Genomic DNA, 117,173 nt, shown 5'->3' with positions numbered 1-117,173 from the left:
AGGCAGCGCCTCCAGGAGGCAGCAAACGGCAGTGGTGTTCGGCGGGTGTCCTGGAGTCGTGTCTAGTGAGCCGTCCGCAAGACCCTTTTAATTATTAAATAGCTGTAGTCAGGGAGGAAAGGGAAGATAAATGGCCAAAAAGCACTCCCGGCTTTCTGACATTTTGTGCTTTAGGCATGCTCTATCTTACTGAGCAAAGTTAGTGTTTTCCTCTGAACTCCAGTAAGTGGCAGAGCATCACACTCCAAAAACTTGTATGCTGTAGGCAGTGACCTGTTCTTGCAGTTGCTGTGGGCAGGTACAAAACCGAGCTCTAGATTGTGTAAACCCAGGGCAGACCTCTTGTTGCCAGCTGCTTGTTTTAATTCCCAGCGTTACTGTGTATTTTTCCTCAGGGCTCTTTCTGCTGAACTTGATATCATCTTCCCAGCACTTTGGTTTTGCCTGTTGTGAACATATTGTCTGCACAATTGTCTTCACACTGGATTCTGCATTAGCAGTGATAGTGCTTGGCCACTTCATCCGCTAGTTCCCTCAGGACCCAAAACAGTAGAGGTGTTTTTTCAGTTTACCTGCACTCTGAAGGCCTTACAGGACTGCAGGGTACTCATGGTCCACTGTCGGAGGATGAAATCTTATTGTTGGCTTCTTCTCTGTGCCAAAAACTATAATCCGTTGCTAACAATGGTGTTGAATTTGTGGCTTGGTCATGAAGTACAAGCTCATGTGCTTGTGTGAAATCCTTTTAAGGCTCACCAACAACATAAATTAAAATTGTTAAACTTAAACCAGTGGTAATTGTCAGCAGTTCCACTTTGTATAACTTCCTTATTTGGTGCTGCAACAACACAGTATTCCAGTTATAAAAGTGTTTTTCAGCAGTTAATTCTCAACACACAGACTAAATACAATAGTTTTTCGTGCTGATTATGAATATTGGAAATGTTTCCATTCAAAAAGAATAAAGCCAAACACTGCTAAAATTCCTTGAGAAGTTTGTTTCTCAAGGGAAGTAGAAGACAGGCTACTGTTCAGTGGTAGCATTCATCAATAATGAATGAAAATAAAATCTTCTTCACTCAACAGAGAGACAAGCTGCTGGCTACAGACTTTGAACAAGTTTTAACTCAATTTCTTGCTCTCTGACAAATATTTGAAAGTTCAGTTGTGCTTTAGCAGCGACAATTTCCTTCTCCTTTAAGTGCATCAAGAATTACTGCCTCTTATGCTGCAGGAGACTACACTTTGCTTGATTTATTTATTTGGCAGGGTGTCTGTCCCTTCGGGCATTTTACAAGGAGCTACTAGTGTGTCCTAGCTCTCCATGCCTACAACAGCCAGCTTCTCTCTCCAGTTATACCTCACGCTGTTGGAGAAGCAGGAAGATCCTCCAGGGAGGGAAGATCCCTGAACAGGTGAGTGTAAACCATTTGGGCCCCTCAGAACCACCTAAAGATGATCAGGGGTCGTTTGAAACCTCTCGTGCTGGGAACAGAGAAGGGGGGGTGTATTTGTAGACAGACTTGGAGGAAATGAATTCCTCAAGCTTATGCATTCCTTCTGTGCTTACTGGATGACCTATGGTTTATTTACAGATCAGTCCTCACAATAATTTTTTTCTCAGTTCTTAGCAGCTTGATTTTCATAAGCAAATGTAACATAAAATATTTTTGTGGAATTTTGCATCAGATGCAGCTACCAATTTCAGTTTCTTCTGGTGTTTTCCAGATGAGATAAGATGTATAACCAGGCTGATGCTTGCAATTATTTGTATGTATTTCATTGCCTTCTAATAAGCTTTTTGTTTTGGCTGTGCAAATGGAGTTCATAATTTCCTGATGAGACAACTTCTGGTGATACTTCAGCAGTATCCAGAGTCTGCTTTAGAGAATATATTGGGGAAACCAGTGCCCACAGAGCTCTAGTGAAGAGGAAAGCAGTGCCCAGTTCTATACTATGGTTATTAAAGGAAGTTTTTGGCAGTGGCACATTTGCCCTTGTATATGCCTCAAATTAATCTATCTATCTTGTTTGTGACAAGCTTCAAAATAAAGTTGATAAAAGCATCACAAAGCAAATTTTCCCAAAAAGCCAAGTTATAACAAGGCTGTATTGTGCAAGATTTTAATTACTTTAGATAACATAGTACCTCATGAAAACCTCTTAGTTAATAATGGAGAGTTGGGGGGTTTTCTGTGAGCAGTGAATAGTTTTATGCCAAAAGCACTGCTAATTCATAAAAGAAAAAATAAATAAAAAAGAGCTACAAAATAGACATATATAAGGAGATCATGTGCCCTTTGATCTGCCATCTGCCCAACCTAAATGTACATATTACCATTAGAGCTGCCACTTCTTTCAGATATATAGTGCAGTAAATGATTTGGGCCCTTCACACAGAATACTTTTCTCAGATGAAATTATATAGACGTGTATAAAATTTTGTCTGATAGTGTTGATTTTCTATGTTGTTGGCGTATTTGGGGTTTTTTTTGTCCTAAGAAACTAGTTAAGAAACTGTTCTAATAAATGTTTCCTCATTTGCTCATACATGATGCGTGAAAATGTGACATGGTAAATAAATGCAAGTAGTTCAAACAGCATCAGCTTTCTTTCTTTGCAATCTTTAATGTAAATGTTGTCTACTTATAGAAGTAGGAGGACAGAAGCTTAATTAGAATTTGCAGTATGTGGGAGCTCTCATTGTCATGGAATGGACTCAGTTGGAGATCAGTGTGATCAGACAAAAGCCATTTAATACAAAGTATCAGCTCCTTATATATTGTAGCTCAAAACTGTTTACAGTAATGTGGTACATTGTGGTTGGATACATATCTTTAAGGCCCTTAACAACTAGCATATAATTGGTTAAGGACAGGTATGAGAACCTGACCTTCAAAGCTTGCCCACAGTCCACAATTTAGCAACTCAGTAAATTCCAGCTCCTTCTTATCTTGCTTTCTCACTCCCTTATTCGTGTCCTCCTTCGCTCTTGGATGACCCTGAATCCATGTCAAGCTCCACGGAGGCACTTGCTGACCTGGGTGCGTGGCCGTTCTTTGCCAGAAAATCATCCACATCTCATTAAGTTGGAGAAAGGTAATTTTTGCTGCGAATAGCCTCCCCAAGAGAGAGGCCACTTAATATCAGACATTTTTGGCTAACATAAGAACTGGTTTCCTTTCACATTATTTTTACTTTCAGACAAGCAATTTGTTATTTGTTCTCCCTCATCGTGTGAGTCCAGGTTGAATTTGGAGAGTCCAAGTATTCTAAAGTGTCAGTTTTGTCCAGTTATCTCACAAATAAAATTATTTGGCCTTAAGTCATTGTGGAAAATTTACATCATGAAGTAGGTTTTCCAGAAATACAAGTAGACTAAACCCAAAGTCTTTACCAGTGACACTGATACTAACCCTCTGGATGAGATAAGGACATGGTGTACTGAGATTGAAAGAATTTATGACCTGAGTATTTTGTTTTACAAGCATATGTTCTCTTTATGCTCGTTACTGTAGCATTAGCAGCGTGTATGTATTAGCAGTTTGGCTTGGAGCAGCAATGCAATTTTAAGCCAAATCTTTCAGTTGTCAAGAGCTGCCTTATGCTGATGTTGTGGTTTAAGTCCAAGCTGTAAATCAGAACCACGCAGTCTACTTCCTCCCCCCCCCCCCCTTTCTTCCCCCTCCTGGAGGGACGGGGAGGAGAATCGAAAGAATGCAACTCCCACGGGTTGAGATAGGAACAGTCCAGTAACTAAGGTATAACACAAATCACTACTGCTGCCACCAATAATAATAATGATAGAGGAAATAACAAGGGAAGAGAACACAACACCTCACCGGCCGATATCTCGCCTCCACCCCAGCAGCGTTCTAGCCCTTCCGGAAACTCTCAGTTCTACATCCTGGGCATGATGTGCTGTGGTATGGAATACCTCTTTGGCTAGTTTGGGTCAGGTGTCCTGTCTCTGCTTCCTCCCAGCTTCCCCTCCTCCCTGGCAGAGCATGAGACTCACAAAGTCCTTGGTCAGAGTAAAAATTCTGACCAGCAACTGAAAACATCGGCTTTATCAGTATTATTCCCAGGCCGAAAGTCAAAACCACAGCGCTGCACCTGCTACTAAGAAGGAGAAAAAATGACTGCTACTGCTAAACCACGACAGCTGATTAATTCCTCAGAGTGGTTTTGAGGTGTGCCCTCAGAATGCCTTTCAGAGAGAACTGCACTGGGCACTGTGCTTCAAAAAAGCTTCCTGGGGGCAGTGGTTTGGGCTTCTGTCTGTACTCACCCTGTCATAAGGCTCTCTAGCTCACACTTAACACTCATTTACCACTGAAGGGCTCTGAAACCCTAGAAAACCTGTAACATGCTGAGGAGCTCATAGGCTGTATAAAGAGCTTAGTGCTCTGTATAGTGTTCTCATTTACACTACAACTGTCATTCTCACCAGTTTTTAAGATAATTTTGCACTCACAAGAATCTAGGAAAACAAATATACATTGATGATACATTTCAATCGCTTTAACTAGAAACTGCTTTTATATTTTATTGTTATAAATTCTACTCCTGTCTAAATAAAACTTTCCCAGCCTCTCATATCTTAGCATGGTTTGTCACAAGTGACACACAGATGATTTTCATTTAGGTTGCTTTACAGACAATTCAGGTTGACAGTGCTGAGAAGGGAAGCAGTCCCCCTACTTCCATCTCTTCCCTACCTCTCCAGCACTTCCACTTCTACAGTATTCGCTGCTACACTATTCCTTTTTGTAAATCTTCGTTATATACCAGAGGGTGTGTTTAGGTTTAGGGTTGTCCTCAGACTGAAGCCAACACACAGCACTGCACCAGCTACTGGGGAGAAAATTATCCCAGCCAAAACCAGGACAAGTAATTAATTTTGTGCTTAATCACAAGTTACAGATTTATTTCAAAGATCTCAGTGGGAAAATATCAAGTGGTGCAAGTGTTGTAGAGTGATAATCTTGCCTCATGTAGAGAAATAAGAATTGTACAGATCATGGCTCTGTTCAATATTTAAACAGAAATATTCAATTTACATTTTTAATGCATCTAGCTCTGTAGTACTGAGATAAATTAACAGCAATATACTCCCTCCTCAAAAGAACCAGGGAGATACTTTCCCTGGATGAAACTGCCATGCTGTTTTTCTTTCACTGTCAGAGGGGAAACTCTGAATAAGGAAACGCATCACTGAATTGGGTTTTGGTTATGTTATTGTTAAAGCAAGCATCTGATTAGAGAGTGAGGAAGAGATGGTTGTAGAGTGAGAAATCTGTGATAGTGCAGCTTTTTATTTAAATACAGGTTTTTATTTTGAACATATGTTGAACAAGCAGGATGGATAAATCAAAGAGCCTGTTTCCATTATATGCACATTATATTAGTGCAATCAGTGAGCTGAATCTCTACTGGTACATTACATGCCTAGGAATGCTTGCAGGAACTGTGGCCAGCTAGCATGGGTTGGCCTACACCTGTACTAGTGAACCCTCTTGGCCCTCAGAACAGAGTGCTCATACCCAGTCTGCCTAATGGGAATGGTCATGGTGATGTTCTATCTCCCAGACTGTGCCTGGAAACTGGGAGGATGTGAGTTGGCAGAAGCCTGAAGTATGCAGAGGAACATGCTAATGCCTTAACAATGTAAGTATTCACATGCCAGTGAGAGGGAATTATCTAACTTAATAGTGAAGGCATAATATCTGTTACTTCTGCCACCTGAAAGTGATATTTGTTTTCTCCTTCCTTTATCTAGCAATATGGCAAGCTCATAAACAAGCCCATAAATACTGTCGTTCTGTGTGTATGAATTTAGTGCAGATTTGCTGGCTTTGGTGGTTGTTTTTTTCCTTATATTCAGATCTGTCTGTGGAAACTGATTTTACATTTTTCTATCTCAGAGTACACTTAGAGTCCAGCTTCATAATGCATGCAAAGCTTTGGCAGGCATTAGTATGGCTCAAGCTTTATGATTTTAACGGCATCAAGTTTAATGGTAGCTTCTGGAGTTGTAGAACAGTGAGAAAAAAGCTCAAGTAAATACTCTGACAATGTTCCTCAGAAGAAGAGGGAAACATCTGTTTTCACAACTCTTTGATGCACGAATTGCACTAATTTTCATGGCTTCTCTATTCTCTTGTAGCTTTGCTGCTCCAAATTTTTGTTTTCACAGGAGTGAAGTGTTTCCCACTAGAGCTTTCTGGACTATCAATCTAGTGTCATCTGCTAGAGATGGTCATTGTTGAACCACATGTTCTTTTAAAGGAAGTGATGGGGTCTGCAGACTATTTTGTCCATGTACCTAATAGTACCATGCACTGATAACGGTATCAAGCAGATCAATTTCTGTCTTCTCCAAGACTTCCTGTCTCAGTTTTCAAAACAGGTCATGGCCATCTGTCCTGTTTTGCTCTGTTCTTGAAAGAATTCATAATAGCAAACCTTCCCTTCAGTTCGATGGGACTGAAGAAATTATACTAAGCATGAATGAGCACTGTGCACTGCATTGTTTATGGGAATAGGAAAGTTTAATTATCTGTGTAAGAACATCACTGCCATGACTTGCATTTTTGTCTCTTCACTGAATTGTGGTTATTTTACTGCTGTTACTTCTAGAAGAAGCCAGTTATTCAAGTGTTTTACATCAGAAAGTGGCTCATGATGGCTTTAAGCTGAAAAAGGGTTGATTTAGATTAGACATTAGGAAAAAATTGTTCACTATGAGGGTGGTGAGGCCCTGGCACAGGTTGCCCAGAGAAGCTGTGGCTGCCCCATCCCTGGCAGTGTTCGAGGCCAGGTTGGATGGGGCTTTGAGCAACCTGGTCTAGTGGAAGGTGTCCCTGTCTATTGCAGGGGGTTGGAACTAGATGAGCTTTAAGATCCCTTCCAATGCAAACCATACTATGATTCTAAGTTAGTGATTTTGTGGAACTGATCTAGGCAGAAGCTATTGGCCACCTGGATAGTTTACTGCTTGAATCAGTAAACTACATAAGCTTAAATGAGGTTAAGCTAATTCTTATTACTCTGGGAGGATGAATACCTAAATGCTGTTAGAAGTAATTTTCTTCCTAGCAAACATGTATGTTTTGTTTTAGATTTGGGTTGGTAATTACACTTTTTATACTCATGCTCTTCAACAAACCCATGCTTCAGATGTTTTTATCTCAAATTTTACTTTAGAATCATGACACTAAAAACATGCTGTACACCCTGGGGTAGGTGACTGTCTTTTCTGTTTTACAGCAATTAACACAATTCTTACGGGAGGATCACTTCCATGAGATAAGTCAAGATAGCCATAGAAAGCAGTGCATAATAGCAGGTTACTGTCTAATGCCAGTATATTTCAACTGTATTTCAGTCAGCCATTCTCTTACAATGGAAAAATAGTTTTAATTATAGTCTCTGTCTGCATTATCAGACTCATGTAATTAACACGCAGCTACTCATAAAGGCCTTTGGAGATTACAGCTGTTATTAAGAGTAACTGCCTATTTATCCCTGTGTTATGTCTATGGTTCATTTCATTCCACTTTCCCACATACCTCAATTCTTTCACTTTGCTCCCTAGACATTTAAGAGGATAATGTTTACTCATGTAATTTAAGTTCATATAATTTAACAAAGAGCCAACAAAGTGACTGTTTAAGGTAAAAGTTTTTCCATCTCTGTTATCACTGAAGGCAGAATTACATAAAGACTATGTTGGTTTTGAACTGGAAGAGCTTTGCCAGTAGGTCGCCAATTCTGGAATGACTTTGCCCTAACCTTATAACATGAAACTCACTTTTGATGCTCTTCATTTGATGTATGGTAGAAGAATACTCCTTTCACTTTCTGATGTGGAAATCATACATATTTATGTAGGTTCTATTTATGTAGTATTATGTGTACTACTATGTGAGACAGTAGCAAGTACATTGCATAAATCAGCAAAGACATAAGGAAACGCTATTTGTGGTAAATGCTTTATATGAGGTGCAATTGTTTGAATATTAAGATTCTTAACATATTTCAGGTAGGTGAAATTCTATAAATATTTGATTAATAATGTTCAATCATTGGTAACTTTTGCAAAAGCTGAACCACAGAAGAAGAACCTAAAAGATTCTGTATCTCAATGCATTGATCTGTAAGAATATGATAAAACTGTTTTCACTAACTCCTCCCACTTATAATTAATTTTCAGATGAATAGTATTTGTATTGAAAGGAAAAAAACAGCCCCACACCTCTGTGTACTCTCTGTATTTCTGAAACATAACAATTAGGAAATGGATTGCTGTTCAGTTAGATTAACACTCCATTTTTTTCCCAAAGGCATTTGTGAGACAGAGGCCAGTCTTGAATCAATATTGAACTGCAGTAAGACGTTGCCATGCAGCCTCTAATGTCAACATTTTACTAGCGGTTGCCTGTGGTTCATGTAGAGTAAAAAGCATTTTGCTTTTTTCCTCCTGCCTCAAGAAGAGAAAAAAATACATAGTATTCTGGAAAAATTTCCAGTTGAGAAGGAATATAAAGACAGAAGCAAATCTATATCCTGTCTGTCTGGATGAACTGTCTAGAACTACTTTCAATTCTTCTGTAGGTTGCATTTTACAAACAGGACTTCTAGTCTGCTTTATACATTTTAGGGTGAACTAGTGCAGTTAGATATTTAGTTAGAAATCTATCCTCTACTTTCTGCTATTTCATCAATGCATTAAAGCTGACAATATGAATTGACAAGATGTTAAGGAACATTTTCTTTCAATCTGATTCATATTCCATTTTATTTTACTGCTTGAGGTACTTTGCAAGTAGCCCAGCATAAGGGCAGAGTAATATCCAACTTTTAAATACTATTTTCATGTCTTAGCTGCAAGAAAATATTTTGTGGATATTGCACTAACAAGAGCTAAAGTTTTATTTCAGTGTGCAACAAAATGATCCATTTTCTGTATTTATTGCTTTGTGCTCTTCCTGCAATTTTGCAATAGCTTTCAGTTTAATAATCTCTTGTTTTAAAGGTGGATAAAATAGAAGGTATTTTACTCCAGATAAAGAATGCACTGGATGAAGGAGCTGGTGAGGCGGCACTACAAGAGATGATGAAATTCTATCAAGTTACACGTCACAAAACTGAAATAGACAATAAAGTTTCCAAAAAGCTGTTACATAGAAAACAGGACCTGTGTCAGGTAACTTTTCCAGATTGCTAGTAAACCCTGACCTGTACTGTGCTACACCAGTTTTGAACATGCTCACTGGATATATTGACAGGATACTTTGCACAGCTAGCGACAGGCTGTCAGTCTGAAACAGTAATTTATTGGAATCTTACAGTCAGAGTAATACTCATGGAGAATTGTTTTCAACAGGTAGACCAGTTGCTGTCCAGATGGTGCCAGGAGTTTCCATTGCAATCATTGTTGTGATTGCATCTTCAGCTGGATCAAATGAGAATCATAGGACTGTTATCATCCAGCTAACCCTAGTAACTCTTCCAGCATGTGCATCAGCAATTTCTATCAATTATCTTAAACTGTGCACAAAATACATCTAAGCTATTTTAACTGTATGCAAAGACTGTTCTGTTTACCCTTTCCTTCCTGTATATGCATAGATAGTTTCTAGAGACTACTTAAATCTACTGATTTATGTACAGCTTGGTCTGTTCCTACACTTGCAGCACAAACTGCCTGGGGAAGTTGTCTGGACTGACTGGACTGTTAGTGCAAGAAGTTAGCCAGTACCTCTGGTCAGGTAACATCTTTCAGTTGGTCTAAGCACAGGTGTCCTGCCTAGGGGAATCTCCAAGGATCTACCCCATAACGCTCCCTTAGCTCCTGTGTTATTCCTTCATTTTTAAGCGGGCCAAGAGTTGAGTCAATTGGGAGTTCAGTTATTCTGCTGCAAGTCAGTCTATTATCTCATATTTAGAATCACAGAATGATAGAATATTAAGGGTTGGAAAGGACCTTAAGATCATCTAGTTCCAACCCACCTGCCATGGGCAGGGACACCTCACACTAAAGCATGTCACCCAAGGCCTCATCTAACCTGGCCTTGAACACCACCAAGGATGGAGCACTCACAACCTCCCTGGGCAACCTATTCCAGTGTCTCACCGCCCTCACAGTAAAGAATTTCTTCCTTATATCCAATCTAAACTTCCCCTGTTTAAGTTTGAGCCCATTACCCCTTGTCCTGTCACTACAGTCCCTAATGAATAGTCCATCCCCAGCATCCCTATAACCCCACTTCAGATACTGGAAGGCTGCTATGAGGTCTCCACGCAGCCTTCTCTTCTCCAGGCTGAACAGCCCCAACTTTCTCAGCCTATCTTCATACGGGAAGTGCTCCAGTCCCCTGATCCATCCTCGTGGCCATCCTCTGGACTTGTTCCAACAGTTCCATGTCCTTTTTATGTTGAGCACACCAGAACTGCACACAATACTCCAAGTGAGGTCTCACAAGAGCAGAGTAGAGGGGCAGGATCACCTCCTTTGACCTGCTGGTCACACTCCTCTTGATGCAGCCCAGGATACAGTTGGCTTTCTGGGCTGTGAGCGCACACTGAAGCTGGCTCATGTTCATTTTCTCATCGACCAACACCCCCAAGTCCTTCTCCACAGGGCTGCTTTGAATCTCTTCTCTGCCCAACCTGTAGCTGTGCCTGGGATTGCTCTGACCCAGGTGTAGGACCTTGCACTTGGCATTGTTAAACTTCATCAGGTTGGCATCAGCCCACCTCACAAGCGTGTCAAGGTCCCTCTGGATGGCATCCCTTCCCTCCGGCGTATCAACCGAACCACACAGCTTGGTGTCATCGGCAAACTTGCTGAGGGCGCACTCAATCCCACTGTCCATGTCACCGACAAAGATGTTGAACAAGACTGGTCCCAACACTGATCCCTGAGGGACACCACTCGTTACTGGTCTCCAGCCGGACATCGAGCCATTGACCACAACTCTTTGCGTGCGGCCATCCAGCCAGTTCTTTATCCACTGAGTGGTCCACCCATCAAATTGATGTCTCTTCAATTTAGAGACAAGGATGTCATGTGGGACAGTGTCGAACGCTTTGCACAATCCAGGTAGATGACATCAACTGCTCTGCCCCTGTCCATCCATTCTGTAGCCCCATCATAGAAGGCCACCAAATTGGTCAGGCAGGATTTCCCCTTAGTGAAGCCATGTTGGCTGTCACCAACCCTCTCCTTGTTTTTCATGTGCCTTAGCATGTCTTCCAGGAGAATTTGCTCCAGGATTTTGCCAGGCACAGAGGTGAGACTGACTGGTCTGTAATGCCCCGGGTCATCCATTTTCCCCTTCTTGAAAATGGGGGTTATATTTCCCTTTTTCCAGTCATTGGGAACTTCACCTGACTGCCATGATTTTTGAAATATGATGGCCAGTGGCTTAGCAACTTCATTTGCCAGCTGCTTCAGGACCCGCGGATGGATTTCGTCAGGTCCCATGGAGTTGTGTACATTTAGGTTTTTAAGATGGTCTCAAACCAGATCCTCTCCTACAGTGGGCCTAGGGTCTTCATTCTCACAGTCCCTGCGTCTGCCTTCCAAGAGTTGGGTGGTGTGGTCAGAGCCTTTGCCAGTGAAAACTGAGGCAAAGAAGTCATTAAGAACCTCAGCCTTCTCCAAATCCAGGGTAGCCAGTTCTCCCGATACCTTCCAGAGGGGGCCTACGTTGTCCCTAGTCTGTCTTTTATTTGCTATGTACTTGCAGAATCCCTTCCTGTTATCCTTAACCTCCCCAGCATCCCTTTCCCTTGCAGAAAGTAGCTGGGAAATTCTCAGCCTGATGTGGGGTTTGCTGATGAAGTGTGCTGAGTGCACACATGGATGCAGCCCTTGCACCCAGCAGCAAGGGCCGGATGCTTCATAAAGGGAAGGTGGATGGGGCTGGAAGTGAAAGTGAGCAAGGCCAGGGCAGTTACACCACTGCAGCAGATCTATTTCCATGGTACCCATATAGGAAAAGCAGAGCAGGTGACAGTGACTGATAGTGATGGTAGCCAGGGTCAGTCCAGACTGGCTCCTCATTATGGCTTCTCTGGCAGGTCCAAGGTCAAACTGGGAACTTGAGTTTACAGGATCTGGGTCAGAACCAAGAGGTGGGAAGCTGGATGCAGGTCATATTGGCAGCATAGCTCAGCCAAGAGAGCAAGGGCAAGACCTAAGCTCAAAGGCATCTCTTGGGCAAAGGAGAATCTGGCAGGAGTCTGCTCAGTCTTCCCACAGTTCTCTTTCAAGGCTCCACAGCTGCACGGTCAAAACTGGTCCTGAGCCCAAGCAGCCAGGCCCTCTGGAAAGGCAAGAGGCAGTCAGAGCTCTGACAGCTACATCATTCTTGTAACTGTACAGCAAACTCAGATTTCCTCCTCCTGTTGCCATTATAATATAAATTCCATAGATTCCACCAGACATACCTCTTTCTTATGGCAAAGGATATCCAGAAGTCAGTTTTCTGTAAATTACAAAATATAAAGGGGGAGAGGTAAAGGGAAGAAAGGAATGGAGGCTCCTTACTGTTGTAAAAGAACAAATGTTAATAGTGCCTTTAACCTTGGAAATCTTTTGATAATTAAACCTTTTGACACTTCTGGTATCAAAAAACTACTATGTTTCATAAAGCTTTCCCATGGCTTAGTGAATGGTAGCATTACAGTCGATGATAGCATTACAGTCTTTTTAAAGTTAGATGTCCTCCTTTCTCCTGAACTGAGAAAATTACATAGCTACCTTGGGCTACTGCCCTAGCTGGATAGTGGCCTCAGAGACAAAATGACAAAAATTTTGCTCATAAGCAAAATCAAAATGGTAATTGAGCACAAATATTGGTTTGTGGAACTGTTAAGAGCAGGCTCCATTCAAAGCTTGATTTAGAGTTGTGTAGAAGCAGTTTAACACTATTTTTCATATATCTTGTTCTACTGAATTGTTTTCACAGGGTTCTACAGCTGTTTGCTCTTGTTCCAAACTGTATATAACAAGTGGAAGTGTTCTTTTGAGTACTCCATTTCACTATCCTGTTACTTTATATAATTCAGTCTGGTTTGCATGTTTCCTTAACTGAAATGTATCAACTATTCATAAGTTTCTGTTTGCATTTTCTAGATAATCAGAAATATGCTTAGTATATGTGAAACAAATATGCCATGCCCAAACCTATCATCTTTGGCCGAATACTGCACTCTGAGGTGCAAGATTGAAGCTGTTGACTCAATGAGTTATGAATTTCTCAATTCTGAACAAGTGTTAAAATTACAAAATTACAAATGAGTGTTTAATCGTTTTGCAATGATCCTAGTAAAATTAAAGGTTTCATCCACAAAATACCTCTAAGGAGGAATGAATTTCCAGGTTGTGTTATTGTGCAGTGTTGATGGCACTAATTGGATTGCAGAGCTAGCATATTTACCATAACCTATATTAGAACAGAATGGAGGTAAATAAAGGCAATTGTAATATTGTCAATTTTGGTGGAGTTTTTATGCTAGTTACCTACTGATTACTAAGTGGTTATACTCATATATTGGTCAAGAATGGAAAGAGAACTGTGCTTGGAACATGTAAACTTCTTCTTGTCTTCAGTAGTAGACTTTCACACAACATTTTGTCTAAATTTTTAAGTAATTTAATAGAACAATAGTTTATGTGACTCAGCTCCACCTTATAGTTCTTTGTGACAGCAACAACTGAGTAGAGTTTTGGGGAATTTGCTGTTACCTGAACCCACAGGACTGCTCTTTGTAGACAGCAGTTATCTATGTTAGGGCCTTTATAGTAATTCATAAATAAATCAATTATAAGGACGGGATTTTCTCGCAAAACTTTGACTCTACTGTTAAATAATAGACAAGCATAATGGCATTGTATGAATTGGTGCCTATTTATTCAGTCTCTGCATTTGCAATCTTAGTTTTTAATCTAAAAACAATTAACAAAACAAAACAAAACAAAGCAAACATTCAACTGCAGTAGAAGCATGCTGAAGGATCAGGGTTCAAGTAACGTTCTCAAAAAAACAACCAAAACAAAACCCCTTCATATAAAAAGTTCATATAGCAGTTTGTGTAAAGTGTTCAAAGTTACAAAAGAGGCTTAGTCCTATTTTCCAATATTCTTTTTTAGCCTAATGCTAAAACTTGACTGAAGCTCATTGGATCCTGAAAGCCCGAAGGTTTGATTTGTAAACTGGGCTTTACGTTTTTATTTTCCAGGTAATACTTACTATCAGTATCTAAATCTGAAATTACGATCTTTAAGTGCTCTTCTCAGTTACTTTATAAATCCAGAAGCTCCTCACTGTGTGACAGTTTGGAATCCTGGAATCCTAAAATTATCTTCAAGGTATTTCATAAGGTATCACCACCTTTACACTGTTAAGCAACTTGGTCCTTAGTCCAGAGTCTGTCATCTGAGTAAGTATATTCCAAGCACGTGTACACAGCAGACTGCTTAAGCAGAGGGAAGGTGGTAAGTGCACTGTTCTCCACTCAGACCTTTACACAATAGCTAAGCAGAGCATTCAGCTGGCAAGGATAAAAGTAACAAGAGGTAAAGGGAGCATTTGAATCTTTTGTTTTGTGTAATTGATGCATGGCTCTTGGCAGTATATGATGTGGCATCTTGGATCCTGCTTAGATTTGTATAAATGAGATTATTCATTATATAATACACCTTCAGGTTACGACAGTGTGAATGGAGTCTGTAAAACAGCAGACATCTCTCTTCAGGCTTTGAGGTACTGATCCTGCAGTACTGGGCACTTGAAAAGGCACCAAGTTTTGGATTTATTATACCACTGGTAGATAACAGAACAAATGTAATCTGCATGTCAATTCAGACACTAAATCACTAGCCAGTAATGCGTAAAATCACTTTTGTCTGTCTTGCAGCCTGCAAAATGCATATGAAACGTCCAAGACTCTAAGTTACTATTTGTAAAGAATTCTTGCAAGTAATTAATACTTAAAAGAAAGATGTAGATATTATATTTTATTATAACTGACTCATATGAACAGCTGCTCTGTGATAAATTGGTATTTGGACGCAATATTCTATTCTGATGGAACAAGAAATCACTACCATGGAAGGTTCATTGTTTTGTAAATGAATCCAGATGATAAAAGTCCCTGTCTTTATAGGTTAGGCAGGCACACTAACAGATAAAGTTGCTGTCTAGATACCCACCAGGTTTTTACTTATTTTGCTCTTAGTTATTTTGAGGAATGATCATGCTTTATGAAGAAGAGGAAATACAAGGAAAGTGGAGAATACAAGGTAAGAGGGCAAAAAGATAGAGGTGGTAGTGATACAAAGAGATTAGGGGACTGAAAATTAAAGCTGTCAGATTCTATTATTTTTCAAAAATTATGTGTTATTTATGTTCACCTCTTCATCAATTTGTATTTTTTTTAGGTATTATCTACAGCTTTCTTTTTGTTGTAAAATACCTTTCTTTGTTTCTACCAGGATGATGAATTTGTTGAGTAAAAAATCCTTCAGATTAAAATTAGATATGCTGTTAAGTTTTGCCACACTGAAGTAAATAAATCCATTTCAGCTTGCTATTGGGATGGAACTGACGCAAGATAAAAATGAACCAAAGTCACAATGTCATTTACAGCATCCGGGTAAGAAATGTTTTCTATTTGTGTATCGACTTGCTTCCATAATTTCCAAAATACCTATCAGAACCCTTTTTAGAGTACTTGTATGAAGATAACATGATAAAAAATAATTTGTTGATGTTACCAAATTAATGATTGCCATGTGACATCTGTGTAGCATCTGTTTAACAGACTTCCTATAGGCATAATTACCAACAGCAGTTGCAACTGTCACAGTGTGTTTCAGGAGAAGGAAGCACTTTTGCATAAATCATCAGATGGTCTTTAAATAATTTAAATGTAAGGTTCTAAACAAAGACCTCGTAAGACCTTAAAGAACTATCATGATCCTTTAAGCAGACAGCCCACAGCTCCGCAATACAACACAAGTATTCATTACAGAAACAAGAGTGTTACTTTTGTGTTCTGAATTGAACAAACAAACATGGGCCATTGATACAGGATTATTTTTAATCCTCCTTCAATCATCAAAGTTTAAATAATATGAATGTATATTTCAAAAAATATCTTTTTAGTCTTTCATAAGTTCTTTGTTAGGCCTATGCATTAATAAATGCAAATCCTTAGAATCCTGTGAAAACTGGTTTTCAGGACAGATTGCAAAATCCTATCTCTCTGAAAGGCAAGAATAATAGACTTCATAGCACAGGTAGAGTATGCTATTTATTCTTCTTTTCCATAATTCAGCCCTGAAAAATCAACCTGTTTGTTAAAGTGTTTCAGGCAAAACATTGTTTATAGTTAATCAAACACGCACAAAAAAGGGCAATTCAATTTCTAAATGAAGGAAAGTCCTGAAACTGAGTGGAAACAGTTTTTATTCTTGAAAACATATAGTCAAACAAATGCCAAAAGCTCTTTGATCACTGAAAGGCTTGGCTGCATTTTTAAGTCTGTTTTCTGCCTATACGCAATCAAGTCACAATTGCAGAGAAACATTTTGCAGTAGCGTATGCATTCTGCTCCCTTTAAAAGACCTTCTTGGTGATTTGTTTGCCAGAATTATAGACCAGTGAGAAATATCTAGGATGAATAAAGGTTTATGGAAATGTAATTTGTGGTTTGGTTTTGGTTAGACAACCTAAATTAGTTCTCATAAGTAAAGTAACAGTCAATACAGAAGAACTTGCTATTCTAATCTGGAAATTAGTTAATAAAAGTTACCCAAGCATGCTAAAATAAGGCCCAGCTTGTTTTTTAGTACATATGCTAAATATACACAAGGAGGTAATTTCTGTGTTTAAATGCTGGCAAAGAGCCACAGATGGTCCTTGTGATCCTAATCCCTGAGAGATTGTATAGCGGTATTGTACATCTGACTGTTCAACAGTTATGCTTTCTGCTTCAGAGCTGTATTATACCAAGTTCTGAACTTCTCTCCTGTGTCCTCAGGAGAGAAACATGCACAGGTTCATCTGACTTTTAGCTGCTATGATGCTCAGATAATGAAGGTTTATGATTAAATGAAGTAAGGAGCATTCCATGCAATCCTGACTTAGTAATATAATAAGAGAAATGAGCTCCAGGGTGATAAGAGTGTCAGGAGTGACAAAGAAATATTTCATAACTGATATAGCTAAAAAAAGTTTTCTTCGTAGGATACAATAAAAAAGGTTTGTGTTAAATGAGTAAACCCACATAGCAGAGAAAGTGCTGCAGTAGGGCTAGTATCTGGCATATTATTTCCCAGGGGAATGGATGAAAGCATAGATTTCTGCTGCTGCTATTCTGGCTGTTGTTTGAGTGACATATACAGAACTACCGAGACCAGGCCGTGGAGATGTGCAGGACTGTTGCCGTATCTCAGGGTTCACATGCAGGACACAGTGCCAAGTGTAGCAGGCCATATTCCCTAGCCTTTTGGGCAGTCTACCAGGTAGGCTAATTACAACATTCCAGGTCCATTGTAGACATTTGATGGTATATCAAAGGTTTTTGAAGTTTCATATTTGAATCACCTAGATTGATTATGTGGATTTCACTTCTTGTGTTTGTGTAAGTTTTTTAAAAAATATTCAAAGATAATTCTCCTGTGTATATTTTGCTCTTGCCAAATACATTTTCAGTGTCCCAAATCTGTGGCCTATGTATCAAAATCGAAGTAGATTAGAACCCAAGCAAACACAAACTGCAGAAATCCCAACAAAGCATTACCAAGTTGAAGTTTGCAACTCAAGAACATCTTTGTCAAATCACTAATGTGAATACCCTTGACAGTAGTGACTGTATGGTGAAGTAATTAAATAGCACTAGGATAACTGTTGTTTTGAAGTGATATGGAGTTCTTTGCAGAAAGTACCTTTTCTGTTGTCAAGAAATCATTTAAATAGTAATACTGCTTACCCTTTCTTCTTCATTAAGGCCCAAATAGAAAAGCTATTGCAGCAGATTACTGTTCTTCTTGTACTACAATTCATATGCCGCACAAAGGAACTCAAAGGGATAGTTTTCAGAGCACTGATGAAACTGGATGATTCATCTAATTCAAGGTGTGCTTTTAAATAAAACCTTATAATTTTATGTAGTAATATAAACCTTCTCAACATACAGAAGATTAATTTCATTATCAATAGTCAATTGCAGAATATGGCTGTAGAAAAGAGAATGGAAGGTATTTATCATATTGGTGGCACAGGGTTTCTTTCAAGAGGATGGACAGAGGAAAGAATACTTTGGAAAATATGATACAAAAAATCAAGAAACACAGAAAGTAGTAAAAGGTATTTTGTACTTCTTAGCATTGAATAATTCAGGTTGGATATGATCTCTTCCTTAAAGCACAGACAACTTGAATGTTGGATAACTTGGTTAGGATCTTGCCCAGCTGAGTTTGAAGTATCTTTAAGAATGGAGATTCGTCCATGTCAGCTTTTTTAAGGGCAACCTTTTCCAGTGTTTAATGTAGCTTATTTTGGCATTTAGGAAAAAAAAAAGTGTTGGACTTTTCCTTCATGTAACTTGTGCCTGTTGACCTGCACCCCTTTTTAGGATTAAGTTTATGGTTTGGTGTTCTTCATAAGCATAAACTAAAACATTCTGGACAGAAAGAAAATATTCTGATTCTTCACAGCACAACTTCGACCCTTTCCTGTGGGGAATGCTGGTGCTGGCGCCTTCTGAATCCCACCCCCCTCACTTCCGTAAGTTCCACTGCTCTATTATCTTTTGAATATAGGGTCCCTGTGTCTAGAAATTCCCTTTCTTTGGGGGTGAACAATTATCAGCTGGCAAGGTTTTTTGTATAGAGGAAAAGAAAGGTCTTAAAAGAAGCATGAAGAAATAGGCCCCCAGTGAACCTGGATTGCCCCGGCCACCAAAAGATTCCTTGTGCCAAAATGGAAAGCTTTACACGCTTCATACTTTATGGGGCATGTATGAACAGGAAAAAGACAGAGTCAGGAGAGCCCTGGAAATCTTCCTCCCTCTTTTGAAACTCCGTGACAGAGGGGAAAATTTGGTTGTATAATTTTGGCAGCTCTAGTCAGAATACAAATAAAATTGTATTGACTGCTGGATGAAAGCAATTCTAACATATATGAATGTACAGAGAAGGAGTTAAGTTTGCCTTTAATTGAAATAGTACAAATAAATGCAAGTAATGATCATGAGTCTATATACTTCCCATGTGGAAGATTCTAAAAAGATAGGGCAGCTCACTTGATGATGTCTTCTGCATCAGATGGTATTTTACACTGGCTGGATCATTACACTACAGCAAATTTTCTCTTTAAAATAATTATTGCTAGAAGAAATTATTTTCTTATTGCTCCTTTGGTGGATTTACAAGATTTTATTATAATAAAACTTCATTTCTACACACAGTGATGTTTATTGGGCTTTTGAGTTATCAAGAAAGCAATACAGTGGATAAGAAGAGAAGTGGTTTCAATCTATTTGCTATTGACTTGAACTTTGGAAAGACTTGGATTCTGCTACCAAAAGATATTGGATAACAGGTTTATCTAACATCTGTTTTCTTTCTACTTAAACAATTTAATCACTTAATTCCTTAGGGTTATAGCAGAGTTAGCTTTTCTTGCAGTTTTACATAAATGTTTAAATTGAGGATGTTTGATTTTACACTATTACTGAATAATAATTCTCACAGTCACAGACTTAAAGGTATGGAAATAAAGGGTCTTATAGTTAGCAAGTCTTGATTTTACATTTATGTAGTATTTTACTTACTTGTAATTCTGTTTAAAAATACCTTCTTATTTCTTTTTTTGTACATTACTCTCTGATTCATGGCACATTATGAAGTACTTTAATAATACCTTTGGTTTAATTTCTCCTAAAATCATACATGCTTCTTTAATGACATGGTAAAGAAAACATAACCAGGTAAATATGGCAGGAGATATTCTGACAGATAAAAGGATGTGATTAAAAAATCTAATAAACATCGTATCGGTGATAAAGAACGTAACAGTGTTTTCAGTTGGATGGTTTTCTAACTTCTACAGTGTGCCTTGAAATGCAAACAGCAGAACAGTTATTTTTCTTCTGCACTGTTTTTTATTGGCTTTTTTTTTTTTTTTTTCTCCTTGGTATTACTCTGTATTCTGATTTTATTCTGACAAAAAACCTAACTGATTGGTTTTATTTTATACCAGACCAATCACTGAAACCTAATAACAAAAACAGACTAAAACTTATTTATTTTAATTTAATGGGCTTTTCACCAGTGTTTGAATGAACACATTACCTCTTCTAAATTAAGGAGCTGCACAGAATCACACTGTGGTACTTTGTGATCTGAGGAAATTTAGTTAGAGCCTTGGTACAGTTGCTTTCACTGAGGGAAGATCAGAACATACTGTACACGTGTTTGTCCAACCACTGAAAATATTCAGAAGCAGGAGATTCCACAGGCACCACAGATAATGTGTTACACTGCCTTAGCAAATGGAGAATGCTCCCCAGCAGTAATAAGGAAGAGTTGTAAGAGATTACTAAGGAAAATAGTGGAATCCCTTTCATAGATGTTATCATGAGAATTTAAGCAAACATCTACCAAGGATGGAGCAGATACATGTGATCTTATAAAGGAGGTTGCTAAGATGGATATCCAGAAGTCCTTCTGCTTTGAGGTGCTCTGAATCCTTGTTTTCATGTGTGTAAAGATAGTGGGTCTTTTTAGTAACAATACAAAGGAAAGATTTGTACTATATATTTGAGAAAAGCTAGAATATGTGTTTCCTAAGAGTTAGAAAGATTCCTTAACATAGACAACAATAAAACAGCTTCTAAATCTGCTGTTACATCTTTGTATGGTCAATTGCTGTCTTGTGGACTCCCTGGTGCTGGACACTTCTAAGATTCAGCTGGACAGGGTGCTGGGACATTCAGTTTAGGTCACACATTGCCAAGAAAGGTTGGACCAGGTGATCCTTGAGGTCCTTTCCAACCTGGTATTCTATGATTCTATGATTACTAGACTTACCTTAGAAAGTAATCACTGGCAAAAATATTAATTGAAACATATTTTTTTTTTCCTGCACTGCAGTTAATTATTCAGAGTTTGGCATTTTCACTGTTGCAACGATACATCCCATACAGGTATGCACAGACCGCATGTATTTATGCTATAGCCCAAGTTTCATTTGAGTGGCATGTGTTCTTGTCATGGTTTAAGCCAGTCGGCAAGTCAGCCACACAGTTTCTACTCCCCCCCCCCCCTCCCCCCCCCGAGGGATGGGGAGGAGAATCGAAAGAATGTAACTCCCACGGGTTGAGATAAGAACAGTTTAATAACTAAGGTATAACACAAACCACTACTGCTACCACCAATAATAATAATGATAAAGGAAATAACAAGGGAAGAGAATACAATACCACCCGCCGAAAACGAGTCCGACAGAGCAGCGCGTGCCCTTCTGGGTAACTCGCAGTTACATCCCTGGGCATGACATGCTGTGGTATGGAATACCTCTTTGGCTAGTTTGGGTCAGGTGTCCTGTCCCTGCTTCCTCCCGGCTTCCTCCTCTCCCTGGCAGAGCATGAGACTCACAAAGTCCTTGGTCAGAGTAAACATTCTGACCAGCAACTGAAAACATCGGTTTTATCAGTATTATCCCCAGGCCGAAAGTCAAAACCACAGCACTGCATCAGCTACTAAAAAGTAGAAAAAATGACTGCTACTGCTAAACCAGGACAGTTCTTTAAGAAACTGTTTCTAAGGTACGCTATGTTAACAATGGCTCTAGCAAAGGCAGTTGAAAAGCAGATGGGGTGTGGTTTATTTGTTTTCTCTTATAAGACTTTCCTTCTCCTGCTTGATACATTAACAAAAACAAACCACAACTGCACTTGCCCACAGGCAATTCTTTTAACATGCAAAACACTGGAATTGAAAAGGATTCTTTTCCCCAGTGAGAAGCCCCATTCGCCAGCATGACCTCATCCAAAAATGTCCATGTACGGATTTCTTGTGGGTTTCCCCAAGCCCTCAATCCAGCTGAAGGCAAGTACCTTTTTGCCTGGGAATCAAACATGCTGTCTCCATATTTGGACAGGCTGGGGCACCCCCATCTCCTGGCTGAAAGGTCACACCGCGGACGTTCCCCGAGCGCCTGCGGTCACGGTCACCACCTCCTGTCTCCGGAGAGGCTACTGTGCCAGGCACGGCACCCCGCGGGGTCGAGCGGGGCTTAGCTCATGCTTGCGAGACAGGGGCCCCCGGGCCAGCCTGCAGACACGTCACCAGCCTTCAGCGGTCACCCGTCGCTCGCCCCTCGCCGACCGGACCGGGGCTCCCTCCCTGACCCGCGACGGCCAGCAGCAGCGGGCGGGGACCGACGGCACCGAGCTCCTAGCTCTCGCCGTCTACCTCGGCGGCGCGCACCGGGCTACAGGACACGGAGCCCTGGGGGTGGAGGAACCGAACCTCCCCTCGCCACCACTTCAGGGCGGCCCCAGCGGGAGCCCACGGCTACTAGCCAGGGACCGCCCCCCCCTCACCCGGACCCCGCCGGGCCCTCCTGCCGCTACCACGCTCAGGCTTGGCTGACCCCATCCGCCGCGCGGAGTGCACGAAGGCCGCCGGACTTGGCCCCGCCCCTGTGCGTCAGGGGCTGCCGGGACGCCGATTGGATGCAGCAGCCGCTTCCCCACCTCGTCGCGCGGCGGAGGGTGTTGCACCCGCTTTTCACCGTTGTCGTTTGAAATTCGGCCCAAGATGGCGGCGGTGGCTGGTAGCGGGGCTGAGGCGGCGGCGGCGGCCAGGCTGAAGGGGGCGGAGGAAGAGGAGGAGACGGCGGCTGCGGCGGAGGATGAGGAGGACAGGGATCAGGACCGCAGCCGGGCTGGCAAGGCAGTGGCCGAGGTGGCAGCGGCCGGTGGGGAGAGCGAGGAAGAGGAGGAGGATGAGGATGGAGAGGACGTGTTCGAGGTGGAGAAGATCCTTGATATGAAGACCGAAGGGGTAAGTGCGGGGTGCCGCCGCCTGTCACCAGGGCCGGCGGCTACCCCGGGGCCGCGTTTTGCCGCGCTCCCCGAGGAGGCGCGCGGGAGGCGGGAGCGATTGCTAACCATGCGTCTGCAGCAGGGCGAGCCCGGGTGCGCCTGGCGTGCTCCGCGCTCTCCTCGCTGCCGGGCTCGCAGGCGGACCGGGCAGCGTCGGCACGGGCAACTCTGCGGGCAGGCTTCCACACACGAGTCTTGTATGCTGAGGTGAAAACCGTGCAAAAACAATGGCAGTTCCATTATAACTGTAACTTAAGCCACGTTGTGCATAATTTTGCAAGGAAGCTTTTTGTGTCTTACATCTTGACTAAAGCGACTAGATCTGGAGTAGCTTTAGTAAATTGTTTTGTTGGTTTGTTTTTGTTTTTTTTTTTTTGCCTATATTGTTAAACTACTCTTTGCTCTTATGGCTGAACTGCAGTAGTGTTTTAGTGTAAGGTGTGTGTGGGCAGAAATGGGCAGGATTTAATATACTGTAGAACTAGCACTGGTTTCAGTGTATATTTAGTGAAACTATGTTTACTTACAGAATGTGTAAAAACCTCTTAAAATAAGAGATACTTCCTCCAATGAAAATAACTGGCTGTGGTGATCTTTGCTTTTAGACCGAAAATATCATCTCTTATTTCTTCAAAACATCCTAGACAGGTTGAAGATTTTGTGAAATTTGTTAAACCTCAAATACAAAAATAAATATCACAGTTGTTGGGGTTTTTTTTTAATGATTTAATGCCTAAAATTTTTTTAATTTATGTTTTTTATTTTATGCTTCAGTCAGGTACATGGTAGTGTAGAATTCTGCCTGTTCAGTGTAAAACATAAGGGTTTCAAAACCATTAGATGGAAACCCTTCAGATCAAGAATTTCTTAGATTTTTGTGATGCTGGCATGGTTAGGTTGTATCTTGGCTAAAGTATATTGATGGCTTAAGAATGTTATGCTTTTGAGGTAATACTGGACTTACAGCTTTATTTCTATGAAGTGTTGGTCAAAATGGTAAGTCAGGTGTGAAAGCAAGAGAACTACTCTTCCCTACCTGTTTCCCCTGCAGTGGAACCTAAAATCTGGAGGGGGGTATTGTCATCAAACCATTCCACACTGCATTCCCATTCTGCAGCAGGTTCTGAGCTGTATGCACTTGAGGCTTCCAGGCTGGGTCAGTGCAATTAGCTTTACTGTATGTGTGTGCCTCGCACTGTATACATGTGCCTAACCCAGTCTGTGTTGGTTGTAGCTTTGTAGCATGGTTCGCCTTTCCGTTGCTCTTTGGGGGATGTGCCCTTGTGTTTCAGAAACACAGGACAGGACAGATACCTGCTCCCAGATCTTCCAAAATAGCTGGAAAAAGCTGTGTGTTACGTTCAGTGAAATGTATTTTATGTAGCTGGCTTTAGATTAGTGGTTCCCAGCTTGCAGGTTCCCAGGTCTCATCCAAAGTCCAAGCAGATACAGGGTTAGCCACTGTCCAGCACAGCATGTTCAGCTGAACAGCACAGGCTGGTCAGTGTGTTTATGTATCTCAGTTGCAGAAGCAAGCAGAAGAGCTGGAGAGCACTGTGCAGAGAAGGTCTCTTCATTTGCAGTTCTGGTGTTGCTGGAGCTGGTAATAGTGGCAGCATGAGAGAAAGCACTCCTGGGATGGATTGGCTTGGGGAGTTAGACCTACTGATAAATGAAATGTTAACATGGCCTACTAAAGAAAACATAATTTACCAGCCACCTAGTCTTACAGTTATTTCTATCCAGCTGTCCCAGTTAGTTAAAAAAGGGCTTCTAACTCATTTTGTACCTGACTTACAAGGGTGTAACAGTAACTCTGCAGCTGACTAAAGTCCTGCATCTGAACCTGTATAACCCGGTACCACCAGGCAGCTGAGAGGCCAGCTGGCTAGGAAGCAGATTTGTAGGAGAGGAACTGTGAGTCCCCACGGACAAGTAAAATGAGCATGAGTCAGCCTTTCTTCCAGCAGGAAGGCCAACAGCATCCAGGAGTGTGGCCAACAGATCAAGGGAGATACTTCTTCCTTTCTTCTCAGAACTGCTGAGATGCATCCTGAGTACTGTGAACATAAGCTGGAACACAGGGAAATTCAAATAGACTGGACAGATTTCTAAGCAGCCTGATTTAGTTGGTCCTGCTTTGAGCAAGGCATTTTACTTGTTAGTTCCGGAGATTCCTTAAAACCTGAATTATTCTGTGACTATATTAAGAAATTTACTAGTCATTTATTTCATGAGTAACCCCATTACAAGAAAGAGATGAACATGATTTTGAAAGGTAATTTGTGAATCATGAGTGTATGGTTAAGCTAAACTATAAAAGAGGTGGTATTATACCAATGTATCGGAATATAGGCTATTTATTTGTCTGTGAAGTAAATACAGAAGATTGTAAGTAGAGTTGACTGCTAAAGTTTGAGGGCATATATGACATTTGGTCAAAGGTTAATAATGCTCAGGCAAAAATGTAAATTTTTAGATATAAATGCATTTAATAATAAGTGTCAAATGGCAGTTCTTTCAAAGCTTTCCTTTTCCAGGCTTGGTTAGCACTATAGAATCTTTCAGAACATTTTCAACCTATTTTTGAAAGAAAGAGATACTGCTGTTTTCCTCTCTAGAGGTGCTTTCTGTAGTACATTTACTAATAATTTCATTTTTTTTTAATAAGTTCAGGAATGGCTCTATTGCCTTGTATTCATTGTTAGCTTTTTTTTATATGGATAGTGGATTTCCTTAGATTTGGTGCTAGCTTTTTTCATATATATGTTTAACAAGACAGCAGGTTTAATTACTAAAGGTGACAGCATTGATTTTGTCTGGTGTATCTCTGCTTTTCAGTTCAGCTTGATTCAGGAGGCCATTCAGTAAGAAAAGTAGTCCATCTGAGAAATGTAAGGATTCATACTACATTATTTAGGAAAAAGGCAAGAGATAATTTGGTGGGAAGCTTTTTTTTTTGTTGCCTTATTTTATTTTTTTTTTAATAGGTAAATAACTTTCTAATCTAGTAAAAAAAAGAAGCTAGAGACTAAAAGGTGCAATTTCATCCCATGGTGGAGTCAAATACTGCTGAAACAATTGGTCTAGGGCTTTTGTACGTAATCTTTTACCAAAATCTCTGTAATTAACTCCATTGAGATGCACATGCTTGAATTTTGTGTAAGTTTGGCTTGATCCTTGATCTCACTGCTGTTTGGTCTTCCCCTCCACCAGTTGTTGATATTTCAGTTTATCAAGAGTGGTATTGATTACAAATCTAACATAAGTTATAAATTTCAATATAAAACAGGTGAATGTTGTTAATGCGTTATAAATCTTTTATATCAACTTCTTCAGCAACGAAATTCAAGGTTGAAACTTTTACAGAAGAAATACTAAACCTTTTTAAAAAAAGTTTCTTAATGTCCAGAAAATCCAGTTCAGTAAAATGACTGGGAATTTATGATTGTAACTGTGGTTCTGAACAAGTTTTAGATATTGCAGATATTTTGGATAAAACTACTCCCACATACTGAAGCATTTTACAGCCTACTTAGTTCAGTATGTGATGCAGATGAAAGTAATTTTGGGAATTCTTATGTCAACATTGGGTTGAACTCCCATTCATTTCTATATACACAAAATGAATATGCAATGAATGTGCAACCCCAGGGATTGAGCAGATGGTGCAATCCTGTGCAGTGTTTTATTAAATGTTGCTTTGGGTCTTTTCTTACAGGGCAAAATTCTCTACAAAGTACGGTGGAAAGGATATACCTCTGATGATGATACCTGGGAACCAGAGGTTCATTTGGAAGACTGCAAAGAAGTGCTGCTTGAATTCAGGAAAAAGATTGTGGACAATAAGCCTAAACCTGTTAAAAAAGACATACAAGTATGTTTCACCTTACAGTATCTTACACTGAAGGCATATTCCCTATCTAGGCTCTGCTTATGGTGGAAGGGAAAAGGGAAGACATTTGGGATGTGGAATTAAGAAGACTTAAAAGAATCTCTTCTATCAAAGTGGTCTGTGTCATGCGAAACTGAATATTGTTGCTGCTCTCTAGTTAGGGTTGGGGTTTTTTGTTAATCAGCAAGTTTGCTTATAGACTCAAAATTCATCTAAAATTTATTTCAGTTTTTAATAGGACTATATACATGATGTGTGATCATTTTAGTTTGTTTTTGACAACATAAACAACCCCCTTTTCCTATCAACATGCATATTGTCTTGTCACTGAAGCTGGGTGCTGCTCATTTCACCCTCCTGCTTTGTGTAGCACAATGATGAATTTTTGCATGTTAACCATTTAATTCAATGAGATATGAATACAGAAAAAGTGATTGCAAGAAAGCAGTATTTGGATTTTTCCTTTTTAACTTCATCAATTTGAAAATGAAGCATAAGTTTGGATTTTGTTTTGTTTTTTAAACTGGTACTCTATTTCTGGGAAACTTACAGATAAATTTTACAAAATCAGATTAATAGTGTTTGGTGTAAAATAGCTCAGATTTAGTTCTGTTCTGGAATCTCGTTGTTGGATGTCCAGTTGGTTTACTTGAATTGTGTATGTATTGATTCTCATCCAAGCAGTTAGTAATGTAATTTACGTAAGTGAGCTAGAATTGTATTTACAAATTTTACAATTTGGCAATGAGGAGTGATGTTGGCAGTGATAAAGATTGAAGTGTTTCAAAGCTTACTTACCAAATATTGCCACTACCATTTTTGTATAGTTTACACCAAAGTTGTACAGTTTAATGGGGAAAGAAATATTTTCCTTTTTTTCCCTGCCTTTCAGAAACTATCTCTAAATGATGATGTATTTGAAGCAGACTCTGACAGTGACTGGCAAGGTGAAACAAAAGGTGATGTTTCACCAAAGAAGAAAAAGAAGAAGTCAAAAGATGGAGAGGATCGGAGTTCAGGTGATCTGAAGAAGAAAATGTCTAAGTCTGCAAAACTCAAAGAAAAACCTAGAACAGAATGTGAAAACTCCTCAGATACTTTGATTTTAGATTCAAAACCAAAAAAAAGGACTTCAGAAACCAAGGAGGATTCAAAGGACCCAAAGAAACAAAGGAAGGAAGATACTAAAGAAGTCAAGAAAAAGAAGGGAGAGGTTAAAGATTTAAAGATAAACTCTAAAGAAGATTTTAAAGAAAATAAAACATTACAGAAAGAGAAGGATGGACATGTTCAGTTTGACTCAGAGTCAGGTATTCTAGATGATGTATGTTCTCAAGGAACTGATAATGAAAATTCAGACTTAAATTCTGAAAATAAAGATGAGAAGCAAAAAGTTGTAAGTGGAGAAGAGAGAGAGGAACAAGAAGTTGCTGAAAAGGATTCAATTGCTGATATGCATCTTGATGGATCAGCAAGTAATGAAGATGATAGTATTGATGATAAGGTTAAAATTAAAAAGAAAGTAATTCTGAAAGCTGAAGATTATAAAGAGGAAGCTAAAAAAGTGGAAACTCAGGATACCTATTCAGAAAACAAAAACATGCACAAAAAGCAAAAAGGTCAAGAAAAAGTAAAAATAGTATCAGAAGAGCTGGAGAAAGTACCACCTACTCTTTCACCACTGCAGAAGGGTTTAAAATTGAGCTCTGATTCAGCTGTGGAGGTAAGCAATGTTAAGGCTTTGAGTGGAGGGGGGCAGGGCTGAGGGTTAAGTCAAACATTTTTGAGGTACAGATATCTCAAAAGGCTCCTGTTTGTGATGGCAAAGAAAAACATACAGATTAGAAAGTTAATGAGCTGGATGAAGCTAAAGAAAGGCCCACTGCACAACGTATAGGAGTGACTGAAAAAATTCTGGATTCTAGACACTATAAAGGAGGGAATACTTGCAGAGAGTAGGGTGTCTTTAAATCTGAAAGTATTAGTTTCTACCGTTTGTTATGTGTATTTACTTAGAATGCAATTTATTGTTCTTCGAAAAAATGCTGTCATTTTTAGCTTTTTTCCCCCCACCTTGAACAGTTGCCTCAGTCTGACTTTTTTCTACTTGTATAGTAAGATATTCAGTGTTGAGCAACTATCCATCCAATACTGCACAATAAAATGTGCTTTTGAACTAAACCAGACAATTGATCTCACTTAAAAGCCAGCAACTCCTTTATACCTTATGTGCATTAGCACCTCCCTGAGAATTGGAATGCTGAAATTGCTTCTAAACACAAGTCTCCGAGGTAATTGTGCAGCTGGCTTGTTTTGTTAAAAGTTCCTGAGGTGTTTACAGAAAATGCTTGGTTTTGTGTTAATTACAAATGTTGTACCTGTTCTAAGAAATGAGCTAAGCCAATACTGGAATCTTTATTTTTCCTTATTTAACACAGTAGTGTTTTAAGAAATGAGGATGGTAAAGGTAAAAGTAAAACAAACAGAAAAACCAACCAACCAAAAAAAACCAAAAAACCCAACACAAACCACCAGGTTTTTGGAATGTTTCTGAGAATATGATTTCTTTCAGCTTCTTCAGACTGTTCTTATACATTTTGCAGTTCATAAAACTTTGGCTACTCAAGAAGCCGCTTTCTGATTCATAACAGGATTGCAGCCAGAAAACCTTGAATCTTATCCCATTTCTTTTGAGGCCATAATTCCATGGCAGCAAGTTACTTCTGTAGGTTCAACTGTGGTCCTGTGCTTTAGATGATCTACTCCATTCATACAGCAATCTTAAACATAAGAAATTTGATTTTGAGATAGAGAATTATGTGGCATAATCTCACAGTGGAGCTGTACAAAATAGTGTTTTTGCAGGAGCTTAGTGGTAAAAGCTTTGGTAAACAAGGTTAAGTGATTACTATGAGGCACAGCCCAGTTTAAAAAAGTTAATTAAATAACTGAAATGGTGCGGCCCTTTATTACTCAAGTATTTTCTTGTAGTTTGAGCCTATGGCATTTATAAGAGAGGCATCAGATATGATAATCAGATAAATCTTTGGAATTTTATGTACCAGTGGTATAAAGTCCTGTCACCCCAAACATGAAGAAATAAACAGCAAATGCAAGTTGGTTTCCTTACGGCTCTTTGGCCAGCACTTACAGTATGTTGTCTGTGTGCCTTTCTCATGATTGTGCTCTGTCAAAGGTCATGCTACAAGGAAGCAAGGAAGGCATTCTGTCTCTTTGCTTTTTAAAGTGAGGTGGTTTTATTTTGGAAATAGCCTTTTCTCTTAATGGAAGAATCCTTCACAGACTTACCTCCTGACTCACCTGTTTAATTCTTTTTTTAGGAATGTCCTCATGTCTTACGTACAGGTTTCAGTAGTATTAATTTTAAATATATTTTATCACTGGAGAGGTGAAAGGAGTTTCTTTCCATTTTTTCTCTACCACTTTAATTTGATCTTTGTTCTTAATATCAGGAGAAAGAAGTAAAGAAAATTGAAACAAAAGAAAAACCTCAAAAAGAGCCCGAAAAAGAAGAAAAGAGCAGAAAAGAACAAAAGGGCCTAAAAAGTAAGTGCTAACGTTAAAAGAGATAAGGGAGAGACCCTTCAGGACATTCTCTTATTTCTGCAAGAGGGGTTATAGTATGGTTTTGAAACACGTACCAGAAACAAGAATTTCTGCTTTTATTTTAGGAAGCAGAAGTCTGCTTTTTAACGGCTTTTTCAATATATGCTTTATGAGAATGCTGTATATACTTTAATGTATGAAACATGGAAGTGTATAGAAATCTCTTAAGGTTTTGTAGACAAGTTAAGATTTTCCCTTTTTCATTTAATACAGTTAACTGCTTCTGTGGCATGTAACTGATCTTTTTTTAGAGGAATTCATCCAACTATTGCGTATTTCCAGAAGTGTTCTGATGATACTATGAATACACACTTTCTGTGTTTAGAAAAACTAATAGAGGTTCCTAAACTTCTTGCTTTAGACACAATGATGAGTTATGTTATACAACCCTTAAAATATCACCAGAACTGGATGATTTGATACACGAAGGAAAATGTCCAGGTTATATTTCTATTTGTCATAGCATAATGGAGTATTAATGTTACCACTGTCAATCTCAGTAAAATTCTGGGTGATTTTATTCAGGATTCCCTGACTACTCTGATGAGGATTAACCGAGGGAAAACTAGGAAACTCCACCTTTGGTGATCATAAATGGATATAGGAGGAGCTATGATGCTTCAAATAGCTGTTGCTAGATAAACATCTTTTGCTGGAAGTAGCTTAGATGTTTACAATGCATAAGAAAAGTAGTAGCAAACAGAATGATGAATTGTTCCTTGTACAGCACGTGTCCTTCATCTGTTCATCACAGAGACTGAACTATATTTTCAAAGTAGTGATTTATGCATAGTTCTAAACTACATTTCTTTAAATGAAGATGGTACCAGGTTGAAAGCAGTCAGAGCTCAGATTTGCCAGGGTAGCTGGAGGTGAACTCTTTGTCACTGATTTTTGGCTTGTTGTTCAGCTTGCTCCTACACTTCAGCAGTGATTAACTTTTGGAAGGAGAACAGCCGTTTTTTAAAGTGACTCTGGTCACTCACTTGAACTTTGTTATGTAGTAGTCTTTAGTGGCTCAAGTGGTCACTCTTGGTAACTGCCTTAATATTCTAGACTTTAAAGACATCAAAAGTGCATTTGACTTTTTTAATGTAGCTTCAGAAGAAAAAAGTGAATATTCTGAGAATAACTGCAAAAGAGAAGAATCTTCGCTAGACTATAAACTCATAGAAGAATTAAAATCAAAAGACAGCAAGGTGTACAAGGAAAGGAGGAACATAAGAGATGAAACAGACACATGGACTTACATTGCTGCAGGCGGTGATCAAGAAGTAGTGGATGTGTGTCAAATGGAGAACTCTGGTGAGCAGTAGAAACGAATGCAGGGGAAAGTTGAGCACTGGCAATTAATATTTTCCTCCATTCCTGCTTGCATCTTTTAGCGCTCCAATCCTCATCTCTGCAGGGGGCTGAAATGATGTTTTCTTTTGAAACTCACTGATAACTTCTTGGTGTGTTTCCAGTGTGTTTCTGCTATTGCAGTAGTGGAGTGTTCACCATCTCTTACCACTTCAACAGAATCTATTAGAACAACTAAACAGTTTGTTTCAAGTAAAGCATTTTATGTCTGCTTGTAATACAGCCTTCATTGTTTGGAACCATTCCACGCTGACTTCCAGAGTCTGTTTGAATGAAAAGCAGTAGTATGTTATGCTGCTGATCATTGAAGCAATGGCAAGGAAAGAATGGTTTCAGAGTTTATAAGTTGCTAATTACTTATTTCACATTTTTTCTTCCATAAAATCAAATGCATCATAGATGGCAAGCAACAAGTCTTGAGTTTGGGTATGGACATGCAGTTAGAATGGCTGACACTAGAAGACTTTCAAAAGCATCTTGATGGAGAAGATGAGAATCATGAGTCAACAAAACTGATATCAAATAGTGAGTAGTTGCTGGGAGGAAGGGACATATCTTAATTAGTGTTTCAGAGTGAACTGTCTTATAACTGCATTAAATTTACTTTCTAGCTCTGCTGAGGGATGCTGTTAAAAGTGGAGATTATATGACAGTAAAGATGGCACTTTCCTCAAATGAGGAATATAATCTGGATCAAGAGGTAATTTTTCTGCAGTAGAAGTGTTGGAGGGGTATGGGAGGGAAGAGTATGAATTTGGATTGTTTGAAAAGCTTTCTCCTCTTGCTAGTAGCAGATTTGTGTCTCACCTTGAGGTCAAGTGGCTAAACTAAAACATCTATACATGAAAAAAATGTGAATGTTCTGTTTGACAGACTGGGACCATTTCATTCCATTAGTTATTAGTTTTTTGCCAGTTCTGTATCAGCTGTGTTCTTACAGTTTGGTTGGGATTTTTTTTTTTTTTTTTTTTTTTTTTTTTTTGGTGGTTTGTTGTTGTTTTTTTTTTCTCTTCTCCCAAGGATCTATTTTTGCTGTTAAATAGCACCATAGTTCCATTTTTTAAGATAAAAATCTCTGATACCAGTATTTTCAACTGGTGACCTTTTGGAGTTGCATTACATAGCATTTTGAGAACTATTTATTATGCTAAGTTTTTTGTGGCCTAGGAGAAAAGATGTCACATGAACTACTGAAGCAAATGTGTTCTTTGAATTGTAGTGTCTGGTGGGAAAATGCAAGAATGAGTGAGGAGACTGGCCACTTGCAGAACTCTCTTCATACTTGCACTGATAAAATCCAAGAGTTCTAGTAGCAGCTGAGTTGAGCCATTGTGTCTTGTCTCCAGTGGTTGCTGATTTCCTTTTCCACTGTCTTGCTGTCTTCCTACCCTCAAATACCCTGCTGCGTTTCTTCCTGGCTCATTCTGGTTTTACTCTTTCTTAATCTGGTCCTCAGACTTACGGGTTTTTTCAAATTATGGAGCTCAGGGTGTGTGAGACCTGTGCACTCGAAAAGTGGGAGGTGATAGTCTGCCAGTATCTGGCAGCTGTGTATGTGTGAATTCTGCCAGGGAGGGAAATCTTTGTGAAATCTGTTGACACACTTGTATTTTTGTCTTGCAGCTTTGATTTATCTTAAAGTAATTGATTTTTAGATTTTTTCATGGCGATGATTCTTGTTGCAGGACCCAAGTGGAATGACCCTGGTAATGCTTGCTGCTGCTGGTGGGCATGATGACCTTCTCCGGGTCCTAATCAGAAAAGGAGCTAAAGTTAATGGGAGGCAGAAAAATGGAACAACTGCATTGATACATGCAGCTGAAAAGGTTGCCTTTGTTACTGTTGTATTTGTAGTTCTTGGCTCTTTTACTTCAGTTTAAAAGTGGTACACTTTCTTTTTTTCCTTTGGATGGTGCCTAAAAAGTATCACAGTATGTTAGAGATTGGAAGGGACCTCAAAAGATCATCTAGTCCAATCCCCCTGCCAGAGCAGGAACACCTAGATAAGGTTACATAGGAATGTGTCCAGGCGGGTTTTGAATGTCTCCAGAGAAGGAGACTCCATAACCCCCCTAGGCAGCCTGTTCCAGTGTTCCGTCACCCTCACTGAGAAGAAGTTTCTTCTCAAGTTTAAGTGGAACCTCTTGTGTTCCAGTTTATACCCATTACCCCTTGTCCTATCATAGTTTGCCATTGAGAAGAGCCTGGCTCCATCCTCATGACACTCCCCCTTTATATATTTATATACACTAATAAGGTCCCCCCGCAGTCTCCTCTTCTCCAAACTATAGAGACCCAGCTCCCTCAGCCTTTCCTCATAAGGGAGATGCTCCACTCCCTTAATCATCTTAGTTGCCCTGCGCTGGACTCTCTCCAGCAGGTCCCTGTCCTTCTTGAACTGAGGGGCCCAGAACTGGACACAATATTCCAGATGCGGTCTCACCAGGGCAGAGTAGAGGGGAAGGAGGACCTCTCTCGACCTACTGACCACCCCCCTTCTAATACACCCCAGGATGCCACTGGCCTTCTTGGCCACAAGGGCACAGTGTTGGCTCATGGTCATCCTGCCGTCCACTAGGACCCCCAGGTCCCTCTCCCCTACACTACTCTCTAACAGGTCGTTCCCCAACCTATATTGGAACCTGGGGTTGTTCCTGCCCAGATGCAGGACTCTGCACTTTCCCTTGTTATATTTCATCAAGTTTCTCCCTGCCCAACTCTCCAGCCTGTCCAGGTCCCGCTGGATGGCAGCACAGCCTTCTGGCGTGTCAGCCACTCCTCCCAGCTTAGTGTCATCAGCAAACTTGCTGACAGTACACTCAATTCCCTCATCTAAATCATTGATGAATATATTAAATAATACTGGTCCCAGTACTGACCCTTGAGGCACTCCACTAGATACAGGCCTCCAACTAGACTCTGCCCCATAGACTACAACTCTCTGGCTTCTGTCCTTCAGCCAGTTTGCACGCCACCTCACTACCTGATCATCCAGACCACACTTCCTCAATTTAGCTATGAGGATGCTGTGGGAGACTGTGTCAAATGCTTTGCTGAAGTCAAGGTAGACCACGTCCACTGCTCTGCCATCATCCATCCACCGTGTTATTTCCTCATAAAAGGCTATGAGGTTGGTCAAGCATGACTTCCCCTTGGTAAAGCCATGTTGACTGCCCCTCATAACCCTCTTATCCTTGACATGCCTTAAGATGGCATCAAGGATAAGGTGTTCCATCACTTTCCCAGGGATGGAGGTGAGGCTGACCGGTCTATAGTTACCCGGGTCCTCCTTGCCCTTTTTGAAGACTGGAGTGACATTTGCTTTCCTCCAGTCCTCAGGCACCTCTCCCGTAGTAGTTAGCAGGATATACCAGGGTGACCTAAACTGCATAATGTCAGCAGCTGTGGTTACTGTAGTGTAAACTAATTCTAATCACAAACCTTACCCTGGGTAGAGAATATCACAGGGTTACTGACAGGAAATGTAGAGGCAAAGGATATCTCTGAATTTGTCTGTCATGGGGCTGAAGTTCTCGAGTTAAATTGGTAGCTATGATCTCTGGCTGCCTGGGATCCAAACATGGGAGACTTTGAGAAGCAAATCTCTGAATAAACAGGTCTTACTATTTGTGAGTTGGGAGATGGAGATAGTGGCAAGCTCTTTTCAAACTAAGACTAACACTAGTAAGTTAGAAGATCTCTTATGGGTGTGCTCTTTTGTTGAAGCTGGGTCATGTGTTTTCCCATGTGCAGTAGATAAAAGGCCAAGAAGGAGCTTGATTCCAGTGTTTTCTTTCTTCGGTGTTCACTGTTGAAGGAGATAGGAAAAAGTATGAATTGTAAGTACTCATGGCTGTTTACTTGCCTGAGTCTGAATTCCTTATTAGCCATGCAAGAGAACATTGGTAATCGTGTCACAGAATCAGGCTTTGGATTTTCCTGATGGATTTTAAATAAATGTCATTTTATATTCTGAAACAAAACTAGAATATTTTGTATTTACCTGTCTTTTGGTATTGGGGTTTTGTTTGGGTTTTTTCCAGAATTTTCTAACAACAGTAGCTATTCTACTGGAAGCTGGGGCGTTTGTGAACATGAAGCAGAGCAGTGGTGAAACTGCTTTAATGAAGGTAAGTTCAGTGTTTGTCCTGACATGGTTTAATAGTAAATTTGGCAAACTAGTAAAACATCAAAGCGTATTTGTAGAGTTAGTTAAGGGAACATGTACTGTATTTGAAATACAAATACTACCCTTAGTTACTCTAGGCAGTGTTTTAATCCATTATTTTAATGTATTGTTATATCTAAACAATAAGTGCAGGTGCTGTGCTAAATGTAGCTCGTCATCCCATTCCATGCAGATGTGGTCTTAAACCTGAGATAATCTGGTTGTCAGCAGGAAAATTCCAGAAAGGGAGAGTCTTTCACTTAGGTGTTGCTGCGACTGACTTTTATCATTACATTGCAGGCCAGAAATAATGTGTTTGCAGTCTCCTTCCTACTGCCTGTTCTCCACATTTACTCCTCCCCATCACAAAGGAGATACTTTATTTATTTATGTTTTGTAATGGGAGAATTCTAAGACCCTTAGAACATGCTGTGCTCATCTTAGTATTTATACCAAATAATTTCACCAAGTTCCCCTTCCTGATAAACTTGCTGTATTTATACATAAGCTGTTTAAGGCAGTTTGTTTGCAGAAAAGGTTACAAAAGCTTTTCTGTCCAACAGTGTGGTATTGTTTCTCTTCTGTCCTCTGCAACGATGAACAAGTGTGGAGAATTCACATTTTCTGTGAAGAAAATAACACACCCTTGTGATTCCCTCAGCCACATCAGTCTAAAATCTCTTCATAATTTGGCTGCCTCCTTGAACCTCAGCTTTGATTTTCCTTGTTTTTAAAGGTTTTATTAGTAATTTGCTGCACAGCTGTACGTACTTTCTAATTGGCAGCCTACAGTGACTTAGTCTGGATATTTGTTTTGCTGTGCAGATACAAAGGTCTTCATTGCCAGTGACTTACTGGAACAAGTTTATCCATGTGGGGATAAACATATAAATGTGTTTATCAGGTCACTGTTATTTAACCTCAGGAACTGGATCATACTTCCAAAAAGAGGGTGGGGAGGAAGTCTTGGCACTCCATTCCTTTCTCTGACGTGGTGTGTAATTTTTGTGGGTTTTTTGTATGAGGGGCAGGTGGGTTGGTTTATTTATGGAAGATTATGGTTTGAAGGCACAGATCGAAGTTCAGAGCTGAGACAAATTTCAGAAGTTAACTTTGGATAGGCCACATGAAGATAGAAATTTAAACTTCTTGTGCCTTTCCCTAATTTGTCTGAGTAAAGCATTTGAAAATAAATGACCAAGAACATGTTTGCATTCTTCAAAGTAGAGCTGTTTTCAGACTTTCCTGTACTTCTGTTAAGTCTTTGCTTGACATGCCCTGACATTCTTGTTAATCACAGTGACTGTCTAGCATAACTAAATAACAATTTGGGTCAAGTTGTATTAATTTTCTGCACCCCTGAAGTACCATTTGAACTGAGCTTCCTAGAAACAGACACTTTAAAGTGTTTCTTCAGTTGTTCTGAATACTACTGCAGAAACCCATTTATTCAGGTAAAGGATTGTAAGGAAGTTTGCAGTTACTGAACTGTAGAAGACGGTGTTGTCACAAAATTGTTCTTTAATCTGTTTTTATTCCAGTTAAGTCCACTTGATAACTCTGAGTGTTGCTGCTTCTATGTTTTCTGAATTGTTCCTTATTGTGGATTTTAATTCATTCCTGCAGTTCTGTTTACTCCAGTGCTATGCTCTGTTCTAATGAGGGATTTGTCATTGTTGTCCATCCTTCCATCTTCTCACTTTCTGCACAGGCTTGTAAAAGAGGAAATTCTGACATAGTGCGGCTTATGATTGAAAGTGGAGCAGACTGTAACATTTTGTCAAAGCACCAGAACAGTGCGCTGCATTTTGCTAAACAGTGCAATAACCTACTGGTGTATGAGCAGCTCAAGAGTCATTTGGAAACGTGAGTAAACTGTACTTTGAAGTTTGTTCTGGTGAAGTTTGCAGTTCTTGGCATGTCATAATTTTAGTTTAAGTCCTGGGAAGAGTGGGAGATTTCAGGAAAGAAAACAGATCTGATTTGGGCAGAAAACTAATAAATAAATCATGTGAAATTAAAGCGATGTGTGCTAACAGAATTAGCAGATGCTTGCTTAGACACAGAGTAAAAAAAACGGAAAGGAGGAAAGAGAGAGAATTGGTAGAAGAGAAAGTTTTCCAGATTGCTGTATTTCTAGTTTAAGGAATCTAGAAAGTGTATAAGGACTGGGCTGTTGAATGTAAACTCTTATTAGGGAATGCCAAATAAAACACTTTCAAACAAAAGAACACCTTACAGAAACACCATGGAAAGTCAGTGCAGATAGTTAGGTTGTTGTTGTACCCTTAAAAGCCAGCGGTGAACTGGAGTGCCAGGGTAAAGCTTTTGTGGCAGTAAATGGTGAAAGTAAAAATCCTCACTGTGGAACAGAATACTGAAGAGCAGTGCAGTGTGTGTGGTATGTGATGTGCTCATGTCATCTAGTCATGAGAAGAAAGCTGATGAACAGGGATGCTAGATGAAGACAGATGTAAAGCAGGGCCACCTAGAGCTGGTTGACCAGGACCCTGTCCAGGTGGTGTTTGAATATCTCCAAGGATGGGGACCTCATAATCATTCCGGGCAGCATGTGTCAGTGCTTCATCACCCTCACAGTAAAAATGTGTCTTGTGATGTTCAGAGGAAACTTTCTGTGTTTCAGTTTGTGCCCACTGCCCCTTGGGCATCACTGAAAAGAGCCTGGCTCTGTCCTCTTTGTCCCATCACTTCAGGTGTTCATTGATACATACACATTGATAAGATCCCCCTGAGACTTCTTTTCTCCAGGCTCAGCAGTCACAGTTCTCGCAGCCTCTCTCGTATGTCAGATGCTCTGGTTCCTTCAACATCTTTGTGGCCCTTCGTTGGGCTCTCTTCAGTATATCCATGTATCTCTTGTAGTGAGGAGGAACTGGACACAGCATTCCAGGTGTGATCTCACCAATGATCACTTCCCTTGACCTTCTGGCAAAACTTTGCCTAATGCAGCATAGGATAGCATTGACTGCCTTTGCAGCAAGAGCGTGTTGCTGGCTCATGTTCAGCATGGTATCCACCAGGTCCTTTTCTGCCAAGCTGCTTTCCAGCTGGGTGACTCCCAGCATGGCCTGGTGCCTGGGGATGTTCCTCCCCATGTACAGGACTTTGTACTTCTTTGTTGAACTGCACGAGGTTCATGTCAGCCCATTTCTCCAGCCTATTGAGGTCCCTCTGGATGGCAGCATGACCCTCTGATGTACCAGCCATTCCTCCCAGTTTGGTGTCATCTGCAAAGTTGCTGAGGGTACACTGCCTCATCATCCAGGTCATACATGAAGATGTCACACAGGACTGGACCAGTATTGACTCTGGGGGTACACCAGGAGTGACTGGCTTCCAGATAGACATTGTGCTGCTGATTTTTGCTGAACTAATGTGTTCTGATCCAGTTTTATACTGGGAGGAAAGTATTGTGATTCCAGTATTTTCAATGCACTATAAAGCTTATCTGAGGTGTTGTAGGTCACTGCTTTGAATGTCTGTCCTGGGGAGATAGAAGGTATAAGGAACGTTTTCTTCTTATAGCAGGCTAAATGGGAAAAAAAAAAAGTGCTAGAAGCATAAAACCTAATAATTGGTCACTGTCATAGCTCTTGCCAATCGAGGAAGCTTCTAGCCTTACTGCCTGAAAATATGAGTTCAGTGCTGCTTGTCAGTCAAAAAGAAGGTAATACGGTAGTAGTGGAGCTGAAAACAAAATGTAAATCTATGGTGTCAAAATGCCTTATAGCACATGCCATTCCAGTTACCTTGTTTCAAAGCCAGCCTCAGCAAGTGGAAGTAAAAGATGATCAGAAATACAGAGTAGCTTCTGTGAGGATAGACTGAGGGAGGAGGTACACATCACCCTGGGACAGAATAAAAGGTCAAAATATAAAATCAAATCAGAAAGCAACAACAGAAAATAATCCAAAGCTGTGAGGCAGGTTCTGCTGGCCATCCTGTTAAATGATTTACTGATAGGTTTGATATGGAGGAATATTTTTGCACAGAAAAAATAAAATGTGGATCATGTTGCAGAATGCCATGGTTACAAATGCATAGGATTTTAGAAGGGATTAACTAAACCTAAGGAGAAATGCAATTTGGCTGCAGTCTTGAGTTTTGGACACCTCTAAGACAGATTGCTGGAAACTAGGACAGTGAACCAAAAAAAGCCAACTGCTTAATTTCTAGTATTTAATGCAGCTTTGTCTGGCATTTGGAAACTAGGCTGGGTGGGCTTCTGGGCTTGCTTTGGTATGGGGATTCTCGTAGTCTCTTTCCAATGAGACACAGTTTAGATTGTGCAGGTGGTAATCTCAGCTAGCATGGAGGGGCACGGGCTCTGAATGCAGCTGGAAAAGCTGAAAAGCTGAGAGTCAGGACCTTTGCCTTGCAAAAGTGTTTAAAACCCATTTGTATCAAAACAGCTTTTTGAAGAGGGTTACTCAGTAACCTGCTTGTAAAGGTGCCAAATACTGTTGGTTCACATGGCCTGTCTTTGCAAGCTAGGGCTAGGCTGCTCACTTAAGTCATACCTCTCCCAACCCAAAAAAGCCCAAACCTACCATATTTAATGGTAGTGTCACTACTTTTTCACTTGCATTATTAGGGAAGTTTTACTGGGAACTGCATTTTTCTCAATAGTATTGCCAGTGACTGACTTGTTTAGTTCTATGTTGTACTCACAATCAGGTTGATAAGTCAGACATGCAGGGAAGTGGCTGTTTGTGTTCAGGCAGCAGGTACATACTGGTGTTTGCAAACATCTGCATAAGCAGCCTTCAAAATATGTGGCTAGTTAGATTTTTTTTTTTTAATCTGCTGCAGTGCCTTTGTGTCAGTTTTGTTTGTGAGCCTGATTGATAGGTGAATTCCACAAACAGGTTACTGATAAAATGTTCTGTTAAACAAAGTGTTGGGACCTAGGGTTCATCTGTGCATAAATGGTAGTGAGGAAGGCATTCACTCCTGAAAATCAGGATTCCAAAATGTGATCTGGAACCCTTTTTTTTTTTAATTGACTCTCACTAACTCTCTAAAGTAATTTTACTGTGTGAAGCACAGGCCTCACTTGTTTGGTCTTTTAGGCTCTCAAGAGTAGCAGAAGATACCATCAGGGATTATTTTGAAGCTCGTCTTGTTTTGCTGGAGCCAGTCTTCCCAATTGCATGTCATCGACTGTGTGAAGGGCCAGACTTCTCTACAGATTTTAACTACAAACCCCCACAGAATGTGCCAGAAGGTAGGGGGGTGCCGGTGTGCTGGGTTGGTTCGTTGGGTTTTAAAAAATGGGTGGAAGGGTGTGTTAGGAAACTGCCTTTTGTCTTAAAGCAACTGTTCTGTGAAATTATTTGTGTGTGACTTACTGCAGTACATTGTGTTAAGGATGCTCTGATTATGGAGTGTGGGGAGAGCAGGGATGTTTTGGTGTATTGGGGGTGGAGTTTGTGTGTATCTTTTTGTTTAAGAGGGTTTTTTATCACACAAACAGAGCTGCTTTCTCCTGTTCCTGGGTTACCTTTGCTTTGTGAGGGTGACATTAGCTCAGTGCAGGTGTTGCAGGAAAGGAATGGTTTAACTTAATACTTTTGAACAATCTTAATCCAAGAGTGTACTTAGAAAACCTCATAGTGGATAATCTTGTTTAGTAGACAGTACCTAATGGACTGGAATCTTAGAGTATAGGCACAGCATATAGGATGCAAACATAGTCTAGAAATACTACCAAAAAGAAGCCAGCATCAGTCAACTTTGTCTTGCCCACAGACCCTTTGAAAAAGCTGGGAATGTAATTCCAGAGATACTTGGGAATGTTTCTTCATTCTTTCAGGAATCCAGCTACTAATCTCTGATGCTTGTCTTATCTGAGTCATTTTTATTCACCTTTTGAGTGTATTGGGGCAATATCTACTTTTTAATTTTTCTTGAAATACTACATTACTGGGACTGTGAAATACTGCTTAAAGCAAGTTTGAAAGTGGTTGTGTCATCCCAGTTTTCTGGCTGCTGAGAGCTGTAATACAAGTCTTCCAGCTCTTGATTAGAGGTATAGAATTAAGAAACCTTGTATCAGTTTATGTATTAACATGAAGCATCTGTGGGTATTGAAGATTGTTGTTGATTGAATTTCAGCACAGTTCATAAAGATCTAAAATGGGCTGGGCTCGGTTGTCCCTACCAACGGAAGAGAGAACCCAAACCACATGAAATTCCGTAACTCTCCTTAGGTAGACCTAAACCTACAGAGGTGAACCTTACCAGAAATTGCTGTACCCATTTTGCTTTCCTTTCAAACAGCCACATAGCATTATTTCTGCTGCCAAAGGACTTTAACTTAGGGACCAAGTTAGTTGTGTTCTGTGCTGGGATACACTGGCCTGGGAGATGGGACTTCTGGATGTTGCTTGGATACTCCATTGGGGTTTAATTTGTACAGTATAATGTTTATATTTGCATCTGTCTTCAAAGGTGCAGTATATGCAGTTGTTCTAAATAAAAGATCTTATTTCTAATTCATGTGACTGAATTTCCTTCCCTTTTAGGATCTGGAATTCTTCTCTTTGTTTTCCATTCAAATTTCTTCGGTAAAGAAGTCATTGCTCGGCTCTGTGGACCGTGCAGTGTACAAGCTGTGGTTTTAAATGACAAATTCCAGCTCCCTGTATTTTTGGTAAGTCTTTTCATATAATTGACTATAAAGCTGCTTTCTAAAAGTCTTTATGGAGCAGCTTGGAAAATCCTAGTGCCTTAATTTGGACTTCGAGTATTGTGATTTAAGCATTTATTATCTTGATAATATGTTTTTTCTTAATGAAACTTAATTCTTCTTTGTATATGGAGAGAACTACAAACCTTGCATGTACTAGACTCCATAGAAATTTATGACTTGAAAGGCAGGGACATAATGCTGGGCAGCCTGTTTATAGGCAGCCCTACTTGAGCAGGGGGGCTGGACAAGATGACCTTGAGAGATCCCCTCCAGCCTCAACCCTTGCATGGTTCTGTGGCTTCAGAATGGAGGGTTTGAGAAGGCAAGTGTGAGTTTAAAACTGTTCAACTTCTCAACTTTTTGACCCAAGTTCTTAAATATTTAACAACCTACCTCGTATTTCTAATGTGTTGTTTATTTAGGGCTTTTTTTTAATCTACTAAATGCATAATTGCACAGTTCTCAAGTCCTCTTGCTTTCTCTGTGACTGCACCAAAGGTTCTTTGTAGAATGCCCAACTTTACCGGAAAATGCATACTGAAAATGTCATGTATTGGTCTGCTCACATAGCGCTTTCAGGCATATCCTGCCATTAACCTTGTCCATATTCTTTTTCCTTTCAGGACAGTCACTTTATTTATTCCTTCAGCCCCACTGCAGGCCTTAACAGGCTTTTTATACGGTTGGCAGACGCTCCTACTGCCAAGGTACAAAGCAGTCTCAAATGTGCATGTTAACTTGTACAATAACTCTTCCATAGTCTAAATGCTTCTAGTTGTATGTTGCAAATGTAAAACTTAAGGACTTTCCTCATCCCAGTTCCCATCAGTTGCAGTTCCATCCTGTGACATTTCCAGAACTTAGGAAAGTTGCCAGTTGTCACAATGAGATGTTTTCATGCTGCAGACAAAATAATTCAAGCATCAAGATAAAGCAATGTTACAGCTAAACATTTTCCCCATCTATATTGTGAATTGACTGACACTCCATCTATCTGTTAGTCATTAAATTTTTTGTATACAGGTATTTTTGTTTGTGTGTTTAGCGGAACTTGGACGTACTTACTAGGATGTGCAGTCTGCTTTTAAGTAGGCTGTGTAGTCCATTGTATTGTCCAGATGGTTTGGGCAGCAGTCCCACTACATGTTGCATGATGAGTAGTAGACCCTGTTCTGGTAGCATTTTTTTTATCCTTGGAAGACACACCAGTCAAGTTTCTAGATCTTCAGATTTAAAACATCTACACTTGAATGTTTTATTGTGCATTTCTAAATTTTTATTTTTAAAAGGGGGAGAAATTGAACTTGTGTTCAGATGGAAGTGTGTGTGTGTGTGTGTGTGTGTGTAGATCAGATTCGGGGTTCACTTGTTCAAATACCATCTAATGCAGCCTTATTTCACTGTAGTAGTTTTAAAAGTCATTCATATTTCCGTAGGGCTGCTACAAACTGATCTTAGTAGGTTGTAAACTCCTTTTTCTTCCCTTCCTCAGTCACTAGCAGTTTTACACCTTTTCTCATGCTGTTCTCACAGTAGAAGCGTTTAACACTTTTCCATGTGTTTTTTTTTTTTTTTAACACCATTCCATGTGGATGACCTTTAAATGAAACCTTTGTTTGCTCTCCCAGGTAAAGCTGCTGATTGGAGCATACAGAGTGCAGCTGCAGTGACCTCACAGTTGTGAGCCTGTTGAGTGGATGGACGTTGTTTTGGATGTACTTCTGATGCCTCTGTTTAGAGACTGACAGAGCAGTTTGGAACTTTTTGGCACCATGCTCCTAAGACTGCATTCCCATCTCGCTGTCCCTTGCTGGCAGCCATGTAGGAAAGTGTCAGAGAGAAGCTGAATCTGAGGCACTGGTGGGACAGGGCTTTTTTTACTTTGTACAGATGTAGATGTAAGTATTTGTGCCAATACATGGAATTCTGGTTTTCTTTAACTTGCTGAGTCCAGACTGCGTATTTCAGCTTTTCCACAATGTGGAATGGTGCATATAAGAACTATTTAAGGTAACTATGTGAAATGTCTTTTTTAATAGATCTTTTCCATTTGTAAACTAAAGTTTTCTACTTACTCTGACGTTTCTATGTACAATGCAGAACTGCCATAGTCCTGGAGCCATCGGCAGAACTTACACTTTTAAGTCATTGCGTTACATTTAACTTTGAATTGCTGAGGGCTGGTTTGGAACTGTTCCTGCTACTGTCTACCAAGAAAACAGTTCTGCTTAGAGTGATTCCCTCTGAACACATAGTGAGGTCTGCAGGCACCAGCGATGGCGTTGGGGTAGGCCCAACTACAGGAGGAGCACAGTTGGATTCCTACTTATACCAGTGTTTTAAAACTACTTTTGTGTTAGAGAAGCAACTGGTAGTTTTACTTTTGACTTTGACATTCTTGGATGTATGGGAAAATAAATACAAGGTAAAAATAGCAAACCAGAGAACTTGTAACTCCCTTCAGTGTGCAGGCAGTGCTTGATGTAGGCTGAGAAGATACATTGACAATCTCAGATGTTCTCAGCTTGCCAGATGAGAAAATGTATTGTCCTTCAAAGCAGAAATCCAGTTCCTCAGTGCAAAGAGCTGCTATCTTTTTATTATTATTTTTATTATTTAAATGACAGCAGTTCTGTACCAGTCCTGTGATATAAAATACAAATGTAATACTTCTGCATGAAGTATAGAATATTTTTCTTTGTAAATTAACCAACATCTTGAGAAGTATAACAGAAAAATAAAACCAGATTGTGCCTTTGCTGTTCTGGTTGCCATGTGTAGTTTACATGCCACTATGTGCCTGTAATACTGGAGAAACCATTGTGGATAAATTCTTGATGTATTTGAGCAGTAGCCATCAAAATGGTGGTGATGTATTAAGTATTCTTTTAAAAACTGTGACTATTTAATACAAAGTTTAGTTAACCAGTTTTTCATTTTAGGTTCTTAAAAGCTTTTTAACCTTTTGTATGTAAGAGATGCCAAGTGAGTGGGTACCAAAGCACACTGCTTCAGTTCTGTGAAATACTGCACTGAGCTATAGAAAGCTAGAACAGCAGTACAGCCTACAACCACCTGCATTGTTCTGGTTTAGAACGGCTGCTTGTCTTTTGTGGTGATGGGATGGGACCAAGTCTGGGGTTTAACAGAGTTGGTACCTCCACCTCTGAAATACCTGATACCTCATTTTGTGCAGCATGAAAATCACGGGCTGAGGCTTGGGGCTGACCCTGCCACCTCTTGGGACTACTCATGGCTTTGGGTCTTTTTAGTTGCTGGGTGTATCCCTGGATGATGAACATGGAGAGGGGACATGCACAAGTGTTCCCTTACAGTGGGGTGATGGTGCCCATGTGTATGGCTCCCCCTTCCACAGTCACTCCTTGGTGTACATGTAAGGGGAGTTGGCACGTGCGTGACCACTGTGGTAAATGTTGGATCTGTTCAAGGCAGGGACAAAAGTTTTAGGAACTAATGTCCACATTACATAGATGCCGTTCAGACTGTACAACAGTGTCTAAAAATAGACAGTCATGGTCCAGGAGCTGACATAGCAATTAGTTTGTCAACGGCTGATGATTTAGAGAGTTTGTTTGTGGTTGGAGATTTTGATGTTTTTCTTGAGGCATTTGAGAGAGAGGGAGAAGTGCTACAGGACATGGAAATAAAATTTGGGTTCATGATGCTTTTATTAAGGGATAGATTTTGCAGCTATCTTCCTCTTGTAGTTTGCAATATAAGCTACAAATCCCTGCTGAAGATGCATAAAAGGCGTATGAAAATATGTTTGAAGCTGGTTTTTGTCTGATTCTATTCTATGGTTTTTATTCAGTTGCTAAGAACAAGGTTTTGGTGGACAAAAGATGAAGACTGTTCGTATCTCAACCCGTGGGAGTTATATTCTTTCTTTCCACTCTCCTCCCCATCCCTCCAGGAGTGGGGGGAGGAAGAAGGCAGGGAGAGAGAGCAGCTGCATGGTTCTGAGTTGCTGGCTGGGCTTAAACCACAACAAGCTTTAACAAGCTGTTTCAGACATCCAGTCTGAAAGAGTTTGCACAGGTGCTGGGCAAGCATTTGAGGTTTCCCCTGGTTTCCTGGATCTGTCAGATCTGGACACACAGTCCTACTGGAATTGTTTTTCTGTGAACAGCAGGAACAAGACCCCTAAACCCAACAACAAACATCACCTCCCAGCCCCCAGACTGGCTCCCTGTATCCTCCCTCCCTGAAACAAAAGGGGTTACCAGGAACTCCCAATGGTTCCACATTGTGGGGAAGCCAATTAACTGTGGCAAGACAGTACTGACTGCACAGCTTTTATTACTGGTGTGAGGTACAACACTGGGATACACCAGGTAATTATACACGATTTCCTCACTACTGTGCATGGCTAAGGTGAGCCTGCCTCCATTTTCTCTACCCCCTCCCATTATACAGCTGATGCAAAATGATCTCCTGGCCTGAGCTCCTGTTTTCCAGATAACAAACCCCATGGCTCCTGGGCTTTAACCTCCACCAGACTATTCCCACATATGTCTGGTGGTCAGGAGCCCAGAACTGGTCACAGCACTCCAGATGCAGTCCCAGAGCACTGAACAGACAGGAAAGCTTGTCTGCTCAGGCTGCACCACAGCACTGGTTAATGCAGTGCCCTCTGCAGGACCTTACATCTGCCTTTTCTGAACTTCGCGAGGTTCCCATCAGGCCCTGGGTCTGTGTTCACTGCCTGTTGATTGAAGGAAATAGAAAATAAACATCCTGTTAGTCACTGTTTAATCTGAATCAGTTTTATAAGAGATACAGAAACCCTGACAAAACCCTGTATATTACAGTGCAATGTTAAACTCTCATTGTATCAGAATTCATTTTTCATTATTCATTTAATTGATGGTTTTGGGTTTTCATCTTTTTATTGGACTACATTAAGGCAGCAGGCATTTTTATCATGACTTTCACTTCAGCGGCATGGACAGTGCAGCCCTCACCTCCCCATCAGCTAACAATGCCTTCAAGTCCTTTCCAGCTGTTGCTGGCTCAGGTAACGAATACTTCCTATGCTCTTTTAAACTGTGCTGCAACACAAACACAATCCACATTCTTAGCTAGAACCACCACTTTCGTATCTTATGTCACATTTTAGTGCTTTAAACAAGGAGAAATCTTTTAATGTATCATTTATTCTTGATTCTTCTTGTAGCACATACAAACTTTAACCCTTTTATCAACACCATTTCCCAGCACTAGTATTTCTGGAAAGACAGTCTGCTTCTGGTACAGTCTAGCTAGAAAGTGAGTCATGACTTCAGGAACACACCAAAGTTGGCCAACATCAGCTTTACTAGTAAAAGCTCGACTTTGCTTTGCACTGTGGAGACCTCCGCCTCTGTGGGGGACAGCAACATCCCATACCTGGAACTTGTTGCCTCATCCAGGAACAAGTATCTTAAACCCTGCAGCCAGATGCCCTTTGCAGGTTCTTCTGATGTGTCTGTCCTAGTTCCAGGTGTAGGTGGGACACATGCCACATGAGTCCTTCCATCCTTTCAAACTGTGCCACTGCTCAGGCCTTACAGGGCAGACCCATCTACAAGCAAAAAGAATACAACTTGATTGACAGCTTTCAATTTGTCCCACTCCACTGTTAAGCTAGGTGCTACATATTTCATGGTAACAGTGCTATTCTGGTGCCCAAGAGCAAAGAGAGCAACAGGGTGGGGGAGAACCACATGTAAAGCACAAAAATACTACAAAGAAACTGATAAAACAAGCACAAAGGAAACTGATTTCATCACAACCACTGTTAGGTGCTCTATTGAGCAACAACATGATAATATTCTCACCCCTGATGGTCCCTGTAATCCTAACCTGAAGGGCAGCATTTTGCGCGACTTTGGCACAGCAGAAAGACAGCCTCAGTTCAGAGCATGTATCACCACCAGCCATTTTCACTGAAGCAAAGAACAACTTTCAGGGAACAGCTGTGCTTCAGGCTATGGAATTACAGGAGACAATGAAGTGAGAACTTCCTTGAACACGCTTTAGAGGACAGCAAACCACACAACTGAAAAAGCGAACTACCAAGCAATGCAGTAGCAAATACTGCAGAGTAAAGAGCTGGGAAATGCTAACACCTTCCCAGACAGACCTTCCAAGAGGTTATCTGGTATTCTCCAGCACTGTGCAGCAGCCCAACAGCACAGTTTGGCTTCACCATGAAGGAGGTTGGAGCCCAGCGCATTTTCTGTAGAACAGAACTGGATGCTGATCGATTTCAGAACTGGAGAGGGAACACAGCAGCACACCAAGGCATGCTCTCATCTCCACAAATCCTGCCCAGCAACAAGCTAAGGAAAAGAAGACTTAGAGCAGGTGTGACTTGGTTTATGTGCCTGATTTGCCTCACTCTCCCGATGTTCTGCAGCTTGTTCACTGTTTGCCCCAAAAAATCAATGCAGTCCACTCACATTTTTAATCTAATCTTCCCTCAGTTTTTAATGCAATGTAATGAGGCCACCAGGCTCTGTCAGCCAGGTTCACACTGCAATCTGAAGCACACACACACACAAAGGAATAATGGGGAAGGAGAAAGAAAGGATTTTATCACTCCACAGAGACACGGAGTCGTTATTTAGCCGGTCAAAGGAACACTTGTATCTCCAGGGAGCCTTGGCCATCCACTCTTCCTTCACAGGAAGGAAACTAAGTTGAGGACAGAAAAATTCTGAGGCGCCTGGGAAACCTGCCAAGCACTGAGGCTCCCACACGGCTCCTGCGCTGGGGCAGTCTGAGACGTAACAACAAGCATAGCTCAATTCCCAACAGCTTCATGGTCGAGACAAAACATCAGCAGGACAGAATAACCTCTTCTGAGTCAGAAAATACCAATTGAGTGGTTTTTTCTGTTATTATTACTTTTCTGATGAGTTTTAACTGTGTTAAATGCGAAATGAGGGACCTTGTCATTTCTAGATTCTGTGAGTAAATCCTTGTGGCTTATTTCTGTAGCCTGGTGTATATTACATATTATTGGGGGATAATTTTTATGTTGCATTATTACTGGGGGATAATTTTTATATTAACTGTGATTTCACTACAAATAGATAACAACAGGAATCTCCTTAGTTAAGGGCAAGACAAAACCACAGAACAAAGCACGTATCAGTTTTCCCACCTCCTCAGCCCTCCCCAGTATCGAACAGGTAACAGGGTCCGAGTTAGCGAACACTTAAAACTGATCACAGGTCACAAGCTAGGCCAAGGGAGGGGCGCAGCAGCAGCGCTGAGGGAGCCGACCGCTGGCACTGCCGAAAGGCCACAGCAACTGAGACAAGGGGAAAACTAGATGTCACTGCTACCCAGTGGGAGACCCATGGAACTGCAGGCCCTGCGAAAGTGACGGATCGACTACTGGAAACCATTTCCAGACCAAGAAAGAAAAGAAGGTAACTGCGAGGAGTCACCATGGATTTACAAAGGAAAGGGGTCATTTGCAAACCCTAAAGAATACTAACCTGACAGCTTCTGTGATGAGGTGACCAGTTCAGTGGCTATGAGTGTCACCAGAAGTCAGGAGAATAAAACTCCTTAATACCAATGTAGCATTAAGAAGCAGGAACTTCTTCATTGCAGCACTGGGTGCTAGGTGGGATTTCCACAAATCAAGCACACCCCATGCCAATTTCATCGTTACATTTATACACAGAAATTACAAGGCAGTACACTCCCAGTTACAATGACAGGTTAGTGATTTGCACATACCTGTAGTATCTGCTGTGTCATTTTGACATTATTATGTCTTCTGTTATTATGTTTGCATGGAGGAAAGGCCTTCACCTGGACAAGGGTCTTTTGTGGGTGTGGATTTTAGTATTATGAGAAGAGTATAATGAGGATAGTTCATCTATAGGACACCCTAACCTTACTTTGTTGCCAAGTTGGCTGGCTAGATACCTACCCTTGCCAGGTATAACTCATCCTATATACAATAGACCCTAGGTGCTTTGGTTGCAGTCTAGAGAGTAAGGACTAAGGCTAACATGTTACAGAGAACAGAGACCTCAAGCAACGCAGTCAGATTTCAAGCAGCACAGCAACCCATGCTAACAAAAAGGCTAACTTCTTAAATGAAGATGTTCCCACAGCTGTTTCACAAGCAAACACAAAATACACACAGATTCAGTAAAACTTAAGATAACCTGGCACATGAGGAGAGCAGTGCATATTGTCTACCTTGACTTCAGGATGGATTTTGACACTGTCTGACACAGCGTCTTCATTGACTAGCAGATAAAGTACAGGCCCAGTAAGTGGACAATGAGGTAGGACTGAAGACTGGCTGAACAGCCAGGCCCAGAACATTGTGATCAAAGACATGAAGGGCAGTTGGAGGCCAGTAAATAGTAGAGTACCCCAGGAAACAGTAGAGAGGCCAGTACTTTTCAACATCTTCATTTAGGACCTGGACCATGGGACAGTGTACCCTCAGCAACTTTGCAGACAACACCAAACTGGGAGGAGTGGCTGATGTGCTAGAGAGCCATGTCACCATCCACAGGACCTTGACAGGCTGGAGATATGGGTGAACAGAACCTCATAAAGTTCATCAAAAGGAAATACCAATTCCTGCACCTGGGGGAGGAACATCCCAAGGCACCGGGACAGGCTGGGGCCAACTGGCAGGAAAGCAGCTTGGCAGATAAGGACCTGGGTGGGGGTCCTGGTAAACACAAACTCCAGGAACCACCATGAGCAAAGACTGTGACCTAGCCACAAAGAAGGCCCATAGAATCCTGTACTGCATTACAAAGCAAGTTGACAGCATAGGGAAAGAGATGATCCTTCCCCTCTATTCAGCACTGGTGAGACATCTGGGGTGTTGTGTGTTGGCCTGCCAGTAGAAGAGACATGGACATAGTGGACTGAGTTCAGCAAATGGAAGACAACTGAGGGACTAACATCTTTCATGTTCTAAAAAGGCTGAAAGAGCTGCGACTGTTCAACCTAGAAAAGGAGGGGCAAAAGTCTTACAAATATTTATAAACTTCTAATTAGAGGGTATAAAGATGACAGAGTCTTCCCAGTGGTGCCCAGAGACAGGACCAGAGGCAACAGGCGCAAACTAGAACACAGGAGGTTCCCTGTGAACATCAAGAAACTTGTACTGTGGGGGTGACTGTGCTGGTTGTGGCTGTGATAGAATTAAATTTCTTCACAGTAGCTACTACAGGGCTGTGTTCTGGATTTGCGATTAAAACAGTGTTGATAATACACAGAATAGTAGGATTATTTTATGTTGAAAAAGACCTTTAAGATTGACTCCAACTGTAAAGCTTACACTGTCCACCACTAAACCGTGTCCCGGAGCAACACAATACAGGGATGTTTTAGTTACTGCTCAGCAGTGCTTACACAGAGACAAGGCCTTTTCTGTTCCTCTCATCATCCCACCAGCAGCAGGCTGGGGTACAGAAGGAGCTGGGAGGGGACACAGCTGGGACACTGACCCCAACTGACCAAAGTGATATTCCAGGCCATATGGTATCATGCTCAGCAATAAAAGCTGGGGGAAGAAGAATGAGGGGACCTTTGGAGTGATGGCATTTGTCTTCCCAGGTAATGGTTTCACATGACAGAGCTCTGCTCTCCTGGAGATGCCTGCCAATGAAAAGTGGTCAATGAATTCCTGGTTTTGCTTTCCTTGTGTGCGTGGCTTTTGCTTTACCTGTTAAACTGGTTTTATCTCAAACCAAGAGTTTTCTCACTTTTACTCTTCTGATTCTCTCACCCATCCCACCAGGGATGAGTGAGTAAGCAATTGCGTGGTGCTGAGCTGCTGGCTCGGGTTAAACCATGGCAGTGACCAAGCACTGGTACAGGTTGCCCAGAGAGATGGTGGAGTCTCCATTTCTTGGAAACCAAACCCAAACATAGTTCAGGGCAACCTGCTCTACTTGACAACCTGCTTTGAGCAGAGAGCTGGATTATACGATCTTCATAGCACCCTTCCAACCTCAGTCATTCTGGGATTCTGTGAAAGGCGTCCCCAGTTTCAGCTGCAAAGGTGAGATGGGAGTTAGCACTGCATGGCTCAGAGGAGCAGCAATTTCCAATAGCAAGGGTAACTATCGGTCTGCGTGGTAAACAGTGCATTAACTGAGGTGGCCTGAAGAGTAGGGAGGGGAGCAGAGCTCCGACTCTCCATCTGAAGGCATAGCAGGAAGAGAGTAACAGTATGGAGAGCGTAATAGGATTCTGCCTGTCTTGGGTAGGAATTTTAGACTATTTCAGTTTTGGGAATCAACCACCACATGGGCAATTTTTCAGTATTAGTTATTACTCACAGTATGATCTGAGATGTGTTAATGCAGAAAGATTTCTTCCCATGCTTTTTACAGAATGACAAAGGATCCCATCATGTTTATACTTCCCATGCAACTCTCTGAAGTTTTACCGCTTGCTTCCCACACTTCATTTTACAGCTGACTTGAAAATCAGTAAAAGGACCCCTCTCATTAGCAATAAATGAATTAGCAATTAATGATATAGACTACTACTATAAAATCACAGAATCGTTTGGGTTGGAAGGGACCTTTGAAGATTCTCTGCCATGGCCAGGGACATTTTTCACATGTCATTAATAAATACCTCAATGTATCTTTTGCTTTATGTATCTAATTCTGTATTTACTTATTTATTTAACACAACTATAGTGACAGCTCTGAATACATTTAACTAGGCCAAACACACACAGAGAACTAACCCAAATGCCTCCAGCTTTATCAGTAGAACTTGCACATCTCAGATGAATCCCACCATTTAAAATTATTTTTACTTTAGAAAAGCAACTGATATTTTAGAATTTCAGAACTATTGGAACTACAGAATCAAGTTACTCTTTAAAACCTGCACATCTGTCAGTCTCACAGAGATGCTTTTAGCACCCAGGGTGGGTGACACTACCTACTCGTACTATATGTACAAGTATGTAGTACTGTATGTACTACTACATACTACTGTATGTACCTACTCGTACATATAGAAACTGAACTCTATCTCAGGCTTTCAAGAGTACATGGACACAGCCTTCCATACCAAAGCCTACTGGCTTAATCCCAAAGACTGCTCAGAATCAAAAACTACAATGTTGATCACACAAACTGGATTCTGAATGCAATGCATCAATAATATCCAACAGCTCAGCCACAGCATCATATTAATGTGGCACTATGGGCTTCAGATGTAACATGATGGCTAATCAGATTTTGAGCTGTCTGATACAGGCTGTGCACATGTATTTCAAGTCCTTTAAAAACATGCTAATGTATGACAGGAATTATGTTAACAATTACACTATCTGAATGCAAGTATTACTTGAAGTGTAAAAGCAGAATTACTGTACATCGCAAATATAAACATAAAAAGAGGGCTCCTAATTTCAGTAATTGCTGAATAAAGCCAAATACTCTAATACATACCTTGTACAAAACTTAGATTTCCTTTTGTATGTGTAAAATAGCAGAAAGATTCTGCACGAGCCAGTCTTCATCCGCATTTTAAGATTTTAACAGTAACCTAAAAAATAAAAAGACAGTAAATAACTGTGACACTTCAAACTATATAAATATAGAAGCTTCTCTTTTCAAATACCCGTAACACAGGGAAATAAAACTTCACATTACCAGAAAAAAAAAACCATTTATAATCTACCCATTCTTAGCACTCAGTTGTTACTACAACAGATTTCTCAAAAGATTTACATTTAATTTTACTACCTCAGCAGTTAAAAACCAGCTGTTCCAAGAACATTCACTAGTTCCTAGATTTTCATACTTCTCCTTGGAGTAGATTAAGTGCCAAAGAGCCCCAAGTTATTCAGCTTTCGAGGGGTTTTTAAAACGCATCAATCACAACACTGTCTTCTAGGCCTGTCAGTGCATGTGGCCACAGTGACCTTTAATCTTTCTCACATTATTGCCATTACAATAATTAGGATCCCTGCACACAACACAGTTATTGATGAACCTTGACAATTAACTGCTCTCACTGTAACTGTACTGAGGGCATGGAGGCACAAATAGTCTCCTCCCTGTTCCACAGGCTGCTGTGGTACAAGCATAATTTAAGAGGGCAAAGCTATATATGAAAATAATACAACTGAACTGTAGTAAAATGCTGTCCTACTTTAGAACAACATCTCAGAACAGAGCTGCATATAGTTTCATTACATTTTAATACTGAATGCATTAGAAACTGATGCAAAAGTTTAAGATTTTGTAATTTTAAGTTACTGAATAGATCTGCTTGCATGTGCAGTAAGTGCAGTTGGAAGAACAAACAGCAAGTCAGAGTATAATTTTATTCCTATTACATTTATTAATTCACACATTACTGTAATTATATTCAAAAAGGCCCAAATAATAACTGTGTTAATAAGGGTTATCTATCTTGAACTGTGTGTCTTTTCCTAGAGTCTACATGAAAAATAATTATCCAAAGTGTCTGAAAATAAAACAGCTGAGTGCACCAGCCATTCAGGCTTCATAACAGCTCTCACCCATATACACACATTCCTTCCTCCCTTGCCCAATTTATATCACCTCTTCTCCAAAAGTACCTCTGATTTAAAATAGCACGGCAGTACTGCAATATTTGAGAGGTTTAACGCAATCCATTACTCAGTCTGGGGAATCAGACACAGAAACATGTTGCAGAGCCAAGGAGCTGTAAAAAAATGGCTCTAGAGAGGAAGACTGCCTGGAAAGCACCCGATTACAGCAGTGCAAAGGGATTAAGAATTGTGTATGCTCTCAGATACACTTCTTCAAGAAGACTTCTTAAAATAATTTATCAACATCTTGAGGTCCTGTTTGATGATCAGAAAGCTGAGCACACCATGTAAAGTATTTGTTACAGAAGAATTACTTTTCAAAGCCACACACAGGCTGCATCTTTCAGGCTAGCTTCCCTTCAGGAACAGGCCCAAAAAGCAACTCAGGAATGACACACATGCAAATCACAACACAGAACCACACACATTTACAATAAAGGTGACATTTACCTTATCAGATACAGCTGGAAAAAGGCTGAGGCTAGCAGCTCACAGTAAATTATGATTTCAAAGTTGGCACAATTTTAATGTCTGAGTCCTATTAAAAGTGCTGTTAATTCATTAATTCCCTCATTTACTTCCTTTTCATCCCACATTCCCCTTCCCCCATCGTGCAGCTTGCAACAGATCTAATTTCAAAAGTTCTCTATCCATAACAGACATTCCACAAGATGGATACTTTATTCCTAAAGCACATACAAATAGCACAGCCCTCTACCTCTTTATAACTAGAGCTGTAATTTTTCAAGTGCTAGTATTTAAATAATTTAGCAGGTGAAATGCAATAACAGCTGTAGTGATGACTGTCAGCTGTGGGAACCAGGCTGGAATTGTCATCTGGACAAATATTCATTTCCTGGGACATCACCTCCACATGGGGAAACTAATTCAGCTGTTGAGAAGTATGTACCCATGTTAAAGGGAAGCTACAATTACAAACTGCTCATCTGTCAGTCTGTATTTTAGCATTATGAAAAAAAAATAATCAAAAGACCTTAACAATTAGGCTTTCCTTCTCCTTCCCACTCCCCACATCTAAAACCAGCAAGGCTAAAACCTCCAGAGGCTCAACACGGTCCAGTTTCCGGTTACCTTCTCCTTCTTGGCCAGCCAGATTTACTGAAAAGAAAGCAGTGAGCCATAATCCTGGCAACCGGTAGATACTAATAACATAACTGTAGCCAAATAAATCTACTGTTTGAAGACAATCCCTAAAACCAGACAGTAACAACTTCTCCACGATTCTCTCTCCACAAGAAATTAAGATCTTTCCAACCTCTTGACCCTATATAAACCCTACTGTATATGATTAATTACTTTGTTAGACCTGAACATATACTAGCAGCTTGTGCTGGAAAAGGGGATTTCTAAGAGTGAGCAGGAACACAGCAGACAGTTCCTTTCAAAGTAACAGACTCTGAATCATCTTCATTCATATGATAAAGCTTTCCTTTAAATTAAAGCTCAAAGTGGGTGTGGTGCCAAGAAAAATGAATTTTAAATATTCTAAAAGGCAAACAGCATGATAAACATGCCTACTCAGAGATGAACACATGCATCATGCACAAGCTGAGTGATATTGTGCATGTAGTGAGCCATTATCAAGGAAAACTGAAAAAACAGCTCTTCAGTACAACCTATCTCAAGTAACACATACTCAGCTTTAACAGAGTACTTTCCACTACTGTCTTTTCAATGAGGAATTGCTACACACGACAAGCTCCACAGAAAGGACAAAGATTTTTGTGCACCTCTGTATTTTAAGCAAAGTCTGAATTTGAAGACCCTGAAATTGGTATTTCATAAATTTAATCAAAATTGCTTATTTACAAGTTATATTCCTAGATGTAAGACCGTGCAGTTAATACAAAATGAGGATTTATTTCTGGGGGTAAAAAAAAAAAAGAGATTTCCTACCATTTCAAAGAAGTTTGGATTTGATCAGCAGAAGGGAATGAAGTCTTTAACTTCTTAACATCACTGAGGATTCTACTGCACAGTATCAAGTGTTATATTTCCATAATATATACGTATTTTTGCAAATTTTGTGAGCTGTGAAGCTGCAGTCAGTCACTAAAATAATCCTATATGAAACAGCAACTCAATCCTGTACTTTTGAATATAGCCCTCTCCCCCTACGTTGCTCACTCACATTCCCATGTTGAGGAGTCTGCAACACCAGAACAGCTGGTTAATCAGTGATTTTCCTAATTACCCATTCTACATCTGCTGTCTTTAATACAGCAGCAATGTCTTCAGATGTTCACATTTCTATTAATTTTGTTCATGCAGACCAGCTTGGAAAAATATCCAAGTTAACAGTACTATTTTCTCAGCACTCACATGTCCTGTTACACAGATGTGAAGTTCTTGAACCTTCTGTAACAGAAAAACTAAGCAGTACAAAACTGTTGAAGCAGCAAGGGACTAACCTTTAACCCTCACCTCTTTCATCTAGAATTGACAATGTATAGGTGTGACTTCACCAATTAACAAAGAAAACTTAAGAAACCTGACAGCTGAAAAGCATCTGAAACTCCTCTACCACTCAGCACTGGAAGTTACAGAAGTCAGTTAAAATTTCATGAGCTTGATTTGTCAGATTCTAGAAATTGAGTGAATTCACCTACCGCAGAAACATATGGCTTGTTTATGTACTGAGTTTGAAACAAATTTAGATAATCTGCTGTAAATGTGATACACTTAAACCAGCACAGCTAGCAAAGGGTTAAGCAGTAGCAGTATTGCTCTAGTGCTTTAAGGAAAGCCAGGACACCAGACATCATTGCACTGCACACTGTGCAAACAAGTTTACAACTGTGCAATCTGAGATGAGAGAACTACGAAGAAAATTTTAGAGTCATTTAAATAGGCATAGTTTCATCAATACCCTTTTAGTTTGATTTCAAAATATTTTTAAAATTGTTTTAAAGTAGCAAAAATGTGTTTAGGCAACGCCAAAGAGTTTTACAAGATTTTACAGTTTTAAGACTACAGAAAATCAGCATAAAGTTTCTACTATAGAAAAACACAAATATAGTTGAAATGTGATGACCTAACTAGTTTGAGGATATTTTGGATCTTCTAAAAACTAGGGGGGAAATCTAGTTTCGAGGGAAACTTCCCCAGATTATGCATAATCCAAATGTTGTCCAATTGAAAAAACAAACCAACATTCCTAAGGAATTGTGAAACTAATACACCATGCATTTACTTCTGAGGTGTTAGAAATGCTGCTTTACCCAACTTTACACAATGCTCCCCATTCCCTCCTGTAGGATTCCTTACCTGTTATTTCTGAAGCAGATGCCAAGTTAGGCCAGTGTCCTAACCTCCTCTTCCAAAATAATGACAGCTGAATTGATTATCTTTGTGGGACTAAAATCTCTGAAGACTGTGCTGGGGGAAAGGGCAGGGCAAACTGTGGTCACATGGTCCTTATAAAGAGCAACAACTCAAGATTCACTCCAAGAGCTTTCATCTTTGAAGTGCTTCATTTGAAAATGTAAAATTTAACAACACTAAGCAATAGATACATGTATGTTGAAATGAAGTTGAGTAAGGAAGCATTCAAATACCTAAGCATATCACAGAACTTTAACGTTAACTCATATGCAGATCAATAAAGTTAAAGCTTTATTTACGTAACAGAACAATGGAAGGGTTAATGCTGGAAGGGGCCTCTAGAGGTCACCTGGTCCAACTCCCTGCTCAAGCAGGGCCACTTATAGCCGATGCCCAGGATCATCCAGGACTATGTACAGACAGCTTCTGGTATCTCCAAGGATGGAGACTCCACAACGTCCCTGGCCAATCTGAGCCAGTGGTTGGTCACCCTTCCATTAAAAACTTGTTTCCTGAAGTTCAGACAGAGACTCTTGTGCTTCAGTTTGACCATTACCTCTGGTCCTGTCAAAAGATTCAGTAATTCATTGTGCAGTCCAGCAATTTCCTTCCTGTACTAACTCTGCTAGGTGACAATTTTTAGCTCTGATTACTTCATGACAATACTAACACCAGCTTCTACCTTCCACCATAACAAAGCCATATTTGTTGGAAAAAAAAAAATCTTACATTAGATTTGAAATACACGGAAAATGGAAGCTATTTCAGCACAAAGACAACAGAACAGCATTAATAAACTGCAGGGTATCCTGCAAATGCTATCACACATCAGTCCACTGACAGAAATACTTACCTGTTTAAAAACAAAACAAAACAAAACAAAACAAAAAGCAAGCCATAAAGCAATGTTCAAGCCATAAAGCAATGTTCAATAAAGGTACCATTTTTCATGAAAACTTGTGCTTTATAGAGATGAAGGCATTTACAGATGTTTCAGTATAACTAGTCCTGGCAGCAAACCAAGCATGCACTTGCCCAGTCTAAGCAGGTTACTATTCAGACCTGGGCTAGAAGTTATGCGTAACGCCACCACGGAACTCGTGAGAATTTTTAAGGCAGAATACGTGGTGAGCTGAACTGCACAAAACCAAAGAGCACAGATTCTCTACTTGCTACTGGTTACACAAACTTCATTGCCTGGCAAGCCGGGATTCAAACTTCACTTTTTGTCCTTTTCTTACTCAACTGGACATATTGCTGATGCTGCAACAAGATTTATCTCAACTTTCCTGTACCATTTTACATTCCTTATTTTAGAGAAAGTGGCTGCTACCTGCAAGATAAACCTGCTATTCCTACCTGAAGTGAAATAGCTAAGTAAATACCAAACATTTAAAAAAACATTAAGCCTCAGCTCTTATACATGCACAGCTAAGGAAGCACCTGCTAACATGTAATAAAGAGGATCAAAAAGCACAGTATTAGGAATAATTTCAAGTTTGAATAACAGACTTAACTATCAGGCATCCCAGCATGTGTTATGAATACTACTAAATTAACTCTTCCACCACCTATTCCCCCTCTTCAAATGTGACACTCCACTTGACTACAACTTTCTTCACTTGAGAACGAAGTACAAAGGCCTAATGATGAAACCATGTTTGCACAGGACTAAATCAAGACCACATGGTACAAAAGAGGGAACTTCCTTTTGTTATCGTCTTACATACAATTACTTGGCATCACATTCAAGACTAAAGTATTTCAAATCAAAGTGACTGGCTGTTGGCACTATTTTCTGCATTTCATTCAGATTTCGAGATATAAGGTCATACTACAATTCTCACATTAAAAATAGCATTTAAAAATAAGTTATCAAAATTATGTCAGGTGTCCAATTTGTAAACATCAACACATTAATAAGAAAATGGTTATGAACACAAACTACAACATATAAGTTGTTATTTATGTTACCTGTTTGTGGCTTTTGATGTACACAAGAAAAAAACATTCACTCTTAACACACTATAAATATTATTTGCTATGTCTTGAAAAAGAAACTGTATAAGCAAGCAGCAGCTTCTCCAACGAAGTTCACATTTCAAAACGAAGCTCTGTATAGTGAATGATACATCAATTTATTCGAAAGGTTAACAGAACAGTTACCTGTTACCAGATTCTTTCACTACTTTTTACAGAGCATCTTAAAAGGAGTTCAGTCTGCTCTCCTATTCTGCTCAACCTTGTTCTTGCCTTAACTTCATTTCCACCTTATTTTACAACTTTCCACCAACTTACTTTCACAGAGTTCTGAAAAACTTTGCATCTGATCATCATCTGATTGCTGAGTATGCTCTGACAGGGTATATTTATGTATGAATTTTGAGTGATTCTATTTTACACCATGTGCAAGCTAAAATAAATGCAGATATCAAAGTAGCTTAAAGTTGAACCTCAGCTCATTGAGGTAAAATCAGGTCTTTGCTTCTTTATTACAAAATGAGGGAATTAGACTGAAATAATAATCCAACATTCACTTTCCATAACAAATCTTGAATTATCAAAGGAAATCTGGGTGTAACCAGTTTGCATTTTTTGAAAACTTGTATATAGTATTTCTTAAGTCTTTGCTCAGATCAACGCCTGGCTGAGAATACCACATCTGTAATTCAGGAAAATTAATGTTTGGGAGCGCACTGCAATAGCTGAAAAGGAGTAAACTAAGACCACTGTAGCTGGCAAGAGCAAATGCTGATTTGAGTGATCTATGGCCAGACCACTCTCAAACCCCAACTGCAGCGGCTACCACTGTGCAACTGAAATTAGGTGAGGAGAAGAGATGAAGATTTTGAAAAGCACCTTTGTAGCCATACAGGAACTTGATTAACTGAGGCAGGTAAAGCAACTGCCAGAACAACCAAAGGCACTATAATATTCCAAGTCCTGGGAAGGCTGACAGTCCTGGAACTGTACATGTACCCTTATCAGCAGACAAGCAATCTCAGGTACCAAATATTCAACCACTCAGATCTATCTCTGTGGCAAGATAATTACATTCTTCATAAACTTAAATCCTTATAACTTTTATGTTTTATTTTGTTGCAATCAAGGCAAAGATGTCATTTTCCTGCAATTAGTGCAGAACCATATTTTTGCCAGCATTTGCATTTAACCAAGAGCTCAGGAATCCTGGCAGAAGGCCTCTACTGGAAGCCTCTACTGGCACCTTAAGTTATATATATTTGAGCTGCAGTTCTTTCCCAGCACTATTTGACTCATATACTTAACCTTAAAGGAACAGAGGTGGGACATTTAATGACATGCAGGGAAAGGCTATGTAGACAAAAAAATATTAGAGAATATAGGTAACTCCCCAATAACATTACTCCTCTCCTGATCTTAATGAAACACAGGCTTTTAGACTTCTTTTGCCTACTAAAGCATGTATTATTTGCATGTTTACATTGAAATAGTTTCATTTATAGCAGAACTCTGAAAGAACATTTAAGAATTTTAGATGGTTTTTATCTAGATAAGTTTACCAAGTCATATTGGGGTGTTTTAATCCTATGGCAGCTTCCAGATTTTTAGAAGAGTGACTGAAAGAAGAGGTCAAACCACATCTTCATTCTTTTCCACATTACTACCTCCCCTATCTGTAAACACATGAAGAGTACTTATCCACTTTTACTTTTCCATATTAGTATTTCTACACACCTGTGAGTCAAGAAAAGGTACCCATCTATTATTTTAAGTTGTTGTGTATTCTGTGAATTACTGTCAATTAATTTACACAAAAGAAATTTTAATATTAAATTAATCCAGACCAAAGTTTTCTTTCTTCCCCTCAGGAAGAGCCATATATCTTTTCAGCAACACATCAGGTTAAGAATATATATGTGATACTCATGTACTAGCAAAACATATATGGAGAGGTATGCAATGACTTGCCAAATCATATGAAGAACTGGTTTTTGTTTTTACTGTGTCTCTGACGTATGATCATTTCCTTTAACCCACTTCCATCAAGTTTAGTATTACAACCCCCAGATAAAGTTGTATGTTCCACATCATCAGGAAACGTTAAAGAAAACCTGGAATACAGAACGGGAGACAAAGTCCTAATGGAATAGATACCCAGGAGCAGGCTAGAGAAAGCCTTCAAAGATGAATGATCTGACCCAATCCTATATTCAGTATGTCTTATTACTCACATAACTTCTAAAGCTTTGCAGAATTGTCACCGTAATGCTAATAAAGTTAGGGTTGAGTCACAATGCCCTCAGTATGGGACCAGTGAAAGGTTTGGAGTTCAAATACTTCATAAATATATAAAACCTCTAGTAAATAAAGCTTTCCCACCTTCTTCAAAGATACACCATTCAGCTTCCTTGACAGTGGGCAGTTTTGAAGATACCGGATTTTTTTTAACGATTTTGATTTTTTTACATCAATATGATGATTCTACATTACCAGTTCTCCTACCTGAGGCCTCAAGAATTAAACAGCATAGAATAATCAATTCCTTACCATCCCCCAAAAATCTAGATGAAGATTGTCAAACCCTGAGTACTTCTGTCACTACTACAGCAATAAAGCAGAAATGTAAATGTAGTATTAAGATTCTGGGCACAGTTTTAAAATCTGTATTTTCCAAAACTATCAGACACTTGGGAAATTCAGGTTTATGGTTATCTGGAAGAAGAAAAAGATACATGAAATAATTCATTTCCAATGTAGTAAGAATAATGCTAAAGATCAGCTTTTATCCAACTAGGCTTAAAGGCACAACGTATTATCAGTCTTCAGTAACTACCATCACTCAAATTATCCTGTTTCTGATGATTTCGTAATACATGCCATTATCCACAGTAAAGTACATCTGCCTAACCTAACCAATTCTATTTTTAAGATGCCAACAATGAATTAAAACTTATAACTGAGTAAAATAAGACAACATTTCTTGTTAAGTGTTCATAGCAACGTTTTGCACAGTGGCCCCAATTTAAAAAGATGCATGCCCAGTAACATAATGAATCTCAGAAGAGCACTATTTGCATTTCCCTCCACCCCTCCCACACATCCCCCCACACCACCCTCCTGTGGCCTGGCTTTCAATACTCAATATAATTTTTAAAGCTTCACTTCAAAAATGATGAAACTCAAACTATTTTTTTTTTTTTTTTACATTTAATACAACTTGGGGAGTTACAGTACTATTCAGAGCAGATATCAAGTCATTTGTGATTAATTTACTGCCTTGTACACATACTTGTGATTAAAACCAGATTATCCATGGAAACTGAACTATTTTTTTTTATCTTTACCATTAATACTGAAGTGGGCCATACGCAGGTAAAAAAATCTAGAAGTAATCGTACATGAAAGTATACAAAGTGATTTTATTCTCCTGAGTCAGCTGTCATTTTGGAAGCTGTAAGAGGTATCCCGGACTTATGTTGACTTTCCTAAGAAGTACGTCTTCATAACTTGCCACTTTTTCCCCCCTTTGTAATGGAAAAAGCATATGTTGCACTAAACATGCAGAGCAAACACGAAACAGAAAGCAAGCTTAGCAACTAAACCCCCCCCAAGCTTACATAATACCAAACAAATGCTCTAGTACCCCCTTCTACAGACATTCACATTCAGCAGTGTGAATAAAATATGAAACTGTACACAGCTATGATGCAAGAATGATGTGGCACATGCATGACGTGGTATTACAAAAACTATACAATGCATAACATGGCAATGATAAACTGGCACATACACCAAAATGGGTATAAAAGGACAATCATCCCAACTGCCAAGGTGACATGTTTTTCATTTTTAAACCAGTAATTCAATATAAGACAATTATTTCATACATTTCCTTCCAAAAATCTGAACATTCAGGTTTTGAAATGTGGTAGTTACATTCTTCACAAACTAAGGCAGAAACTTCATCTGTATTACTTGGCACAGCTCACGTTCTGAAAAAGTCTGATGTGGAACTGCTACTGATAAAACACTGGAAGTTCTAGAAGCACAAAGTTCCACACTACAACAAAACTGCAGATGAACTACTGTTTCTTTATTAAATTTTTTCCTTCTGTGCCTTCTGGAAAAGGCTTTTGACATGAAGATGATTAAAACTGGAGCTGCAGCTTACCTTTCATATGCTCTGTCCCTTAAAAGTGGAGCATAATATATGGAACAACGCAGTGCTATTGTATCAAGAATGAGAAAAGTTAGCATTTTAAAAGGCAGTATTTTCCATCTTGTAATTGTGGTACATATTTTTTTCCAAGAAAAAGTACACTTGAACAGTCTTGCTTCTCTAAAGCAACTGTGTATATCATCTTTCCTGGAGAAATCCTGATGAACACTATTTTCCGTATTTTACTGGCTTGCATGCAACCTTCTTGGCGACTGCAGAAAGTGAACAGACAGATCAAGCTTACATATAATTTGGCTCAACATTTTAGTGTATGGGGTTTTCTTTATTACTTCAAATACTTGCCCTCTTGGGTCATCACTAAGAACATAAAACATAACTGTGCTATTCAGACATCTTAAAGCCTTCAGCATAGTTCTTCTCTATTTGTTCTAAATTATGTATTTCTAAGAAGTACTGAAAAGTCATCCAAACTCACTTCATGAGAAAATACGCGCAACTACACCCTCTACGTGGCATATAGATTCAGCCCAAATTAACCTAAATACACACAGCCAAGAAAAATCTTGCTGTACTGCCCACTCCTTGGTGTTCTTTCCTTCCACAATGAAATGAGCAGAATAGAGCAGAATTTTCACTGGGATTTTTTCACCCTGCTCACTGCATGGGCAGAGAGATGCAAGGGTGGCACAAAGCAGGCCGGAAGCACGACCAAGCAGCTATGAGGGCAAAGGGCTATGCCTATCTGCAGCAATGCATGTATTGCATTATTATTTTACACAAAAAGATTTCAACTTTTCCATTAGCATACATTAAATAATTCGTAGGCAGCTTGAAAGACCACTTCCTGCCAGCAGTTCACAGCTACATTCTACAGTACTGTGACAGCTGGTTTATGCACAGTTCTTTTCTGCAATTTTCACTAAATAAAAATATGTAAAACTTAGTAAAAACACTGCAAAATAAATCCTTTTACAGCAAATAATGAATGGTAAAACCCTTTTTTTTAAAGAAATACTAAAATGCCCTAAACACTATAGCAAACAGCTGCAAAGAAAGTTATAATAAATCATTGTGGGGTTTACATCTTTGTAGATTTGTTACATTTCCTCTTCCAAATTGCTTACATATTTGTGGTTTCCTACCCTGCTTAAGTATATGTGGTTATTTAATGAAGGAAAATCTGTTTTATTTGGCAGGGGTTGGCAACGGGGGGGCTATTTGGGGAGGAGTGTTTTGTTGGTTAGTAGTTTTTTGGTGGGTTTGGGTTTTTCTTGTGGGGTTTTTTGTTTTGTGTGGGGATTTTTCCCCAAATAGTCACTGAGAATAAATTTTTTCTCCCTTTTATATAAATAAACACAGTGAAATTAAGGGAAAAAGCTAATGAAAATACCTTAATACTATCACACAATTACTAAACAATTTCTGTTTGGTGCTTCTCTGGCTATGAGATGTAAATGCAAGACCGGATTGTCACGGGTTTGATGAAAGGCTAACAATGTTAAAATCAGCTAGTTCGTATTTACGACAACATGAGGTGTGTATGCTGTATACAGTTGCTGCATTCAGTCACAAAAATCAAGTTCTATAGAATGATTTCGTAACACCACCATAGAAGAAACATCCAACTACAGTGACCCCACCTTACAACACATGAATATTAAAATATTTTTAGAATATTAATTCATTTCCGTTTTTTTTGTCCTTGGCCATCTGCACACCACTAAACTCAAAGTTCAGAACATCCAAGACATTCATTTAACCAGTACTTCTGTATTTTCCATGAAAAATTAGTTAACAGTTTTCATGTATAACAAGCTTTATTTTTGTGAATCTACTGGAGATAGAAAAGTAAACCATGTATCTCCCATTTTTATTATTTTATTCCCCCCCTTTATTCCCCCTCCCCCATCTTTTTTCCATTTACATACAAGACCCTTCACACTTATTCTCAAGGTTCTACACATTTTTACTGAGAAATTCAAGGCAAGAACATTATCTTTATTCTCACTGCGCTTCTTTCAAGTCAAATACTTCACATCCCGCATACAGTCAGCATGTAAATTCAATCCAATTATACAGCTAGGCTTTACTCTACAGAAATTAAGACATAAAAGTACACTAGTAAAACTAGGAACAATACAAGTGCTGGACAAACCATTCACCAAAACAAACGGAAAAACCTTATCAACATGTGTATGCAGTAACACAGTTAACTTCCTTTGGAATCTCACACCTCATGAGCATTTTGTCCTCTATTTGGGGGAATCCATACAAATCAGTTAGTTCTTACCCACATTTACACACCCACATAAAGATGTGGGTTTTTAATTTTAATGTGATGTGGGTATAAAATAATCACTATATGAAAGCATTTTTTAAATGGTTTTACCTGTAAGTATACTATGCTTATTTGCGAACTCCAAGCTTTTCTGAATTGTCCCTTCAAATTAGGAAGGAATGGCTGCTGTTCCTAAAATGCTCTTCTGAAGAAACCTTCCTGCTTTTAGAAGACAGACTGAGGTAATTAATATGAATACATCCAAATTTCAATTTAAGGAAGTTCAAGATGGAAAAGACCTATTAAATCTATCCCATTGAAAATGAACACATTGAGGGTTTGTTTCCACACATTTTAAATAACCTGAAGTATTGTTTTAATGAAAATTAAACATTCAGTTTATCTATTCTACAACTTACATTTTGGACACAGATAACTTAATTTTTATAAACTCCACTATTGCATGGATTACCATAAAAACCTGAAATACCAACAACTATGAATTTCAAAATATTTTATCTGGGAAAGCCCCAGAACAACAACACGTATTTCTTCATAACAGCAAAATGCCAAATGGGTGAGACCACCTACTAAGACTAAATACACTCTACAGTATATTCCAAAGGGCAACAAAAAGCCAATCCAATGGGAAAAATCATACCTGACATCAGGTATTGCAAATTTTTAGTCACTCCTCCTTCTACTCTTATGAAGTTATCGCATTTTATTAATTTTTAAGAAAGCAAATTTGGGGGGGATAATTCACTCCAATGTCTGCCACTAATGTCCAAACTATTTTTCATAGGCCACACTCACCCTCTCCTCACTATTCAAGAATCAGGGAAGACTGGAGTGATATTCCCTCATGCTAGAAGTGAGCCAACAGCCCAAAATTTGAAAGCAACAAATGCCAAGGTGGTTCTGCATCTTAATGACAGCACGACACCCAAATCAATAAATTCAGGGCTCCTGCGAAGACAACTGGATTGCATTTGAAAAGTGTGCTTTCTCAAGTTTCCAGTCTTGGCCCCATACACAAGAGATGCTGGATGCAGGCTCCGTAAAATCACCTATGAACGCACACCACTTCAAGCCTCAGGAATAGGATTGAGAATCCCTGTACAACTGCAGTCCAATGTAAACGGACTCCACCAGGTGCTATGGAGCATTCCCTGCTGTTTTAATAGTGCAATTACAGTTTATTTTGACTTGTCACTGGGAAAGGAAAAATTAAAATCCAACCTTTAATGCAAAAAACTTATAAATTAAGTTTGCAAAAAACTTAGCTCCTACAACATGCTTAAGTAAACTGAGCTTCATGCCACCAGAGCACACCACTCATTTGCTGAACATCTCACTTCAAAGCATATTCTCCCTTCAAAAGTAATAGTAAAGCTTTGCTATATTTAAGTGTTAAAATTGTGTTTCACATGAAAATCAAGCAGTTTAGATTGAAATTTCAGGAGTGATGTAAAAATCTCAGTAGAGTTCAACCAAAAGTCACATTCAAAAGTAAGTGCACTGTAGTCAGCAATGTGACATCCTTTCCAAGCTTACTTGATTTCCCACAGCACGTAGCAGAAAGTCAGAACTCTACTGTGCTTTTTAGTCAAAGTGACCACAGTTAAAAACTTCAGTACATTTGTACACAGAAAAAATGCTGAACTGACTGGCCACATGAAGAACAAGAAAAATTAATCACTTCCAGCACATGGGCAGTACCTTCAAGCAAAAATGCTGCCTGGTTGCATCTACATACCATTTTTTAATAAACAAACTGGGATCATTCCTTTCCTAACCAAATTATATGTTTATTGCATAGCTAGAGTCAGTTACTGCCAATAATGGCAAAACAAAAGTCACTGCCTTTATAGTTGAGCTGTATACAACCAATATGGCCAGGCAGCCCTAAGGAAGCTTTTATTAAGAGCAGAATTTGGCAGTCTGTAATCGGCTACAAAAGGCATTCTGCAGGAAAATCTTGGAAGTGTGCCCAAATTCAGTATTTCAATATTCATTCTTCAGGACTTATAAGCTTGGTTAATGGATATTTAAAGAGACTAGGTGATTTTCTGCAATAAGGACAGCAAACAAACCCACTGCTACTATGCAGCAGAGCCAAGTCAGAGCTTTACAGGGCAGCTCACAACTATGGAATGAATACTATTAATATTAATTAAGCTCTACAGTTACTTTCAAATACAGACATACTAGCAAAAATGCAACATGTACTTAAAATAGCATAAGGCTGGCAAGGCAAGAATGAACCACTTCTTGAAGGTTTGGTATGTTTATAATGTACTTCTGAAGCATACTGACATATTACAAGAACGAGGGTGTACGTATCTAAACAAATACACAGGAGTTAGCCAAAAGGCCTGAATGCCACAGCCTTTTCCTTTGAAAAACTGAAGAAACATCTTGAATATAGTTTAAAGTTGTATTTCAAACATGTTCCCCTTACAGCTTGACAGTTCAGAGCTACCCACTCCTGTACTTTCTCAAACCCCCTCAAAAGGGGCAGAAAATTTGAGACAAAAGTAATCTAATAGTTAAACACCTTACTAGACACCAGTGTAAACTGCATTTTCAAGTGAATGCAGTACACCAAAGCAGTTGCTATATTCAAGTGAATGCAGTACACCATACACAGTTGCTATATACAAACACTAGTTTACACCTGGGTGGGTGGGTGGGGGAGAAGGCAATTTTCCCAATTGCAGTTCTAGGAAAAGTGTGTTAAGTAAAACCAGTTGCAGGGTTGGAGTTGTTTTGGAAGAACAAGTGCTGTAACATGGCATATATATCAAAGAGGGGAAAGAGTATTTCAGCCTTCAAACCTTACTCACTACTGCATTACAAACTATTAAGTGTGGCATGTATCTCAAGTCAAGCAAAAAAGGGCAATATTAAAGACAGGCTAGACAAAAATGCTTCGCAGTTACAGATGTCACAAGTGAGGACTTACACAGATGATAACTCCTGAACCGTATGAAAACAATCTCTTAAACCCAAATAACACTGGCAATTTGAATAACGGTACTTCCAAAAGGCCAGCAATGCCACAATTTTACTGTCACCCATTTGCTCACAATTCAATTCCCCAGGATCACCACTGCAATATTCACTAAGCAGTAACACACACATGCTCTCTGCTGCTTGCATCCCATGCTTTAAGCTATGTACATACCATTTCGATATAACTAGGACACCAGGTTATCTCAGATCAGTTTTAATCAGTTTAGTGTCACAATTCATGCAAATGAATTTTAGTAGTTTCTATTTCTGAGTGAACATGAGTGAACTGATAAAACAACAGAATACTAATTTCACAACTACTGTGCACAGGAAAAAAAAGCAATAATAACCAAAAATATCCCTACTCTCTTGCCAGTACAGGAATAGAACCAATAGGTCTTTTCCATCATCTTCCATGACTTACAAAATCTGAATCATAACAAGCTTCTTGACAGCCTTATCAGCTTTATCTTGAAACTCAACCAGCAAATCTAGCCTGAAACATGTTGGCAATGGGTATTTTTCAAATTCATCATTCTATAAAATATCAAGAATACTCTTGTGCAATCCTTCTAAATGTGTATTACTCTCCTATAAGTGAACAATTATTTTAACTGGACAGCACATACTTGCCTCCTAATTAAAACAGTTAATCACTGGTAACAGACTTATTTCTGTTCAAACCACATTGGGGGAAACATACCTATAATGATGCATTACACAGTGAAAGCCTTTAAACCAGCTTGCACAAATGTCTCCTTCTTTGCAATGGCAATCAACAATCAGTAGAACACACAGATGTCACAACAGTTTTTTCTTCTGAAGAACTATGGTTTAGGTAAACTCATTCATACTGTTATGAATAAAATATACATACATACAGATTCTTTTTCCGAAATGTTCCCCCCACCTAGGTTATTCTAGTAATGTGGGTAACAGATATACTTCATTGATAAGCTTCTCGTGACTAAGTTTGCAAAGGGAGACTGAGATGCAAGGACACAGTATCCTTGAAAACACTTCATATAAAATCTGATGCTCTTCAAAAGTCAAGCAAAAGCAGTTGTGTTATAAATTGTTCATGGTATGTACTGCAACATGCAGTTTAGCTAAACAGATTCACTAATTAAGAATAGAACTTTGATACATAGTAGAAACTACCTAAGAATGAAAATGATGCCACTTATAATTAAGCATAAAATTATTCTCGCCCAGTATTAGTAATAACATTCCCAAAATCCTTTCAAGTTATTTTTATATTTTATTGCAATCAGATAACTGCATGTTTTACAGCATAGTCACACATTGTATTTTGCTAACAAACACATAGCCTTACATAATGATCCGCATCATTTCTGCTCTATACTACAAAGCCTATGACTGAATACAAAAAAAGTTTTACAAAAGAAACTGCTGGGGTTTTCTTAAAGACTACAATAACAATAAAACCGTTTCCAGATAACAGCTGAAATTATAAAGGCATATCACTGTATAGTTTTACTGGAATTCTAAACAGTAAGGAATGAAGTAAGTTTTAGTATCTGCGACGCTTGTTAGGTCCTTCAAAGTTGCCCCCTGGGTTTCCTCTACCAAAGCCACCAGGTCCACCACTCACGGCACCTACACCACTCATTGGCGGCTGAGGAGTTTCAGAGCCCGTTCTACTAACCAGAGGCGAACCCATCTGTGATGGACCTCCTTGAGGGAATCTCTCATTATGCTAATAAAAGTCCATTTGGAACCATGCCAAATGTGAGTTACAACAAAAACCACAAGTGATGTTGTCATGAAGTTCAGCAGATAGTCCAGCAGAATCAGGATCACACATAAAGGGAAGAAAGGAGCAATTCAATTAGTTATTATGGAAAAAGAGCTGGAAATTAAAGAGTGCTTATGTTATGCTCCAACTTTGTAAAGTAAATTAAAAAGTTAAAAACTTAAGACCAACTCTGGTGTCAAATGTAACTTCATCCTTTCAAGCACGTCTGAAGCAATACATATTCTCTATGTAACAAAGGAGACAGCAAACAGTAATTGAATACCTGATCCCTGTTCTTTCATACAAACTACAATGCTTCCCCCCTTAAATACATCAGACACAGAAACACTGTCAAACTACAAAAACAAAAATCACCCCACTCAGCTTTTTTTATTTTTTTGTATTTCTAGAGACTGCACGTTTATTCTTTCAATGCCAATATAACCCGAATACATATATACCCAAATACCTGTGGGTATTTCCAGTCATACTAGAGTCATCCTTTTGTGTGCCACTTCAGGAATCTTCAGTTAAGACTTTTAAAACACAGTTCAAATAAACTGACACAGCTAGTGACAAAATGCATAACTGGACTATGCTTAGTTTTCAAAAAAATTGGTATGTATCTAAAATTTAATCTGAGGTATCAATGCAAGATGAAAATCCAGTTTACGTTCAACATTTAGTTTCCTTTGTTCTGTGCCAATATCAATAAAAGTATATGCGCTTACACACATGTATTTGGCTATAGCAAGTAAGAGCTAAACCAGAAAACATGCATCTGAGCACTTACAGTTCAGTATTTATTAAAGTGTTTAAAAACAGAATCCCACATGATAAAATTTAAAACATTAACCCAACAAACAAGCCATTAAAAGCACTAATATATGGTACAATCACATCTTGAAATCATAGAATCATTCACCTGGTTGAAGACAGTTATGCTTTCAGAAGAAATTCCTTTTGTACAGAAATCTACCTTAACTACCCAAGTATTCAGAGTTCAACATGAACATTCAACACTAGCACTTTATATGCCTGAATCAGAGAATTCTTCTGAAAGTCTAACTCCAGTAACAGTAACAGACCTCAACAGTTCTAGAGTCTGCTAATTCATACAGATATACAAAATTTTAAAACAGCATTATATCTATATAAAAACAAATGCAACTTAAATCATGCTTGTATATATGTGCAATGTTTAAAAGTTGACTTTGAATACGAAAAATGTTAACTTCAACAGCTGCATAAATATCTACTACTGCCCCAGAGTACCTTAAAATCTGTAGCACTGGTTAAAAATTATTTAAAATATTATCTTTAACTCATGCCAGCTTGCTAGTGATGGAGCTGAACTTCAGCAAATAGGAGCTTATGACATACTCCTAATAATTTTTACCATTTGACTTGTGGACAAAATGTCAAATCCTCTTTTCAACAAGGACCCCTCTCTCCAGAGGTTTGCCTATTGTTTACCTACAAAAAAAAGGGGGGTGCAGGAGGAAGAGCTATTCTTCAAATGTTATTTTCAAAGACTATCTATGTTTCAAAAGACTGCAGTGGAACAAAACCCAGATTGCTCAAACTTTCCCCTAAAAGACTTCTGAAGAACATAAAATTGAAATTAAAAAAAAAACAAACAAACTGTATTTCTGGTCTATAAAGCATATTCTCCATTTCCCTCAGTGGAAACTGAAGTGAACTCTTACAGTGCTTACTTAGTAGACAGTCCTCACAAAGGATCTTTAAAGTGTCTTGCCAACAACAGGAAAAACACAGTTTGGCTGTGCCTTTCACTAGGGGCCTGCTCCTCAAATTAAAGATGTCCAAAAGTCCAAACTGAAAACAAACAAAAAATCCCACCCAAACAACTCAAAAAGCAATGCCCCAAACAAAACCAAACAAATTCCTACAAAACAAACAAAAAAACCCCAACACAAACCAAACATCTCATTTGTCCTTCAGTAGCATGCAGAAGAAAATGGTATTAAAAAAAATTTAAACATGCACTTTGAGTTGTCAGTATATTCCCTACATTTCCATACCTGGAATGACTTTATGTAGAAAAACAACAGTTTGAGTTAGATACCATGATTTAAGATAACATGTTCCTTCTCCTTATACCTCTTTTTCCATGCCTGTATAATCACAAGAAAATGTTCCAGGAGACCAGTGCACAGCAGTCTCCAGAAAAAGCATCTCTGAAACCAGTGTTTTGTGAAAAGCATCCCCCTTCCCCTCTCCCCTGCTCTACAAGAAATGATACAACTGATAAAATGAGCTCGCTCATGATGTGAAGTGAGATCTTCTCCTTCAACTGGTAAAGAACAGACTCATGCATAATAATACATATTTTTGATTTGCTTAATCAAAACCTCATTTTCCTGTAAGGAACAAAGAGCTTTGTCCAAACTTCATTATACAGATTACTCAATTGCAGATACGAATTGCTGAAAAGGCATATATAAAAAATACAGCTACAAAATGCTTGTGTTCCAATAAAACTATAATGCAATTGCTGTTTATATTCATTTATATCACACCACCACTAGAACATCCCAATATCTATTTACAGAATAATACTGAAAAATGTGTAAAAACCAGATTAAAAATTATACAGTTGTTTCTCTACATAAGACATTACAGCTAGGAGAAGCGCTGGCTATGAGAACAGAGCAAAAACAGCTAGTGCTTTAACTGCATCCCAATGGTGTATCTGTTCTTAATAAAAAATACTAGATGCATACAAGACATTCTCTATCACCCTTGGCTACCGGGCAATACTGTTTTTCCTCTACTGATATGACAGTTATCCCCAACAGCTGCTGGCACGCTTATTTTCTAAGTGGCATAATTACTGTCCTATCTCATGCTTTCAACAGTGTTAGAAAGGAAATTCAAAACCTACTGAAGTTGCTTTAATAAATTAAACAGTTTACACAAAGATATCTTCACACCACACAGCTTCCAACATTGAACTGTTCATCAAAAACCCCAACAAGCTAATACACTGAATTTAGTTTCACAGAAACAGCCAATGCCTAAATTTACACATTACTCTGATATGTTGCTCCTTCTTCATTTCACAGAAATGATGTCCTTCTACCAGTGAGTTTTTCTTAACAGGTCATACAGGCAAAATTCTCTCATGTGTGCTATACATCCTAATCTCAATTTAAAGTATGGTTACTGATCAAAGAATTCACCTTGCTCCTAAGTAGGATTTTCATAGTAATATCAAATAAAGATTTCCTTTTCTGTTGTAGTCATTTGCATGAACAAGTTTTATCAAGTGCCTTTACCAGTGTCAAAATACGTAACATGTGCTTACTCAGTGTGAAAATATCTTTGGTAACAAAAATTGGCCATGAGACATGACAGCTATTCAAAGTAATTAAATTTGTGATACGTTACCACTGTTCCATTATCTGGCATCATTGATGTTCCCATATTTGCAGCTCCTTCTGGTCCCATGGAAGGACCAGGACCCATTGCAGGGCCAGGTAAAGTTCCTCTGTTGTTCATATTCATACCCATCATTGGAGGAGGGCCTTGGTTACCAGCAGGTGCTGGGCTAAACGCATCTATGCAAAACAATCTATACTTAGAGCTGTCCTATCTGAATTTTACAATAATAAACAAACAATTTACAATATTTAAAAAGCCAAATGTACAAGACTTCCAATACTTGAAATAATAAAAAAAAAACCATTCTTTGAGACTGTACATTTATTTCAATCATCTGCTTTTAAACAGATTTTTGTTAATCTCTGATAGTTTGCATTGCACAATCTGCCTCACGTATTTGAGAATCCTGAACTTTAGAGCTAAACATAGCTGTACAATTTCTGTGCAGGAACTGAAGTGTTCATATAGCATATATATGCAGTATACACACCACAAGCAAAAATCTCAAATGATTTTGCAGTAACTGGCAGCTGTATAAGGCAACTTGGCTCTTTAGGGATCATGACATAATATACCAGTATTATGGTAACTGTATATATATTACATTAGTCTAAGGTCTAAAAGCAACACCAGAGATAGTACTCAACATCAGTCTCCTCCAAAATTCTGATTCACATAAGAGGCAGGGAAAAAAACAGTTTAAAAACATCTTTTGAGGAGATCATTTATATGATAACACTGTGCTAGGAAACACCATTCTTGCCAGTACCCGTTATCAAACTCAACAAGTAGGTAAAATTGCCTTCACAGCATTTTCTCATGTTAAAAAACAAAAAAAAAAGTCTCATTATATACATTGTTTACATCTGCTTAAAGATGTAAGACATACAAACAACTTCAAGACTGGTGGTGATGCACTGTTGTTTCCCCTTGCCCCCAACAATAATTCACCCTTCTCAGCACCGGAAGTTTTTGTGCATCGAAAATTCGATAACAGAAAATGACATGCCTCCGAATCCAGCCTACATTTTAAGCCATGACAACATACAAAAAATAACAAGAAATGTGACATGTTGCTAGTCTAATAAACTTGTTAATTTTTATTTCAAAAGTCACCCTCTCACCTCTCTTCAAAACTGTACCGTCTTTAGTAATAAACTTATAAATGTTAATCACTGTAAGCAGGCCATTTACCACAGATAGAGTATTATTATCTCCAGGTATGCAAAACTGCATCTTTATTACTTGCCCCAAGTACAAATACCACAGCAGTCAGTGAAAACACTGCACCCAAGATATTGCTGCTAAAATTGCTGACCTCAACTGGATCATATATATTATGCCACCTGCAAGCTCCTTAGCAAAAACAATCCATGCAATACAGTAGCACATATGAAGTGCTAAACAAGATTATAGAAGCAACAGAGAAAAATCCTGCAATTCTGAAACACAGAACTCATTTGATCTTAATAATAAGAAACTCCAGGACCTCCCTCTATGACACTAAGCCAAAACAAAGGTATACACAAGATGGATGCTTCTGACCTACCCACAAGCATGTTAATGTGGCAGGTAGAAGACTGCAACAATTGAAGAGAATTACAGTTAAATATACCCTAAAACTGATTTTTAGCATCATTCATTCAATGACTAAATATAGAAGGAAAAGGAGACATTTAAACTTCCAATATACAGCTAAACCTTTGTTTTCAGTGGCTAGAAGTACTCTGCAGGACTATCACAATGGCAGTGCTTCTGTGCTGGTAGTAGTGCCATTAACTAAAAGCAGTCAGTGCTCAATTACATGCCAGTGGCTTGCTTTCCAGCCTAATTAAATTCAGCCAGCTGGCCACACACAGGTAGCGTTCATTTATCCTTCAACTGTAACAAGGGTTTATCCTCTGTATCACACAAATATACCCATTTTGCTTCCAGGGTGATGTATCTATCAAGCCTCTGTAGTATTAAGCCAGTTTCAGGCAGAGTCAGCTCTGACAGTACAACTAGGGAGTGTAATGCAAGGAGAAAGTAGGGCCCTGCATGGTGCCAGCAACAGGCTACAGTGGCACTTTAGCTATACCTCCAAAGTTCTAGCTCCAAAGCAGACTCTATGAGGTAACCACTTGATTGTCTCTTCTTTTTGGTAGGACACTGATGTTACCAGTTAATTCACTGGACCTGGTTCAGCAACAGATGGAAAGCAGTCATCCGTGCCCATGCCATAATGGAACAGATGTTAAAAAAAGGTCTTTTTGTGCAATCTGAAGGGCTGAAAATGTACACTCCATCTGAATTGCATATGCCAAGGTCTAGCACAGCTGGCAACAAGCCATAATCAATCCTCATCAATGCAGACATAGTTAAAAAATATTCCTTTCTTTTTCCATATGGAAAAGTTTGCGAGCAGCACTTAGCGTTATAAATCCAGTTAAACGCTACACCAAGGCACACAGATTCTCTCAGAACTTGTCTGCCGCAAAAATCAATGTAAAAATTACTGGTCCAGCACAAGTCAGCCCAACACCAACTAAATCCGTCACAAGGGTAACTTGCTTTGTAATGGCACTATGCTGAACGTGTTTCCATTACTGAAGACAGTCCAGCTCCCCACTGTCCCACATGATGAATAAGTCATAGATGGCACAGGTAAAGGCCAACTAAAAATAAAGTTATAATTTCAACAGAAATGTTGAGAAAGGATGCAAAGATCAACAATTAAAGGTCTACTATTTAAAGGTTTGCTGCAGATTTTTGGGGGTCAGGTCTTTTGGTTGTAGTGGTGGGGTTAATGTGCTGAAGAAAAAAAACCCTTTACAACAATCTAACCTAAAATCCAGATACTATTGAAACAAACACTATCTTTTTACCTATTTGCCAGGGATATTTTTCCCTTTTTAAAATAGTAATTCACTGTTACTATGACTTCTTTTGGAACTACACATTTATTTCTAAGAGCATTTGTATGAAGTTTACAATCAAATAATAGCACAAAGCTTACAAAGCAAAACTATGAACATCACTCTTAAGCATTAAAACCTGACAAGAAAGTGTCTGAACTGACTGATACAAATGCACATTTACAATCTGTATATAAAAAGTCTATCTTGTGGATGTGGACAAGTAAAGATCTGGACTTCAGCATCAATATTTACAAAGTCACCTAATAAAATGGAATTTTCAAGTAAATTGTAATGATCTGCAGAAGTACAACTATAAAAAACTTAGTCCAAATTTATTCTTCAGCTTATTATTTGTAGTTAACATCACTCTTCCTTTAGAGTTATTTTTTAAAGCTCTCCATCTTCATTAAAAAAAAAAAAAAACAAAAAAAAACAACAAAACAAACAAAAAAACCCCAACCCTGCAGTGGTAAATGTGTCTCAATAAATGCAAGGAAATGGTCAATAATGTATTATAATATCCGGACCAGATTCAGTCATCTATAAATACACGTTACTCAAAAGGTCAGGCAACAACATTTACGAAGTTTTGTACATACTTGCAAATTTAAATTACACAAGAATAGTATTAACTTTTGTTTAAATTATCATCTTAGTTTATTCCAAATGAACATCAGGAAGCTTCCAAGGGAATAGAAATTGACAGTTAATACAGTTTAGTAAGATTTAGGTTTTTAAATAAATATTCTAAGTTTCACTCTTGTTTAAAAGCAGATATTCTGGATAAGCAAGATTCCACACTGTTTCAGTCTGCATATACACAGCAAGCACTAATTATAAAGAATGCACTTTTCTAGACTTCACAGTAAGTTTTTAGCAGTGACAATATTTTAAGTCACAAAGGCGAACTGAGGATATTTGCAAATACAGATCTGCAGAGATTAGTAGAACACCAACCATGTTATTCATTAAGCTTTTGTCAGATACATCAACAAAAGCTTACCAATTTTGAGCTCTGCATCATTTCATTGCATGCAGTTGCAGTCCCAACTTCTCTGAATAGGCTGTCCACCAAAAGAATGCCAAATACTTTCTGAACAGATCAGTCAATTTCTATTAGATAATTTCTAGAGTATCACCTTTCCCTGCCTTTTTGTTTCTCAACTTGCACATGTTTTTCTCCCACAGGTATCTGAAGATACACCCTGGGGGGGAAAAGCAGCTATCTGGAAGCAGAGTATGTGGTGTTTGTTTCTTTTTTCCTAATATTGTTTGCTCCTTTTTACCAGTACTTGTCACTAAATAGTAGTGCTTGAGTAACATGTACAGTCCCAAAGAAAAAGAAATTTTACATTACAGAAGCCTTTTTCCTTCAGATCCCTACCTCCCATGTTTATTGCTCCACGAGGACCCATATCACCCATTCTCATTTCCTGTTCTCTCTGAAAGTAAACATAGTTTTCATGTCAACCTGTCATTCTTACAACTTAAAACATTCCTATTTACTCCATGAAAATAAAAAATTTCAAGTTTCAAAAGTTTCCATTGATCACAAAAAATTTACAAGGAATAAAGTTTACTCCACTGTTTTTATAAGATGAAATGGAATAATAAAATCAATATAGCAATGCTGTACATTTCTGCATAATGTTAAATATCACAAGTTTCATTTATCAGACACAGCAGTCTAATGCTCCTAAATAGTTTGTTATCAACTGCAAATGAATCCATCTTCACACAGTGTTTTTCATTAATAATATTTACCTTTTAACTGTAAATAAAGATTTTTTAATTACAGTATTACCTACAGGCCGTGATTCAATAATAAGCAAGTCTAGTTTCATGACTCACAAATGCTTTTATTGACTGGAAACAAAGCTCTGATGTGTTAAATTATGGTATTTATATTCAATCTGACATTTATCTTTGTTCAAATAGTTTTAACTTAACTTGGTGGCAGTACATTTTTTGTTGAGGTTTATCACACTATTGATACATTAGTTCAGACACTGACCATCCTTTTTAAACCAGAATAAAAATGCAGTATCAACATAAACTCTATAACATGCATTTATATTAAACAGATAAGTAACATGCCAAATTCATTTGATGCTCAGTCATCCAACAACAAATAGTTCTGACATTACTGATAGTGAACCATGGCCTGTTGCGAAGAAATACTGAAAAGGCAGTACCCTGAGTAGGAAAAATCATTACTTCGGGGAAAACAAAGTACACTATCACAAATATTTCCAAGGGATTTTAGTATTACAGTTTACATTAGAAGAATGAAATAGGAACGAATTCCCAGTTCAACATGAAAACTAATGAAACTTACACCAAAATTCTCATTAATTTTCTGGAAGAATGTTAAAGTATATTCCACTCAAGTGAACACAAGTGTGCTGAGAATAAGCATATCCCCAAAAAAGTTAACTGATTCTGAAAAATCACTTATGATTTAAGAGTAACAGTAGTTCAGATGTACTTTGAAAATAATGCCATATACTAGGCAATTGTTTAAGTCTTGGTATAAGTAACCTTTAAATAGAAATATTAATAAAAATACATTTACAGTATTTTTACAGTTTCATTAACTCCTTTTCATTCAGTCACGTTCTCACACTTACAGTATCTATCTTCACACAATTAAAGTAGCAGACACCAATATTTGACAGAGTCAAAAGCTTTGTAAAATATCCTGGTATGGGAAATTCTCATATTCAGGTCGGCAACTTTGTTTCTAGTAACCAATATTTACCTAGAAAATGTACTTACGATAAGATTATACATTATCTTCAAAAGAGTATGGCTTAGTGTGGAGCAAAATACGGCTTCGTAACCAAAAGACACAAACAAGTTTTAAAGTCCACCTATGAAAGGCTGTTGATAAACACCAAGAAGGAATTCTTCTTCTGACCCTAGAAGCCATGTTAAAACTTTCTAAATGAACATGCAACTAACTTTGTCAGACCCTTCACAGCAATGCCAACAGACATTTTAAGTAAAATCAGCAGCCCTATTAGGATCAATCATACCTACAAATTGATACCAATGAGTAAAGTCACAAAATCAGCATACAACTTTGTTGACATTGTCTGTTTTTACTTCAGCCCTGATATGAAGACGCAGAAGGAAAAGTAGGGTTTCATCCCTAATGTCAAAACCTAGTCCAACATGGTAGAAAAACACCATGGCTGTAAGTTTACACTGAGACTGTGCATGCACACACGTGCATATGTGAAAACAGGACAGGCCACAAACAGCTAAGAGACACTCTTCAACTAAAAGGGAAAGTACCTTATTTTAAATTACTGCATAGAACTTACTAGACGCATCCCAGGTTCAACTATAAGTTGGAGTTTGTTGAGGGTTTTTTTAAGTATCAAAGGTGCCATATAAGGCAGGGCCAAGTACAACAGCAGCTAGATAAGGATTTCCAGTAGAGAGCTATAAAGCTGTACTAGTTATTAGAACTTAACTAATTTTCTTTGCAAAGGATAGAAGCATTAGCAAGCTATAACATATACTTTTTTAGAAAAAGCAATAAACCAGATCTTTTCTCATTCTGAAATGTTATCAGTCTCCAATTAACAGTAGGCTTAACAAGAGGGGTAAAACCTGCAATTTTTACTTTTTTTGGCTAGTCAAACCTGTTACAAAACCCAAAGTAATTATTCACTATTTTGCAGCTTTAACTTTGGTGTTGAATCATTACCATATAAAAACCATTCAGCTATAGAGTCACGATCCACAAACACACCTTACAGTCTCTGCTGCCTTTTATCTATTAACGTGCCTGCAAGAATTACTATTATTCCTTCTGCTGCATATTCACAACTTATGTTCTTTGAATTTTCAGCACAGGGAATATGGAATTAACAAATACAAGATAAATCCCCTGACAGAGAAAATACTCAATTTCAAATGTTAGTTGACAGCATATATTATTAATGTAATTAAATGCTTGACATATTAACTATAGAAACATGTCTTTAGATAACCTGCCAAAACCTGTATTTGCAGGAGTCTAGATGATCACAAAAATTCAGTCTGATCCCCCCTATCTAGGACGTGACACAATCATGTCCTAGATAGCTATTTATTATGTGAGCATAAACAAGTTATTGCAGATAGGTTAGGTCAACTATTCCATGGGTATTATCCACAGTTATGACAGAGGAAGGAACACAAACAGTTAGGACAGAGTAGTGGAACCAATGCTGATTGATACTCGAGCCCTTTGCAGAAGATAACGATAGCATTATCTTCTCAGTGCTTCTTTTTCCTCACTATGCGACTGCCCATTCTTCTGTTGAGTAGCAGCCTGGTTTCAGTCCCTTCTTTGAAGACATTCATAACTAACCATAAGAGGGGTAAGCTGAGCAGCAAGAGAGGACTAAACTTATACTAGAGAAATATGGGGAGGCAATTAATAGCTCTGAAGTCATTCGGTACCTGGGAAAACAACTTAAACTGAAAGAGAACAAGAAAAATTGATGATACGGTCATTGGTAAACAGAAAGCCTAAGACAAAGAATGTTTAACAAAGTGTAATTTAACTTTTGAGAGATTAAAAACAAAACCAAACCTAACTCACAAACAAAACCAAACCGAAAAAAACAGAAGCAAATAAAGAATAAGATTCTTTCGTAAAAAGCTAATTGTCTAACACATCAAAAGAAAGCTTTCCATATTAATTCTGGTCCAGGATTCTTGTCAAATACTTCAGAACTCACTAATGCAAACAACCCTCAAGAAGGTCTGATTCATCTGAGTACTCTGCTTTTAGAAAAACTGCTATGATGGCAATTACTGCATTACACTTGCTAATTACATTAAAAATGAGATTGCTTTACAATTTCAACTCATTTTAACATCAACTGTAAAAAGTATCTACATAAAAACATTAAATACAGTTTTCAAATTATATCTATATTGTACCTTTTTCACAAGTACCAGAACCAAGATTTCTTGAGCAGTTGTGATATATAATGCGCACTGTTCCTACACCTCAATCACTATTGATATCAATAGTCTAAGTATACAGAGAACTGCCAAGATGATTCTTCTGGGTGTTGTTTTTTTCTTTTTTAAATATGGGGGTTTCCTAAATGTATTAGGATTTTTTTTAATTTGGTCTCTAAACCCATGAAACTAAGGGTTTTGAAAAGACACCTAAGAATTGATATAGGAGAATATATCAGATGCAATTCACTTGTCATACTGAACATAAAAATACAAGTAGCCATAAAAGTTGGTATTTTTTTAACTGACAAACCAATACTATTTGGTACACCCAGAAGCAGGCCCTGCAACTGCAGCAGCCTGACAAAAATTAATGGCTCCAAATGATACAATATTCCTGGTAAGAAAGCGCACAAGAAAATTATGGCATGGAATAAATATGGCATGCAATATTCTAGACCAGCAAAAAGCAAGGTAGCAGCAGAAATATTAAGATAACAGATCACAGTTTTCTTCAAAGTGTTTGTGGACAAGAAATTCGCTTCCCAATTAACATAGAAATAATTCACTCACCTTTCAGCTAAGGAATTGTGACCAAAATAACACCAAGACACGGCATCAAAAATTGTCTAATCAGAAAAAGAACGCTTAACCCATAAACTTAAACTCGTACATTAAAATCAGTAACTTAATTAGCACTTTATCCAGATTGCGTGTTTAGAGCAAAATGTAATTCACAGTGCTGTTGATGCTCACCTGTTTTCATTAACATGGAAACTGCATTCTATTTCTTAGCAGACATTTTTGAAACAGGTATGACATTTCTGTAACCCTTCCCAGAATTCATTACTCCTTTCTAGAGTGGTTTATTTAATAAAGTTCTTTCTAGAAAAGAAAATTTTTAAAGACTTCTCTAGACAATAGAGAAAAAACTGGCATAAGGCTTTAAACCTTGCACAAAATTGAAATTTTGTGTAAGAGACCTATATTTTAAAGACAAATCATACAAGTGGTTAGAATTGCTAGCTTGGCAGGTCAAAATTAGCATTTATGGGATACTTCTGATTGTGCATTATTTCTCATTTCTTAAGAATATTCTATTTAGTTCCAATGACTAGCTCACTAGAAGTTAAAACTGCCTGCAGAGTTGAAGTGATAGAAGCCTTCCACTCAGCCCTCGTCACCTTTCCCTGTTTGGTTTATCTGAAGATCTATCTGTAAGATCCGAAAGTTACAATATTCTAGTTCAGTTTATTCAATCACATGCACTGCAACCTAAATCCAGAGCTAATCCCTCCTCTGAGCTGGGCATCATTCTAGATTTCTTCCAGCCTAAACTACTCAAGAATTCTATGAACCCAGGAGTTTAGGGAAAAAAAGTAAGCTATTACCTCACTCAAAATTAGACAAGCAAACACATAAAACTAGATAACAGCTACAGTAAATGTAGCTATAAAACATGTAGCATACAGGAAACTACAAAGCCCTATTTTAATTAGAAAGTCTAATTCAATGAATTTTCACTAGGTTTAATAGCCATCATCAGGACTCAACCTTTGAGAAAAACATTCTAACATGGCTAAAGCAGAGAGTTAAAAGCTCATTTCCTCCTTGGTGACTCAAGTCTTGAATAGAGTTGATGGAAATAACTAAGCTACACCATTAAAATCCTGAACATTAAAAACACCCCAGCACATTAAGAAAAAAAGCAATAAGCATTACATAAAAAAAAATGCAGATACATATATTCCAGTAAATGCTACAAGTTGGGAAAACATTCCTAATGGTAGTAAAACACAGATAATTATAGCTGTTAAAAAAAAACATTTATTTTAGTCCACTGCATTTCCTACTTGCCTCATTTCAGCAAGATTGTAAAGGAAGTATCAATGCTATTGAAACACAGGAATTTCTTTTAAAGCTAATTAACAGCAAAAGTATAAGAGTGTATTTGGAAAAAACCTTCATGCACTACATCTTTGCTTTCTGTTTTGGGAACAAACAAGTATTGAAAAGCTTCTCAGTGCATCACATAACACACATTAACACTGGCAAAGATAGAAATGAATTGTGATTTTACGGGCAAGAGAATGCACACACACTCAACACTTCCCCCAGATTTAGAAAAAGCTGTTTTTAAAAAGGAAGTTACATATTCTCTCAAATTCGCCTTTTCTTTAACACCAACATTTCTGATCTTTGCAAGACGGAAGACAATTTAAGATCTTCCTTTTTTAGGTAAAACTAGCTTCTACCTTTCAAAACATGCAAGTTGATGGGTTTTGCGGGTTTATTTGGGGGCAGGGTAGGGGGGGAAGTAGCATTAAATAACTGTGATTCTACCATGCTTTGGGTTTTTGTCATCCTCCTACAGCTGGATGCAAAACCCATTCTGAAGAAAAGCTGACTTCCTTTCAATCCTCACCATCAACCAATACATCAGTCCTCATATGTTGTTTAAGTCAGGTCTACCCTGATAGTTTTGGAAAAGGAAGCATTTTAATTGCACTGATATTGCTCACAAAGACACTTGGGGGACAACTCACTAACAAGCAACATTCAATAATCCCATGAAAGAAAATACCATTTCATACAGAAGAGACAGCTACTAAGCTAATCTAAATGAGGTAAGGCCAAAGATCACCTGGAGATCCCTCAAATTTATGAGCATCAAGGAGACTGGAAGATCCCAGGAACTGCAACACATTTTTACAAAACACTAACATAAAATCTCATTGTACACATCAGTACTCAAAGACTGTCACCTATAGCAGCTGCAAAATCTTATTAATGCAATCTGCTTCTCAAATATTGTAAAGTGAAAATCAGAACAGACAAAGGTGCTTACGAGAATGTAACTTCTTTACCAGATCTGGCTATCCTTTATAAAAAATAAAAAGGAAAAATGAAGGTATCTATATATTAACTCTCTTAATAGCAACTTCCTCATTACAGCATTCTACCATCGAACTGGATTCTGCCAGAGACAAGAGCCATTGTTTTTTGAATAACAGTAATGACATTAAAAACTAATTAAACTCAGTTCAGCAGCAGAACATAATACAATTCTTTTTAATTTGTAATCAATTTAAGGCATTTAACTACTTACTTACCTGTGAAACTACTTTCTGAAAGCAATATCCACTGTATCACCAAGTTCACTATTTGTAGATGTAACAATTACATTACATTCACAACATACATCTTCAGAGGCATTTTATGCTGCAGCTTCAAATTATTCTGGATTTATTTTAGCTAAAGAAACGGCATTATAACAACTAAACATCAGAACAGGCATTCACGGGAGCATGGAGGACACCTTACTTCCACAGAACAAGTTGCAAATAATTTGATTTCAAATGCACTCCATAATTCACCCTGACGGGTATGGAGTTGAAGGGCTGTTTAACTGGTAACAAAGTCTGGGCTAACTGTACCATCATGCAGAAACAGACTAAAATATTTAACTGAAAATTGGGTCTTATAAACGAATGCTGCATTTTAGATTTCTGAAATGTTAAGTTTTTCTTTCTGTTCTTTCACAGGAAACAAACCTAGGTAAATAGTAAAACAGAGTAAACACTGGACCAATTCAAAACAACAAACTTCCCCAACCGCCAGATTCAAGATAGAAGTCATACATATTTACTTGGAATAAAAATTAACCAGCTATATAATGAAGTGTTTATGCAAAATTCTAACTACTACTTGGTTAGAATGTATAAATTTGCAAAATTAACTTCAAACACTTGAAAAGCAGCACTAAGCAGTCACAGTGCACTAAATATGACTTTGTCAGACTTCTATATTAACAATTTTTCCTCACCAAGTAGATACTATATATGCGGACTAAATTGTAACAACAATAGAAGTCCACAGTTGCTATCCCATAAGTGACCTGAGTTGCCAAGTAATTAGAATATGCAAGTATTTGACAAAAGGAGGCTGAAAGCCAAAGTTTTTCATTGCGACAAAGTTCTGTAGGAAAAACATCTAACAAACATACACATTCTTTCATATATGTTATGAATATTGCTTACAATCAGAATAGTTCAGTGTTTAACATTTCCCCAACAAAGTTCTGACCTGCCCACATGCACTGCACTTAAACATACAAAACACGAACAAAGAGACATCAATGAAGCTTCCTGGCATGAAGCCAGTTCCATAATTCTCCAGCTAGTACTTTTATACAACCTGGAGGCCATTTACTGTAAAACTGGAGCAAGATGAGGCAGACTTGAATGAAGATGCTTATCATTTAAATAGACTTCCGGCTGAGGAAAACAACATACATTGTACCAGGCATCTAGTATTTTAATCCAAAGTATAAGAAACTGGTCATCTGAACAAATCAAAAAGGATTAAAAAAGATTGCTTTCTAGTTAAATCCCCTGACCCAAGTCCACCCACAGTAACTCTTAAGCTACAGCATCTGCTTTCATCAAAAGATATCTAACAAAAACTATTGTTTTAACATACTATAGAACCAAAGGTCAGAATCATGTTAGGGACACATTGGGCATCACAATGAAGAGGGACAAGCAAGAATAGCTGGTTCTTACTAAAGAATATATAAGCTACCATATAAACAAACAACAGTTTAGTAATTCAGAAAGGGCAGTGGGATGCAGGAGGAAGGAAATAAACACAAATACTCCATCAGTAAATAAAATTTTGAAAGTATCGTAAAATCAGCACTATATACAGAAGAGAAACAAAGCCTGAAGAACCTGATTTTGACATTATATTATCTTTTTTCACATCTTTTGTACTAATAGATTTAGAACAGACACTTACCGACTAACCTGCCACAAGTGTATCAATAAAACTGCATTCAGCAACACCAGTAGAAGCATTGTGCTTCATGTCACATACAAAACCAAGCTAATATAAATACTCTTTCATCCTATACAATGCTAAGCCAAAATCAGTGAGCCACTAGCCACTGTTAGGAGAAAAATAGGAATAGACTTTTAGTAGAGCCTCTTGTGATAGGACAAGAGGTAATGGTTTTAAACTAAAAGAGGGAAGATTCAGACTAGATATAAGGAAGAACTTTTTTACAGTGAGAGGGTGGAGAAACCCTGGAAGAGACTCCTCAGAGAGGTAGCAGATGCCTCATCCCTGGAAACATTCAAGGGCAGGTGAGATGGGGCTCTGAGCAACCTATCTACTTGAAGATCTCCCTGCTCATTGCAGGGGGTTGGACTAGGTGACCTTCAAAGTTTCCTTCCCAAACTATTCCATCATATTGTTTGGGAAAACCATTTTTAAATGGTAAACCTTAAATATATTTGACTCTTTAAATGTTAATTTCTATTAACCAAGATATTAAGCTCCCCACCTGAACAGTTATAGAACTGCTCTATAGAAACTCCTGGAACCAAGGTTAGAAAGTACCTTAAGTTCATATAGTTTCAACCCCCTTCCAAGGGCAGGAAGAGCACCTTCCACTAGACCAGGTTGCTTAAGGCCCTCCTGGCCAACCTGGCCTCATCTTTTTTTTCCCAAATAAACCCTATTTATTGAAAATACTAATTCATCTAACAATAAAACCTATCTCTGGAAAAGTGCCACCCAAAGACAGATTTGATGGAAAGACAGAAAGATCAAACTTAAATTAAATATTCCTCATGTAAGAAGTTAATAACCAAAAAAAAAATCACTCCCTTTGGTTATGACAAGCCTACTCGATTGCTACACTACAGAAAGCAGGCTTGCAAAATATTCATGAGAAAAACCCTAAATACTTTAATTAAAAAACAGAATTTAGCCTGATATCAAAAGACAGGCAAGCTCACTAAGACAAGTTAATTTCTACATCACAGTTTAGTGCATTATTACAATTAAAATTTTCCACTCCATGAGAGCTACTGAAGCAAAAGGTCAAAGGCTTACTGCTCACACCAAGAAAAAAGCTACTCAGAAGGCACTGCCTCTTGAGAGAAACCAGATCCATAAATAAGCTTTCCTCATATTAAGCAACAAATTCATTAACAGATTTTCTTACATCAAAACACATTGTTTCTACAGAAATCTACACTTACTGCTGCTTCAGTGTTTTACTCTTGCTTTACACACAGACTCTTTGAGTAAATACAAGCTCTTCTAAGCAGAGGAACTTATTCTGGCTGCAAGTCTCAATGCCACCAGGATCTCAGGATTTAGACAGGTGGGTGAGTCCAAAATAGGTACCAAGTAGATAATTGAAACTGAAAGTTAAGTTTCTTCTTAGCCTGGGTAAATACCTGTACAAACTTCAAGTCAAACTTAACTCCAGTAGCTGAGGAAGAAAAAATGAAAATTATTAAGGCAAACATCAATTTTAGCTTCTTCAAAATATGTAGGGCATTTATCAAACACATTAGCAAAGGATTTTTCTAAATTATTTATAAAAGCCTCATTCTTACTTGTCAGAAGATAAAAAACAGAAGAACTCAGTATTTGAGGAACTTAGGTTAGGTAAGTAGATTTTTTTTTTAACTTGTGAGCAGTAACAATTTTCAGAAATTGTATTAAAAATATGGAATGTAGACTTGTTAAATCTGCTCTTTAATAGATTTTTTCATTACTACTTGTTAAACCCATGAAAGGGGAGAAGCTAAGTATGCAGAGTATTGTATAAACAAGCACACCATTTTAAGTTTTTCCATTAATACTTGAACAAAGACTGCATCTGCTAGGTCTGAGGCCTCCTGAAACACTAAGACAAAGACCAATGTCATTTTGCCCTTGCATATGAAGCATCTGAGAAGTGCTTTTGCCTTCTTATCAGTCTTACTGGAAGAAAATTAAGTTATCAAATAAGCAGATAATGTAAGGAACACAGACAAAAAAATTCCTTATCAATTACTGCAGAAGAGAACAAATGCTTACAAGCAGTACCACAACACCTAAATTCATACTGGAGATTTATGCATGTCTGACAGCACACTAAGGGACAAAAATTACTTATGAATGGTCACTTATTATGTTTGCAAGTTCACATGAAATATTAGCATGTCCTAAAGTACTCTGTGCAAAAATTTAGAAGATGATGGCAAAGTAAAATATTTAAGTCTCCTAAAAATCTGTAACATAAGAAAAACATGACATTACCCTAAATATTCACAGTTCACACATACCAAAATAAGTTAGAAATTAAATGTAACATTATAGTGATTATTTGTTCCATTACTGAAAAATTACCCAAAGTAGCATCCTTGATACATATAAAAACATAATCCTAAAATGGTCACAAAATAAATATTTACAATCCAAAAAAACCTTGTTCCACAAAGTTTTGCTTTATATATACAAACATATGCTACAAAAAGATGGCTTAGGTTCTGCATTGATTTTTATGCAATGTCTTTTCATACTAAAAGCAGATATGACACTCATAATAGTTTTTATATGTGGCAATGTAATTAAAGGCTACAAATAATTAATTTAGTTTCTGAAAATACAACGTGAATATTTTAACGCCTGTTAAGAAACTGCTATTCTTGCCTAAAGCACAAAATTTAGTATCTAAAACACTGAGGAACACAAGAAATTCAAGATTTAAGTATGTGGCTACTGATAAATATCACTGCAACCCTGCAAAAATAAAAAAAATTAGTGCTACTGCCAAACTAAGACCACCCAGAAAGCCACAAACTGTGTATTTATAAACTGCTTCCGCAAAGGCTTAGTCTATGTTGCTTTACACATAGGAAGAAACTTGATCACTGAAGTAAAACCACTGCCAAGGAAGTAGGAACATTCTGTCAGGTGGGTTTTGTGGGTTATTTTTTTTTAGTTCTACATTTAATGCTCTGCCTTTCTGCAAGCTAGCTTTACCTTAAAAGACTTTTAAAGTGTCAAACATGAACTACTTCCACGAGTATGTATGCTGGATTGCAATAAGGAGATAACTCCTCTCTCCTATCCAAACTCTACAGAAGAGCTTTAATAAAGCAGCTTAGTTTTATAGCAGTTTGTTAAGCAACAGAGACTTTATTCATACAACCTCAAAAAATTTCACCACCATCAGCTTCATTACATAATACATTGACTAGGCTGTCAAGTTAAAATAACAAACCTTCATTAGTAGTAGAAAACAGACCAAATTTGTAAAGATCCTTGTAAATGTTTATTAATTTATTGTTGACAATCTGCCTTAGCTTAGTTTAGTTTTGAATAAGGTATTCTGCATTCAGTGAGAATTCAAGCTTCTTACAGAACAAGGGCTTGTGAGCATCGTGGAATGAGAAAACAAAACAGAACCAAAAAACAAGCAAACAAACAAAAAAAAAAAAAATAAAAATCAATCCAGTCACTTAAAAGCCAAGTGCAAAAAACTATTCCTGAATTACGTAAGTCCACAGAAATCTGACAGTCTTATTCCAAAAACATCTATTACTTAGCTTGCAAGCGAATGTAGAAGTGAGGAATAAGATATGCCTCAGTAAGCTCCATATAAATAAAGAAATGGGAAGCTAAATTTATGAGGTGCTCCAAAGGACAAAACTCTCAGAAGACAGAATAAACATGTCTAGGGTTTTTAGTTCTGTTTTGGTGTTGTGGGGTGGTGTTTTCCCTCCCCCAATGAAGTTTCGAGCATTCCTGAAGTTATGAACATCGCTGTTGTTTTGGGATGTGCTTTTTTAGTCCCTTGTTCTCATCTGTCTTACAGCTTTTGATCCAAGTACACTACAATCCCTGCTATTGAGGAAATTTCCACTGCTTTTGTGGCTGTCACTATGCTGATACTTCCACAAGTAAGTGATACTTCAGCAGCAGTGCTTCTGTGTAAGAAAAACTAAAGGAAACCAGAACATCATCTAGAAATAGTTCTTTAAAAGATTAGGAGATAGAAAAGTTGAGTACTTCACAAAGTCGAACATGAAAGAACATTAAGCATTCAGAAGCTGAAATGGATGAACTCGCAAGGAACAGTTCCTTACATATATATGCAAATTACACTTGAAAAGGGGGGTTTCCTGGGAGGTAAGACGACAAGGATATCCAAAGATCTCAACTCCCTCTTTACACCATCAGTAAGAAGAGCTGTAAGCTACAGGCCAGTATCACAGCTGTTGTTTCATTAAGTAAAATATCCACCTGACGCTATTTTCAGTGTTACTACAGAATTAAATCTGTGCACCATAAAACTAAGACTGCAACTCACACATTTTGGTAATGAAAACTATTATGAATACATGAAAACTATTTTAATAAACTAAATCCAAATCACTCTCTTTTCCCTCTCCTAAGCTGGTGACATAATAAAAGTATGTGAATAAAAGTGAATAGATAAATAAAATACAGGTGAATAAGTCTTTCCTGAAGCTGGAATTATGTGGTAAAAAGGCTCTGATTGAGATTTAACAATGTAAACCTACATAAGCCATTCACAATTGGATAGTAACCACTGCACAGTTTGAATTGTTAATGTATTACTAGCACTCAGAAGTACTTTTTTAAATATTTGAGCTGCTTAAAAATAAAATATTGCTTCCACTCTCCATCAGCAAGCTTCTCTTCCAGCAAGTAGTATGTATGCATGCAAAATAAAAATCAGCAAAACATTACAGGAAAATAAGTTTCCTGGTTAAGCCACTGTGAAATCAGAATATATGTATATTGAGCTGTAACAGCAGATTTCAATTAACTGACTTTTACAAAGCAAGGGAAAAACCCTTGCCCGTATGAAAGCATTTATGAATAACTTATGTACTAGAGCCCACACAACTAGATTAATAAATTGCTCAGGTATCACTGGGCTGCCCATTAGATTAGCAATCAATGCAATCAAATTTTTAATGTACAAAATCACCATGAACAAGAATGCTTCAGGAAGAGAAATCCCCACGCAGAAAACATTAACAACTGTAACTAAACCAGGTAAATGGTAACTGAATTAAATGATTACAATATGTTTTTCAGAAGTAGTTATACTGAAAAATCAAAGTTTAACAAGAAAAGATACAGACAGAAAATTTAAACAGGAAAGCCCTGCAGCCTTGTATGACAAGTTCCAGTTCTGGTTGTTGCTGCACTTACCATTTACGTCCTTCTTTTAAACTGAACAGTAAAAAGGGATAAGTGAAGGAAGCTTAGTTTTCAAAGCTTTTAAGAAACAAAAACAAGGATTAGAAACAATTATTATTTTTCTTCTAAATATATGGTTGGCAGAAGGCTTTCGTATGTTATAAGGATTATGCCAAAACAGTTTATTAGGCCTGAAACGGTAAAAACTATCCACCAGTATTTAAAAAAAAAACAAAAAAAAAAAAAAAAAAAAAAAAACAAAAAAAAAAAAAAAAAAACCACAAGGCAATTTTCACCAAGAGGCAACTTTCGAACCCTTAAAACAGAATTTTTCAGTGTATGTACAATGGTAATCTGAGACTAGAAGTAATTAACAGATGGAGTCTGTTCGCAGTAAACAAGTATTAGAGAGAACAAATTAAAAAAATATAGTTGTATAAGAAATTCTGCCAAATTGAAAAAATAATTGATGTTTCATTTTGCAGTCTCCAGAAGTGGTTTATAATTCTCTGCTGCAAAATGCAAAGCCTTTCTCAATTCCCATTCATGCTATACAACTAAATATAATTATAATGAACACCTATAAAACTGATAGGCCACGTCTGGAGTTACATAGCTGACCTTATTAGAAACAGCTGCTAAAGAAAGTAAATACATCAGTTCCAATTTTTTTTTTTTTCAATTCTTCCCCTTCGAAAGTTCAAAGGACGTGAGAAGTAAAATATGAGTCAACACATGACCAGAACGCTAAGGACTAATCTGAGGACTAGAGGAAACTTTCAGTTTTAAATCATTGTATACGCCACTTCAACTTCACATGACATTAAAAAACAACACCTGTAATGTATTTCCTTATATAACTTATAACAATTTTGGCAGGGTTGTCACTGCACAGCTACATCTATGTATTTTTGCAGTGTATTAATTAGTTCCAGATTAACACGCAATTCCTGTAATGTAACTCAGTGGGAAAGCTACATTCTCTCAAAACATTCTTCCACCTTCACCCTTCCCTGCCCATGGCAAGGGGTTTGGAACTAGATGATCTTAAGGTCCTTTCCAACCCTAACTATTCTATGATTCTATGATTCCCAAAAAGAATTTCACCACATAAGTCACAGAAATTATACACATTGTTTGAAGTGGTTGCCATTTGAATCATGACTCTTCCCTTCTTAAACTGATTTTTTTGCCACATCTAGCACCACCAAGTTTCTATTTACATAGAGTTCAGCATTCAGAGATGCAGATAAGCACAAGGATGGCCACCTGTGACAAGTAATTCAAGCACAGAGGCTAAGTAACATTACCTAAAAACAGCTGCAAGATTGCTGTGGCCAACATTATCTAGCTTTCCCCAGCACCAAAAGCTGCACAACAGAGGCCATGATCTCCTAACAGCAACAGCATCTGAGAGAGCTACTGCCATCTCAAGCCTGTGGGTTGGCTCCCTCACTTCCCCTTTCCGCAGCTCTCTGTAGCAAGTAGCATAGGGTCTCACAGATCAACCACAGATGATTTCTGACAGGTAGCTTATAGTGTCACAAAGTCAGGCCACCCCAAAAGATGCTACGTGAAGATATTACAGCGAAATGAAATTTCATATTTGGTACTAGAGAAACCACAACCACTTAAGTGCTATTTCTAAGTTACATCAGACAACTGTTCCATGTTATTTCACCAAGTATGTTTAAAAATTATGTAGGAAAACACAAAAGGACATGACGAATTTTGATCTTCATCACACCAAAGAAAAGACATATTGAAAGCAGTTTTCTTTTACAGTGTGAGCACATATGGAAATAAATGATAGATTGTTTTCAGCAAAATCAACTGACAGCTGTTAGTAATGTCAAAGGAACAATTTTGCTTCCTCTCCCTCACCTTTACTAAGAACACTAAGGGGAGAGGATGGGGGGACAGGGACAAGATGTCCTGCTGAGAACAGGCAATCTCTTCTTTTTTAACTTTTCTTAGGATGTCTCAGAAAATAATCTTCTCAACTCTAAAGGAAATGTTGTGGTATAGACTTTAAAGAGGGTATTACTTCCACAAAACACAAAATTAGAAAGTAGCTGAGAAACCAACAGTTTATTTTTATATATCAAGCTGTACCTGTGAAACGGAGCAAAATTCCCTCCTGCAGACTACAGTGTTCTCTGTTGTAAGAGAACATTGTGTGGATGACTTATTGCTTCCTCACTAAGAACAGCTGTAACAGTAAAAGGTATTCATCTCATTCACCATACAGTCTGTGTTCATTTAAATGCTTGGGGGGGATGATAAAAAAATCATACCCTTGACCAAAATAGATCATGAAAATTTAGAAGCTGACTCCTCTGACACCACCACTTTGCTAGCTCTGCGAGGTGAGCCATCAGAAGCAGAACACACCTAGATTGCTAATATAAATAATGTAGAAATTATAGCAGAGGGCAATTTTTGTGGGGTTTTTTTTCCTCTACATTTCTCATCTTTCGGTCTCCTTTAGTAAAGATTTTGCAGTTTTACTCATCCAATTTTAGAGTCTTAGGAAACAGTGATTTTAGGCTCCATACGAAGTTAACACTGCCCATTTTGTTTCTGAAGTACACTATTCTTAGGTTAAGCTTGTGTGAATTACTTGTTTTGGTTTATGCTTAACAGCCTGAACTGGCTTAAAATTTAAACCTTCAGTCAAACTAGGGCACCTCTTCATAGAAACATCATTTTACTCCCATGACTTCCCACCTAGAAAAACTACTTATTTTACTGGAAAAATTCTTTTCTCAAATAAAAAAGGCAAATTATTATGTGAACCCAAGTGAAGAAGTGTTATATCACCAACTTATAGGAAAAATAACAGCTTGTATGAAAAATCACTACTAAATTTGTAGCACTTCACTCATGAGAACAATGGAATACTGAAGGAAAAAAGTAAACAAGAAGGTGGCAGCTCAATAGCTACTACATAAAAATTAGACAAGTTTTACGAATTCTTTTAACAATTCACACTCTTGCCATAGACTTTTACTTACATTGTCCATGAAATTTGGTTTGAATCCTCCCTCCTGCTGTCGTCGTAATTCCTCCTGTTCTCTCTGCCGCATCATCTCTTCTTCACGACGTCGATGTTCTTCCTCATGTCTAGAACAGTTTTTGAAAACTATGTCAGCTTAGACTCTTGACCTGTTCAGGTTTGTACTCAGCCTCAAGAGATAAGATCAACCATATAAACAAAACTGGACATTTATTTTTTTAAGATAGCGTAAGGCACTAGCCTACTCCACCTGATGGGTTTAAATACTATTGAAGTGTTTATCTTTTTTAACTGGGATATCGGTAAATACCATTACATTCTATACCTGTTGTTCTGGCTACATACTGGATGGCAGGTTAAAATATTCCAGTTTATAACAAATCCCTACAGATTAAAACATCTCAATACTGCCAAAAGACATATTTCTAACTTGAGAGGTGTGTTTTGTCTTTTTTCTCATCTACATCTCTTGTGATATTTAACATAAAAAATGTAAACTCAATCAACATGATGATACTATGCCTATTCTCTTAAACTTTAGCAGAAGCATGAAAACAAGTATTTGTATGAATCAATCTTGAAGAAAAAATTGTTTGCAACATACCAGAATGTTATGTTCCCCTAATATACCATAATATCAAGTGAAAATACCCCAAAAAAGTCTCCTTACAGACTTCAAATTTGCAATGCTACTATTCCACATGCCCATAAATCTCAGAAGCATGTTTGTATCTATTATAGCTATGCTTCAATCACAAGGTTAAAATAAACACTATGGAACAAAAAAAAAAAACCCACAACAAAAAAACAAGCAAACACGTTAGTTCTCCACTATTTATAAAGCTCAGAAATTTACAACAGAACTATTAAAGCTGAAATAAATTAAAAACTTAAGAAATACTTGAAACCATTCTTTTATATTAGTCAAAATGATCACTTTTCAAGATCATTAAAAGAATCATCATGTACTATGCTTTCCAAAGGCAGCTTTTTAGCAGGAGAAACATTTTTATTTGACAGTAAAAGCAAGCTCTCCAAGCTAGAGGATCTAAATTCATGCAAGCCTACAGCAGCTGCATGCCACACCTTTGCACAGTAGAAGACAAAATACCTCAATTGGATCTGCTTGCGTTTTTGAAGTTCTTGATTCCGAAGTTCTTCCAAACGCCTCAATTCTTCTTGACGACGCATGAGATCTAGCATGATTAAAAATGCAATAAAAATAAAAGCTGCCAATCAACAATGTGGCAAAACATAAAAATTACTGTCGGATTACAATTCTAACATTCCATTTTAAAGCAATTTCTCAAGACATTCAACTAGCTTCTTCCCATAAAGCTAAGTCTAGTAGTATATGAAAGAAACATTGGATCCATAGCTCACAAACACAAAAAGGTACAGGACTGGCAAAGCCTACAGAACAGGTTGCAGAAACAGGAATCTGAAGTCCTCAAACAAAGGAAAGGAGAAAAAACTTTAAATCTCTTAATCAGACCCCGGTTTCACATCCAGGGCAAGGAATCAATTTTCTCACAATGCTGTGTACCACTAAAGCCACACCAACAAGAAAACTAGTAAATATATGTATGTGCTTACACTCTCCACTACCTACTGTAGACCACTGCATGACACACTCAGAAAGAAATGATATGAACTTCAGGTGCATGTAATACAAGCTTGCATAGATTTATCGCATGACTGATGAGAGCAATTTATAAATGACTAATCTTCTACCACTACCAGAAAGGAACAGCTGTATCCTATTCAAAATTCAAAAACACTTAAAATACACATAAAAAGCAGGGTGCAATTAATAGTCATTACTTTTTCTGTACTGGTTTCTACCCAGCCACATTACTGACTTCACCGTGAAATTGTGTTTTATTCAATGAATATTAATTGTACCTTTTGTTAGAAAGCAGCAGCTTGCCTTTTCTATCTTCATAGGATATTGGCCACATGACATTATTTATAGACACCAAGAGAAACATTCACCTATACCACCTATTTTATGCCTTTATTCAATTAAATTATTCACACATTTCTCTATGCATTTCTTTACTGTATTAATTAAGCCATCTTTTTATAGCTATGCAGATTGCTTTCCTCAAACTTGCATCAGTATATATTATAACTTAGCTTTTTACTTTAATACCCGAAACAACTACAATGACCAGTACATTTCGTCAAAATGGGATGGATTTCTTTTCTACTAACGAAGACTATCAGATTTCTACTCTCACAGCACTCTTACTGACATTAGAAGTCCTTTCTCAAGCACATTTTGCAGGCTTCTTTTTCCAGTCTCTTCTGCAAAATTAACAAATTTCACACTTCAACAGAATACGATTACATTGAAGATTCATTAAAATCACAAAGTCCAAGGGCAGCTTCATTCCAACTGTGCTTGTCATAGGAGGCTTCGCCACTGTTATCCTGACATTTGTTTCGGTGGTGGTTGTGTGGGTTTGTTGTTTTTTTTGTTTGGGTTTTTTTGTTGGTGGTGGTGGGTTTTTTTGTTTTCAAGTAAACTTTAGATTATTTCAGAGTGTAAGTGCACTATGTTCTTTTAAAATTAACCTTTAGGTTGTCTCAGGGTATTACTGAGATCAAGAACTGACCCACTCTATGCTCAATATTGCCCCCTGTGGGACAAAAACATTTCCTTTCTGGTTCTTTGTTCTTTCAAATTTATGCAGCTTTCCCTTTTTCTTGGGTTAATACACTGGCACAGGATCTCCTACTTTCTCTCTACCACTAAATTTATCCAATCTGTATTTTAAGGACTGAGACATCTTTTCCAGTATCAAACTTACGACCAAAATTTTAAATGTGTCTAATTCAAAGGGAGGGGGCCTGTACAGTGTATTATAGGCATTGTTATATCACATTAACATCCACATTCACCACCTGTAAGATATAACTATCCTTAACATGCAAGCCAATAAACATTTTTTTTGCTTGGAAAATAAACCAAGAAGCAACTTGACAGTTGCCATTTCAGGTGCTGCAATAACTATTTAGCATTTCAAAACAGTTTTTAATTTTACTATGTGCTGTATTTGATCTTTATATAAGATCTTTTTTTTCCCACACTAAAAGCAAGCATGCCTGTTTCGGAAAACCAGGCTAACCTTCTCCTCATGACAACTTTAAGTTGTCATAGATTTAAGAATACTATGTAAAAAAAGAAATCCCTCCTTTTAATTTCTTCTCCAGTTATGAAAATGTTTTAAAGGATATTTTAAAGGACTGTGTTTACATTCAATATATTGAAGCATTTAGGTTCTTTAATGCCACCAACCTAGTAAATACACTAATCCAGCTCATTGAGAGTTTTTCAACATGACATTCAAGTCAGCAGAAAAAATTAAGATAAATCATTTCCACACAGGGAAGTCGTATTCCTAACAAAAATGTCATTTCTTAAGAGTAAGCATTAAAACCAAATAATTGCAGCAGAGAGCTTTTATGAGTTACCTGGGTTTAAGTTCTGAAATGCATCCACTACAAGTTCAAATCCTTTATAATGACAAGGGACTTCTATTCAGGCTATCAAGCTAATTACTGTCTTCGGATCTAACACTTTAGGGGCAAGATTTTTTTCTTTAGGTAGTCATGACCTCCCTTAAATTAAGATTTAAAAAACACACACACGGAAAAAAAAAAAAAAAAAAAAAAACAACACAACAAACAAACAAACACAAACCCACACACACAAAAAAAACCTCCACACCACAAACCTTCAGTGTTTCATTCATGCAACAAACCTTGAGATCCTTCCTGATACATCTGTAATGTATTTAAACCTTATCGCTGAAGTCTTGCAATTTAGCAATCCTACAGAGGGAACTAAAAATCAAGTAGTAGTTCAATATTTCTGAACTGGAAACCAGTGCTTGCATGTCCACAGCATTTCAGGAAAAATGTGCTTTGGGTAGAAGGTTAACAAGGACAAAAGAACAGATACTCGCCTTGTTACTCTGCCCAAGAAACACAAGCTTCACCCAGCTCCATTCTTAAAGGCAGGGCTTGAAAGCAATTCCCAGAAAACTTCTTCCCTGACCACACTAGCAAGATGCCCAAACAATTACAAAAGAGGGGATACATGATCTTAGAATTTCAAGAACGACTGAAATTTATGGCAACTGTGAGCTATTTTAAGTTGTTACATACATATAATACTATGCACACACCAGACTTTTCAGCTGGGTCTCAAAGGGAAAAAGGAATAGCATTAGCTACTGAAGATTTGAAATTATACCCGAGATTCACAGAAGAGCCAAAAGAAGTATGAGCTATCATTTTATTTTTTTCCTGCACATAGCCCATAAACAGTACTTGGTCCTATCTAGCAACACCAAAAATGTAATTTTACTGATACGTGTGAAACTACGATTCAATTTCTTTGAACTACTTAACACTATATAAATTTAAGAACGGACCTAGACAATCGCCTCTTACTCAGTTTCCTAACCCATCTCTGCAAATCATCACGGAATATGTGCAAGGAGATACACTACTTCCTTTTTCTCAGTTCAATGCATTTAATAAAAGAGCATCTGACAAAATACCTAAGTTTAACATACAGCCCATATACTACAAAAAGAAAATCTGTGACAAAACAGAATTAATACTAGTAGGTTATCTGATTTTACCTTGCCTCATCAGCATTAGCTGATGCTCATGTCTAGCTGCTTCCATTTCTGCCTCTAGTTTCTCTTTGGCTTCTCTAATGTTCCTGTCAACCTGTTCACGCTGTTGCTTTTCCATCTCATCAAGAGCCTTCCACCGTGAAGCATACTCAAACTCAAATGTTCCAGGCTGAGCAAAACGTGGAGGCTGTTCTCTTTCCCTAATAAAAATTTTGCAGTTAAAATGTACAGAAGGACATTTAGATCAACAACTGTAACAACCAAAGAATCTATAAACAATCACTTCAAGTGTAGGTCTGACTTTAAATCAACCTGTCAGATGACTACATTCTAAACCAGGAAAAACCTTAATTCAGCTGGAATTTTCCAAATAAAGATCTGTTCAATTTATGTAGTTTTAAGGTAAAAATTCACGTCTACATCAGCACAAAATACTAAGGTGCAACACTAGATTTAACTGTGTTCAGCTTTCTAAAGCAAGCAGTCAATTCATAAAACCAGTTATTTAAATAAAGCTTACTAGGCAGCTCAGAGTATTAGTCAGGATCTCTAACCATTAAAAGGTGCCAACATTCACATTCTAACACTAATATTGCACTGGACGGTGACAACCATTTTTTAAAAGTGGTATTCTACAGCCTCACCAAAATAGGCTTTTTACCTTCAAGCAACACAACTTCTAAATGGTAATCAAACTTCAGTATTAAAAATTATCATGAGGTGGAAGTCACCCAATGATCTAGACTCTCTTCCTCATGCCATACTCAAAAGTTTTATCTGAACTGTGGCAGCTGCAAAGATTTATGCTCCACTGACTCTACAGTTAAGGGGCTATTCAGAGAGCATAAAATTTGTGTGTATACAAATCTCTGGAGGATTAGACCACAGCCCTAATCCATAAAGGACTTCTTGCTTTGCTGACAAGCTCCAACTGATTTCAGTGTAGGATGGGATTATATCTACTTTAGTAAATGCACAGAATGTTAAATCAACAAGTCTGAATGATTAGAAAATACTGGCAAAATCTTATTTAATCATTTGATGCAAAACAGCACAACATACTTCCTGCTACACAAACTCAATACTAGAAATCAGCATCTGTTTACCATGGTAACTAAATACATCAATCACATTTCATAAAATAAATCTAAACATGACTTACTTGTGATACTGTTGTGTTTTTTGCATTAGCTTCTCTGGGAGCCCATCTTCATCATCAAATTGCTCCATTGGTTCTACAACAACAGGTCGAGGTGTTCTGGAAGACATTTTCAATTTAATAATTGAATCATAAATGAGGAAGTTAGCTATTTTAGTATTTTGAGAAAACACTTCAGAAAGCTAATATGTTACCTGTAATTCTTGTCTTCCAAATTCTTCTTAAATCACAGAATTTAAATCATTTAAGAATGATCTTTTAAAAGGATTGTTTCTATGCCCAGAACAAGCTCTTCTACCTAGAAACCACAATCTACTTGCTGCAGCTCTGTTAGCTTCAAAGTAAAATTTTTTTTAAAATCTCAAAACCACCTACAAACAATTACAAGATATTTAGGAAGGAACTACCTTTTTGTTTTCATCACTGAAGCAACGCATGGGCCATGATCATGTTGGGAAAGCAACAAACAAACCCAGAATAAAGCAACAAAACCTATTCTAATTTCCACAGAATATTAAAAATTACATTTCAAAGTTACTCTACAACTGAAAACAGACCAATAATCTGGCATTAGTATTTCAGTGATAATGAGAAAAATGTTTCTTCTTTAGTTATTTAAAACCCATTCTTTGAACAATCATACTCTCACAAATCAGAACCTATAGATAAATATCTATGAAAACACCTTCCTTGAATTCTTACTATCTGTAGCAATCAAAGGCAAGCATTAGCACTACTGCCAAGGACAGCAGTATAAGAATCCTGAATTGTGTAAAACATCTCTGCATCAGTCTCAGAAGCATAGCCTATAACCTACGGTAAGAACTAAAGACACTATTTTCAAAATGCCAGCACTTATTTATTGTGTTCCACAACTTTATTTCACTTTTGCAGAAAAAAAGAATCAGTATGTTTTAGAACATTAACACCTGAAAAAAAACTTTGGGCATAGCATGCAGATTAAAAAGATGAAGCCTGGAATCACAGAACAGAAGTCAGCAACTATTTTTCCTGATGTTATCTGCATGGCAATTGCTGGCAGTTGTTATTTAAATGTAACTCAACTGTGGTGTTAACGAGTTATGATGTAAAACAGGAATTTTGAATCTCTAATGTTTCCAATGCCTAGCTTTGATATATTTAGACCATTTTTATACCATATTTAGAATTTAAATATTTTCTTCTTATCAGGCAAAGAGCTTTCAGCTAAAAATGTAAAGTTTTAGATTCTGAAGCAAAACATCAAAGTATCATGGCAGCAGATTCATGCTAATTGTCTTTGCAACTGCGCCATACGAAACACGTCAGTAACCTAAGCAAGGGAAAGATCAAGCGCTTTTTAATCACCCAGGCCACTGTTAGATGGTCATTTCAATCCAAGAAATCTATACAGCTGGTAAAAGATGAATACAATCTCTCATATCCTAGCTTCTTTCTCCCTGTCCCATCTCTCACGCCAAGAATAGCATTCATGTAACTCTCAACTAGATCAGTTCCCTTGTTTGGCTCACCATGCTTCTATACAAATACTAATGCCAAGAAAACCCAGGGGTAAGAACAAATTGCTGGCACCTACTGATAAGAGCAAAGGCATGTTCAGATTGAATTTACCATGTAGCCACCAGGTCAGCTCAGTGGCACACTGAAGATTTATGAAGTTATCATGAGAAAGAGGAGTTTCATACGCTCTTCCCACCTGCGATCTCCTGGCAACATTTTCCCCTGCCTTATCCTCTGCTGGATCTGACAGCACCCATGTCAGCAAGCACCTTCATATACAAAAATGAACCTGACAAAACCGGCTGAATACTTCTCTGCTGTTTTAGCAAGCACAAGTGGCTTATGGAAGTATCAAAGAGTTCTAAGTGGCTGACAGATCAACAGCACAGCCAGGGCAAGAAAAGAAAATGAACTAAAAGTTCCCTAGCTTGATGGCAGCAAGCTTCCACCCTGTGAAACACAGCTTTATTTTCGAAAGTGAGAATCAGAAAATATTTTCTTTTTTAAATCCTGGGTATATAATTTCACACAATCTTTAAGAAAGCAGTTAAAAATGGCACAAATGAACGTGTTAAAGCACAGCAGTTAACAACTCTCTCTGGCACGTACAGAAATAAGAGATGCAAGAAAAGTGCTGTAATTTGCAAGCTTGCTTGTCCCTGAAATACAAAGGTTCCCAGAGATCACTGCTATAAACTTCTGCATAATCTAAGACTCCAATCTAAGCCTTCATTTATTTAAACAAACAAACAAACAAACCAACCCACGGCGTACTTCCACCTTTCAAGCCACAAATAAAACTTTTTATATAGAAATAAATGCAGGAATACCTGCCCGAGTTTATGGAAGTATCAGCAAGATACTGAGTGTGCTGTTTAGCAGCCAATTACTGGGATCAAGAAGAGTGCAATCAATGAAAATAAGTCTCACTATAAAAAGCCCTAGTCTACAGAGAAGTAATACTGTATATAAAGAAAAAGCAAAACTTTGCTATCGGACTCTCATAATTACAAGTCTTATAAACAGTAAACAGCGAAAGATGGTTTTCCTTACAAAAAAAAAAAAAAATAAAACCACACACACCACCACCCACCAAAAAAAAAAAAAAAAACACCAACCCCATAGAACAGGCATATTTGGTACATTCATGTAAAACATCTTAATTTCTCACCTCATGGCTTTCATAATTTAAAATTAAGAACCAGGGGATAGCCATGAATGCAGTTTTCTTTCACATCAGAAATACACAAATTCAAATAAAAGCCTGTGAACTTACGTTGTTAGCAAGAATGCCCCATCACTGCATCTTTCTAGAGCTTTCCGCGCTGGAGGTTTTGCTGCAAACTCTACGAAACCTTTTCCTGTAGCTCTGCCACGATCATCTACTACAACAACAGCTCTTTCCACTGGCCCAAATTGAGAGAATGCTTGTTCCAGCAGCTCATTAGAAACCACAGGTGACAGATTCTTGACTGTTAGGGCAGCTCCATGTGTAGCAAATCGAATTCGAAGTGGTCTGCTCTTCAAAATAGTACCATCAAGTTCCGCCTTTGCTATTTCAGCCAGTGTCCTAGATTCCTTTTTCAAGATTGAAAATAAAATACATCAAGTATATTCTAAGAAAACAGGTAACGCTTTTGTGTCAGTGACCCATCCCCCGCATCTGAAAAGCAGGGATTTTTTTCCTTAACTAGCATCAGGGTCATTCGACTTCCCCCACCCACCAAGAGAAAGACAGAGTCGCTGTCCACTGATGTTAAAAAAAGCCCCTATGATTTATTCTTTTTTAAAAACAAACAAACAAAAAAACAAACACAAAAAAAACCAACCACACACCATAGGCACAAATTGTTGTAACATTAGTGTGTTAGACCTAAATTCTCATTATGATGGATACGTTTGTGCTGCTCTGTAAAGGCTTTCAGTAGAGTTGAAAGCCTGCTGATTTTTCATATTTACGCACTCAAATGTTGATACTCTGCATCCCTGCCTCCACACAGTAGGAAACAGCATTTTCAAAGATCAGACTACAGGACCTAAGGTGGTTTTTGTTTTGGTTTTAAATAACAAATATATGACACTTGGCTTATTACAACTGTCAGATGAACTCTCAATGGATGTCCAGTTCGAATTTCATCAAGAAACGATGAAATTACCTTTGCTCATGTATTCATTATTCTCACGTTTATGGGTTTTCTGCACCCACATCCAAGATACCCACATGCAAGTCTCCATCAGTAATTGCCTTTTTTCTCATTTCAGAGATCTGCACGTAGCTTGAACTTTCAGCTCAATACATTTAAATTATTCTTTAGATCCTAGTCATTTCCTCCAGAATTCAACCGACTAAACTGTTGTAAAATAACATATTCCCTAAACACAAAGAAAAAGCTGCGTATATAAAAGCTGTAACTACCCTATATTACATATGAAAGTGAGTAGTGACATGTAAATATATCACACTTCCTCCAGAAAATTGCTATTTCAGGATGGGGGATTCTTAGTGTAACATATGTATAGCAGAACTCCACAAGCACTTATCTTTCAGATGACCAAGAAGAAAAAATATCCTAACCAGTAAAATATACAGAAAAATCATAAGTAGACACCCAAGCACTCTAAAGCTATTCCCAGAATAATATAAATCATTGCATTCTAGAGACGGCAGACATGAAAACTAATCTTGCACACTAAAATGACAGTTAAATACAGTATCATAAGCTTTTCACATAATTCCTTTTTTGCATGCTTGCGCATAGCGATTAAACATTTTATTACCCTTAAAAAAAAATCTTATCTGGACCAAGTAATTTAAACAATTCAAGGTCCCATTTCTTTGCAATTCTGAGATTACGTGTTCTGATTTCACAATGTGTGAGCAGCGGTATTTCGAAACAATCCTGTCCAGTCTTCAACTGTTTTCATAGACAAAACCTACATTCATAATGAACTGTATAGGCTGAAATTAGCTTCTGCACGAATAAGGATTTTTTTTTTTTTTTTTTTTGTCCCTAGTTCGAAAGTATGATAAGTTCTCCCAGTTAAATTAGGAAAGTCTTTATACAGGTGTTACAAGATCAAAGCATATCGCGCAGCCGCATCTTCCATTCACTGGAGAAGTACAGGCTGCAAGAGGGAGTACGCGCGTAGCAGCACGTAAACGGTAACCGGCGGAGGACCCCTTAAACCAGCCGGGTACCAAGCAGTGAGGTGGGGATCCGAACGCGAGGGGCTGGGAAAGCTGCTCACAATGCAGGCCTCGGGCTTGGATATACGGAGGCAAATAGGGGAGGGGAAGAGGAAGCGAGGAAACGGCTCTAGCAGCAAGGAGAAAGAGAATTAAGGACAGTTGCTTTTTTTTTTTTTTTCCTAAAGCCGCCCGCCAAGGAAAGGCGGGGAGTGGTTGGGGGGTGTAGGAAGGGGGAATAACGGGCAGAATTCTCCCACTTGCAAAGGCAGCCCCTGGGTTACGGGGAAGCCACAGCAGCTCGCGCGAATCCTCACCAGGCGAATGAAGCCAAAGCCACGGTCCCGGTTGATGAAGACCTCGCTAGGCTCCCCATAGCGCTCGAAGAGGCGCTTGAAATCTTCCTCTGTGATATCGGTAGGCAGATTCCCCACAAAAAGCCTGCAGCGTTGCGTGTAGCTCTTCTCGCCAGGCTTGAGGAAGCTTTTGATGTCAATGGTGAACCCAACCTCCTGCTCTTCATCTCCACCTTCTTTGCTCGGCAGTAGCGCCATGGCCGCCGCTGGCTCACTCTCTGTTTCTAGGCCCCGCAATCCCTTCAGGTTGCCGCTGCCGCCACCACCGCCCCCCACCATGCCCAGCGGCGCCGCTGGGGAGCTATTCTCGATCCGCACTTGCTTCAAGTTCCTATTCGCTGCCATATTCAGAACCCGCTCCTTCCTCGCTGGCCTTCTCGGGGAACACGGAGCTCTGTCCAGCCACCACCGCCCCCGATCCTCAGCCAGTTCAAAATGGCGCCGCCGCCAGCCTCGGCGAGTTGTAACGTCCCTGAGGCACGCCCCGCCCACCACCGTGCGCGTTGCTCTCGCCGCCGCCTCTCGTTGTTGGCGTAGGGAGGGTTGTGTGTACGTGTTGTTTTGCGCGGCCGTGGGGCCGCAGTGGCTTCCCATGATGTCTGGTGTCGTTCAGGTGATGTTCCCTTTCGGTTCCGGCATAGAGGAGGCCCTGCTTCAAGCCAGGAGAGATCGGTCTATCTGTCGCGTACCAGTAAGCTGCACTGCCTGAGCGGATAACCCGCCCAGAAGATCTCTTGCTGCACCCTGGTAGCTCGACTCCATCGGTGCTTGGCCCTCCCGCAGCTATATTGTATTAGAGGTCTCGGAAGTGTTCGGGTCCCGCAAGTTTTGCCACAGTTTGTCCCCTGGCCGTGCGACCTGGCGAGTCCCTGGTGCAGTATCTGATCGGCTGAGGCGGCTGCTGGAGGGCGGATAGGGAAGGGAAAGCCCGAGCTCTGCGAATGGGACGGGAGTGGAGGAAGAACCTGCAGGCAGAACGGGGAAATCGTTCACCGAGTGAGATGTGGAGACAAAGCTGAGTGGAGAGAAACCTTGTTACATTTGCTACTCAACAGAACAATTTCTTACACGGCAACAGCTTTCACTATGAAGGTGATGACTTTCTTCTGAGACATGCAAAGTCAAACATTTCCTTTCTTGGGCACCCCTTCTTGTACGTTGGACCACAAGTCTTATCTGCAGCATAAGACTATGTTTCCTCTCTTTCTTGCCCGGTAGACGCCCAGTTCGTTGTTTTGATCTCTGTGCTTCAACCAGCAATTCAACTGGCACATGGTTTCTCAGACAAAGAGCTCATCAGTCTGCCTGAGGCCTCATAGAATCCCCCTCCTCCCTCCGAGGGGGGAAGAAAATGGATAATCGGTTCGTCTCTTAAAGCCATAGTAGACTGAGGGCCTCAGGTGCCCATGTAACTTTGCATCACACAGAGGAACTTCTGGACAATAGAGCAAGGCTTGAGGAGAAAATTACTGTATTGTTTTGTTAATACAACACTGAAAAAGTCCAAACAGTCTCATGGTTTCTCCGGAAAAGGTTATTTCTACAACAGGGATGAATCCACTGCTTAGGGATTTCCTTGTCCATTAGGGAATATTTTCAATTACTCTTTCTGTCTTGTTTTTCCATCTGAGGCACAAGAAAGATCTCAGTTACTTTTCTCCTAATTCTGAGCTTGTACCAGAATGGAGAAAACATAAGTTCACAGACAGCATTAATTACTTTATCAGCCAACCCCTTTCTCAACACACTCCTGGGTGTAAGGCATCAAACTAAACCCAGATTTAAACCGCTGAAAATCTCAAAATACAGCTGGTAGCAGAGGGGTATTTACTCCCAGCAAAGGCAGGGAAAAAAAAGCAGTGTAGGAACATGAGGGAGGTACTAGAGTAGCAGTATGGGACCACTAAAGCTTAATCACCTCAACTGCCCAAAAGCTATGATTTGTAGTATATTTAGGATTCAGTAACAGGTGTTAAGACAAAAAAATGAACCAACTTACAGCAAACCAATAGCTTTTTTAAACTGGCAAGTGTGTAACTGGAATACGATATATGTTAGAAATCATGTGACTATACACTGTAGAGTGAAAACTCAGTAGATGGGTAAAAGGAGATCAATAGTAGTCTGCTTGTTAATTTATTGCCAGTGCTGTGTAATAAAATTGCTATGGTTTTCAGACACAGGTTAAATCAGGTTAGAAATAAAAGCTATAACCATTTAAATATACAACCATCATTTCCTGTGTACTATAAAAAAATCAATAGGAGGAGCAAGGAGTGTTTACAAATTCCATATTGTTCTTACCTTTCCTTTGTTGCAGCAGCATCTCAGTAGTAAATGATAGTTCAGTAAAAGAGATCAATAAAATTCCAACTTCCAGAAATGTGAAAATTACTAGTATATCTGAAGAAAATAAATATTCTATATGCTTATGCATCCATAGCTTACCTTCATTAGTTATACTCACAATATAACCATAATGCACATACTTGCCCTGGTTTTAAACTTTGTTGAGCAGGAGCTGTTTGCACATGCCCCATGGTCAAACATTTTAGGGTAATCTTCAAAAAAACCCTCGTATCTGCTATCGTAAATCACTTCCTCACCTCCATTTACAATGTATCATTTCACATTTTACTCATTCATCAGAACACCACCAGACAGTTCATCTACCTAACTGCTGGTAGTCTTAGTGGCTTGATGATTGCTACAGCTTGCCACTGACACCAGAAAACAAACAAAACATTTAGAAAGGAGACAAAATGGGCCCCTTGAAGTTCTTGTTCCAATGCTTTCTTTCTGTTATAAACATGCACTTAAATTTTTATGACTTACTAATTGCAACTTGTATCATGGGAAGAGTTCTGCTAGACTGTTCCAGCCATTCTCCATAGGTTTAGTATTATTATGTTTAATACTTTGCAGTTGAACTACATGAAAGCAACTACAGAAGACTGGGGGAATAATAGTTATGATCACATAGTGATTTGGTTTTACTCTGTAATTCTTGAAGATTTTTCTTTGGAAGCTTGAATTTATTAAACTTGGCATTCAAAAGGTCACAACACACAACCCTAATTTTGTACTAACAAAGTTTGGTTTGGCCTGGAATTTAAGACCTCAAAGAGGTCACAACTTCTTGTATTAGTAGTAGACCACCCTCATGTGTGTTACTAGACTCCCTTTTCTGACTTGTGTAGCCTTGGATTAGTGATATCACAAGTGGTGGTGTATTTGTCCCTGCTCATGGCAGGGGGTTGGAACTACATGATCTTAAGGTCCTTTCCAACCCTAACTATTCTATGATTCTATGATTTAAATACAATATTCATAAATACAATATTCTGCACATTCATGATTGTCTGTAGTACAATCACTATTCCCCTAAGGACAAGAACACTTTAGTGGCAGAAAAGAGGAGCAGAACTGTGAGAGACACTAGTATTTTTCATTTTTGTCGGCTACAGAGAAAGGTTCTGTTTGGTGTATGCTGAAGTGCTAGCATTACCAAGAGATTTGGGTGTACTTCCAAAACACACACCACCTAGCCTTGTGCCCTATGAGACACAGTCAGAAGCAACTGCTCTAGTTATTTTCTGTATCACAGCATTACTTCCATACCAAATAACAGGATGCTGCTTAAAATCAGGGAGGCCTCAGACCTCTAAAAGAAAGCCATGACAGCTTTTTTGTGCTTCAGACTTTTAAACAGTACACATCTTGATCTGCAAATAAATATCCCGAACTATTTGTGCTTACCCTTGAACAACTTCAAAGTGATTGCTTGGGTAACAGCACTTCCAGGGTGACAGCTGTATTAGTGCTGAAGTCAGCTTCTCAGCATAGGCAATTGTAGTTTACTGCTCAACACGTCTTTGGACTCCCAGGTTTATTCACCTTTACTTCCTAGAAACTGCAATGAATCACAGTTAGGATCAATACTTGTAACTCAAGCTACAGTGGTAGATCATGACAGAATATATCAGGAAGCACTAGAACCAAGCATTAAGTTAGGGGATGGAGGGGAATGTTCCATTTGGGATGAGAATTGCAATATGGGAAAGCATGCAATTTCTCACTGAAAAACGGAATGCAGTAGGCAGTGGTTGATGGCCTGAGGCTGCGATCCTATTAAGAAATTCAAAGCCAGGGAACTGAGGCACACCTCTGAGCAGGATCTGACACAGGTGGGAGCTGCTGCTGCTCTTCATCTTCTGACATTAAAGACAGCATTTGCCAGCAGTATTACTAATGGCAATGTCTGGACAAATTAAATTTAGAATAGGTTTTGGTCTCTGCTACTGAGCTTTTCTTACAAGGTTAAATTGGCAAAGAGTATTCAAAGCACTAGCTGTCATAGCTATGCCAGCAAGCCTGACAGTATAGACACCACGGTGTGGAGAAGGAGGTGCTTAATCCAATCTGAAGCAGTGATGCATACTTTGTCATTGTTTGAGGATGACCTCATTATGCTACTACTCGGGCATTAAGAGTGGTAACAAGATAATGTCATTGCAGTGCCATCTGGTGACAAATACTAGAATTATCACTAGAATTTAATAGAATAAATCGAGTGAAAATAAAGATGGAAAACCGACAAGAAAATTATCTCTCTGGTCCCAGATGGACAGAATGACTTGGATTTTCTATTTTTAAACCTGGTGGGCAAGGTTCTTTTCTCTAGTCTCCTCAATATTAGCATAATCCAACAAGATAGAGTCATTGTTTTTACGTGGAGAGAAATGTATATAAATCACATTTATAAAATAATCTGTAAAACCTAACCTAATATACATTCACCTACATGCCTGGTATAGATTTTTTTTTTATTTTATTAACCGAGTATGAGAAGGCAGTGTTCTTTAAAACAACATTGATCTCAAGGAAACAAGGACTGAAAACATATGAGAATGTATTTGTGAAAGTATACTTGTCAGATGGGCATTTAGGCTTGACAAAAGTTAACCTAACTTTTCCAAAATTACTTTCCCCACAAATATAACCAATGCATACAATACACTTCATTTTGAACATTTTTCAGCATACTGTCTTTGCCTGTTCTGTAAAAGAGTGACTGTTAACTACTAAAACAAGCTGGAAGTTAAAGCCTTAAGGAAGCATTCCCGAAATATGTTCAGCCCTTAATTTATCTCCAAACAAACCTTTGGTGCGCTGTGCGCACATCAGACAGTAGGGTTTCCTGACAGGCAGTTACAGCCTGGGATTAGGTTGGGAAGAAGCAGCACCTTCTGTGGAACAGTTAAAGTGACTGGGAGAGACCCAGAAGGGCTGAGCTCCTAGCCCTGAAAGAAAGTAGTGCCACAAACATGTTTTATTCAGGCCATTTTCTTCCAAGCAGTTTAACACAAACTCAGTTTGCAGTTGCAGTTTGCCACCAAGCTGGACAATTAGCCCAACCAAAATAGCCCACAGACCCCACAGGCCTTCTCATTTGCAGTCTTCTTTGTGTGTACTTGTCTTTCTCTAGCCCCAGGAAGCCTCTCTCTTCCTCTGAAGTCCTAATGTTACACATGGCATGTGAACAAACTTTAACCAGTCTCTGATGCTTTAACCCTGATATGAGCTGATAAAAACTGCACTATTAAATCACAGAACCGCCTGCTATTCTTCATTACATTTTTCCACACCATGAAAATTATCTACCACCAGTCTCTTTGTGTTTATGGCCTGTACACAGCAGCTACCATCCAAATAACCACACATTAAGGTCAGGGAAACTATATTTGCAGTGTGATCACTCAGAATTGAGCCATGCTATCAAGACAGTACTAGAGACTTCAAAGTACTCAACCCTACACCCATCAGGCACTTTCTTCCCCAGTACTAGTGACACCATTTATGATGCAGGAAGAATTTGTTGTTGGGATCACATGAGTAAGGGAAGAGCACAGGTTTGACGATGAGTAGGCTACCAACTGTTGGGGACAAACTCTATTAAATAGCACAGATCCTGATGCAGAGCTGACACCTCTCCTCTGCTACATTGTGAGTTTTATGTACAGGGAGTAGGGAAGTGCTAACCTGTCACATCTGGAGTGTAGATTCACAAAGCAGGAGAAGGCTGTGTCATCACACTAACAAGATGTGATAAACAGCCATTGGTCCAAAAGATAAGTATCACAGTAAATGTGTGAAACAGGCTGAAGATGCTGTTAACATGTAATTCTAGTGCTAGATAAACAGGAGATATGCCCAGCAATTGGATCACTGATATGGAGGTAATGGAGTTCCAAGCACTCACTATCTCAGTTTCTTTTTGTGAAGACTTGGAAGTGGAAGAGTTTGTGTTATACAAATCAGATATTCTCTGCTAAGGTTAAGCATCTTACTAAAACAAGTGCAGTAGAATACTGGTTTTAACTCATAAAACCTGTAGTGAAATGTACAAATACTTATAACTTATCAATATTCACCCATTGTGGAAGAGATGAAAAAATCTACCTATTCCATGAAAGGCTTTTAACAGGATACTTTCAAATTCTAAAGAGCCAGTAACACTACAGAGAGAACTCTGGCTTTTAAAGGATTCGAGGGACAATTCACTTGATGCCCAGTAGGGTGCGATAGATGGCCAATGAGTGGTTGTCTTTTAATCCAAATTATCTCTTTTACAATCTGTAGGGAAATATATTTCTTGCACTTGACTATTTGTATCTTCTCTGATTAGGCTAATGTCGTTTGTGAATATTCTTACCTGATTCGTTTTTGTACAGGAATTTCTTCTTTTGATTTTCCTCTCAGATTGGGGCATAAGGCTATTTCTCTGTGAATTGTCTTACTCTTCCACAATGCCACTGCGGCTGAAAATATCCTATAATCAGAACAACCTAAGAATTCCTGCAATAGGCTGTGATCTAGAAAAGTATGAGACATTTCTCCTTGGTCTGTATTTTTGATTTCCAGGTCTAGGATTTGGTTTTGTGTTTGCCAAGGGAAGGAGTTTAAACAGAATTAGGTATGTGTGAACTCAATTTTCAGTAGTTTATCTAATACTTTTACCTAAACCTCTTTGATTTCACTCATATCTGTCAATTACTCTTACAGCTAGACAAGAAATAGTATTTATAATCTTTAAGCATTTTCTACAGGTCAAAATATTTTACCAACCTGAAAACTGAATAACTTAAAATTTTACCTAATCAAAATTATTAAAAAATTAACAAACTAGGACAATTGAAACATTGTTTTGAGACTTATTTTAATACTTAATTTTGATTTTTATTTAATTATTTTTAAATTAGGATGTGGTATGTCTGTGGTGTAGCACACAGAAATTCAGGAACTGCCATAACAGAAACCTTGAAGCCTATCTATTTCATTGTACTGTCTTTGGCAGGTAGTTGATGCCAAATGTTTAAGAGAACAATGCTGACCTGTCTAGAAAGTAGATATAGGTAGCAGATGTACAGTTTCACTGTAAAAAAAAAAAAAAAAAAAAAAAAAAAAAGCAAGTTGTATAATCTTAAATTTGCTAAATTACAATTGATATCAGAAAACTGTTTCATTTCACGTTATGTAATGTGGCATTACGCTGTTTTCAACTTGCTAAAGCTGCTATTCAGTAGTTGTTAATTCAGGTGCATAGGTGCATGTCTGCAATTATACCACACACAGATCAGATTTCAAACGTTTGATGTATTTTTATTATTTTTGCAAAACTCTGGGAATCTTGTGAGTGTGGCTATGCCAGGCAGCACTGCTTACACTGGTATGCAGAGCCTCTGCTCCATTCTTTCCTTTGACATTTCTTACTGTCCCTGTCTTATTTCTTACTGCAGGGTTTTTTTTTAATGCATTACTTGCTGCAGGATGGCTGAATTAATCCAGCTAAAAGAATAAAGGAGCGGGAGAAGAAGAGCAAGTGAAGGGTTTTTTATACAAGCACTGGTAAATGTGGTATCACATTTCATCCTGGTCTCAAAGAGCATCTGTTAGAAGCTTCATCTTCCCTGAGGGGAGGGAAGAAACACTCCCTAAAGTATTGTCTCCTTTGATATCTGGAATTTGGAGGTATCCATCTGTGTGATCATGACAAAGAGTTTGTCCCTGTAATAACCACACCTGAGAAATTTGAGGAGGAACCTAGCAGATCTTGCTGCAGTTTAAAATTCTTCTATCCCTGTGGCAGCCATCTCTCTTCAAAGTCTCGCCAGCTTTCTGGTACACTGCTCATCAAAGTGAACTTGAGCTAAAACAGTAGGCTGAACTGGAGTAAATGAGACATGAGCACATTATTTCTTGCTCCCAGCTCTTCTTGAGATTAAGGTAAAGTTATCTTGGCAAGGACGTAGCTCAGCTACCAGGCAGGCATGAAACACACTGAATCATGATAGTAAAATTAACCATAAACTTTTAGCCTAGTGAAAATGTTAAATGTAAACCCAGTTTTTTCCCCCAAAGTTATAGTCCATGTAACAGTCCAGTATAGTCCATTTTATCTCTTTTCAGACCAGAATAAAAAAGGTCACAGGCTCCCCAGTTAATCCCTCAAGCAAGCTTTAATCCCAGAATAAATGAAAGGGCAGTTTAGCTCATTCAACAAACAAATACAATAAACTGTTCTAAATGACTGCAGGTCAGGCAGCCTTGCAGTGATAGCCTGGTCTAAAAGAAAGCCTCTTACACTTAAAGACAACCCTCATGTAGCCAGCCAGATCCTACTTCTGTTGGGATCCCATTTAATCCCAGTAGCAGGGAACTACTGCCCTGAGTGCATCCTCGCATCAGTGATTTATTAGTTATAGGGCAGATTAAGCTGCTCCTACATGTCCTTATGGCGCTATTTATACTGTATGACAGTTACTGCAAGTCACTAGTTAAATCTGTAGCATCGTAGCAAGATTGCTTTGTTGCCCAGCAATGAAGAAATCTGTTAGGAATTGTACTGTCTCATATAGAAATTTATTTAATATATAACATTGCATCTTGCCAGCTTCTAGATAAGACTGGTATGTTTCTCCTAATATTAAAGACTGTAAAGGGAACTACAGTAGGGTTTCTGTTTGAATGTCAGACCAAGCCAAGGCAGATACTTCCAGTGAACACATTTAACACATCACCCTGTGACCCAGGCCCATTTATTTAAGTCAGTATTTTCAAAAAGCAGCTGACAAAAGCTAGATGCTAAAGTCAGTAGAAGCTGTAAGTACTTGCTATCCTCAGAAACAAGGCCATTTTTATAGAGGTACTATAAGACATATATTCTATAAAGTCTTTATCTTCTTAATATCTCAATTTCTGCACTGGGGGAAATGTTTACTTGTCTCACAAGGGTAATGTAATATGAATTAACTTTTAAACACTAGGAATCCTCAAATGAAAGGAACTCCTCAAGTATGAATTCCAAAGATTAATAGCATATTATTGCACACAGAATCCCACATATCCTATGACAAAAATGTGAGCAGGACAAATCCCCCAAGCAAGAGATGTTCATTAGGTGTTCCAGTTCTGAGACAAATTGGGACACTGTGGTCATTTTTTTTAACAGGCAAAGGACAAGTGTACTGCTTGTAGGAACAGGACTGGAAAAAATAAAACAAAAAATAAAATCTAAAAAAAACTCCACACACAAAAAAAAAAAAAAAATAAAGGCACCAGATACTCCTACTTCACCTCTGCAAATCAGCTCATGTGATCGCCTCATGTCTCACAAAGTGGCATCCTGCTGTACAAAGCAGCCCACATGCAAAACTAACAACCAGCAGTGTTTGCAGTGTGGGACACACACATGCTTTAGCATAGTTAAGAGTATGTGCCTGCAGGCTAGGGATGAATGCCTTGGTTAGTGTGTATGGAAAAAGTGTGAGCTTTGAAAAATCGTGATGATGCAGAAGCACCTGGAGCCCAGTGACATTCCAGGGTCCTGGAACCTTCAAAGTCCTGTGTCCAATTCCTTTGGACATAG

General features: G+C 38.5%; 3 protein-coding genes across 17 annotated transcripts; 2 read left to right on the top strand and 1 right to left on the bottom strand.

The window, feature by feature from the left end:
* Positions 1-2,996: 2,996 nt before the first annotated feature.
* Positions 2,997-15,634, top strand: PARP4 (poly(ADP-ribose) polymerase family member 4; the record flags this gene model as incomplete). Its single annotated transcript, XM_080613564.1, is given in 11 exon segments — positions 2,997-3,099; positions 6,941-6,963; positions 6,967-7,032; positions 9,041-9,211; positions 13,151-13,290; positions 14,600-14,663; positions 14,665-14,691; positions 14,695-14,763; positions 14,766-14,780; positions 15,512-15,529; positions 15,533-15,634. Coding segments are annotated over 11 exon segments (798 nt in total).
* Positions 15,635-22,849: 7,215 nt separating this feature from the next.
* MPHOSPH8 (M-phase phosphoprotein 8) lies at positions 22,850-45,660 on the top strand (the record flags this gene model as incomplete). 3 transcript variants are annotated; one of them, XM_080614145.1, is made up of 14 exons in its annotated part: positions 22,850-23,095; positions 26,858-27,013; positions 27,924-28,754; positions 30,505-30,598; positions 31,757-31,963; positions 32,420-32,545; positions 32,632-32,720; positions 33,706-33,846; positions 36,064-36,150; positions 37,900-38,054; positions 41,282-41,436; positions 42,737-42,864; positions 43,527-43,610; positions 44,532-45,660. In XM_080614145.1, the coding sequence occupies 14 exons, from the start codon at positions 22,850-22,852 to the stop codon at positions 44,571-44,573; spliced, it is 2,541 nt and encodes an 846-aa protein (XP_080470271.1). In that variant the 3' UTR covers positions 44,574-45,660. The 3 variants fall into 3 exon arrangements, with proteins under 3 accessions (XP_080470271.1, XP_080470273.1, XP_080470272.1); XM_080614147.1 differs by lacking the exon at positions 31,757-31,963; XM_080614146.1 differs by lacking the exon at positions 43,527-43,610.
* PSPC1 (paraspeckle component 1) lies at positions 33,007-107,679 on the bottom strand. Of its 13 annotated transcripts, XR_013956482.1 has the most exons (16): positions 107,207-107,679; positions 104,979-105,280; positions 102,206-102,301; positions 101,047-101,243; positions 97,500-97,584; positions 96,387-96,495; positions 79,766-79,823; positions 75,488-75,657; positions 58,799-59,419; positions 54,378-54,474; positions 52,312-52,557; positions 48,313-48,487; positions 47,572-47,629; positions 39,959-40,057; positions 35,645-35,828; positions 33,007-33,771 (listed from the first exon to the last, which is right to left on the bottom strand). XR_013956482.1 is itself a non-coding variant. In XM_080614148.1 (9 exons), exons 1-9 carry the CDS (start codon positions 107,588-107,590, stop codon positions 71,849-71,851), a joined length of 1,587 nt encoding a protein of 528 aa, XP_080470274.1. In that variant the 5' UTR covers positions 107,591-107,679; the 3' UTR covers positions 71,144-71,848. The 13 variants fall into 13 exon arrangements, 8 of the variants coding, with proteins under 8 accessions (XP_080470280.1, XP_080470274.1, XP_080470279.1 ...); XR_013956483.1 differs by lacking the exons at positions 33,007-33,771; positions 35,645-35,828; positions 39,959-40,057; ... (1 more) ...; positions 75,488-75,657; positions 79,766-79,823 and having other exon boundaries at positions 45,798-47,629; XR_013956484.1 differs by lacking the exons at positions 33,007-33,771; positions 35,645-35,828; positions 39,959-40,057; ... (2 more) ...; positions 75,488-75,657; positions 79,766-79,823 and having other exon boundaries at positions 45,798-47,629.
* Between the last annotated feature and the right edge of the window lie 9,494 nt (positions 107,680-117,173).

This window comes from Psittacula echo (assembly GCF_963264785.1).
Source record: "Psittacula echo genome assembly, chromosome: 3".
Taxonomy (NCBI): domain Eukaryota; kingdom Metazoa; phylum Chordata; class Aves; order Psittaciformes; family Psittacidae; genus Psittacula; species Psittacula echo.
This window is presented reverse-complemented; position numbering and strand designations above follow the sequence as displayed.

What these genes read in the sequence shown, in the direction of transcription:
- PSPC1 (XM_080614148.1), bottom strand. Translation starts at nt 107,590, where the DNA reads ATGGCAGCGAATAGGAACTTGAAGCAAGTGCGGATCGAGAATAGCTCC. An exon ending in GCTAATGCTGATGAGGCAAG is followed by an intron (nt 97,585 to 101,046) that starts GTAAAATCAGAT and finishes TAATCATGCTAG; the next exon opens with ATCTCATGCGTCGTCAAGAA. An exon ending in AACCAAATTTCATGGACAAT is followed by an intron (nt 79,824 to 96,386) that starts GTAAGTAAAAGT and finishes GTTTACTTTCAG; the next exon opens with AGAGAACAGGAAATGAGAAT.